At 37.1% G+C, this 126,241-nt stretch overlaps 17 protein-coding genes, 2 long non-coding RNA genes and 1 other non-coding gene across 32 annotated transcripts; 14 read left to right on the top strand and 6 right to left on the bottom strand.

The window, feature by feature from the left end:
• Positions 1–703: 703 nt before the first annotated feature.
• On the top strand, positions 704–2,709 carry LOC137721036 (uncharacterized). The gene has a single exon (XM_068460159.2). The coding sequence runs from the start codon at positions 1,394–1,396 to the stop codon at positions 2,354–2,356; it is 963 nt and encodes a 320-aa protein (XP_068316260.2). The 5' UTR covers positions 704–1,393; the 3' UTR covers positions 2,357–2,709.
• Positions 2,710–7,690: 4,981 nt separating this feature from the next.
• Positions 7,691–8,672, top strand: LOC137721375 (auxin-responsive protein SAUR32). The gene has a single exon (XM_068460470.2). It carries the CDS (start codon positions 8,018–8,020, stop codon positions 8,423–8,425), a length of 408 nt encoding a protein of 135 aa, XP_068316571.2. The 5' UTR covers positions 7,691–8,017; the 3' UTR covers positions 8,426–8,672.
• A 2,201-nt stretch (positions 8,673–10,873) lies between these two features.
• On the bottom strand, positions 10,874–15,471 carry LOC137720197 (CDPK-related kinase 4). Of its 2 annotated transcripts, none has more exons than XR_015960481.1 (11): positions 14,763–15,433; positions 14,201–14,331; positions 14,019–14,060; positions 13,807–13,915; positions 13,599–13,677; positions 12,978–13,274; positions 12,747–12,856; positions 12,408–12,512; positions 12,153–12,225; positions 11,519–11,686; positions 10,874–11,381 (listed from the first exon to the last, which is right to left on the bottom strand). XR_015960481.1 is itself a non-coding variant. In XM_068459234.2 (11 exons), the coding sequence occupies exons 1-11, from the start codon at positions 15,294–15,296 to the stop codon at positions 11,244–11,246; spliced, it is 1,776 nt and encodes a 591-aa protein (XP_068315335.2). In that variant the 5' UTR covers positions 15,297–15,471; the 3' UTR covers positions 10,874–11,243. The 2 variants fall into 2 exon arrangements, 1 of the variants encoding a protein (XP_068315335.2); XM_068459234.2 differs by having other exon boundaries at positions 12,153–12,215; positions 14,763–15,471.
• Positions 15,472–19,086: 3,615 nt separating this feature from the next.
• On the top strand, positions 19,087–25,721 carry LOC137720669 (uncharacterized). 6 transcript variants are annotated; one of them, XM_068459761.2, is made up of 16 exons: positions 19,087–19,594; positions 20,408–20,458; positions 20,542–20,772; positions 21,056–21,154; positions 21,254–21,309; positions 21,446–21,557; positions 21,867–22,037; positions 22,284–22,541; positions 22,700–22,912; positions 22,998–23,195; positions 23,281–23,406; positions 23,534–23,839; positions 23,971–24,069; positions 24,145–24,605; positions 24,718–24,753; positions 25,300–25,721. In XM_068459761.2, coding segments are annotated over exons 1-16 (2,532 nt in total). In that variant the 5' UTR covers positions 19,087–19,480; the 3' UTR covers positions 25,301–25,721. The 6 variants fall into 6 exon arrangements, with proteins under 6 accessions (XP_068315862.2, XP_088546771.1, XP_068315861.2 ...); XM_068459760.2 differs by having other exon boundaries at positions 19,193–19,594; positions 20,536–20,772; XM_088690649.1 differs by having other exon boundaries at positions 19,359–19,594; positions 21,449–21,557.
• Positions 25,722–26,433: 712 nt separating this feature from the next.
• LOC137721113 (uncharacterized) lies at positions 26,434–28,290 on the top strand. The gene is made up of 2 exons (XM_068460226.2): positions 26,434–26,626; positions 27,940–28,290. The coding sequence occupies exons 1-2, from the start codon at positions 26,504–26,506 to the stop codon at positions 28,033–28,035; spliced, it is 219 nt and encodes a 72-aa protein (XP_068316327.1). The 5' UTR covers positions 26,434–26,503; the 3' UTR covers positions 28,036–28,290.
• A 1,010-nt stretch (positions 28,291–29,300) lies between these two features.
• Positions 29,301–32,027, bottom strand: LOC137719389 (protein IQ-DOMAIN 17). 2 transcript variants are annotated; one of them, XM_088690674.1, is made up of 6 exons: positions 31,846–32,027; positions 31,588–31,720; positions 31,007–31,321; positions 30,650–30,865; positions 30,373–30,531; positions 29,301–30,273 (listed from the first exon to the last, which is right to left on the bottom strand). In XM_088690674.1, the coding sequence occupies exons 2-6, from the start codon at positions 31,711–31,713 to the stop codon at positions 29,464–29,466; spliced, it is 1,626 nt and encodes a 541-aa protein (XP_088546800.1). In that variant the 5' UTR covers positions 31,714–31,720; positions 31,846–32,027; the 3' UTR covers positions 29,301–29,463. The 2 variants fall into 2 exon arrangements, with proteins under 2 accessions (XP_088546800.1, XP_068314532.1); XM_068458431.2 differs by having other exon boundaries at positions 31,588–31,846.
• Positions 32,028–34,637: 2,610 nt separating this feature from the next.
• Positions 34,638–35,998, top strand: LOC137719586 (small heat shock protein, chloroplastic-like). The gene is made up of 2 exons (XM_068458625.2): positions 34,638–34,999; positions 35,429–35,998. Exons 1-2 carry the CDS (start codon positions 34,759–34,761, stop codon positions 35,854–35,856), a joined length of 669 nt encoding a protein of 222 aa, XP_068314726.1. The 5' UTR covers positions 34,638–34,758; the 3' UTR covers positions 35,857–35,998.
• A 720-nt stretch (positions 35,999–36,718) lies between these two features.
• Positions 36,719–37,675, bottom strand: LOC137721035 (uncharacterized). Its single transcript, XM_068460158.2, has one exon. It carries the CDS (start codon positions 37,295–37,297, stop codon positions 36,875–36,877), a length of 423 nt encoding a protein of 140 aa, XP_068316259.1. The 5' UTR covers positions 37,298–37,675; the 3' UTR covers positions 36,719–36,874.
• Positions 37,676–40,747: 3,072 nt separating this feature from the next.
• LOC137720040 (polyadenylate-binding protein-interacting protein 12) lies at positions 40,748–44,659 on the bottom strand. 2 transcript variants are annotated; one of them, XM_068459040.2, is made up of 11 exons: positions 44,218–44,659; positions 43,496–44,090; positions 43,080–43,190; positions 42,939–42,983; positions 42,766–42,838; positions 42,533–42,645; positions 42,354–42,413; positions 42,220–42,267; positions 42,064–42,132; positions 41,169–41,230; positions 40,748–41,038 (listed from the first exon to the last, which is right to left on the bottom strand). In XM_068459040.2, exons 2-11 carry the CDS (start codon positions 44,024–44,026, stop codon positions 40,981–40,983), a joined length of 1,170 nt encoding a protein of 389 aa, XP_068315141.2. In that variant the 5' UTR covers positions 44,027–44,090; positions 44,218–44,659; the 3' UTR covers positions 40,748–40,980. The 2 variants fall into 2 exon arrangements, with proteins under 2 accessions (XP_068315141.2, XP_068315140.2); XM_068459039.2 differs by having other exon boundaries at positions 44,368–44,586.
• Positions 44,660–52,510: 7,851 nt separating this feature from the next.
• Positions 52,511–57,413, top strand: LOC137720545 (serine/arginine-rich splicing factor SR34A). 2 transcript variants are annotated; one of them, XM_068459630.2, is made up of 14 exons: positions 52,519–52,708; positions 53,843–54,110; positions 54,262–54,384; positions 54,701–54,766; positions 54,900–54,974; positions 55,078–55,204; positions 55,331–55,377; positions 55,458–55,515; positions 55,668–55,717; positions 55,823–55,879; positions 56,113–56,192; positions 56,315–56,398; positions 56,492–56,540; positions 57,018–57,413. In XM_068459630.2, the coding sequence occupies exons 3-14, from the start codon at positions 54,298–54,300 to the stop codon at positions 57,036–57,038; spliced, it is 801 nt and encodes a 266-aa protein (XP_068315731.2). In that variant the 5' UTR covers positions 52,519–52,708; positions 53,843–54,110; positions 54,262–54,297; the 3' UTR covers positions 57,039–57,413. The 2 variants fall into 2 exon arrangements, with proteins under 2 accessions (XP_068315730.2, XP_068315731.2); XM_068459629.2 differs by lacking the exon at positions 53,843–54,110 and having other exon boundaries at positions 52,511–52,708.
• Positions 57,414–57,806: 393 nt separating this feature from the next.
• LOC137720953 (large ribosomal subunit protein P1) lies at positions 57,807–59,354 on the top strand. The gene is made up of 3 exons (XM_068460079.2): positions 57,807–57,965; positions 58,603–58,818; positions 59,088–59,354. The coding sequence occupies exons 1-3, from the start codon at positions 57,897–57,899 to the stop codon at positions 59,139–59,141; spliced, it is 339 nt and encodes a 112-aa protein (XP_068316180.1). The 5' UTR covers positions 57,807–57,896; the 3' UTR covers positions 59,142–59,354.
• A 1,078-nt stretch (positions 59,355–60,432) lies between these two features.
• LOC148698918 (putative F-box protein At5g52610) lies at positions 60,433–62,021 on the top strand. The gene is made up of 3 exons (XM_088686945.1): positions 60,433–60,463; positions 60,696–61,352; positions 61,456–62,021. Exons 1-3 carry the CDS (start codon positions 60,433–60,435, stop codon positions 62,019–62,021), a joined length of 1,254 nt encoding a protein of 417 aa, XP_088543071.1.
• Positions 62,022–63,393: 1,372 nt separating this feature from the next.
• Positions 63,394–63,987, top strand: LOC148698917 (uncharacterized). Its single transcript, XR_015966895.1, has 2 exons — positions 63,394–63,662; positions 63,756–63,987. It is a non-coding gene; the product is annotated as an uncharacterized LOC148698917 (long non-coding RNA).
• A 1,348-nt stretch (positions 63,988–65,335) lies between these two features.
• Positions 65,336–67,808, top strand: LOC137721534 (uncharacterized). The gene is made up of 3 exons (XR_015960455.1): positions 65,336–66,343; positions 67,340–67,440; positions 67,529–67,808. It is a non-coding gene; the product is annotated as an uncharacterized LOC137721534 (transcript).
• Positions 67,809–69,896: 2,088 nt separating this feature from the next.
• LOC137721034 (F-box/kelch-repeat protein At3g23880-like) lies at positions 69,897–70,877 on the top strand. The gene has a single exon (XM_068460156.2). The coding sequence runs from the start codon at positions 69,897–69,899 to the stop codon at positions 70,875–70,877; it is 981 nt and encodes a 326-aa protein (XP_068316257.2).
• An 8,486-nt stretch (positions 70,878–79,363) lies between these two features.
• Positions 79,364–83,445, top strand: LOC137720114 (two-component response regulator-like APRR5). The gene is made up of 8 exons (XM_068459125.2): positions 79,364–79,900; positions 80,616–80,777; positions 80,883–81,013; positions 81,108–81,248; positions 81,432–81,585; positions 81,682–82,024; positions 82,128–82,878; positions 82,999–83,445. The coding sequence occupies exons 1-8, from the start codon at positions 79,690–79,692 to the stop codon at positions 83,119–83,121; spliced, it is 2,016 nt and encodes a 671-aa protein (XP_068315226.1). The 5' UTR covers positions 79,364–79,689; the 3' UTR covers positions 83,122–83,445.
• Positions 83,446–87,015: 3,570 nt separating this feature from the next.
• On the top strand, positions 87,016–88,035 carry LOC137720338 (NDR1/HIN1-like protein 26). Its single transcript, XM_068459394.2, has one exon. The coding sequence runs from the start codon at positions 87,141–87,143 to the stop codon at positions 87,774–87,776; it is 636 nt and encodes a 211-aa protein (XP_068315495.1). The 5' UTR covers positions 87,016–87,140; the 3' UTR covers positions 87,777–88,035.
• A 584-nt stretch (positions 88,036–88,619) lies between these two features.
• Positions 88,620–92,081, bottom strand: LOC137720337 (uncharacterized). Its single transcript, XM_068459393.2, has 2 exons — positions 91,117–92,081; positions 88,620–89,280 (listed from the first exon to the last, which is right to left on the bottom strand). Exons 1-2 carry the CDS (start codon positions 91,903–91,905, stop codon positions 89,248–89,250), a joined length of 822 nt encoding a protein of 273 aa, XP_068315494.1. The 5' UTR covers positions 91,906–92,081; the 3' UTR covers positions 88,620–89,247.
• A 2,729-nt stretch (positions 92,082–94,810) lies between these two features.
• On the top strand, positions 94,811–102,758 carry LOC137721291 (uncharacterized). Of its 4 annotated transcripts, none has more exons than XR_015960446.1 (6): positions 94,811–96,007; positions 96,340–96,420; positions 96,552–96,612; positions 97,046–97,090; positions 99,465–101,943; positions 102,504–102,758. It is a non-coding gene; the product is annotated as an uncharacterized LOC137721291 (long non-coding RNA). The 4 variants fall into 4 exon arrangements; XR_015960447.1 differs by lacking the exon at positions 102,504–102,758 and having other exon boundaries at positions 99,465–99,510; positions 101,810–102,334; XR_015960445.1 differs by lacking the exon at positions 102,504–102,758 and having other exon boundaries at positions 99,465–99,510; positions 100,054–102,334.
• An 8,523-nt stretch (positions 102,759–111,281) lies between these two features.
• On the bottom strand, positions 111,282–113,999 carry LOC137720572 (protein TRANSPARENT TESTA GLABRA 1). The gene is made up of 2 exons (XM_068459655.2): positions 112,747–113,999; positions 111,282–111,612 (listed from the first exon to the last, which is right to left on the bottom strand). The coding sequence occupies exon 1, from the start codon at positions 113,811–113,813 to the stop codon at positions 112,785–112,787; it is 1,029 nt and encodes a 342-aa protein (XP_068315756.1). The 5' UTR covers positions 113,814–113,999; the 3' UTR covers positions 111,282–111,612; positions 112,747–112,784.
• Positions 114,000–126,241: the final 12,242 nt, after the last annotated feature.

The raw sequence follows: 126,241 nt of genomic DNA, 5'->3' as shown, positions 1-126,241 counted from the left end.
TAGTAATATCACCATATATACTCCTTAAATATCATTACAGCAAATTTAACCCTTAAATTGTGATCAGAAAATTAAAAAAAAAAAAAAAAGTGTTCAATTGTGATTATACAAAATACTTGTAAATATTGGAACAGAATTCACAATTTACTAAAAAAATATATACAATAATAAGGACGTGACCATTTAACGGAGGAGTTTCCAATTATTGATGTATGGTTGCGATTATTTTACATCTAGACTTCTAGTCCTACAAATGTACAAAATTAGCTGATAGCTGTACTTATTTAATTGCAAGCATCATTTATCTTTTTGTGCATATAAATCTTATTTGGCATGAAATTACCCAATGGTGGAGTGGTATATGCTTAAGACAATCCATCTAAGTTGTCATGCAGATCATACTCAACTGTGTTAATCCAATTACAATCGGCAAAAAACAGATAAAAATCCTAGAATATCTGGTTTTGAGCTGTATCTTCTTAATTAACAATTTTTAAATTCTTAAAAATAGAATTTAATCTCAAAACATTTTTAAAATAAATAATAAAAACAATGTCTATAATAAACTCCAAAAAAATAAAAAATAAAGATGTACAGCTCATATCTAAGTCTTATTATGCAAACACAAAATAATAAAGGTGCAAATTAAATTCCAAAACTCCTAAATTCTAACCGTAAAAGGCCGAAATGGAAGGAGACATCCCATTGCACCACATTTCTCCTCCTCCCTTGATTCTCCCTCCTCTCTCTAACTAAAGTTTCTAGACCCCAAATCATCGATCGCTCTTCCTTCGTTGCAGGCTGTCAAGCCTGTTTCCCGCCGGTAGGGAAATCGGGGAGAGAAATAAGTCTCAACCCTTCTCTCCCCAAATACTCCTCCGACGTAACCCGCACCCACCCCCCAATGCCCTCTTCCTCCTCAGTTTTTACATATTACACCTTTACTTCCTCCAATATTGTTCCCAAGTACTATATCCTATATCTGTTCACTATTTCCATTCCATGCATAATCTCCAGTCCCATCACCTTCCGCCGCGTCTCTCACCGCCACGGCCAGCAGCTTTATTGCCGCCCTTACTTTTGTACAACGATATTGATCACATCTCCTCTTGTTTTACCGTAGTCGTGGTTAGGTAGCAATATATCGATATCGATACAAAAAAAAAAGTACATATATTCATAACCATCAGTATATTCGATATCGATATATACAAAAAGGAGAACAAACAAAAGGAGGGTTTGTCATAGCTATATAGCAAATCCATATATCCATCCTTCATCGAGATCATCAGAGCGATCGAGAGAGATAGAATATTATTCATTGATTAACTAATTAATTAATTTGTAAACAAATTAATTAATTAGTTAATCAATCCAATTGATATTTCGCTCGATGTTCTTCATTCCTTCAACGCCATTCCTCGACTCCGCCTTCGACGTTGCCACTTTACTATTCATCTCCGCCCTCATCGTCCTTTCCCTCCTCTCCATCTCCTTCATCTTCAACCTCTGCTTAAAGTCCCGCACCGCCCTCCACCTTCGGCACTTCAACTCCCTCTGGACCGTCCGATTCCTCCTCGTCATATTCATCATCTTCTGGTCCCTCAACGAGCTCCTCCGAATCCCCACCTTCCACCGCACCTACCTTTACCCTTTCCTCTCCGTCCTCGCCTCCTTCGAGGAGCCCCAGTTTTGCAAAATCCACGTGGCGCTCTCGTTAGGGTTATTCGAGCCTGCCTTCCTCGTCACCCTGCTCTTCCTTGTCGACGCCTCCATTGAAAAGAAGACCCCCAATGTCTCCTGGGCCATCGCATTCGTCCTCGCCACGTGTCTCCCCATGCTTCTGGTGCAAGTCCTCTTCCTGTTCTTCCACCCGTTCCACAAGCTCCACCTGCCGCTGCCGGAGATTTTTGTACGGAACTATGTCGTCCAGAAGGTCGAGTACGGCAGCAGCATGGTTTCATGCACATACCCTTTGTTGAACACCATCATGTTCGCCGCGTTCGGTGGCGCGTACTCGATGTGGTTCTTGTTTTCGTGCTGGAGGGTTTTGTCGTTGGTGATCAACAAGGGGCTGAGGTTGAGGATTTACACCCTTGCTGCCACGGTATTGGTGCCACTACCGCTGCAGATTATTCTCATGGGGATGACCGTGTTGTGGAAGCCGGACCACCCGGCGTTCACTGCCCTCTCATTCGCTGCGTTTTTGTCGACGCTAATTTGTGCAGCCGTGGGGCAGGGCATTTTGGTCATTAAGCCCATCGCGGACTCGTTAGCTGCCGGAGCAGATCGCTGCCGCTTGGTTCGGAAGCGGAAGCCGGCGGAGGGGGTGCAGATAATTGTGTCGGCTGATTAGGAAAACCATTAATTACTGGACGTGAATACAACACAATACATTCGATGATGACGATGAGGAAGATTACTTGATGTTCTAGTTAGAATTATGAGGGCCCTTTCGGTCACTTCACCATTCAAGAAATCTTGTTTTCTTTTTTGGGTAAGTACACAGATATGGAAGAATTCAGAAGAGGAAAATGAGAACCTGGATATTATTTGTACGCATGAATATTTGATGTTTTCCTTTCTTCTCCTTCTAGATTTGGTATAGAATTTTCTTTTTTACTTTTTCTTTAATTTTGGCTAAATTAATTACAAATTGTGATGATGAAATGAGAAAAAAATCATGTCTTGTCACACATTACTTCTCAAGTCTTCAAGTGTTTATTGTTCCTATACCAATGTTCTACTATACACATTTTGTTTATTACATATGTAAAATATATATTCAAGCAACTGCATGTTCATGTTATGGGGATGATTGGATGGAAGGATTTAAATAGTTAATTTGATGTTGTTAGCGCTAGTGAATCACACGGTGGTGGAATGAGAGTCTGAAATACCTCTATGAGCATTCCCAGTCTCCAAAAAGGATAGACTGCCATGACGAAGCATTTCATCCCTCACCTAGCCACCATCATGTATTCAAGAGCGATAGAAATCAAACATATGATGTAATACGGGGCTGAGAAATTTTTTTTCTAATGAACCCGAGATGTTTTACTTGTAACGAAATTTTTTTTTGCTGTGTAATTATAATAGTATTGTACTTAATTGCTTTCCATGTATCATGAATTCCAGTTCAAGCCCATAGAAATGCTCTTCATTAGACTGGTGGCCTGGTTATGCGTTTGGATTGGACTTCCCCATGTCTGTCTTTTACTACCAAACCCAAATCTTAACCACCGTCGTGAGTCTCGTGACCAGCAAATTGCACAATTTCATTTGATCCATGTTCATATTTTTAATCTAAATTATACTTTTTGTTTTATGTTATTTTTCCGGGACAATTTTGGTTTTGTATAGTGTTGGAACCAAATCTGAAAATCATGGTCAGACATTTAGTGTACAATTTTTTTTGTTGGAGTTTAATGTTCAACTTGAAGTGCAGATTTAGACCACACAGCAAAAGCAAAAAACTGAGTACGATTACCTTCCCTTCAAATTCTTCTTCTCTTTCTTCCATTCCTATTTGAACGGTCATGATTAAGTCAGATCAACATTTTGTGTTGACATTTTTAAAAAAGAAAGTGAGAGAGAAGGAGACTCCAGAAAAAAATGTTGAGTGACAATTAGAATGTGTTGTACAACAATAATACAAGGTCTTTTGTTATAAATCAATTAATCAACACTTTGATACCACATAAATTTTTTTATTTTTTCAATTAATCAGCTGGCGAAGTCATGACAGTTCACTATTTTATTTTGGATGTCAAACTATTATATCAGTTAATCAACATTTTGTTGCCACATGAGAAAATTCGAACCTACATCTTCTTAGCTAACAAACATTTAATTAGGTCACATCGGCGTAACTTCAAAGGACCACCCACTTAAAGAACAAAAAGTCGAAAACCAAATTGGTTGGCTGTTATAATCAAAGGTAGATGGCACTAAATTTTGAAACGTACTCGTTGGTGGAAAATGAAATGAATTAAAATTGATCGTAGCCACGAAGAAGTTTCATTTACCTCTCATTCCTAAAATTCCAATAAGACAATTAACACTAAGATGCGATTATTTTCTCCACAAACCACATATATTTAGGAATTGTAAATTGACTAACCAACCATTTGTTCAACAGTATTTTTCTTGTTGATGTTGTAAGATGTCGTAAGTTCGAGAATCCATCTCCTCTTTTGGTCAAAATAAGAAAATGTAAACTCAGTCATAAAATAGAATTAATGAACAAGGGGTATTATTTGCTTGAGAGATTTTTCAATATACCCAGAATACATACCATAACACAGTGGCAAAGCCAGAAATCGAAGCTAGGAGGGACCACTAAGCCATAAGAAAGAAATTCAAAGAAAAAAATAATATAACTAATGGGAGAAAAAGGTTCATTTTTTTGTAGTAAAATGAATAATTTTAATAAAAAAGAGAGTAATAAAGTCACAAATTTTTTTTTTTGAGATAATTATATCGTAAGTACTGAACTTCTTTATAAGTTCCTATAATGAAGTTGAACAAAAATTCATAATCATGGCTCAAAACTACAAATTTGAAAATTATCTTTGAAGATGAATTCTTCCTCTATTCCATATATATGTGGTTTCACTATAAAACAATACTCTATCATGCAAAATAGTGAACTAACTAAAGGAAGGCTAGTTGATATATGCCTTTGGTTTGATAACTATACTATTGGAAAACATATTTATTTTATCAATTAGAAAAACACAATAAAGTTAGCTGGGAGCAAACACACATAAGTCGAAGAATGCAGAATATCCAACTAAAAGCACATAAACAAAAAGTACAAAATGAAAAATTCCAGGTAGGCCATGACCTCTCCTAGTCCTCAAGTGGCTTTGCCACTACGATAAGACATATGTTATTATACAAGTGGAAGGAAAGTTTTTTTTTCCCCATCAAGTGTCCCTCCACTTGTATATAACATATGGCGTATGTGACCGTGCTCTCCCTCCACTTGTATATAACATATGGCGTATGTGACCGTGCTCTGGACTCACTAAAAAAGTTCTCGATTTGTTGAATATTAAACTTGCCATATTATTGGAGGGATTAGGATAAATGCTTGTGTGGAAAGTTGGAGAGCCAAAGAAAAATCAAAAGAAAAAGGAGGGAAAAAAAATGGAAATTAGATGCTCGACATAATCAATAATCACCTCCCCTTTTGGTTGAGTCTTTTGACTTAAAAAAACAGCTAAACCGTTCCCATTTTTGTGGGTCATGATCAAACGGCTATATCTGGAAAGATCTTCCTAGAATTTAGAATCCCATGTATCTCCAGATCTCTTGATCAAATGGTCTAGGAATGCCCATCACAAAACTTGTGCATCAATCAACCGCAGGATTTGGTTGATTAATCCTAAATTCAAGTGATTAAACTAAACTTTGCACTTAAGAGGACCAAGATATGAGGAGCACATGCATCTCTGTGGGCAATGTAACACGGTAGAAAATGGGCATGCATGATACCTGTTACGTCACAAGGATTTTGCAGTAATATCTGCCACAGAATCCGGCCCTAAATTTGAGCCGAGCAAGGCATGGCTCCCAAGTGGGGTTTAGTAGAAGCACGTAAAAAGTCAAGGAAATTTTGGGTAGCATGCTTGAAACCCTTGAATTTGGCAACCAGATCACGTCAACTATCCGACCTTGTACTACTTAACGCATACCAAAACAAAGTGGCCCTAGGGCTGCAGATTATGAGCAATTTGCGTGCGGCATCTCGTAAAGAGCAAGGAGAAGAACTTCTATATCGCAAACAATTTACTACAATAATATTTTAAGATAGTCTCGATTAAATTCAAATAAAGTTGTAGGTAGCAAAATTGAAAAATTGGAAGAGAATACAGGGGACAGTTGATGTGATCTGGTTGCCATATTCAAAGATTTCCCGCATGCTATCCAAAATGCCACGACTTTTTAAGCGCTCCTAGTATACCAGCAATTGCACTTAATCATTGTTTTATAGTAAAAATAATAGGTAATTAACAATATTTTATTAAGATAAACAAAATGTTAGTTGATAATTATTTCCAAAGAACTGCAGCACAAGTAATAGCTAAGGAAAATTAATGAAAAATGTTTGAAAACTTTGAGTTTTAACAAAAATAACAAAATTGAGTTGTAAATGAATAGTATCATGATTGACTTTAGAGTAAAAATGTGATTTTTCGTTAAAGTAAACAGTACTATGAATTTTTCGTTAAAGTTCCTAACAGGTAAAGAAACAAATATTTAAACCGAAAAATTAAATAAAATTAAGATGATGACGTGATGCTCCCTCATCTATAGTATTGGTCCAATCCAGTTGGACTTGGACATGTTCGAAGCATGTTACTGGACGGCTTCATATGGTGTGTGAAGCGCGTGACACCTCATTGTCGGGTCGCATTTTCCAATCATATGGACCCCATAAAACTGCTGACGAGGACGAGAAGCGTCGGCCACTTGTTGTCCATGTGGGTTTGATAGCTAAAGCTGCTTTGCAAGATTTCAATTCTTCCCTCTATTTTTACTTTTTATGAGAGGCGAATTCCCTTGCTTTATTTGTTGACGTGGAATCTCAAATGTGTGAATTGACACCCAAAAAATAAAATAAAATAAAATGTGTGATAAGACTATCCCGTTTATGGAAGAGGATCCTTTCCTGGGTTTAGAATGAGGATCCTCCTGATCACGAAATCCAGACCGTTTAAATTTAATTCAACTGTTACAATTATTATAATTTTTAGAGGACTTCTCATTTGAAACCGTTGAATTAATTTTGAACGGTCCGGATTTCATAATCAGGAGAATCCTCATCTTAAGCTCAGGAGAGGATCCTCTTCCCCCGTTTATAGCTGGATTTCTATGGTACCAATTGTTGCTTTATTGAATTTGTTTTATTAATAAACTTGTGATTTGACTTTGATTGTATTTTTAAATGTAAATTCAAACTCAAGTATAAAAATTATTCATCATTTCCATAATTAATTAATATCATAAATATTCCTTCTAAACGTTATAAAATTATCCCTTATCAATACTATTTTGCTAACGTATTAATTAATTAATTAATTCTACCTTATTTGTTTTGGTTGGATTAATAATTACATACCTTATTAGTTTTGGAATGAAAGAAACCAATTTGCAATTTTTTTTTTTTGAAAATAAGTTTAAAAGGGAGGGGGGGTTGCCAGAAAACTAGGACTCGTTCGAAAATGTTTTTAAAATGGCTGAAAGCATTTTTATTGAAAATGCTTCTGAAACCATTTTTTAGTAAAATAATAAAATGACAAGTGAATCCTAGAAAAACACTTTATTGTTTTATGCAAAAAACACATAACTGATGTTTGTTGCAATAAACAATTTATTTATTTTTTGAACCTAAAAATATTTTCTTTAAATTTTTTAATTATTTTAAAAGTAATTCTTAACAAGACCCTAATTTGCAATTGTTAATTACATATTCCAAATATTTGGAACGCAAATTAGTTAATTGCATATCAGAGACTTTTTACCGACACAGAATTCTGGTAATTACCATTAAAAATGAAATAAATAGTAATTATCAGGCGCGTTTTGTAAAACCTTCCTGCAAGTTGTAAGCCTCCAGACTTTTACAGCGTTTACGACTTTGATTTTATATCTTTTCCCACCCTCTAACCCTCTCCTTTCTGTATAAGGTAAGCAAACCCTATCTGCTCCTACGACAGCTACTATATAAACACCAAACCCCTCCCTCTCCAAAAACCTCTCTCAGCTTCTCCTTTTTCTCCATCGATATTTATGTTGGTTGTTGAATCCGATCATATATCATGAGCAATATTCCGAGATCGTTAACCGACTCCGCCCTAACCCAGTTCAACCTCACCATCTCCGCTTCCGATCCGTGGCCGTTTTCTTTCGTCTTCTTATAACCCTAACTCAACAACTTCAAGTTTCTCCACTGTTTTCTTGCTCTCTAGGGTTTTCTGATTTTCGGGTTTTTCGAGTTTTCGAAAAGATGGGATTTATCGCCGCCGACAGGCCCAGCAAGCACAACCACCTGAACTTCCACCTCCACTTCCCCCACCTTCTCCACCACCACCACGACAAGAACAGCAAGGAGCTCAAAGATATTCCGAAAGGCTGTATGGCGGTGATGGTGGGCCAGGGGGAGGACCAGCAGAGGTTTGTTATTCCGGTGGTCTACATCAACCACCCGCTCTTCATGCAGCTGCTGAAGGAGGCGGAGAAGGAGTACGGATTCGATCACAAGGGTCCGATCACTATTCCTTGCCACGTGGAGGAGTTTCGCACCGTTCAAGGCATGATCGATAGGGAGACTTCGTTCCACGGCCATCATCATCACCACCACCATCACCATCACAACCACTACCATCACCACTATGCCTGGTGTTTTAGGGTTTGATTTATTAATTGTGAAGATTATTAAGTAGATATAGATTTCTTAATTTCAGTTTATTAATTGTGAGCGAGGCATTGGATTCTTTTCTAATTCGTTGGGACCTCAAATATTATTAATTTGTTTGGATTTCTTGTATGATGTCTTATGGATTAGTGGATGATTTTTCATGACAAAAAATCGATGGATCATCATCGTCATTCTATGTATGATTTTTGGGAATATTCGTTTGGAGACGTAATCTTTTTCTTTATTCTTGTTGTTAATGTGAAATGAATATATAAAAGTGGGAAGGAAGTTGCTGGTTGCTGGTTGTTGGAGATAAGAAATTACACAAACGTATAATACTCGGTTCAAAACATCAAGGGTGTGTGCCTTTGGAGAGATTTTAAATGTGCCGGCAACGCTAGCGGCATGATGTTATTGTTATTATACACATAGAGGAATTTTTTTTTTCCTTCTTCAAGTGTTCATTCACTTGTATAATGACATCTCGTTTAAAGAAATTTTTCAGTATACTCGAAATACGGTCCGATGACACTTGGTTTACCGACCATAGTTCCGCCACCCTAAAAAATCTCTCGTTAAAGACTTACTCACACCCATTAGGTTTAGTTGAAGATTTCGATTTTTATATGTTGGATTATATTTGAAATTTTGCTCCACAACTTTGGATCTCATCGTAACAACTGATTTAGCCATATTTTTCTCCACTTATATCAGAGCTCTTAATCTTAACCTTCATACTTAGGAGTTATACTTCGAAATTGTAAATTAACTTCGAAGAGTTACTTAGGATGGTGAGTCATACTCAACGAATATATTACGTCAACTTGAATATTAATTGTTTCATTTTTATAATTATATGACCTGCTCATTTAGCATTTATAAATAAAAGTGTGAAGCCAGCACAAATTAATATTTTGAAATTTTGATCCAATCATTTGATTTCGTCTACCTTCTGCATTCCACCGCTGTCCCATCCCCATGTGGAAGATTGGTCGTTTATTTCTCATGTGAAATGTCAAGCGTTTTTGAAACAGTCGAGTTTGGGCATGTAGACATGCTCCTCTTTCAAAGGTCACCTGAGCAATATTTCTCAATTTGATACTAGCATTTGCCTACACATTAACACATATTTTTAGAAATTGAGAAGGAGAGAGGAAGAGAGAACGTGGGGAGAGTGAGAGGTTTTTTTTTTTTTTTTTTTTTTTTTTTTAATACTGGAGGTAGTTTAACATCACGTGTAGGCTGTAGGTAAGGCTTCAATAAAAAACAGTAAAATTTGGACCTATGAAATTACATTATTGCCTATCATTTTTTTTGTGTAATAGAAGACTAAGTTGTCTTTTCATCCTTTTAAAGTTGACAAAGAGGATTTCATTAGTTAGTAGAGATTATTTGATAAGGTCAATTGTTACCCAAGTAAACGAGTAGCGTGATTGTTGGCAAGTTGGGAAGACTTTTGCATTTGGCTGCATAATATAATCAAACCTGATGTATATCAATTGTCGTCCAATTATATACACTGATGATTGAACTGAGATCATCTTTGGATTTCTGTGTCCAGAGCCGACGGACTCTAAGATCCGGACTATTCATTTTGAATCTTGCAGTCCTCATTTGCTCATTCTACTAGCCCACCGCATATAAACTAATGGTCTAAATCTCTCTCTCTCTTTAACGGTGCGAATCTCTAAGTCTTTGAACTCTAAACATAGATATTAGGAAAACATCTCGACTCCTGATTATTAAATATGTGACAGTGTGGCTATTGCATCTCGGCTAAGGAGTGCCGCATGCCGCCGATCGTAGGCAAGAACCACGCCAATTTGCCAAGGAGAGGTTTATTGTATGTTTGTTTGACTTTGATCAAAGGGCCAGCCACTGACCAAGTGCAACCCATCCCACCAACACGTAACTTTGATCGTAAGCAAACGTAGAAATCTAACCAATATTTTATGGAATTCAATTAAAGGTAACCATATTGACACCATTGGATTGAAGGAAAATTAAAGGGAATTTAATTATCATCGCGTTTTAAATTAAAAACTTAATTAGTAACTTTTCAACAGTTATTTTTGTAGATTTTCAAATATGACTCAATTTTTTTTTTTTTTTTTTTTTTAATAAATTAAAACTCTGTATGTGTTAGTTTATCTTATGTTGTCAGTCTCAAACCCGAATAACGAAAAAGGGCAAGTGTCAAGTAGTCAACAGGCAGCATTCAATTTTTCAAGTCGAATCCAAATCTAAAACGATATTAAGCTAAAGCTAGGTCGTTACTCGGAGGTGATTTGATGTGGCGTCAAGGCACAATGATAAGTAAGCAACGATCACTGTATCTCCATCGGACGCCCGGATGCAACGTAAACGGGCCATAGATAAAACAATTATAAGTTTCTAAAGTTTCGCAACATGAAGCTCAGAGAAGTGAAATTATAATGCAAAGCGTTCTTCTAAACTTACACTTGTAAACATTAATATTGGAATGTCATTACAAAACTCTGTAACCTTACCTTCAAAGGATTTGAACACAAAAATAACCCATACAAATGTAAATGCAAAAGCTTTCTTCGATGGCATTGCCTCTACCATCGCAGCAGTCGCAACTGGTAGGAAGATGTCGATGCGTTTTCAAGGGTCTTGAACAAATTCTTCTGCATAAAATCTCTCAAATTATTGACATGGACCTATATCTCTTCACTCACAACCTGACACTCCATTGTCACCTTCACTCGCCAAAGGGGCGGGCAAGGTTCTAAAAGAATTCGAAACACTGTTGGTAAATTTTTGAAGAGAACATTATATATCCCGGTTACATTTATGGACGTCTAGTATTGGAACTACGCACTGTCACACCATGCAAAAATTTGGTGTATCCAAGAAGCGTAAGTTTTCTGTCTGAAGGTCGGATCCAGTCATTGAGTAATTGATAAGATGTGGGACCAAGATTCATTTCCTGCATAACGTTTTATTTTTCTTCAGTTTGCTGGTAATCATTTGACAAACTGACGCAGATACTTGGTTCCATATGATATTTTGAAAGTGACAAGTACACAAGCAATTGTACGGAAGACTGATGTTCGATGTGCATACCTGTGCCAACTCCTCAACAGAGATGACCCGGTTTCCTTCATTTTCGAAATGCTCAAATGCCGTACTTGCAATGTTCTCCCATCCTTCATGAGCTTCTAGCTGATATGAACTTATTGCAGCGACGCAGAACTCTTGAAAGTCCATCTTCTTGTGTGAGAGGGGTTCCATCTTGAATTAAAAACTAGAATATGAGTATATGCCTCATGCAAAAGCCAAAATTAAAGAAATAAAATGAAAAATTGTATTGGAAAAATGGTTTTGTTTATCAATTCTATTGATTCTATGAAGGCTGTGTTTGTCAATAGAAAAGACAAGCCAGCAATGAAAAAGTCAGAGAAGAGAACAAACTCAAGACCAAAAGTTCTAGAATCCTCCAATATTAAGAAAAAAAAAGGTGTGTTCTCTTTGTTTCATTGAATATAACCATACAGAAAAAGACCGCTATTCCGCCTGACCTATCTCAGAATATCCAACAGTGTGCATTTTATATCATTTAAAATAAAAGTTTTAAACAAAAAGCAAATACGCAAGTTTCAACTTTGCATAGGAATCTACTATACATGAAATTAGCAAACAAATTTGGGACCATTCCACCGTTGAAATCAAAGAACGTGAAGGCATCAAGATCGCTTACCAAATTTATAATGTCATAAACCCTTGACATCTTCATGGCATCAGTTGAATTTTTCATGAGGGCCTGCAATATTCTTCACGATAAGTTGAAAAAGTCATGAAAAAACAATGAAGATAAAATCATTTGAAACATCTAACTATAGTAGAGATATTGAATTGCCCTATTATACCACGTACATAGATAATACGGGTCCAAAATGGGATCCTAAAATGTAACAAAAGAAGTATTGTTAAAGCAATAAGAACTCTGACTAACCGTTCTGAAATTATCAAGGGACACGTATCCATTTTTTGGATCCAAGAGCCTAAATTGAGCCCTAAGATAGATGAGCTCATCTTCTGTTAAAGCCTTGGAGAGAGCCTGTGAACAACGAAATATGTTACAAACTTGCAAAGGATGCCTTCTAAAATCACAAATGTGGGTTTGTGTTTGTGTGTATGAAAGATTTCATTGCCCCAAAATTATGCCATTCATGCCTGACGACACCCCAGCTTGTTAGCTTCGATTTTAAGTTGTTTCTTCTTTTTTCTTTCCAATTCTTTCTTCACATTTTGGGGGATTTGGAGGGCACGTTTTCTTGTGAAGGAGTGTTACCTTTAGTGCTGCACGCTTGAAGGGTGAGGACCAAACATACGATTTAACCAACTTGTAGATTAAAATATCTAAAGGCACATCATGTTTTTCATCTCGTAACCATGGGTGAGCTGTGAACACAAGAAATAGTTATCAGGATACCTCAACAGGAAATAACTGTACACGCCACTAGCAGGGTTATTTGGTGCAAAATATGATTAAGGATGTATGAAATATTTAAAACCAACTTACTTAAAGCTTGGGCAGCAGTCATTCTTTTCCTGTGGTCCTTATTCAGAAGCCTTTTAAGAAAATCTTTGGCTTCTGAGGAGACTGAAGGCCAAGGAGAATCATCAAAATTAGGATCAGCTCTTAGCACTGAACGAAAGATTCCTGATTCAGTTCGTGCCCAGAAAGGTCTACTTCCACATAGCAATATATATGTTATGACACCAACACTCCACATATCTGCTTCGAGACTGTAAGATCTATATAACACCTCAGGTGCAACATAGTATGCACTTCCAACAATATCATTGAGACGTTGATCTGCACATGTAAAACTAAATGTTCTGTGAAAACAATGCAATGTTCAGATAACTAAAGTCTTATAATTAGATTGATTTCTAAGGAGGGAAGTTTCATTTCTCACACGAATATGCCAACATATCAGGTAAAAAATAAAAAATAAAAAAAAACCCTCTTTGAAAAAGGTTAAAGAAAATACTTCCAATGAAACAAATAGTTATTGACGAAGCTTGGCAACACAATAAACAATAATAATCATATAGGTAAGAACTTCATGACAAGAAACAATTAGCAGTTGCACATCATATATTGAAGCAAACGTATAGTGTGGAAAGCAACCATTACCAGGCCTAATAAGGTCAGAAAGACCAAAATCAATAACCTTCATTGGAGCATCCTCATCTCTTGTTGTGAAAAGAAAATTCTGCCAAGCATTCATAATGAACAGAGTTATTAGTTACTGGTTGGAATGAGAACGTGAAGAATTGAAAAATACATGTGAACATCCACAATTATCTAACTGTGAGTTCAAACTTTCTTCTGAATGTAGTACCTCTGGCTTTAGATCACGGTGTACGACACCTTGGAGATGACAGAAAGAAACAACACTTAAAATTTGCACAACAATAGTTTTAGCATCCTTTTCTGTGTATCTTCCACCCCTGCCACAAAGTAGTGATTAAGAATAAATCCTTTAACTCATACAATCCGAAAGTGCAAATTACAAGTACAATACAAGAAAGAAAATAAAGCATTTCATTCTACCTCGACAAAATCTTATCCAGTAGTTCTCCACCTTCACACAACCTGTAAGGTCAGCAAGATCAGAAAACTTCAAAACATGCTTATCGGCCAAAATACTGATGTATTCATACAAAGTTGAACAATGGCTTCAAGTTTCTATGAATAACATGATTAGGTTATTGAAAGAAAAAAAAGGTTCATACTCCATGACAATGTAGACGTTATGGTCATCCTCAAACGCATCGTAAAATCTGACCAGATTCTTATGTCCAGCTAATGCTTTCAGTATTTTCACCTCTCTGCGAACATCTTCAATAGCTATTGCCGTTGTCATCTGCGAAAAGATCCCTCATTTAATTACCAATATAACTTCAATTAAAATTTATAAGCAGTAACTCAGTAAACCCAAATACCGTGCTGATGCAGCAGTAAGGGTAATGACTAATGAGTTCAAAGACAGAGATCAACAGGCGAAAAAGTTCTTCGGATTCGACTTGTTGCAGGGAAGTATAATTCACATAACCATTGCTTAATCCAGTGATCAGATTCCCCAACTAATTAAATTTTACCAATTTCATGCAAAAGTAAAAAAGCTGATTACTAGAAATACTAATTGCTTCAACACAAATGGATGCAATTTGCCCTTTAAATTCATCCAAACTTACTTAAAATAAACAAAGAAACAAGCTTTATATACCAAACAAGAAAGTGACAATTCAACTAAATTATTAAAACAAATAATTCATCAATAACAAGCATCGTCACCTTCGCTTTGGCTATGATCTTGACGGCGACCGGCTGTCCTTTGAGCTCTCCTTTCTTGCCCTTGGCCCAGCAAGTATGACCAAAATGCCCTCGACCCACCTCCTTCCCCAGCTCAAACTTTGCCCCAATGTTCTTCCCATACCCAAAGCTCTTGTCCAGTGCTCTCTCTCCTCCCTCGCCTTCCACGCCCCCTGGATGCTCCTCCGGTATCGGCCCATCCTTTGGCTTCACCTCACGCCCCTGCCGCCGTCGAAGCACCTCCATGATCGGTTTCGCCGGAGACGGAGGAGGTAAGGGCCACCTGAACTTCCTCCCCGGTGTCCTCGCCGGCGACGGCGCAATTCCGGCGGGAAGCGGGCTCGGGCACGGACTGGCCGAGAAGGAGTTGGCCGGAGTGTGCTTGCCGGAGTGAGCATCGCCGGGTCTGGAGCTGGGCGGCACCGGCGCCACTGGCGAGTGTTTTGACTGCTGGGCGGCTGCGGGCTTGTTGTCGGCCTCGGAAACGGCGACGTTCTTGCTGCAGCAAAGTCCCATCGTTGAATTGTTAGGGTTTTGGAGGAGCGAGGAGTCAAAGTAAGTGCATCGGACGGTGGAGAAAATCCGACGACTTGTTAAACAGGCGGGAGAGAAGGAGGAGGAGGGAGGAGAGAAATGTGAAATAAAGAGAGAAAAGAAATGCAAATAAGTGAAATCTTGGTGGTATTTATTTGGTGTAAGTTTGAATGTTGGGGAGTTACATGTTAATCTGACAGCTGATCGTGAGGCTTTAATGTTGCGTGATTAATGCCTGACCGTTGATTTTAATCATGTGTTATTTCAAGTTGGTCTCATCTACCATAAGTAATGCGTCCAAAACACAAAGTAAAAACATTAGATGTCATTATACATTTCGAGGAGTACTAAAATAAAATTTTCCTATGTGATCTTCCGTCTTGTGTTATGAACACATTAAAAAAATCTTTACTCAGTTAATTGGGCATACCTCATCTTTAATAGACGGGTAGGAAATCACCTTGAAATCAATTTTAACCGAGTAGAAGGATTTGAAGTTTACACGCAAATGAGTTGCTCACTTGTGTATCTTTCTTAATACCTAATTGCATGTGTACTTAGTTATCATGAATAAAATAAGTCATAAATTTGAGAGGAAAAATAATGGGAATACGATGTTCCCTCTAATCAATTTACTTCATGATATAGAAAGCTTTACTTCTTCAGAGAAAAATCCAACACTCTTTTCTGGAGCTTCTACGGATCAAGCTGATACTACGAGGGATTGTCTTGATCCCTTTAGCCTGTTGGGAGGTTAATTATGACAAATCTAAGCTCTTTTGCTCTCCAGATAATATTCAAAACTAATATAATTACGACAATGCTGATATGCGAGTTTAAATCTCAAATTTTCATTTCAGCCAACATCTCGAATCTAAAATTAATCTTATAATGGAACCGCACACAAGATAACATGCTCTAACGTCACACTCGTGTCATATACACATGCATATAATAAGAGAAAGCCTGGCTTATTATTTAATAGACTATGATATTATTTTTTTATTGTCATTGATTGACAATTGGGTTAACCGAATTAATCAAACTGTTCTAAATACAAAAAAAAAAACGCGTTTTCCTAGAATATTTCTTAATTATTATACCAATTTTGTTCTCGGCAAAAATATTATAATATTGGGATCGGAAGAGGATGACAGACTTTGTTCTTCATCTTCGAGATCGTTACTTTTGTAATTTGTACACTCTTTTCTTTGAATACAACGTTGTTTTTGTTTACACGTGGATGTTGGTTTTGTTTAGACGTGGATGTGTTGCAAAGTTCAATCATTTGTAATCATGGTTCTTCTAGATAACAATTATAACTTCACAAGATATATGACGAGAAATTTACATATAATTATGTTGGATATATTAAATGATGCATAACAAATGGCCGAATGAATTTAAAAGGAAATGGACAGTCAAAAGACAATGGGACGCAATGGAAATTTGCATATTTGGCGTTCAAACGAGCTCATGATATATTTTCGGAAAGAGAACAACGTTGCGGTTCAAATTCTTGGCTTTGTTGTGATATACGATATATTTTGGCTATTTAAAGTTGTTTTAGCCTTCAAAACGCAGTTTTGATATTCGTAATAAAAATCGGACCTTTGACAACTTTTCTAACTTAATAAGTTGGGTTTGTGATAATTTGTAATATACACATGCTTGTGAAAAGTAGGATAAGTAAAAAAAGTCTTTGAATTTTTTTGACTAATACTACTATAAGTATTAGAAAGCCATTCGATTAATGTCAATTAGTGTTGTTTTTATTACCAAAGTCTTTGAGTTGTTCTAAGTAGTTATAATCCTTTATTTAACTCGTTGGATGATTCTGTAATCGTCAATTCATGTTAATCAAATTATTCTTTTGGATTTCTGTTTATTTAACTCATTGGATGATTCTATAATCGTCAATTCATGTTAATCAAATTATTCTTTTGGATTTCTATATAAACGGGTGGATTCTAGAAACCTTTGTTCTTTAGGATTTACGTTTGTAATCCTTTAAGCTTTGTGGTGCGTCACAAAATGACGATTTTTAAGTCTAACAAGTTGTCTTGTGTCACCATGTCATCACGAAACAATCATTTATATCATTTATTGAATGAGTAATGCACTTTTTGAATACATGCTAAACTTGTTTTGAACAGTTCGAGTCCTAGGGACTCCAACAATATCATCAAATAAACGAATTATAGTTCATTTAAGTGAATTTTCAAAATAATGGTACTTAAGATTCATATTATAACTGTAATTGACAAGACTGTTGCCACAACATTCTTCTCTTGATAAACATGAACCAACTCGCAATCCACTGCTTTAACATTCTAATTATACGTGGCATGTAAGTTTTTCTCCTGCATATGCTATGTGCATATGTACTATATGGTGGCTGCCGCACTAGAAGTTCAATGTAGTCACCATTCACATGGGGGGAAATGGATTTGAGAGGCAGCGACCAATCAAAAGAGTAGGTGACCAAATCAAAGTCACGAAGGTTTGCAGTTTGAAGTTGGAAGATTTTTGAATCTTCCTTTACCAAAGTTGGGAAATGTTCTCTGTTTTGACTTCTCTTCATCTGGATGTTTCTTAGAATTAGAGAGGGACAAGGAATGGAAACAAGATGAATTAGTCTTAACCGCTTACGGCGTTGACAAAGTTTTAGCGCCTCTAGTTTTATTTAACGGCAAATAGAAAGTCGTACCGGATGGCTTGTTTTCCTATCGTCTTCGATGCCAACGGGCAACCGGATTATTTAGTGAAGGGCAGAAGTAGGAGATGTTGAATTGAAACGATCTGCATTCATTGTTAAGGAAGGACTGCCGCAGTTTAGCTCAATTGGTGGAACTAAGACAGATCATTGAAACGATCAATGTTGTAGGACAGGAGCAGCAGGAGGAGGAGGGGGAGGAGGAGGAGACACCAACTCATTGGGCTTTGGATTTATATTGTTATAAAAGTCGGCCCAAAATCTCCCCCCCCAATAATATTGGGCCGCCATTTGGGCTTTGCGTAAAAATAATATATAACATCACCCAATGACTGTTCAAAAATAAAAAAATAAAAAAATAAAAAATACACCCATCACCCAATGATGAAGTTTTGATGAAATGAGATCCACTTCGAATTTATGTGTCCAAAGCTTGTAAATTGAAGAGATTCAGGTCATTCAAGAGATAGAGAAAGGAATATGGGCTGTTAAGTTTTTGGGTTCTTGTGAAGTTGGTCAGTAGAATGGGCTGATGAGGTTGTGTGATTGAAATTGAGTGATTCAGATCTCTTGGTCCGCTGGCTCCGAACACAGAGATTTGTAATGAATCTCAATCTAGTTTTGATGACTTAACAGTCTAACATACAAATGTTATTAACTATTGGTACGGTTATAAAAGTGCTTTCTAACTATTGGTATAAAAGATTTGTAATTCGAAATCATAAAAATGCGTATGAGCATTAAGTATTTCAAGAAAAATAGTACTAAACAAGGCATAAGATTGTTTGCATTTCTAATTTGTTTTCTTTAAATTGCCTGTATTTAAAAAAATAAAAAAATTGTAATGGATCGTGGAAGTTTGTTTTATGGCATCAAGCTTGACGTGTGCACTCGTTTCAAATTTTCTTATATTTTTTAGTTCATCACATTTAACAAGTTTTTAATAGTGATCTGATATCAACTCGAATGTTAACGAGTTGACATGTTATCTTTATTTCGCGTCGAGTTATAAGTGATAAAACCCTATATAAATATCTCAATTAAAAAACAAATCTAAAGAAGTAAAGGTGTATCGCCACGCGCCACTCGAAAGCGTCGGCAATCATGCAATGGTAGTGAAGTTTGCCCTATAAATGGCGGGAGCCTGACCTGCTTGTAAATTTCTCTCTCCGTCGTCAACTCTTCTCAAATTACATATCAACCCCTCCAAAACCCTCCAATCGCAAAACACTCCAAATCGTCCAGGTGCTTCCCCTTCTCTATCGCTCTGGTGGAGTAACTCCATTGCCGGTCTCTCTCGTCTCGAAAATCCCTGCAATTCCAAGGTTTACATTTCCCCCTTTTCTTTGAGCCTCTCGAACCCTAGGTTTTTTTCTTCCCCTTTTTTTTTTTTTTTTTTCCTGAGCTGAGTGAGTAAGCGAGTTTGAGTAGTACCGTAGCTTCTGATTCAATGGAGGCTGCGGCCGCTGCGCGCGGTAGTTCGATGCCGATGCCACCTCCGCCATCCCGCAAAGAGTGGCGCGCCGTCTCGGACCATCATTCGGCTCGAAACATCGGGGATGAGGTAGTAATTTGCTCAAAAGCACTTGCATTGGGTTCTATTGGGTGTGTAATTAATGCTAAAAGAGAAAAGAAATGAAATTTAGAACAGTGGGTTTTTAAATTGGGTTTGGATTGTGAAAAACCCTTCAGTTAAAACTAAAAATATGATTAGGGTTTGCAAATTGCATGTTATGTTTCTCGTTTTATTTGTTTGGGATTAAGTATGCGAAACCATTTTTAATTGGGTGAGGATTCGTTGATTTATTTGTGGTTTTTGTTCACTTTATTTTTCTTATTTAATTTATAGTGTGGTTTAAGTTTTTGGGTTTGGTGTTCGTGGGTTGGTGGGAAATGTGGTTGCTGCTCTCACACTTTGACATTAGAAGATTGTTATAAATAAACTTGAAGGGGAATTGTTTGGTGAATATGGATATATTTTGAATGAAGTAACCATGTCTCTCGTTTGGTAAAAATAACCGATGGGTAAAATGAAGGAAATTTCACGACTCGTATTTTGGTTGAATGATCGGGAATTGGATATATAAAGTTCAGTGTACTGCCAGTAATAATGCTCCTTACAAAATTCTTAGGACTAGTAGTGTGAGTTTATTGCCTTTATTTGCTCGAAATGAAGAACTTCATGGAAAAAAAGGATAACTTAAGTTTTAGCATTGGCTAAGGTTCTTCAGTGAGCATCGCTGTTAGCTGATTAAGATGTGGTACTTTAAAATTTTGCTCCTTGGTTTGTTTAAAGTATTTAGTGCTACTTGTTTATCATTTGTATTTGCTGCTTTTCCTTTATCTTGTTCTTGAACGGGCCTATCCCAATATGCAGAAGTTGGAACGATCAAAGCTAGGCCAATCAGATGAGAGAACAATATATGAGGTAAGGATGTTGATATTAGTATTAGCTTGTATTCTAAAGGATTCAACGAAAGTGAATATGATTTGTTGTTTATCAAGGTGCAGCAAGGGAGAGAGCCAGTTGATGTGGACTTCTGTTCGATCACAGTAGATGGGACTTTAGATCATGGCCTTCTGCAACAGCGGATTGAAGACATTTCTAGACAAAGAGAGGAACTACAGCATATGGAGATTGATCTTAAAGCTCAAATCATTGCAAGATCCGAGATAATGGAAATACAGCATAACTTTGATGCTCAAATAAAGGAACATGCCAATGCTGCTTCCAAGCTTCAGGTTTTGATTGATAATAGGATATGTAATTTGTAATGTGTATGCTGATGATAGGGTTTTTTTTATATTGCAATTACATGAATCTCATGAGACGTAACAAATATCGAAGTTAGCATGCTAGTTCTGATTTGCAATCTCACATGCACATTCCACATTTGGTGTGCATATGTGGAATCTTAAGCTCAAAAGTTATCAGCCAATCTGAGGGCATATTTGTTTGTTAGATGATTTCCTTGAGATATATGCGTGAAATTAGATACCAACTGTGGGTTTATATACTGTGCAGGAGCAACTCCATGAAGGGGAGCAGACAATACATGATTTGGAAAGGAAAATGGACGAGAAAGATAGAGAGCTGCATGCTATCAAACTAGATAATGAAGCGGTAAATTGAATGCTTGTGTATTTTATATGTTTTAATTGAGCTGTTTGAGTGAATAATTTGCAAATTCTTAATCTTTTGATTTTCATAATCTTTTGGTAGGCCTGGGCTAAAGAAGACCTTCTTAGAGAACAGAACAAAGAATTAGCAAATATCAGGTATTGGTCTATTCGTTGAAGATCTGCTCACTGCACTTCTAAGCTCTTTTCCAAGAATGCTCTTACTTTTTGTTTAGATGTAAATCGAGCTCTTGTCTTTTACCATTGCATGCTAATGGGTTACTGTTTATTGCAGAAGGGAACGTGACCATTCGGAAGCTGAAAGAACCCAGCACATACAACAACTACATGACCTCCAAGAGCATATTCAAGAAAAAGAGAGGCAGCTTAATGATCTGCGGGAACAGGTCTGTTGATTTATCTGATGCATTTGTATAGCCATACTGAAGTAGAAGTTAGCAACTCAAGTTTTAACACATCTTAATGGTACATATATTTAGAATATGCATAGTTTCATACGAGGTGCTTTTCTACTATTTTTCATTCTCTGAATGAACGAAGTCTACTGTGCTGTTGCTTTAAATGGTCAGACTCTGAAATATAAGTGACATTCAAATTGGAACAAATTTGGTTAATATTCTGCAAGTTTCATGCTAATTTAGTTCTAGAGATGCAATGTGAGTGCAGCCTGTGCCTGATAGTGTTTATATTTTCAGCATAGGCTTGCTCAAGAAGCCATCCATTTTAAGGATGAACAGTTGAGGGAGGCCCAAGCTTGGATCACCCGTGTTCAGGAAATGGATGCCTTGCAGTCAACTACAATCCAAGCTGAATTGCGAGAACGTACAGAACAATATAATCAACTCTGGCTTGGTTGCCAAAGACAGGTTGGTTTACTTGTTCTTTCTCTATCACATTTCCAGGGTATTTTCTTTTCTTGAAAAGTTGAAACTTGCGGGAACGTTCAGACATGGGCATCCGCAAATTGTCTGTTTGTCTATATGCTGAATTTTTCCAAAACTTATGTCAAATCATATGTGATGTTGGTGCTGTACTTAAGTAAATACGGTTTTTGTTTTCTTCAAAGTTTGCTCACGTCTTTGATATTTTCCTTTTTGGCTCACTGATTCCAGTTTGCTGAGATGGAGAGACATCATATGCATACAGTACAACAGCTACAACTTGAGCTGGCTGATGCAAGAGAAAGGAGTGGAGCTTACACTGATGAGTCACGCATGACACAATCAAATTCAAGGGATGCATCTCAGTTTGGTCAGAACAACGGAAACCAGCTAGATATGAATACATCAAATGGAAATACAGGGCCCCTCCAAAATGGGAATTCAGACGATGTTTCATCATTTGTTTCAACTGGAAACGCATCAACTCAGGTAGCTGCATGCTTTTGTTGTTCTCCTGTTAGTAGCTTTGGAACTTTTATTGCTTTTTGGCTAAGATGCTCTTTTTGAAAAAAAAATTCCCGAGTAGGAATTTGAATTAGCTATTTTTTATATTATTTCCATAACATTAAGTTTTGGATCGTTATTAGATCGACCATGTTGCTGGAGTTCCAATTTCACCATCATCTCTACTTGGGATGCCTTCCTATCTTCCCCCTGGACAAGTGACTGCTCTACATCCATTTCTTATGCATCAACAAGGGGTGCCCCATTCTGTCCCACCACATGTTCCTCAATCTCATGTTGGTCATTTTCACTCGATACCTGCAATATCATCTCTCCAACAGTGGCAAAACCAACAGGTGCTGAGATGAATATATCTTTTCTGTCCTGATTATTTTAATGTACAACGATAACAGACTTATATTCTTTATTTTCTCTTTTAAGGCTCCATCTGAGGGTATATCTACACAGAATGAGCTTCCATCATCACAAAATGATCCAAACTTAATAAGACCAGATGCAAATTATAACTATGAAATATCTGGTAATGGGCAATTTCTTCAACAAGACTATTTGGATGCTCAAATTAACCAAGGGGCACAGCCTGATTCTGTCTTGTCATCATCTAATGGGGAACCACAGGTATTGCCTTGTATATGATGATTACGTAGTGTTATTTTATGTTGTGTGCAATTTCACTGGATTCACTGAAATTATTTTGGTCCAGGTTATTGAGTCAATTGATAGAGGTTATTTGGTCTCATCCCAACCTGATCAGAGCTTGCAACAAATTTCCTCCCAGTTCCGCAATGCTTTAAGATTGGAATCTCTTGAACAGAACAGTGAAACCAAGGTAGATAAGCTTCTTTTGTTTTTGGTATGTCCCTATACAGGCTGGAGCTTTGTGGTCAGCCAGCCTGTCTGGTTATAGTGCAGATGGTATCTAGGGAAGAAGTTCAGACTAACTTGCTTTCGAACAGGTACTGGAGCAAAATGTTCAGACCTCGACTGATCATGGGTTGGATGGACAAGTTTTAACTGCAGAACAACCAAGTTCTACTACCAATTCGTTAAAATCTGATAATTCAATTCCTTCAGTCGATATCAAGGAAACTGCAATTGATAATGCCACTAGTGCAGTTCTGCCCGAAGCATTTGTCTCAACTGGGCATGCAAATGCGGCAGGGGGAGAGACTTCGGAAATTGCACTTCTTGATGAAAGGTCATTGTTGGCTTGCATGGTTCGCACAATTCCGGCAGGTGGTAGAATTCGTATCAGTTCAACGGTGAGCCTACCTATTTTCTACTAGGTCTTTGTAGTTAGCATGGCATTTTTATTTTCTCCGCAACTTATCTAAAACCCTTTCTTGTCGGCAACTGATTAGTTCATAATATATGTTCTTTGGTCTGAGTACAGCTACCGAATAGGCTAGGAAAGATGCTTGCACCCTTACACTGGCATGATTACAAGAAAAAGTTCGGAAAGCTTGATGACTTTGTGGCTGGTCACCATGAAGTGAGTATGATTTAAAATGTCTGTTTTTGCATAGATGGATATTATCTCATAAGGACCTTAATTTTTGTTTTTCAGTTATTTGTGATTGAGGGCGACTACATTCAGCTTCGTGAAGGAGCGCAAGAGATGATAGCAGCTACAGCTGCTGTTGCAAAAGTTGCTGCTGCTGCAGCTGCATCATCTCCCTACTCTTCATCTTTGCCTTCTGTGGCTATTACTCCAGTGGCACAGACTCACCGCTCAAGGAAGATATCAACTTTAAATGCAAATGATAATCACTTGCAGTCTGTTAAGCAGAATCAGCAATTAAATGGGTTAAGCTTTGGCATTCCTGGAGGTTTCTCAAATGTAAAGATTTTGAGCAAATCTAATGATTCTTGGGAACCGAATGGCCCTGACACTAGGCCAAGCCAGTCATCTGTACTTATGAATGGTGGAAATGGAGCACTTATGGATAGATCAAGCATGAGCAGTACCCAAAGCTCAGGCTTGCCTAATGGCCGGCTGAGCTCAAATGCTGTTGGGAAACATGGCAGGTGTACCTCTTTAACCCATTGAACACGCTGCAGTTTTTTTATTGCGATGAATTAAGTAGTTATGGCTATTGCTTTATTACCATGTAACTTATTAGATGTGTTACTTTGACAGGATGACCAATGCTGCTGCATTTACTTCCAGAAGATAGTAAGTACAGTTACTCGAATAGTTAAAGTATTACTGTTTCGTGATATAATCTTTTGGAATATGTATGTTTCATTTGTTCGATCTTGTCTACCGGTGGTTCAGTTTTCTGAGCTGTCAATTATTGGGTGGATCAGTATTAGTATGCTCCTGGTTTCTTTAACATAAAGGGTTTTCAGTTCAGATATAAGAGAGTGTAGTATGAGTCATTATGTACATATTATTGATCACTATTATCTGAGGCTACCGGCGTGTGTGGGGGCCACATCTTATAATCTTATGCTATTTTCGATATAAACTACTATTCTTAAGCATTGCTTTTGTTATATATATTTTTGCTTAACCGTTTCCATTGAAGGCTCGGCAATCCATTTCATAAAGGTGGCTTTGCTCATAAATAGGTTTAATGGGTAGTTAAGTTCAAAGTTCAAACCCCCGTACCGAAAATGTCCTAACTGATTAAACGTGATTATGATAGTGCTTGCGAGGATGATGCAAATTTGAATTTCCCTATAGCAATGCAGCTTAAACATGTTTGGTGTTTGGCAGGAGAGAGCAGGAAATCGCGCCACCTGATGTCTGGAATTTGTGGACCAGAGCGTGGACGGAAGATTATTTTGGGACGGCAACAGGATACGCGGGAGAATACATATTCATCATAGATTGAATCAGACCATCAATCTTTGCAGCTCACTTCATGGAATTTTCTGACTGGAAATGTTTGCCCTTTTTTCGGTTTCTTGTTTTTTCGGTTCTTCAAAAGCTTTAGGTTGTGACTGTTTGATGATATACTGAAAAGAGTCAAAAGACTGCAAACTCAAAATGTCTCTGCAGTGCAGTGATGATGATATTCATGCACAAAATTGCTTCTGTGCGCATCTGGATGAAAAGTCTGCCCGTTTTGTTGTTGGATGAAATGATGGATCCTTTAAAACATTTTTATTAAACATTAATTTATTTCTCTTTCCTTATTTTTACTTTATTGGGCTGAGATAAACCTAACTGGGTTTCTATGTGTTGGAAGCCCAGCCCACTTTGTTTCGTTTGTGCTTCTTGCTATACCGCAGTTTGTCCGTCTCTTGCACTCCAGTTTGAATTTTTTGTCCGGTAGATTAGAGTAAATCATAATTTCTTTTTAGCATAAAAATAGTAATGTCATGTTTATTGGAACAAGTTAGTTGCAAATATCGAATGGGCCAGAATTTTTGATGTTATGGTATTTAGTATTTACCCTTGGGGTTGGGGGACAAATTGATTTCGAATTTACTATTTACGAGATTTGAATTTAAGATCTCTTACTTACGTAGTGAGGATAAATACAATTAGATTGTAGTACTAAGTAGCCAAATGGGGCAACATTACCTTAAAACAATAAGGGCATGTTCGTAAAATGATTTTTGAGGAATTGTTTTGTAAACAAAAATTAGAATTTTTCATTTTTATGATTTGATAATGGTCGGTAATTTAATTTTATGCAAAACGAAAAACTGTTTTGAAAAACGTTAATGAACAAACCCTAATGTTTTATACACTCAAGTTCAAATTCTCTGTTTTGTGTCCAAATATGCCCAAACAAAATTTCGAAGAAAACATTCAAAATTTGGAAAATCATGGTACTTCAAAACGGTTCGTTTTACGCTACAAGGTGGGTAGGTTGGAACGGCGTCGCTTTAGTCGAGGGCTAAATATTGTCGATCGGAAATCAATTTTGAAAAGCGAAAGGAAGAAGGAAAGGGGAAGGAGAAGAAGAAAGATGGGTTACGTTCTGAGAGTGAGAATGGCGTCGTTTTTCGGCGGAGCTGCGGTGGCGTCGTTTCTGGGTCTCTACATCCTCCACAACGATTACAAGGTCGCCCACCACTCTATTTCTCAACAGGTCCGTTTTCCTTTCTGCAATTCTTAGGGTTCTATCTTTTCTTCTTCTTCTGTTTTCTTTGGGTTTTGTTCAATTTGTTGATTTGGGAACCTTCCCATCTTCGCGTGATGACGGAAGGTTGAGTCTTGAGTTGATTGGGGAAATGGGGTTGGACACGATTTGTTGTTTTCTGTGATATTAAGGGAAAATCCTCCTCCTTTTGAGCTGAAAAAATGAATATTAAAAGTTAAAAACGAACTTGCAGAAGTGATTTATGAGCATTTTAGTTAGTTATTATTTGAATTAATGCATAATTGTTCTGGTCAATGTCATGAATTGCTGCTGAGTAAGTCAATTTCGGTTGTTTAGGAGGAGTGAGGGGTTTGAAATTCTTGAGGGCGTTGGTGACATTTATATGGCGGTTTCGGTGTTCGTTTTTAGTAGTTTAAATTTTGTTCTTCGACGGTGGAAAATTGGAAGCATAATGTTGGTAAGATGACGATGAAGATCAATTATGTTACACGGATGATAATCACTATTGGTCGTGGATGAATCAAAACCAGCAATGCTTTATTCCTTTTCCTAATTCTTTTCGGGTAATTCGAATGTTTTCCTTCTTTGCATCGTGTTTAGGATCCTTGTTTTCTACCGGTTAGTTGTGAGCTTTGATGGGTTCTCTTTAGAGAAATCAGTTTTGTATTCATTTATATTGATTTTAGCGGGCACCCTACTCGTTCTTTTCAACCGATTAGGGTTATGTGTATATTCTTATAGGCTATGCGAACGCATCTCCAAATTGAATCGTGTATGAATCCTCCTGGTGTGAAATAAGGTTTTCTTTTACTATTAAGAACAAGAAAAGAAACCTTGATTTGAACAGTTTGTTATGTTGACATGGGAAAAGAAATTTTGCTCATAACACGATGCTGCTGGAATTGTCGGTAAAGCAATCTGTGCTTTAAAACTGTTTACTCATGCGTGCACCCACATACTCACACTTGTAAACTATAAGTTTCTATTCACTTTGCCGACTCATATTTTGAGAAACCTACCTCCTAAGAAGCATTTCTGACGTAGTGCTAATTATGTCGGTAGTAGAAGAAATTCTGGTGGAACCCAGGAAAATCTGGCTTTTGCCCGAGATATGCTATTTTGTTTTTTCATTTACATGATTCTGCGTTGTATGATCTTCTGTTTACAAGATGGATCGCCACTATTACTGGCCTTTTAGTTTCGTGCAGTTTTACAACCATTTTTGTGTGTAATAATTTCTAGGCATTTAAATAGCAAGAAAAGGATAGATGAGATGTGAATTTTTTCCCTTGTTTCTCCAGGTGAAAGGCCTTCATGAATCATTGGATAGAAGAATTTCAGCTCTTGAAAGTTTAAAGCCAACGGAAGCTCCACAACCTGCAGAAGCATCCGAGTAGATGCCTTGAGAATGCTACCAGCAACTCTCTTGTGACTCCAAACATCTTTTTTGTTTTTTCGAATTATGCGGGTGGTTTCTATGTCGTTTCTCCACCCTTACAAAGAATAATAATGACATAACTGACTTCTACTGTTACTACAGGAATCGAGTATTTTGTATTTTTATCAGATGAAAACTGTCAGTAGCTCTGAGAGATACTATGCATCGACGAGAGGTTATTTTACTTTCGGATATAAATTTGTTTCATCGAGTATGTTGTGTTTGCCGTGTTTCATGGTCAAAAATTTCCCTGCGAATGGAGTTGATTGCAGAAAATATGATGTTACAGACAACTCTACCGAAGTTTCTCTCAGGTTCTGTCCATACATATTTATGGATCTATGTACCTACTTTGACTGATTTATGTGAGATTCGTCTGCTCTGACTTGTTAGGTAGAATGATTCAAATTCGTATCATTTGCAAGATTTTAAAGAGAGTTGAAATTACTTGAGAGTGATGTGCGTATGAACACTATCGGCTCCTTTTGTGTAAAGAGTCATTTCTCCGCAACTGCAAGTGGCAATCTAACCACATACACAAAATCTCTGATATAACTGCAAAATGTAAAGTTTCAAGTTACGATTTGTCTGCAAGGAGGAGCCAAACGTTTTTGGATGTGCATTGCCGTTGCTTGATTTGTTTGTTTCGGATGAAGGGATCATCTTTGTGATTCAGTTCTTGAAAAAGTTCGCACACATAATGCAGATGATGTGATCACCATCTGCGGGTTGTCGGAGAAATATCTCGAGTTGTATGGTATAAGACACTGCTGATGCTTTTTTTAATTTAAAAGGAAGACAACTGGTGGCAAGCCTTGGTTATCCATCCCTTCCAAGGGCTAGGAAGACTCATAGAGGCATTTCAGCTTCCTCCTAGCCACAAGTCTGGCTTCCACACCAGCAGCGGGTTTCAAACTCGAGACCTCCAGTTTTTAGTTTTAAGAAAGCCTCGTAATCTGTCATTTACCACTGGGCCATCAGCTCGTGGTTACTGCTGATGCATTGTTCAGTTCATGCTATTTTTAGCAGAAAGACGATAAAAAATGAAGTCATCAACTTTGTTCAGTATCCGGTTGCATCGATTTAGAGAGCATGATTTGCTCTCTCTCTGCAGAGACTATGCTAGCATCAGTTGCTTATGTGCCCAATAAGAGAGATAGTGAGCCGTTGCTGCTTTGTTGGGAGCAAAATGCACCAATGGCTTATAGTCCCACAATTCTCGGATATTAAACGAGATTTATATATTGAATAAAAGCATCTAGCGAAAGCTTAAAAGCTAAGTTAATTGCTCCTCTAATCACATATTGTGCATTTGAAGTTGAGTTAGCAGATTAACCACCAGTACCTAATCATGTGTCAAATTTGCCAGTTACACACTTCTGCTTGATTACCTCAACCAGTACCTTCTGAGCTCACTGCTGGAAGTTGGAGAGGTTTCACCATCTGTGTAACAAGAAGACACGCTAGGCCTCTGCGGCATTCGAACTGCAAGGCCTCCCTTGATGCCGTTGTTATATCTAGGGCTCCCCAAGTCATAATCTGAACCACTATTAACATTAGCATTAGCACTGCTATCACCACATGGATGAGGAGCTGGAAACAACAAGCGTTTCCTCGCGGATCCTGGCTTTTCCATCTCGCTTGCTGAATGCCTTTGCCTTGGTGCGCTTTGAGACCGAATCCGAGCCTTGGCTGATGCTGTAGCAGCCATGTAGTTTGGCACCCCCATCAATCCATGGTTGTAATTAGTTGAGCCTAAGTTCAAGTTGTGAGTGTGAGGAGGTGGCATTGGGTGGTTAATCCTCTGATCTCCCCGAAGGCAACGAGGACTAGCCGAGTGCACTTGTAGATTTCTTGCCATGGAAGTAAATGGCGTGACGGGTGATTGAGGAGAGGCAACTGGATATGACTGAGGAACTCTTTGCTGTCGATAATTATACTGCAGATGATGGCTCTGATAATTATATTGATCTGATCTTTTGATTCTGGAATTGGAATTCGGGGTACTCGAATAAGAGTAAGGTCGAGAAGTGTCGATTTCAACGGTTTTGATGGGATCTCTCTGATCACATGAAGCTCTGCCTGCATTGATCTCACGTTGCCTTCTTCTTGTCCAACCATCAAGCAAATTAAATTTCTCCTCTAGCTCCTCATGCTCACCAGCATCTTCGTCGCCGCTACCACCACTGCTCAATTTCTTAATTTTTATGAGACCATACACACATTTTAGTACAAATTATGAGCTGATTACATTGTAAAAATTAGTAAGGCAGAAAACTGTGGTGGCATCAAAGACCTGGCTAGAGAAGGCATAAGCAAGGCTGGTACTCCTTTCACGCTTCAAGGCAGCTTGCTTGGTTTTCTGTAACATGGCTTGAATCTGCTCCAATGTTTTCGGTTTCAAATTGTCCCAATGGATCAGATCGTCCAAGGCGCAACTCTCTTCGTCTTTCGACTGCATTACATACGGTACAATTGGTTCATTCACAGCAAATCTGTAGTATCACGAGTTGTATACAATCTAATTTTTCGACTGCATTGACGCCTGACATAAAAATTAGTTAATATCTTACTATGGATCTCCATAAGCCATCGGGATCACTGAAAATGGAATCTGCACTGCCTTCATGCGAAAGCCTCTTCGTTCGTTGGTCAAGAACCCGATCTTGCACTCGAACCAGAGCCTGCATGCATTGCAGAGTCATCTTTGCCCTCTTTCTAACATTGTGGCCTCTCACCAGTGCTTGAAGCTTCACCAGCCCCTTCAGCGCCCGAAGAGCTCTTCGAGCCTTCAAAACCAAATCAAATTAGTTAATACTCATATGCACCAGCTAGCTACCAAGTTATTTGTGACAATGCGGCATTTTAAACTACTCTAAATTACGGGAGGGAAAAACTTAATTAATTATTGACTAATTATGATTACGTACCAGACATCCTCTGAAGGCAGTCTGAATAACAATTGCAGCATAGTCTCTAACGAAAATGGAAGGCCTGCAGTTAGACTTAGTAAGACGAACAGCTTTGACCGCCATTTGCACTGTGGCAACTGCTGCCTGAGCAGCTGCTGTCGGGGCCACCGCCATTCTGGGACCATCACGGGCCTCATCATGAGCTGCCATAGTTGCGTTTTGAGTGGCTGCTCCGCCATCAGCAGCAGATCTTGGACTGTCAATATGTTGTACTTGTATAAACGTTTCTTGGATCGTAGGCTTCCCAAAAATCCATCTCCGTTTTCCTTTCTTCTGCAAAAACAAAACCCAAAACTCAAAAACCACTCAAGTCACAGATCTCAAAGTAGAAAGAAAATGGGAACTCCAACTAGCAACTTTTCTGGTTTCTGCATACGTAAAAATTAAACAAAAACACATTTTTCGCTGTAGTGATTTTCACACTCCCGTTTTTTTCTTCTGCGCTACTTCTCTTTCCGCCCCTCATTGTCCTTCCATTTATGCAGAGAGAGAAAACGAGAGTGCGAAAACCATCCCTCTGGATTGCATATAAACCCTACCTTTTCTTCTTCCACTTGTTCCTGCAGTTCTTCTCTCCTCCTAGTGTTGCTTCTGTCAGTCTTGGTAGGAGACCTGAAAACCCTTTTGACCGCGGTCAACCAGGAGCTCCCTCCAGTCTTCCCCATGAAAATGCTGACCAGTAAAAACTCAGAAACAGCAATAATAGTAAAACCAAGTGATGAAATAATGAAGCATGGGAATTTCTTTATAGGAGCTTCCTATTTGAGAAGTTGGTATGTTTAAAATAAATGCTTTACCTTCAGAAGCACAGATGTAATTAATGAGAGGGGAAGAGAGAACAAACTATGTGCTCTGCGAGTGGGGTTATTATGCTTCTGATAGTTCATGCATTTAGGAGAGGAGCAGCAGGTGCAGTGCAGGCCTTGTCTGTCTGTATGTATGTATGTATGTATGTATGTATGTGTATATACATGTAAGTGTAACGTTAACATTATGTTGCAGTATATAATGACAAAGGGAACGGTGTTTTCTTGTGGCATGGAGGAATTTAATGGGGCACTGTGTCAGAGAGAGAGTTTGGAGGCAACATGAAAGAGTATGTACTCTCGATACTGCAGAAAGCTGAAGTAAAGATGGGCAGGAGGGCTTTAACCTTTTGCTTTTTTTATTTTTATGTTTTTCATCAACAACTCAATGGGTCATGAAAGAATTGTATCATAAACTAGGAGCGGATTTTGTATGAAACATAGACGTTAGAGTTATGGTGTCCCAAACCTTCAAAAGTGTAAGTGAATCTTCCTTAATCAAAAGGAAAACTTGTGTAGAAGAATTCGGACTACGTCATTTATAAGATAATTTTTTAGAGTTTTAACGAAAAGCTTACGGTACTGTTCATTTTAACGAAAAATCACATTTTTACACTAAAAAGTCAAATCTGATACTATTCATTTTACCCTTTATGTTGTCCTTATCGTTAAAGTTTAAAGTTTTCAAATCTTTTTTATTAGTTTTCCTATAATTTTTACAAAAATATGAGACATCATGTGATTTGATCCCCACTTGACTTCATATTGATCTCAAACCAATATGAAAATTGCCTTAATCAAACAGCATAACCAAAATTTCTCGAACAGATCATGTGATGCTATGAGATCGTGTGTGTTAGGATAGATGCTGCAAGCCTACAGAAGTGCAAGATTATTAGAAGTTAGGACTATAAAATGTGATTAACCATACAATCATTAAAGTAAGAAAAAAATAGTGGTATTTCAGTAGGGATGAGGATCCTCTTCAGATTCTCTTTGTGAGGATTTCGGGAATTCGTAAATAATGTGTCAAGTAATGTTCATGTTTAATTTTAAATAAAAATATGTAAAATAATTTCTGACAGCATAATATACGATGAACGTAATATGAAAATCTTAAGAATCTTCACAAAAAAAATCCAAAAAAAAATCTTCATTCTTTCAGTAGAACAGTCAAAGTTTCTCGGATTCTCTGGTCTCTCTGTCTTCTTTCTTTCTGTGTGTTTAAGGGTAGGTGAATATTTAAAGTCAGTTGCTGGAGAACAGTCCTTCCACAAACATCACGAACGAGAAACAACAAACAATGGCCAGTGGCATCCTATTTGCGGGAATCAAATTAAAAATTTTAAAGAAAAAATTTCTAGCCAAAAAAATAAAAACTCTGCATCACTTGAAAGTGGGACCCGAATTATCCACAGGACCTCCAGGTGGTCTAATGACTCAGAGCAGCTCCTATTGCTATTTGCTAGCCCGTGAATGATTATGTCATGTTGAAAGGGGATCATAATGCCTATTTAACTTTGGCAAATAGCTACTCTAAACAAATCAAGCATGCCTCTAATGTCTAATTAACTTTGTCAAATAATTGGGAAAAGGATCCTCATCCTAAGGATTATAGGGATCTCATGATCTTATTCGTTCATTGTATATTGTACGATCATTTTTTGTTAGATACTATTCATATTTAATTTTAAATTTTACAATGATTTGTGATTGCACGATGTATGATGAATGAGTGAGATCACGGGATCCCTAAGAAAAAGATTTGACGATGATCATTTTCCAAATAATTGGAACCAACAAACCACTCGATGAATTTTACATGGCACATCCGGTTATTCCTAGCGCTAAAGAACCATATGATGTTGGTAAAAAAGAAACTGAAATGTTTGTTATAAGCCTTTCTGACCTTTGAAAATGATGAAGTGACATGGTTAAGTCACCAGTTGGTCATCTATTTAAACATCAATAAAATAATTAGAACCTACACATTGTCCAATGCTTTAATGTTCTCGCATAAGTCTATGTAAAAAGTGTATAATCAATTTAAAATATAGACATCTTATCGCTAGAGCGGCGTGAACTTTCTTCTCCTTCCTGCTTAGAGAGTTGCCACTTATACTTTTCTTTAATCGGGGATGTTCTATTATCTTGCCAACACATAGGTTAAGAGACAAGGAGCAAAAAGACGGATTTGTAGAGAAGGTGGTAAAACCTTGTACTGAAAAAGAACACACTACAAAACAAGGGTTCATTTGAAAATATCTGAGAAATGCTAAGAAAGTTATCTCAAAAATATAATTTTCTATCCGTCACTTAACATCAATATCGTGCTACCAGTATAAAATATTATACAAAAAGCATAAAGTTACGGATAGATCGTAAATAATCTCACTTTTTAAACGGGAGTTTTAACAAAAAGCTCGCGATACTATTCACTTTAACAAAAAATCACATTTTTACATTAAAAAGTCAAATCTGATACTATTCACTTTAACCTTTCTTTTGTTACTTATAGTTAAAACTCAAAGTTTTCAAACATTTTTCATTAATTTTCCTTTAAAAAAAAAAAGATCCTCTTAGCATTTCTATGTCTTAAAACCACAAGTGTCTAATCACAAAATCACATTCTATGAAAATGGATCTTTCCAGACAGACGAGAAAAATGTTATATTTATAAGCGTTAGGTCCAGAAATCTCTCTCTCTCTCTCTCAACATTCAAGACCCTTCTCCAAGCTTTCTTCCCACAATCCCATTACCTATATATATTATGCACAATGATAACTCCCTACCTCAACAAGAAATCTCAAAGTTGTAATTTCCCAATAAAGATAAGCTTACTAAGTGTGTGATTTCGTACATTTTTTCCGTGTGCACAACTTTCTGTGTTGTTAATAGTAACTATGGCTTCAGCATTGGCTTTGTCTTCTTCGTCACCTTTGTTGTCAAACAAAGCAAGGTCTTCAATCAAAGCAAACGCCATTCTGCCGTCATCCGCCACCTTTCCAACGCGTCAGAATAGGCTGCCAGTGGTGAGAGCTCAGGCTGGTGGAGACAAGTTGGACGTGCAAGTCAATCAGGGCAACCAAGGGACTGATGTGGAGAGGAGCCCAATGAGTTCGGCTGTGGACATTTCTCCTTTTGGTAAGTCTAACACTCTCAAATTTGACTTTTTTGAACAGAGGGTAACAAAGGAAAGTCCTAAGATGAACCTTAATCCGGCTGTAAAACAAACGACCTTACCAAATATTAATATACTGTAATGTGTCAATATCATTGTAATTAACAAAATCTATTATGAATGTTCAGTAAAATTGGCATTATCGACGCATGAATTTCTAAATTCTTATTTGTTTTTAAATGTCGCATTTCTACGCTTATAACCACACAAATTCTATGTATATAACATTTTGTCTTTTGACCCCGAGTTTGTTCTTTATTAAATTTCTTCAGCTTTTATCTCATTTGTTCACATGATTGTGATTTCTAGTTCCAGAAGTTGATACTTAAAAACCAAAGCGATCAAATATTGCTTAGCTATAATCAACCAAAATGGTACAAATTAATTTGCAGGTCTATTGGATCCCCTCTCCCCAGTGAGAACAATGCGGCAAATGCTGGACACAGTGGACCGGCTTTTCGGAGACACGGTGGCATTCCCCGGCAGAACCAAAGCAGCAGGGGAAGTTCGTGCGCCATGGGACATCAAAGACGACGAACACGAAATCAAAATGCGCTTTGACATGCCGGGGCTCTCGAAGGAGGACGTGAAGGTGTCGGTTGAGGACGATGTGCTAGTTATAAAGGGGGAGCAAAAGAAGGAAGAAGGCGGGGACGATTCGTGGTCGAGCAGGAGCTTTAGCTCCTACAATACCCGGCTTCAGCTGCCGGATAATTCGAAGAAGGACAAGATCAAGGCGGAGCTCAAGAATGGTGTTCTCTACATAGCTATTCCTAAGACCAAAGTTGAACGCAAGGTTATTGATGTTGCAATACAGTGAAAAAAAACCTCATCTGTTTTGAATGTGAGCATGTACGTACTAGATCTTGTGGCTTTTGATTTTGTGTGTTGTTTTGGTCTCTTTCCTTGTGCTTTGTTGCATTGTACAAAGTTGTTTCTAACATATGTAGTATTAAAATCGAAAATCAGCCACTGATACAGGTGACATAATTAATGGATCGAGAGTAGCTTTAGTAGGCGTAAGCTCGGAACTAACAAAATTCAGGCTTGATTCCCAAGTTGGGCCGCTTACTGACCCAAATCGGAGCTCGAGGTCCAAATCTGCAAAAGTCTGAATTTTTTATTTAACCTTTGCTGATCAAGTTGTTACAGTAAAATCTAGTCTATGCTTTTTTGAACCCTAAACCCTATATGTGGAGAGGTGTCTTAAATACGAGCACATATTGTCGTAGAAATAGATGTACGCTTAAAAAACTAAGTTTTTCTTCGTTTGCGTAATAACGTATGGGTACTGCCCTATACTTAGATAGGTTGAAAAATCTCTTCTAGATAGATCGGCAAGGACATGAAGCGCGTGTAGCCGTTGGGCTTCACACGTGGACAACCTTGCTGGGCTTCACACGTGGACAACCTTGCTCTGATACCAGGATGAAATTGAGGTTCCATCATAAAACCAATTGGCAATATGAAAAATAGCCCAATATCATATAAGCATGTAACAAATATTGTTCCTCACCAATGTGGGATAACTCTCAACAGATATTACCTAAATTTCAAACTTGAATTGTTTACGAAAACGTGTAGAAAGTACGCACACACTTTTACTAATTAATTGTTAACCGTAGATTATGTGTCTTGTCGGGTGCTTACTAAATCCTACCTGACAAGTTCACAAAAGATCATGCTGCATGACTAGAAAATATTATTGGCCATTCATTCGTTATGTGTTTTACAAGGCAGGCTAGACTGATGAAAAGCTAAAACGATGTTGACTCAAAAGTGTGTATGATCAGCCATAGATTACGAAGCTTATACGCCGAAACGTAACCCTAATTACTTTACTCGATTTCTTCGGGAATGGATTTGAGCTTCGGTTTCCAAATTTTTGAAGAATCAACACAAGAAGAAGAAGCTTTCTTTTCAGGTCCTGATGCTGAAAGTGCCTCCTGCACTGATATTTGCCTAGTCAGTAGCTCTTCAAGCTGTTGCTTTGTTACGACGATCTTAATCCTTCTTGTAGCAGCACTGTCATTTTCTGCAGAACCCGGAAGGGGAATCATATAGTAAACCTTCCCGAGCTTCAGTTTGCAATCAGGAGAAAGCTGCTCCGAAGCTTGCTTTGATAAACTAATACCGACGCCTGAAAAGTTCGATAAAATGTCCTTAACTAGGGTTGGTGCCCTGAATTCTAAAACCTTCCCATCTGTCTTCAAAACCCTCAGCACTTTGTCCTCCTTGGAGAGAACGAAACAGTTGCCCATTTTTCTTCACAGCTAGCTAGTGAGAGAGATGTTAAATATATATATAGCTAGGTCTCGAGAGAGAGAGTATTAACAAGCAGAGGTGTGAAGGAGCAAGGGTGACATGTATAGTGTGTGAGAGGAGGAGGAAATTAAGGCGACATAAATTAAGGAAGGGCAGAAGGAACGAGGGGGTTTGTTTTGTGGGGAGTGGAAAGAAGGAGGCAAAGAAAACTGTCCTTCTGTTGAGAAGGGCAATTTGGAGTGGGAATTGAGAAGCCAATAGTAGAGGGAACGAGAGATGTATAAATATTTGGTCTTGGTCTTTTGGAGTAAGCAAAGGAAAAAGAAAAATTAGTTGTCAACACGCATGCAGAGAGAGAGAGAGAGAGATAGAGAGATAAGTCCCTTAGTGGAGGGTGGTGCATTGGCATATTGCTCATAGCCTCATAACCATGGCGGCTTTGAGCTTTATTGATTTCTAGTAGTAGAAGTTTAGGTCATGTCTGTTTACAAAGAAAAAGATTGTATATTGAGTAATAATATTCTTATCACAATTTTATATCACATTTCTTTACCATCTTAGATGGTAGATGAGTTGAACAAGTTACATCATTTAATTTCAATTTTTTTATTAATTAAAACACTTAAATAATCTTCGGTGGTAGAAGAAGACATTTCGTATATCACAATCATCATTTAATTAACAATCTTTTTATTAATTATTGATTAATATTTTGAAATTAAATGCTAATTAATTTAGATAATATAACTATCCACATCAAATACTGCTTAAAATAATATATAATTATGATATAAAAATATGGTAAGAATATCATTATTATTATTATTGTATATTCCGTGCTCATTCATTCATGTCTTTATCAAGATATAGAATTATTAAAGAGAAATTTGTTTATTTCGTTCTCAATCTTTCATATTCCTATTCATTCTTGTGACAAGTACACCCGATTCTGACGTTTCTGTCAAAAGTCACATAGGCAATCCATGCCTATTGATTTGTTTTATTTGTTTACTTTTTTTATAATGTACAAGTGGCATAGCATTGTAGGATGGACACTACTTTAGACTCTGGGTGATTTTTATATTGAGGTAAGGACCGACGGAAATCTTCTGTGGAAATTTTATAAAGCTTACTTTGGAGGCAGGCAGGAAGATACATCATCCTTATGGTTTGGGTGATGCCAAAGAACAAAAGAAAATACAAATCTATATATCAAGGTGGTGATTCTTTTTTCTTTCTTAAAGCATAATTTGTAGGAGTAATGGTTGTGTAAGAGAAACCAACCTTTCTATGTAGGGCTAAGGACCAATACATCTAAAATAATTCATGCTCTTCCTCATCCGCCTTATTTATTAATAAACTAAAATAAAAGAGCTAGATATATAATGGGGGGATCGAACCAAAACCCGCAAAGAACAAATAATCAACAAAACGATAATATGTGATCATTGTTGTGTTTAACTAGTATTAGTCATCAATGGAATCGCATTTTAATTGGTTATGTTTGTTCAAATTCACAAAGGTAGATTTGGGTTGTCCACTGAGTGCATGTCTTTGTCAGATTAGGAAGAAAGAAATGAAACCAGAAGACAGAGATCTCCTGCTTGCACAAAGTGCACCTCTAATTAATTAGTTTATTGAATAGTTAACTTACTAGGTTATTTAAATAAGTACACCCCATGAACCTAACCTAACCCTAGACTTTGGCCTTCTCATGCTTCATTTTAAATTCGTCAGCGATATGTATGTGAATGAGAATATATTCTTTTGTATGTAGAGTTTATGGTGTGATGACGAACTAAATATAAAAGGATATATCTTTGATTCTATGTAAGAATTTACTTTGATAAGTTTGATTAAAAGATGAGACAAATGCGTACAGAAGTAGATCTCATCAAACACGTAAAATCTGTGAAACTAGCTTTGAGCTAGGCTGCCACATCTAGAACTTAGAATTGCAAAGAGACAAATGGTCATCCAGTTCGATTTGCATGGGGTGCTGTACGGTCAAAAGTGGGTTGGGGCGGAACACATATGTTAGGTTTTTGTACAGAAAGAAAGATGGGTGGAGGAGCCCATCCAAGAGTGTATGAAAACCTTAAAAGGCATTGTGCCGACTCACCCTCAAGCAGAGTGGTTCCAAACAAGTTCAATGAATCTAAGCCAATCGACACAGATGTGGGTTAACTGGCTAGGGCAAAGTGCTTGTTGTCTTGTATGAAGTTTGAATCTTCCAACTCTATAGATTTGAGTAATTTAGAGGCCGTTTGATAACATTTTGTTTTTAGTTTTCAGCTTTTTTGGCTGAAAACTTGTCTGGTAAATACTTTTAGCTTTTAATTTTAAAAATTCAACAAAGTAGCTTTTCGATTTTGATTTCATGTAGTAATCAAATTATCAAAACAATGAGAAAAATGAAAACGAAAAGTTCTTAAACTACTCATGGAATATAGTCCAACAACATCCAAACCCAAATACAAACTGGAGAGCTTACCACTTCCTACTACTTCACTCAGAGTCACAGGTACTTGCAACTTGGGTCTCTGATCTAACTAGTGCAGTGCATACTTGTTATACATGCAATGCCAGCAGACCCCTTCACCGGTAAACGCCGACAACTGCCTCCGACTTCGCGAAGAGTTCATTGACTATTGTTCGGCACAGAACAAGTTTCTTGTTGAGATTATAAAGTTGGGATGCATTAGACATTCCCTGTTACAGACTGTTCTATTAGCTACTTGATTCATTTATACATTTTTTCTTTGTCAATATAATTTTCTTTTTCGAGAACTTGTAACGAAATTCGTAGATATTTTCAGTTTTTGTTTTCAAATATGAGTTTTCTGCGGTAGAGTTGCTCCTTGAGGGCATTACTCAATCAAATTTGGAGTCCTATGATCAAACCTGGGTGAAAATTTCATCCGACTATATTGAATAATGAAATGTTTGACCAAACCTTCCGTTGTAGAAGAGGACAAGTAGGAAGCATAGACACGAAAAGATATACAACCAAGTACAAGACAAATTATCTCGAAGAGAGGAGAGGAAAAGTGACAGAAGTTCATTGACTACTTTAATGTATGGAAGATAAAGCGAGTTAGGCAACTTAGACCTACAAAACCATTAGGGCGATATAAAAAACCAATAACGCACTATTTTTTTGTTGAACTTTTTTTGACAAGTTAGTGCGTTATTAGATTCAGATACCATCACAGTGGCCTCCGTAAGTCTCTAAGAAAACCTAGCTCCATAGTCATCATGTGGGAGGAAATTTGGGATCACAAATCTCAAATGTCGCCCCAACTCTGAGCAGCTAGAAAGCCAGATGTGGGTGAGATTAGAACGAGAAAAGAGCACCACGAAAAGTTAAGGCCGGCAAGCTCTAAAGAGCTTCCGACCGTGAGAAGCATCAAAGCATTCAAGATTTTCAGGATTATCCCTCTAGATTTCATAACGAAGGTCAGTAAAATTAAACCATTAAACTCCTCAGAATTCCATCCAACTCTACAAGTTTAAAATAAAACCCACAGATAACCCCATGTAGGTCACAACGATACCTAACAGTAACCAAGACAAAAGCGTAGAGAAACACAATACGCCGAAATGTTTGTCTCTGTGTATGCATACGGTTGATATATCTATCAGCAGCAGATTAGTCATGGAAACATGAAGAGGTGGTTCACTGCAGCGGAGAACGAGGGGAACGGGGTCGAACTGGTGTCTTTGAGGGGCTTACCCTGCATGCATAATACATAAAGAATGAATAGGATGTCCAAAGTAAATTGATCCTAAAAGAAAATTTGAGGCGTGGGAGGTGGGGATGCGGGGAGAGGTAATGAGGTAAGCTGAACATTCTGACAAACGGACCTTATCGGGAGCGATCCCATAACCACACCACTACAGTTAAGAGCCGCAATTGCGCTTTCAGCCTGCAAGAGTGAAAACATAGAGAGTAAGAATCATTCTCAGATTTTCACTACCTAAGTTACAGAGCACAACAGAAAGGATGAGAAGACTAATAGACAACTTTTAATCTAATCGTTCTCACAAAGAAAATAGAACAACTTAAAATAACAGAAAGACCATTTTCCTTGTTCAAAATAATTTATGATCTTCAAAATATTATGTCGAAGAAACTTTCACCAATTAAATCAAAATATTTGGTGACTGGGTGATTTTGGACATGCGTATGTGCAACAACAGACCACATCAATGATTGCATCAATTCGGTGTTAGCCATGCCCATACAACTCCATTTCAAGCATGTTTGGAGAGTAGATCAGATATCTCCTATCCAATTATCTGCTCCTTCCCCTTGATCACTATGGTCCTCCGAACATGTCCATTTTACTTGGTCTGTTTGTTTAAGAAACACTTAGAGTTGCTAAGGTAGGGGCGTGTGTGGTTGTTTTATTGCCATAGTTTCTGTTTACTATAATACCAGTGGTACAAGGGGTAAAGCTTACTGTGATGTTCTATTCGAATCAGATAACTAAAGCCAAATCTTAAAACAGTAGTGAAAGTGTGAAACAATAGATTTCAAAGCTACTTATACAGAACAGTAAATCAGACAGGTCTGTCTAATGCTGATCGAAGACTAACAAGTATTTAAGAGACAAGGTCGGACTATAAATCAACTATAGGTTTTGACCTCTAATTGCCCCAGAGAAAAGATGAATACATGCATACACGCTCACAAAGCACAGTACACAATGAGGCTTACGTGTGCTAAAAATCCAACTTACATACACGAGGTACTTACCGCAGTAAATTCAACAAAAGCAATACGAGTGGAGTGATGATAGTCTCCAAGCAGCCTCAGGCGCTGAACCTATACGGCCCGAAGAAAGTCCATACAATAAGGTTGCAGTTTTAGAACAAGCAGTAATCAAAATTTGTCATAGACTGAACTACCAACCTCTCCACAAAGTGTTTCAAAAAAGAGTTTGACATCAGCTTGAGTAATCTGCACCAAGTAAACAAACAATTCAGGAAAAGGCGCACCAGTTATTGTCCAAAAACACCCAAACGTGATCAGAAAGTTGGAATTACCTTCTTGTCAATATTTGTACAGTAAATAGTCCTTGAGCACATCTCACGCTCATCATCAGACTACAAAATAATAACAAAAGAAACCCAAGTAAGAACAGGTAAAATCAGCGCAATTCAATGAATCACTTTTTTTCACTCTTGGGAAAAATGTTGATGACAAGTAGTAAAATGGTCCTCACCCTTGGCAAAAATGTTGGGTTAACAGGTGCAATTGCAGTTTTTGAAGGCAGCACCTTTACTGGGTAGTAGCCAAGCATTGTTCCTGACAGACTTAGAGCATTCCTTGCACCTTCTGCAAGGATGGAAAAATCGTTGAATCAGCACATTGAAACAAAGATTCATTAATTCATCATAACTAGACCCAGAATTATCAATGAACTTAAAGCATCTAACATGTTAGTTTTTATAATACCTTCATCTGTGAACTCAACAAAGGCAAATCGAAGAACTGAATTTGGATCACCGCAGACACGACAGTCCACAACCTTTAGGAAGAAGCCATGGAGAAATTCAGATTATAATCCACCATTCTAGCATTATCTATATTGAACCCATACAAACTAGAAAAGTAAAAACTTTGGTTACCTGTCCACAGCCAAGAAAGAGAGCAGCCAGGTTCTCTTCAGTAACCTGATACGACATAAACAGAATGTCAGTTATACAAAGATTAGCATTTGCAACACAAATTTTTTGAAATGTGATAGCAAACTACAATGCAACTATTACCTGTTGGTCAATGTCAGATACATATACAGTCCTCCTAATCATTTCCTCCCTCTGAGCCAAATTCAATTTGTAATAGTTCCTACCCCGACCTTGACTATAACCATTCTTCTTCTGTGGACGAAAAGAAGGTAAACAAACAATAAGAAAAGCAAAATTAAACAAATATTGGTACTTGATCAATGAAATTTCTAGATAACTAAAAGTCGAAATAAAAAAACCAAAATTTTCATATGAATCCTCATAATGCAATGACCTATCAGTGTATCATTCATTTTTCAGAAACCAAACACAAGGAAAAACAACCAAACAAAACGAAAACACCACTACTTTGTCGATCAATTAATTACCTGCATTTTCTCAGCAGCCAAACATAAAAAATTTAAACTTTGGTAAGGAAATGCAAAAATCTCACATACCTTCCTACCCATTAGTCCATTGGCATTGCCAGAGTTAGTGTGCATTATAAATCCGTTAGTAAATCCAAACCCACCAGCAAAATCAAAGCCGCCATTGTTGTTGACAAGGGAAGGAGGCACAAACTCCTTAGCCATGGGATTCAACTTAGACAGCAAGTCCTCCAAATCTCTCATTTCACGCTTGTATTTCTCATCCCCTTCCCCATTCGACCTCTGATCAATCACATAGCCATCAGACATATCCTCCGCCGTCTGATGGTTATCAACCCCATTGGAATCAACCCCATTTGGGGTCTGACCCGATTGAGCCTTGTGATTGTTAGTGGCGACTGAGAAAGTTGTCACTTTCTCCTGCTCCAGAAACTTCCCCTCAGGATTCTGATCGTCTCCGTTGGACTGTACATTGGGCTCGGCACTCAGGACCACAGAGGAATCGACTCTGGGTTTTCGGTTTTCGAGATCGTTCTGTGCATTCGAGTCTGACGACACTGCTGTGTTGTCGAAATTTGGTGCATTCTCAGCAACAGCCATGATCAAAGAACAACCCCTTTTATTCGATTCAAAGACTGAATCTTTATTCTTCTTCAAAATTTATCTGCAAAATTGTTACCCAACACTGCTGATCATAGAAATAAATAAAAAAAGGAATCATTTTTCAAACCAACAAAGAACAAAAAATTTCCAGACAGACCCAGATGATGAATTTCACCGGAAAAACTTACCTGGATTTTTCTAGACCAACTCCATTGAAATGAAATCAAACCTACCTCAAGATCGCTTAAGTACACGAGATTAAAAACGCAAAAGCAACAAAAAGGGCAAAAACAGTCTGCAAATTTGATAAGAAAATGGTAAAACAAACAAAGCACTACCTTTTTTTTCTTTCTTCTTCTTCTCTTATTTATATTAAAAGATTATAAATTTCAGTGACGATGAGAGTCTCGACGAGAGAGAGAGGTAAAGGGTGTTCGTTTTTGGTGCTTGGGATCGTCCGTTTTATGCAGAGGAGAGAGGGCACTGCCTTTTTGGACCTTCTCTTCTCTCTCAACGTACCAAATTGTCGATGACTATGATATACATTTTTTGGTGATGAATAAAAATTTAAGAAAAAAATTACCCACCAACCCAATTACCTTTTATTTTTTAATTGCTACAATAACCCATGTGTTTTCCTTTCTGTACTTCCCCCATATAAATATTTATACACAATTGCACAAACATAAATATTATATTAAATATATAATTTTATAGATGATCACATGCATCAAGCATGCGTGACCTACGTACACATATTGAATAAATTTTTCAGTGTGTCAGAACACTGTTCAATACATCAAATGTTATAATATAATTTGTTGGAAATTAAAAAAAAATTAAACAAATATATTATATCACCTGATATACTGACTCGTGTTTTTAACACACTAAATTTTTTTTTTCGCCCATTGAGATAAGATCAGTGAGAGCATATTATGGAAGGAAATTAAGTAGGGTTTATTTACTTACCATATACAAATTGTTTTGGATATGCATCCATCCCCCACAACGTTTTTTGCATTTTTCTGGTCGGAAGAATAATCTTTTTGAAAGAGGTTGTTACGTTATAATTCAGAGGAAGTTTGTTGACTTGAATTTTTTAATTGCAACAAAACAAAAGGCTTTGGAAAATGAAATAAAAAATAGAAACGTTGAATTTGGAGCAGTGATAATACTTTATAATTAAAACTTTTTTAATTATTGACAGAAATTTAGAACAAAAGAGATGCAGAGATACTTACGAAAATTTTGAAAGAAACTTTAAGAAAAGATATATAATACTTGGAGCTAAAGGAAACTTGACGTAAAATCGAACGTAGCGATGTTCTAAGATTTATACAATTGACTTTCAACCTCACTTAATAGAATAAGGCTCGGTTGTTATTGCAGAATTTTTTTAATCATTATGTTTTAGCATCTCACAAAAGTATAATTGTTTAATTGATGAAAAAAATTGAGAAATCGAATACAGAAAGACGTCGACGTTTTTTATATGCTTGAAAGTTGACGTTGACAATGGAGGCATATGAACAAGTTTTGGTGTTTTCAATTTGCTTTGCTTTTTGTTTTCGTAGTTTTTTCGGTGATTAAAACAAACTTTGAATTTTTATGTGTTTTGTTTGAATAGAAAATAGGTGAAAGTTTGACCATGTCGCCTATAAATTCAAGTATTAGTTTTTTGTTGTTTTATATTTATTATTATTAAGGGAAGCGTTCAAAGTTAATGGAATAATATAAGATAGCAGTATTTTAACCCGATGAGTGAAAATTTAACATTCTATTTATTAGGACATTAAACCACGCATATGTTGGTGAAATTTAATTATAATTGACAAAGAAATCAATTCACCTATGAAAGATATTGACGATATAGTTAATCTCTTAACAAATGATTGAATTTACGATCTCGAATGTGTAAGTAAATACCTTGAACCAAATAACTATAAATTCTTATCTAATTAGTTTATTTATCACAATATTTTTACACATACGTGTGTATAATATAATAAATAAACAATAACTACTATTGCTTTGCTTAATACAATTTATAATCGTCTTTATCTAACAATTTATGGTTCATTTCTTCATAATTTGGTCTAATTTCCTTAGAAGTAGGGAAATTTTTACCCAAACATAGGGGATAGTACCTGGAAAAGCACTAGGTCGGGTCAATAGGTTGGAAAGGGTTGTGACTCTATCCATCAAACAATCCGGCCTACTCAAATGTCGATATTTCAAATTTGAAATCGGCCGATTAGAACACCGGATCCACTCCATCACTCAAGAAGTTGATTGAACCAAATTGGATTATCATGTGAAAACAACTCGGCACCACAAACTCGTTCCTCCGTCATTATTTTCACTATAATTGTTCATAAACAACCAAACAAAAGCATAAATTCAATTTGAAATCAAGCAACAAATAGATCAACCCCATTGAATAGGTAAAGTATCTAGAAACATATCATTAGCACAAGAAATAAGATAATTAGGTAAATGGCAACCAAATCGAGAAAGGAAAATTATCCATAAAAAATCCCAAAATCATAAATACCTGAAGAGTGAAGAAATAATAACATGGGGAGTCTTGATAAACAAGGAAAATTCGAGGAAGGGCATTGGGGAGGCGAGGAGGAGAGCAAACATCAACCCTAGATAGAGGAGGAAAGGTGTCTGAGTATAGCGGCGGATATGAGGCGAGAGAAAATAGAGGCTAGTTTTTAGGGTTAGAAGATTAAAGATTATATTGTATGAAGATGACCGCTATTAAAATGTGTACCTAATAAAAACGTGACGCGTGTCGTATGATTCCAAAAATGAACATAACACGAAAGTCGGTTAGGTTCACGCGGTTAGCAACAGTGAAACTCTTTGTCTGAACTGTTAAAAAAATATTACTGTAACGATGACATCAATCTTATTTTACCGTATTAAGTTAAACAAGTTAGTATCGGATTAGACAAGCAACCCCTATCGCAAGCGACACTTGATGTGAAGATTTGATGACAAGCATCATCAACCAAGGAGTTAGCTATAGGAAGTTTATTAGCCATTTGCCAAAACATAAAAATGTTTACAAAAGTGCACCAAACATACTTCATTTCTTTCGATTAAAAAGAGAGAATCTATATGGACCAAAAAAAAGAGAGGGAAATTTTATAGAAATAGAGGCGTGATATCCACACACCCTATTTTACTTCTCATATATCTTTTTAATTTTCGGTCATTGAATCGGATGAATTGAAAAAGATCAACGGACATAAATTATCAAGGAGTGTGTGAGAAGTAAAATGAGGTATATGAATAGCACACCCCTATAAATAATTCATAGAAGCCTTTCACTCATAATTTGCTTGTTTTAACATACAATCATGTTTCATTTGTTCATTACTTGTTGGTGAAACAATGGTCTTTGTAACCAACAAGTAATTATTCTAATTACATATTATGGTATAATTTACAAAAAGTACATGCATATAATTTGATGATGTTTCCACTTCCCAGACAGAATAACAAGTCGGCCCCAACCACTAAAATAGGAGAATTTTTTTTAGCATCTAGGAACACGGTCAAGTATACCAAGTGTTATAATATAATTAGTTGCAAATTTTTATTTTATTTTATTTTTTAAATTTCCAACCAATTGTATTATTACGCTTAGTACCAGATGCATATGCACACTGAGACCTAGGTGGTCTTACGACCATGCAGAGAAAAAATACATGTAAAGGTCTTCCAAGGACCCTCCGAATATTTTGTTCGCGTTCTTTGTACTTACCAAATGTTTGATGTAATACCTGCTAGACATATCTCAATAGGTTGCATGAACAATACTCGACAAATCCTCACGATATCACTCGTCAAGTGTTTGACGAAATGTCTTAGTGAATAAACTGAAGAAAAAGAAATTGCATGTTTCCGCTCTGTTTCTATCTACAAAACTTAAACATTTTAACATTGAAACCACCCAAGATTCAAATCCTGAATCTGCATTTGGTATACTAAATCATGTTCCAACAAGTAAAAAATCTCTCTTAAAAGAGAGAGAAAATAAAACATGTATCATCACACTGTTCCAAATTTATTTTCCTAAACAATTACAAAAATTCAAAACCAAAAAAAAATATATATATATATTGTTAATTTTGTTGAAATTCAATGATATAATTTCATGGATATGTGAAATAAACGCTCAATGGAACAGGGCGGTTTCTGTGACCAGTGGTCCTTTCCCTTTTGGCAGCATTCAATAACAACAACATGAACTCTCAGTCCATCCCGCATCCCGAACCTTCATCAAACTTTGTCTTTCTATTTTTCGTCTTTTTTTGGCAAAAGATGAAGGAGTTACAAGACTAATCCATCACTTTTTCCCCATCGCCCTTGAGTTATGAGGTCATTTTTATTTGCATTTTACACTTTTTTTCATTTCGCGTGCTGATTTTTACATATTATTTTTAATTCATCCTCATCTCTCTTTACATTTAATAATTAAATTAAATAAAAATAACAAAAATAACGAACATAACTAAACAGCGTATATGAGAAAATGTTTGCTTACCATTTCCCTGTTCTTTTCGGAAATAGTCATATTGCCCAATGTCATCAAGTTTGTTCACATTCATCCAACTTGTGGTCCAAAATTTGTATTTTCTCAAGATATGAGCCTTGTTTCATGATAATTTGGTTGTTTCAAGTAACTCATCACAAACATATATTGTTTTTGCTATTTATTTAAGTCGAATCTGTAGATAATAAGATATGCTTAACAATTTAAAAACATTAGTTTCGAAAGAGGAAGAATTTACGCTTATTATTTTTTACTTTTTGGGTACCCTTCTCTTAATTCTTGCCCTTGATTTCATTTAGGACGAACATGTTTACTTAACCGGAATGAAAGAATAAAGGAATGTGAGAACTTAGGAACATGGAAAGTAAGGAAATTGAATTGGATGAACTAGCATCCCTATATGATTGATTCATGATTTTATTTTCAGGTTTTTTATCACGTATCTTAATGAGAAACTAACGTTTTTTTTTTTTTTCAATTCTTTACGTGTTAGTAAATACAAAAAACTCAAAAATTAAAATGATTCCAATTCCTATATTTTGTTCGTAAGCAAGCATGCCCTTAATTTCTTCAATGTAATAGTAATTTTTTTTTTTTGTTGGAATTCGATGTAATGGTTAAAAACAAAATAGTGTGCACGGAAAAATGGTGTGCAATAGTAATTTATTTATTTTTTTCACTTGGACAGAAACATGTTTTAAATGATGGACAGAGGGATTTAAAACACGTTATAAATCGAATGATCCGTTGTTTGCGAATTTGCAATCACCACTTCTCAAAATCAACCGTATTTGTTTTGGAGGTGGACCAGACGATTCCGACGGGGCTCTGCCAAGATTTCAATTGTCCAAAATTTGGAATTCATAACATCTTCATATCTCGTAGTTCAAAGTCGATGAATCGACAAATTTGGACCGTTTAAGAAAAAGAGATCCCGATCCTTAATTTATGTGAAACGGACCAATGAGATGAACTAATTGAAGTTGTATGATTTAAAATGAATGATCTGGATTTATCAATCCATCGGCTTCGGCCTACGAGATCTGGAGATAATTTCGACCCCAAAATTTTTCAATGGCTGGTTATTCCCACGTAATCCAAATTGTTCATGTTTATTTCTTTAAGGCAAGGAATCTGATTGTGACATCCAATCAATTCCCATGCTAGGTTATCCACTCATGAAACAAAATTAACCAAAACTAATCGAACTAAATCTTTTGACCAAAAAAAAAGGCGGCCAGACTGAATTTAGCAAAATCAGTGAGCAAATGCACCAAAACTAATCGAACTAAATCTTTTGACCAAAAAAAAAAAAAAAAAAAAAAAAAAAGGCGGCCAGACTGAATTTAGCAAAATCAGTGAGCAAATGCTGGAATTGGCAGTGTTTTGGCAACAATTTTGATCTTTTTTATTTATCAAATTCACGATATCCATTAAAAAAAAAATAAAAAAGACAGAAGTAAAGAGGACAACAGCCACCAAACTATCAAATATTATTTTCTTATCAATGTAGAGCTTTAAATGGTAGTATTTATTAAAAAAGTTGTTGAAACAAAATTCTTATTAGTTGAAAAGTTAGTGAAATATGCAACCGATTATTAAACAAATAAAAATAAATTTGACGTTAATATCAAATTTGACTTGTAATTACAAAAGCTTTAAATTCAGTCAGCAAATAACATTTCGGTTGGAATAAATTTTTATGTCAAATATACATAGTGACATCTTCACCTATGATTTAACATTTTCTTTAAAGATGCTCTAAAGTTCATTTTCGGGATTAGGCAGTATATTCCAATTTCCCAATGCGTGCAGTCTTAGGCTAACAGACAATAACTGAAAAGTGGCTGATCAAGTTGCTTCTCGAACAATAGTCCTTCAAATGAGAATATGATCCTATCAGGATTCTCTTTGTGATGATTTCGGAAATTAGTTCATCGTGTCTATTCATCTGTCATTTTACGGCCATAAATCATTTTGAATTTGTTTTTATTTAAAATTAAACGCAAACAGTACCTAATGAAAATTAATCGGATGCTGTACGATAAACGGATATGATGAAGTGATTCCTTCGAAGAGGATCCTCATCTCTTCAAATGGATCAAAGATTCCGATAGTTTCACTTCACGCATGGCTTCTATGTTGCACCATAAAAGCAAGCCAACAAAATGTTAGAAAAAGGGGCTGTAAATTGTTGTTACCTAAAAATATGTAAACAAGGGGTAACTTTTCCTCGCACTCGGTCCCGAGTCTCAGTTATTTCAAATCAGCTTGCGCTACAAGTAAAAGAAAGGGATAAAAAATTTGACACTATGACCGCCAATTCAAACAGTCCATGTCAAAATGTTCATGGAAAGGGATTGTTTGGTTTGAACATCCAATGTCAAAGATCTCCGCGTATAGTATACACCAATTGCATACTAGGAAATTCTGATATGTAGTGAAAATTTTACTATGCTCCGATATCCGACATGTTATCAGATTAATGAAATATTGGATGTGCAGTCCAAGATTCGAAAGACCAAAAATTCCGGTGTCTACTATACATCTGTGCATTATTCACAAAAAATTATAAGTAGTTAAATTCATTCTATAGTCCTATGTATGATATGTTTCGAATGAATGAATAGTTAGATGCAATGGCAGATCCGGAATTCTAACATTGGTTGATCCCATTATAAAATAAAAAAAAAAAAATTAATTGATAAACTACCAACTCCCTGACGTTGCTTAATAAGAAAACTTGCTTTTAATTATTTTGTTTTAAAGGACTTGACTCAAAACAACGTTATTTTGGTCAAGTCTCAAAAAAACATAATACTGCACCCGTGGTCCGCCTCTGCACTCTTCTCCTCCATCACATGCCCAAACTTAAATGGTCTCCAGAGGTCCTTCCAACCATTTATTCAGACTTCCGAGTGGTCCTAGGACGATCCAAGTCCCTTAATGCGTCTGTTATTGGTTAACCTTGCAATCAAATATTCCAGTTGATACTATACACTCAATGCTTACTAAAATGGTCCATGCATGTGGTTGGTAGGACCTATTCAACGTTGCTCATATCGGATGATATCATTGATATGTATGCAGGTCAATAGTATTCCTGATGGGACCAAGCAATTTGAATATCCTCCCTCTCCCACTCACCAACTAGCACGCATGGATTGATAGCTAATTTGTAATTGCGGCCAAACACAAGGTACGTGGAATGTGGATGGTCTTGGAAAAATTAGGCAACTTGACCAAAGTGTTTAGCCAAAACAAGAAGAAAGCAATTGAACTAATACTACTATTCATAGAATTAATGACCGGGAAAACGAAATTTGCAAGTCAAAAACTATGACAAAATTGCCAAATTCACCAGAAGAACAAGAAAAAGGATGAGGAAGCAAAATAGTATGTTGTGTTATTTTTAATTCTTAATTTTTGTCGACGGGATAAGCAGTATGCGAGTTTCACAGTATAATTTGTCATTTAATACTTTGGAAATTTGAGGAGGAGTTTGGAGCTCAAATGATTAAAAGTAAATATCTTAAGTTTTAAGTTCGAATCCCCAACAAGGAGTTACTTTCTAATTCATTATCTTTCATATTCTTGACTTCTCCGATTCATGAATTTCATCATTTTGGGTCGGTAAACACACTATAATCCGATGTCCTTATACCATAGAAGTGCTTCTAACAAAATTTTATTTAGTTAAATTTCAACCGTTCTTTAGCATACTTTTTAAATAAAGATTTCAAACGGGATCATAGTCTTGGGTCACACAATTTATCTCATTTTAAGACCCAAGGGCCTTCCCCAAGTTTGATTCTTAAATTAGAGCTAACATTCGAATTTTAATATGAGGCCCAAGGCCCAAATACACTCCATCCGTAGATTTAATTTGGAAGATCAAATCACGCACCGACCAACCAAATCAGAAAATTGACTTCGCTCTCTCTCTCTCTCTCTCTCTCGCAGTTGCCAATTCCCTGTGCCCTAAGCCCAATTTTCTCCCTCTCATTTCTCGACGCAGCGAAAGCGGAACCCTAGCGCTCAAATCTCAAGCTCTTAGGCTACTCTTGGCACGCGCTCCAGCACTCAAGCTCTCCAATCAATTTCGGGTTTGATACTCGTCCTGCTTCCCCCGTCGCTTTCCATTTGTGGGCATTAATGCATTTAGGGTTTTTGATTTGGGGGTTTTGTGGGATTGGTTATACTGTATGTCTAGGTTTTCTTAGGCGCTAGCATTGTTCAATGAGCATTCGATTCATGTCTTGTTTGTAAAAGCTGTGCGCAATTGTGTTCAGGTTTTCTTCGACTAACAGGTTTTGAATCTTTGATTATTTTGTTTGAGTTTTGAATCGATATTATTTTATGGATACGATTCTCTAATAATTTTCTGGATATGTTTTACAAAAAAAGTGTTTATGATTTCCGTGATGAATGTTGCTGTACTGTTTCGATGCGAATTCATTTTTTTTTACATGTAATTATAAATTTGTCAGCAGATACACATTTTTGGAATGAATGAATAGCTTTCGCTTATCAAGTCGACTAGGTAAAGGGGTTTAGTGCTGGCTTGGTCTTTAGCCCGAGGACACTTGGATGTGAGGTGAACGGAGATGTTGTTAATATTGCCCCCTCATTTATGGGGCTCAATCAGTAATTATGGAAGTAGAGATTAGATGATTACCTTATAGGTTCAGCTATTATGTGTGATAGATTTAGTGAAGTTCTATCGAGCAGGGTTCTTTACATGTCTAGGTGAAGTATTATTGTTTGTTTGATGAATTTCATCTTATTCATAATTTCCCGTTCTGTTTCCCGGGTTGTATTTTTTATTGGAGCACAAATCAGGAAGATGGACTTTCCGATTATTGCTCCAAGTAGTACAACTTATACTACATGTAATTCAATGAGAAGTTGGGTCAAGAAACAGAATCCATGAAGCTGGAAAGTGCATCTTTGACGAGGTTTTTTTACGATAAAATTAAAACCCATAATGTGGCCTTATGATTTATCAATTATGTGAGCCTAGAGACTCATGTCTCCATCCCCTACCCTCGATATGATATATATATGTATGCAAAGCTGCAAGAATTAGTAAAGGTATGTTAACCAAGGGATATGAATTTGTTTTCCAGGGTTTTCATTTTTTGTTTTTCAATTATGTTAAAGAGGGCTGAGTAAGGTAAATTCATAGATATATGTCAATCTTGCCTGATCTCATGACACAGATGCTTTCTTTATGATAGATGGCAAGCGCTTGGACAAATATGAGCTTTGCAATCATACATAGGGATATAGAGAGGGAGTGGGAGAAATCATTTTGGACTTATGGGTATTATTTTTTATTATGGGAGATTCTTGCTCACTCTCAGAAGATCTATACATCTGCTAAAATTGTGGAGAGGATGAGGAGATCAAATTTTATTTCACTATAAATAATGCTTTGGAGCACCTTTGGAGCAAATGAGCAATGGAGCTTGTGGAGCACGGCTCACCTCGAGGATTGCTCTCTTGGTTTGCTTCATGTTTGGTTTTGTTTTTCATTTCATATTGTCAACAGAGTGTACGCGGGATGATAATAATAATGGATACCAAAGTTTTAGTGTTATTCTATTTTGAAAATTGTTGGACAAAACATTTATTGGAATTGTTATTTTTAATGCAGTAAAAAGTTTGTAGCCGGAGTCTTCTGTTGTCAAATATGAGTGGCCGATTTTCTCGCACGATCTACGTTGGCAACCTTCCCTCAGATATAAAAGAATGGGAGGTTGAAGATCTATTCTACAAGGTTTGCATGAAGTTTCGCTTATAATTTTGCTTGTTCTTTGTATATAAGCTTCCTGCATTTCTCTTGAACTTTATCTCATTCTCGCCGTCTCATCATGGCGTTTTGAATTATTTTCCACTTTCTGATGCATATGAAAATACATTAATTTACTTAACAGCACATGGTATGATATGCAGTGTCAATTTTTGTTGAAAATTAGAAAACCAATTCAGTGCTTGCACTTTACTTTCATCATGATTCTTGTTCTGGTCATGTGATTTGTTGATGTAAAAGGTATTTTCATGATAATCATTCTAAAATGGATTTTCTTTTGCAGTATGGCCGCATAGTGGATATTGAACTGAAGATTCCACCTCGTCCTCCATGTTATTCTTTTGTTGAGGTACCTATAATGGTTGTAGGTGCTGGATGCATGCATTACCCTGTTGATTCTCTTATGGTCCTATGGATTACTCTGTTTTTGCATTAGCCTGTTATCTGATGACTGGTCAACACTCTGTGTATTTGGTTTTCAGTTTGAGAGTTCTCGGGATGCAGAAGATGCAATCAGGGGGCGTGATGGGTATAACTTTGATGGGTGCCGTTTAAGGGTACTAAAAGATCCCTAATACTTGCTAAAACAATATATGTTTTTCTTTTCTTTCATATCTTTGATTGCTTGATTTATAAATGTCTCCTTTAATCTCAATACAGGTTGAACTTGCCCATGGTGGTAGGGGCCCATCTTCAAGTGATCGTCGTGGTGGATATGACCGAGGCAGCAGTGGCGGAGGCAGTGGTGGGGGACGATTTGGTGTTTCACGTCATTCTGAATATCGAGGTGTATTTTCTAGGATAGTACATTACTTTAATGAGTTAGAAATTTTTTGCAATGCTCTACATAAGGTTCAGTTATATTTTTTTTAACTGTTGTTTACTGCTTGACACACAATTGCATTATGTCCAGTTATTGTTCGTAATCTCCCTTCTTCAGCCTCGTGGCAAGACTTGAAGGTGTGGAAACTTTTACTCGCAGTTTTATATTCAAATAACGTTTGTGCAATACTGGTGACGTTACTGGTTGTTGATTTCAGGATCATATGCGTAAAGCTGGTGATGTGTGTTTTGCTGAGGTTTCTCGTGACAGTGAAGGTATAGATTCTAAGGATCAGAGAATAAAATGTCTACGCTCCAAAGAGCATATCATTTTATCAAAGGCCTTGGTACCAAGAAGCTGATCTTCATCGTGAATGTGCTCTCAAATTTGTATCATCTCTCACCTAATGAAATTTTTTTGTATGCAGGGACTTATGGCTTGGTCGATTATACAAATTCTGATGACATGAAATATGCTGTAAGTTGTTGAAACAAACATGAAATACTGGATGTTTTCCTGCCATTATGCTCCGCCTAATTCACTAGCTCACATGTATTTTTTTTTATTTTTTTATTTTTTCAGATCCGGAAGCTTGATGATACTGAATTCAAAAATCCTTGGGCAAGGACTCATATTCGGGTAACCTTTATGTTTATGGAAGTTTTCTCTTGCCGTCTCTGGGCAAATATATTTCCGTAACCATTGTGAATCATTGATTTATGTTAAATATGTTTGTTTGTAATCCTGGAACAAAGTATTTGAGAGGTCTAGAGTAGTTTATGTACTTATGCATTACAGTAATGATGGTGACAGCTGGGCTTAAGAGGCACTCTGAGAACATTGTGATGTTTGTTTGTGCATTAACTGTACAGGTTAAATATTACGATAGGAGTCCCTCAAGGAGTCGTAGTAGAAGTCGTAGCAGAAGCCGAAGTGTGAGAAGGAATCGGAGGTACTGGACCCACCCCCAATTCTTTTATTTATTAACTTTTGTCATTATCTTTCTCTGCTTTCTCTTTTTTTTTTTTTGCTTTCATGTGTGCTCCATCTTGAGAGATCTTCTGTATCATGCAGCAAGTCGTTGGACCGATCTGTATCAAAATCAGTATCAAGATCAGTATCAAGATCTAGGTCTCCATCGCCGGTTAAATCTTCCAGGTATTTGGCTTTGTTAATACATTTTCCACTAGGCGGTTCTAATCCTCTAATTCACCTTTCTATGATATTTAATGCATGTATATATTATTGCAGGCCACGATCAATATCAAGGTCAAGGTCAAGGTCAGAATCACCCCTAGCGGTAAGTGGAATATGTTCTGATAAAACGAGTTCATGTGGCACATACCATAGAAATGTGATATTTAAAAACTTGAAAGTGTAATTTGAGTAAAGAATAAAGATGTTCCAGGATATTTTTGGTTTAGGGTAGGATTTAAAGAATGATCTAGGGCAACATGGGTCTCTAACGTCTGCTTCCATGGGTCTGACTTATGATGGATGTATGCCGCCTGCTAACATATAATCCTTAGTTATCCTAACTAGCAAAGTGCACATAAGAACAGAGAAAAGGATGAATAAAAGCTTCGTTGTGGAGAAAAAAGCAGAAGAAAAAAAAAGAAATTATGCTTTTAGGTGCCTCGAGTTGTAGATTGTTTGTGGTAGAGGGGTAGCCGAACTATCTTTTCTCTTATCCTTTTGAATTCAAAGTTTACCGCATTCTTGAAATAAAGACCACGTTTATTTGATATCTTTGACTTTAAACTTGATCTATTTTCAGGCTCGGTCCGGTAGTGCCTGATTCTCTGGCAAGTCATCCTCGCGGCGTCCTTGGGTGTTAGATCCGCGAAGATTTATCATATCCGAGTGAACTTGTTGAAAAATTTCGTTTTTAAGAACCTTGGTTATCTTTGTTATGGCGTGTATGTGTGTTTTTGATAATGCTTAGTTATTATACATTTAAGGATTGCGTCATGTTAATTGATATGTTATCTAGAATACTTGGGTTGTGCTTTTGTGCTTGGCCTGTTTCCGGACATATTCCTTGGGCGTTATATCGTCGATTTTTTTGTTGCTTGCTTCGGTGTTTTGATTGTATGTGGTTAAAACAAGACATGAATCTATTGGTTTTGGATGTTGTTGTTCGACGCTACATGTAATATTATCATTTAAGCTCTGCCTATTGTGTTGGCTATTAGTTTCTTTATAGGTGAAAGAAATTTTGTTTGTATTGATGGCGGCGACAACCGATGACGCCGTCAGTATCATTTTTTGCGATGTGTTTCCGGTAACAAGCCGTCATAAATTAGCAAGATGGTTACTTTCATCTACGTTTTAATCATCGAAGGGGAATTTGTACTTGCCAACACTTATGCTCACAAGCGTTATTGTTAAAAGTGATTTCTATTAAATAAAGTGCTTCTTGGCATATACGTATTTAGAAAGTGCTTCTAAGAGACAAATGGGCCTATTTCAGAATTTTCCGTGGCCCAAAAATCAGTCACACCACCTTTCCGACTGGGCTTTCTCTTGGGGCAACTCCCACACTGTACCAACTCTGCGATATAAAACCCCAATTTCCAAAACCCTAATCTTCTCCTCCATTCTCTCCGTTGCTTCTGTGTTGCGCCACCCATCCAAGTCTTTCGTGAGCGATACAATGTCGACCGCCGAGCTTGCTTGCTCCTACGCCGCCATGATCCTTCAGGATGATGGCATTGCCGTCACTGTGAGTACTGCTCCTCATTTCGTTCTGTGCTTTTAATCTCTATGATTTACTTCGTCATACCCACTTGGTTTATGCTAGTCAGTAGCTAATCACCTGATAAGCCACTTATTAATATGTGCATTCTGTTTACAATCTCTAGCATAATCCAGATTACCATTGTAATTTAATTGCTAATTGTAAAATTTGATGTATGGTGGGTTATTGTGTTAGAAAATTGTATGTTTGGGATCATTTCGTTCGTTTATATGAATATAGAAACCTTGTAATTTATCTGTTTATGCAGTTTATATATAACTTAGGACGTTGGTTTCGGGTTTCTTTTTTAGAGTGGTGAAAAGGGTAATGCTATGGAGACTAAATTTGCAAATCAAATGATGTGTCACCAATAGGATTGAGCACGTTAATCAACCCTTAAGTAATAAATCAATCATCAACTTTTATCAACTTTAGTTTCCAAAATTTAGTCTCTTTAGTCTCCCTAGCATTACCCGCGGTGAAAGTAAGCCAGAATACACAATGTGAAAAACAATAGGATATGCCCTTTGGTTTGTTTTTGTAGCTAGATTATTGGTTTCTTTATTTCCGTGTAGTAGTTGAACCTTTCGTTTTGAAATTTGTTCATAATGAACTGTAATAGGCTGAGAAGATCGCCGCCTTGGTGAAATCTGCTAATGTGGCGGTGGAGTCATACTGGCCTGGCCTCTTTGCCAAGCTTGCAGAAAAGAAAAACCTCGAGGACCTTTTCTTGAATGCTTGCGCTAGCGGTGGTTCAGCTCCCGCAGCTGTGACTGCTTCTGCTGGTGGTGCAGGTGGTGCTGCCAGCGCCGCTGCTCCTGTAGTCGAGGAGAAGAAGGTGAGAATATCATCTCTGCTTATAATTCATTCTCTATGTTTATTGTTATAGACCCATGAGAGTTTGATGATTATTGCCTTTCGAATTCGAGTTTGATGATACTGTGATGCTTTGGCATTTGCTTTCCGCAGTAGACTTACAGGCTGGTAGCGTTGTAGTTTGTATGTTGTGTTCTATGATTCTTCCAGACTTCAACTTTCGTTGACGGTAAAGGATGACACTTGTTCCGTTGATGTTGTTATCTAAATTTTCCGGTTCTGTATTTGCAGGAAGAAGCAAAGGAAGAGAGCGACGATGACATGGGATTCAGCTTGTTCGATTAGAGGTTTTCATATCCGTTGCGTTCTTTTTTTCTCTTTAGGCAATTCATGAACAATTCTATTCCAAATTTTGGTTCGAAACTGAGAAAAATTTCGAAATGTTGTGCGTTGATGTTTCTCTTACTTATCAAAAACTTTTAGCTTAGCCATTATCTGGAAGATTTGATCGTGTTTACAACATAACTTTAGCAGAAGTGCTGAGCTTAGCCATTATTACTTGCTCTTGATCTATTTCTCCTTTCATGATCATGTATATTTGTGTGTGGTGTATATACTCAGCCCGATCGATATAAACCCAAGCTATAACTTTCTTATTTGGTTTTTCATATTTACTCCTTGATTTAGCTTCACATGCGTGACACGTGACTTATTTTGACAGAAGTTATGACATAATAATAGATGTATTGAGAGAAGAATTGGGAGGGGGAGAACATTGGGGAGGAGATAGGGGTTACTCCAAAATATATACGTCAAATTTATTTCCGAAAGCGTTTTTGGTTTATTTATTTTTAATTCTATAATAATTTATGAATTTGTAAGGAAAAAAAGGAATTCTTAACACATCATAAACCAAGTCTACATAAATCTTTAAACATTCATATAAAATTCTTCACACTTTATTTGGATGACGAAATTTAACATTACTAATGAATTTTAAAATGAAGAAAATTGAAATGATTGAATTTTAGTTTCTAAAATTTGTCAATTTTTTTATGTGGTTAACCTAAAAGAACAATTGAATTTGAATACAGAATTTGTTATTTTAAACTTGAGAATTTAAGGTTCCAAATTCTAAGTTTTTTTCTCCATGCTGAAATTCTAAATTTTTATATTTATGAATCCAAATTTCAAATTTATTTGCATCATTCGAACATAGTATAAAAGTCCATATAAAAATTGTAAGAAATTTCGTCTATCAAATTTACTAATTTTAAAAGCTTTTTAAAATCTATTGACCAAAAAAAGAAATTTAAAATCTTCCTACATCCTAAGTTCCACCCCTTAATCTCCACCGTTTGATTCAACCCCTAATCACAACACACACCCTGTCTCTCTCAGAGTTGCATCACTCAGACACTCACATTGGCAGGCTCGCAGCGGCGCATGCATATCCCGATCGAGCTCCCTCCTCGTCCCCGACTCTCCATCGTTTCTCTCAACCCCAACTCGAGGTCTTTGTCTCCTGATAATAATTTACTGTTAAATTGAATTTCAGTGCTTGTTTTTTGTTTCGTTTTGATTGTCAAATTTGAGCAATTGCTGAATAATTCAGGGAACAACACTAAACAATATGATGAAGCTGCTTAGGCTTGAGGTTGATCATGGTAACTTGATTTTACATGCAATATGTGGGATCAACCTCCCGGTCACTGCCAGAATTTTGATTAATCAACTAGGAACCCAGATCCTCTCCGGATCCTCAGAAACTGAGCAGATCAAATGATCTGTTGAAATTTAATTCAATGACTATAATTATTATAATTTTTAAACGAGCTTTCTGTTTGTAACCGTTGGATCAACTTTCAACGGTCTAAATCATTTGATCATTTGCCTCAGATTTTAGGGATCCGCAGAGGATCTGGGGTGCTCAACTACTAGGGTCAGGGTGTAATGGTTTTCAAATAACTCCAGTGTCTTTGTATATTGACACTTTTATTCTTTTGGTTGGGCACAGCTTGTTGGAAGAAATTCTCACCATATTACTGAGGCAACCTTCAAAGCATTTACAAGGAGTCTCAGACAAGCAACAGAATCTGCCAGTTTCAATTCCTCAGCCGCTCTCTCAGTCACATGCACAGAGATCGACGTCGTTTAGAGTAATTATGGCGGATGACGATGGAAAATTGCCGATTTTCTCCTCCACCAACGACGATATAATCGTCGAGATACTTTCATGGCTACCAGTCATATGTCTCCTCCGATTCCGTTGTGTATGCAAGTCATGGCGCGCCTCAATTTCCACTTCCGATTTCATCGCCAAGCACCGAGGACGTACCAACTACAACGATAACAATAAGAATATCGTGATCATCTTTAAACGTCCCCCTCTACTTTCCCATCATATTCGGGATCCGCCATCTCGATTTCTCCAAATCGTTGACTACCAATCACTGAAGAAGAAGAACGATGCCTCCGGCGACTCCGCCTCCGCGTCTGCAGCAGCAATACGAAGCCGACGTAGAGACCTTGAAGATGAATTTCCAGATGATACTAGTCTCAACGATTCATCCCTTGTGGGTTCTTGCAATGGCCTCATCTGCCTACTACTTGACCCTCCACCTAGTGAATGCTATCCAAAATCCTATGAAAATATCAGACCTCTTGTGGAACCCTAGTACCAGAAAAGCCCGTAAGTTACCGGACATTGATTTGTTTCGTTTCGGTCCACTTTATTATGGACTTGGCTATGATTCCACCGCTCAAGACTACAAGGTCTTTTTGGGCGGTTTTAATTATCCCGATGATCCAGGACTGGTTGCAATCTTTGCACTCAAAACGGGTTCATGGAAGATTGTGGGAGCAGACCACATCGATGCTTCCTTGGTAGAAAGCCGTCGGCGAGGGTGCTTCTTAAATGGAGCTCTACATTGGAATCAGAATGACAGAAGGAACAAGGGAATAAAAATCTGGTCCTTTGATTTCGCACAGGAGAAATTTCGTTCGTTTTCCTTTGTTAGGCATAAAGGATATAATACAGATGCGGGACTGGGGACTATTGGAAATCTTCTCTTCTTTTACACTTCCTGCCATAGCCTTACAAATCATCATGACTTGGAGGACGCCGGCCTTACCATATGGGTGATGATGGAATATGGGGTGGATCAATCTTGGACTATTTTCGCAAAAATCCGCTCTGAGATTTTCCCTTCAGATGTGAAGTGAGTGATGCCTATATCCCATATGGAAGATGATGGTGAAGTTTTGATGCAATCGAGTCAAGGTCACTTGGTGTTATATACCAAGGAAGATGAAGAGGAAGAAGACACATGCAAGATTGTACTCAACATTCCTGGTATTGAAGAAATTCCGGCTTTGTACGTGCAAGCCGTTATATACGTGGAAACTTTGGTTTCACCAGTGACTGGCAACGCCTAACTCGTACATTTGATTTGAAACATACCAATTGGAATTGCGAGCCTTTCCTTCCTTTGCTCCTTTTATTAATGTAACAATTTAATAACGTAATTGTCGAACAAATTAAGATACTGGCTATTATCCAGTGTTATTTAGATTTATACTACTTACTCTCGGTCTCTTCCTACTATCATGGTGATGTACGTTTGTGTGCAGTGTGTATAATTAGCCCGATCTATATAAATCCAAGCTGCATTTCTCTATAAACGAGACCAAACATACATACATATAGTTGTGGAAGAGAATGAGGTTGGTTAGCGTAGGGTAAAACAAAGATGACAACATCAATGAATTTGTACTGAAAGTTGCAGCATGATAATGTAAAAATGAACTTTCTACGCCGAAAGAAGGCTAAGCGACAATAGAATGAAGCAATCAAGAATTGAGCATATCAACGTTTTACGTTCATCAAATTGTTTATATATAGTTCTGGAAGAGAATGAAATGAGTTTGAAAATTTGTACATTATAATTTATATGCATTCCTACAACTTCTGCAACACATTCTGACGACACACCACACAGAGATTCAAGTACTCCCTACAACTTCATTCGACAAACAAACTCAAAAGATTTACATAAGACTAATTGGCAGCCGTGATCCAATGCAATGGCTAATGGCTCAAATTAACAAAAATTCGGAAAAGGTACTAACTAAAATTCCTGAAAGTGCACCACAAAATTTCTTCTGTCAACTCGTAGTCTTGGTGAAAGGTTTCATCAATGTCACCATCACCGGGAGGATGCCCTTGCTCAATGTCTCATGGTACTCTCTGAAGGATTTGTTTGCCAGTGTGCAATTTATAAACGGAAGAAATGCTATACGTACGTTTTGGGGCAGAGGTCTAATTGGCAAGGTGCAGAAGAACTAGGATACAAATTCCATTGAACTGGCTGTTGATTATTTAATAATATGGTTAATTTTGTAGTTTTCTATACATTTAATGGTATTTAGAAACCTATAATTAGTGTGAGGTTTAGAGTTTGTTTCGGTATTACTTTTTTAGTCTCAATACATTATTCAATTTTTTTTTTTCAAGATTATCCTAAGAAGGGCTCATTTTATAAATTTCGCACATGACCCGCAAAATCTCATAAATGGTCGTGCATTAGGGCTTGGACGAGCGAAATAGATGGAGATGTCTGCATCATGATGATGGCATATTTTGTAGCAATAAAAGGCTACAAAATAGATGGAGATGTCTGCAGTCGAGGAGAAGGAGGAGAGAATATCATCTCTGTTTATATTTTATTCACTATGTTTATTGTTAATTATAGACACATGAGAGTTTTGATGATTGAGGACTTTCGAATTATGGTTTTGATGATACTGTGATGCTTTGGCATTTGCTTTCCTCTGTAGACTTATAGGCTGGTAGCGTTGTAATTTGTATGTCATATTCTATGAGTCTCCAAACTTCGACTTGCCTTGACAGTAAGGGATGATACTTGTTATCTAAATTTTCCGTTTCTGTATTTGTAGGAAGGACTAAGGGAAGAGAGCGATGATGACATGGGATTCAGCTTGTTCGACCAGAGGTTTTCATATCCGTTGTGTTCTTTTTTCTCTTTAGGCAATTGATGAACAATTCTATTCCAAATTTTGTTTGAATCTGAGAAAAAATTCAAAATGTTGTACGTTGATATTGCTCTCACTTACCTATCAAAAGATTTTAGCTTGGCAAATTAGCTGGAAGATGTAATTGTGTTGTTCACATGTTGGTTTTCTGATTTCATTACCTTTGCGGTTTTATTTGCTTGATGGCGATTTTTCTTACGACATTATATGATACACGTATCTTTGTTTAGAAAATTAAGTATACTTGCAAGGTACTAGTTGAAGGATTACAAAAATATCAGGCAGGCGGAGGATTCCAACATAACGTTTGGCTAGCTACATCAACTTGCACTAATTCAGAATGTTGACAAACATTTGAGTCCAGAAATTTCGTCAAGTTAAAAAATCACAAACACTGCGTCCTTGTTAAAACTTGTCAGTCTATCGAAAAATCGAATGTACGATGTTCCTCCTGTAGAAGTACGTTCCAAAGCTGCCATTAATAATGCACGTATAAGACCATATTATATTCATAGACTCGACCTTGTACGATCTCCCTTTTGCATTCTTTGACGGTGATACTCGATAGCAAGTAGAACAAAATCATGCAAATACGAAAATTAAGGATGGGGAAGCCATCTTGGATTTTGGCCCTGCATTCTTAGTTGTGTGAGATATACATGGTTGATATCAACTAATTATGCATATTGCAGTTATATTCCCTTAATTGATGGGGTCTTCATAACCTTTATGAATTAAGTATATGATTTAGATGTATCAGCCCTTTAAGGGAAGAGATCCCTATTTAAAAAAAAAAAAAAAGGGATACTCCTCTTGATCGTTAGATTTGACTTTAAAGAAATTCTATGGTTGAGATTAAATCATAGGCCACAGAATCTCAACCACAGGATTTCATTAAAGTCAAATATAACGGTCACGAGGATGTTCCTATTTTTTTTTTTTTTTTAAATAGGGATTCCTTCCGTTAAAAGCTTCCTTAGATGCATAATGTTACGTTGGGAACATGAAGACTGCATTTGAGAGTGTGCATTAAGTGTATTTGATGCATCAACATTTTTTTTACTTAAAATAACTTCAAAGGTTTGGTCTTTCTGTATTCTCACGTAGGGTTGAGTTAAGATAATTTCTTGGGTACGGATGACCAAAGCGCTTAATTGTCCGATTGTATACACAAAGCACGTCATCCGTTCACTGGTGTGGTCTTGCCCACTCTTCAGTTTGAACTGATGATCTCTCACATTTAAAGATATGAATTTTTTTAACTATTTCGTCAATATATTTACTTTTTTCATTTCTCTTACCACGTAATTTGGAGTTTAAAATGACATTAGACGATAGTATATGCAATTAATTACCATGTCTACAACAAATCCAACGAAGTGAGACCAAATCAAGTGACGATCGTACTTGAAGTCGAAACCTTTGGCATATGAAATAGTACTTACAAAGCCCCACGTGTTTCATGTTTGATAGTAAAAGTAAAAGCAACTTCACCTGCCGCCACGGTCGTTTCAAGTTTCAAGCTTTCAGAATTCGAACCCAGAAAACCTTATTTCTCTCCATATCCGGCTGCAACTCCCGACAGTCAAAGCCCGTCGAGCTCCAACCCACCTGGCCTTTCAGATCCGTCCCCCTCAGCAATGCTCTGTTCTGTGCCAGCGACCAAGTCCGGGTCGAACTGGCTGAACCGGCTCCGGTCCAACAAAGGCTTCCCCACCTGCGAGAGTTCCGACCTCGATAACTTCCTTACCCGAAACCTAAGCTCTTCCTCGGAATTCCCGAATCCCAATGTTGTCTCACCATGCACAAATTCGACTCGCCCGGATTCGGACCGAGTCGATAATCGCTACGGAACATCGTACCCCAGCCGAGACGACCAGAGTGGGGCAATCATCGGGATGATGAGCAATGTTCTGTCGGAGCTATTTTTTATGGGCGGCGCCGACGAAAGCTCTAAAATTTCTGGGAAAAAGATTCCTAGAAAGCAAGCAAACCCCAGAGTCTGTGTCGCTTCCTCGAGCAACTCTAATGGCGACGCCACTGCAAATGCAGCGGAAGAGAAGAGCTCCGGCTGCGAGCGGAATGTCGAAAATGCCTTCGACAAGTCGGCGTCCGATAACAGCAGCTTGGTGGGGAAGAAGAAGAAGAAGAAGAAGGAAGGGGGAGGGAATGTGGGTGGTGGGGAATGTGAGGGGGAGGAGGAGGAGGAGGAGGAAGATAAGGGGGAGATGAAAGGGTATTCGAGAAGCGAAGTGACGGTGATCGATACGAGCTGCGGGGTTTGGAAGACGGATAAGTTGGTGTTTAGGAGGAAGAATGTGTGGAAAGTTAGGGAGAAGAAGGTCAAGGGGAGGAGCTTTGGGAGACATAAGAGGAAAGTGGTTGATGAGGAACATGTTGGTGATGACATTGACAAAAAGAAAGCTAAGGTTTCGGTTTTGGATGTTGAAGCTGGTGGGGATGAATGTATAGCTCTCAACTCCACTCATGAAGTAAGATACTAAGATTCTGTCTTGATTAATTTGTTAATTTTGTGATAGTTCCTACTTCCTATCTATAGCTTGTGATTGCATGTGTTTTTCTGTTTCGATTTAATGATTTAGTATCGTCATTGCTTTCTCTTCATCTGCAAATGCTTATACTGTGATTACATGTGTCTTGGTTCATAATTCACAGAGTTGTATATATCTTCTAGTTAATCTTTCGCTCATGGTTGTTTCATATTTGTGGTTTAGGCATTTTTCTAGTAATTTGGTAAACTGAAATCGATAAGTTTAACGTGCCCGATTACCTCTCCGGCTTTTGTATTCTTTTGGTTACATTTAGAGCACTCCTTCCTTTTACCATTTGTGTTGTTAGGCGTTCTAATCAGTTAATCTCATTGCGCTTTGTTATTATATTAATGACAATTATCAGTATGGAAGGTGAAAGGATAGCACTCTAACTGATGCATCTGTAACGGTGATTAATTTGTATATCTGCTTTAAGGCCATGTAAAGTACAATGCTGCAAGTTCTTCGGAGAGCATCCATGGTCTCTGAATCTTTCTGTTTTCGCACCCCTTAAATGCTTTGGATGTAGCCGGCTCCACCTAAAGGTTTTTGATTCAACTGTTATGATGAATAATTAAATTTTATGTTCCAATTCTGAATTTAGTATGCAGTTGTTGCTTAACATAAATAAGCATGAATCACGGCAGGACAGAAACTAATCTGTGTTTTTTTTCTGATATGTTGCATTTGATGCCATAATCGTAGATTCGTAGAATAATTGATTAAATTTTATGTTCCAATTCTGAATTTAGTATGCAGTTGTTGCTTAACATAAATAAGCATGAATCACGGCAGGACAGAAACTCATCTGTGTTTTTTCTGATATGTTGCATCTTGCATGCAATTTGATGCCATAATCGTAGATTCGTAGAGTTTCTGTGCATGTTATTATGAAACTAAGAAATGTAAGTTTGTTGCCCTTGCTTCATTGTTCAGGGACAGAAGCCGCAAAATGACACACTAGATAATCTTAATGATGGAGGGGAAGAATTCGACAAATACCTGCCGGATAATAAAACCAAAGATATAAGAAAAGGGCAAGTGCACTTGAAACTACTATCTGACTTTAACATTTTGTGTTGCTGCATGTAGGTATTTATTCTTCTCTTGTTGAATGTCATGCAGGTTTCCTTTCAACCGAACACCGAGAAATTTGGAGAAGCATGGCTCCTCTGTTATATGTGTTAAAGGCCTTCCTACAGATGGTAAAAAAAGGAGGAAAGCTTCATAGGAAGTGTCTCAAGGACAGCCAAAAAGAATACAAAGCTTGATTGACCAGAAACCGGAAAAAGAGTTTTGCACCAGAAAGAGCTAACTATCGGCAATGCAACAACGTAATATGATGGTACCAGCGGTCTTTCTTTAAGTGCAAAGATTCAGTTGAACATGTCATCTCCCTCTACGAAAGAGTGGAGGAGGTTCGGTCACGCACAGGGCTTCGAGATGGCGGTGCCGATGATCACGGTGCCTGAAACAAATGTCATAATAGAAGCTATTTTCCCCAAAAGGAGTTTGTAGTTTTGAAAGTTTTGCAAACCTACTGATACGAAATGGGAAATGATTACGCACACCTCTTTTCTCCTTCTACGCGGCTCAGGGCTCTGTATTTTTTTGCTCACAATTCTTCTTTAATTTATTCAATCAATTTAGATAATCATCGGCCTATGGGCCTATGTTATTGGTTTCTGGCTGTATTGAAAGCCTATTGGGCTCAAAAGTCGCAAACGACTGTAAACAAAAGCTCCATCCATCTAAACGCCGAGAAGAAACCATTTTTTTTTATCAGGAAAATGGCCGCTGTGTGCTCACCCTTTTCCCGCTTCTTCTTCATCCTCCTCGGATTCTCTCTTTTCATTTTAACTAGCTCCTCCTCCTCCTCCTCCGGCCACCGCTCATTTCTCACCGCCTTCACTTCCAACCTTCCGTGCCCATCAATGCTGTCGCCGAAGTAGGTAAGCAACTCTACAAGATTCTAATCGGTATAACTTGTGCCAGGGATGCTCTTCTCGTTCCTTGAAGAAATTGTGGTCGGCGAGGAAGAAAGCCAAGTGCTTTTTAACAAGAATCCAGCTTTGGCTCGATACCCTTGGGTTCACTGCATTCTCGGATTCATTCATTCCGTTCTGTTGGAATCGACGGCCTCGTGCTTTCTCAGTTGATTATAAAATCCCCAAGTTTGTTAACTGCTGAGGAAATTGGTCCGTTTCTGCAATTTGTGCTCGACGATTTGGAAGGGAAGATTGAGCCGTCGCGGCTTAAGCGGCTTTTCGGGACAGCGGAAGCAAGATTCTTGGTGGGTTTTGGATCAGAAAGTCAGATCGCTTCTTCACCGCGGCGTTCCCGTTGACAAGATATTCGATGTTCTCAACAAGGTTAATCTGCACGAGGCATTGTCTCAAGTCAGTTGAAGAAATCGAGAGAACAATCGCATTCTTCGACCGCTTTGGCGGCATTGATTTGATAGTTAGGCGTCCCAATGTCGTTCTCTTTTGGAAGGGATTCTCTCCCTTCTAATCTTTCTTCCATTTCCTTTTCTTTTATTTGAATGGTCACGGATAAGCTACATCAATATCTTATATTAATTTTTTTTATAAAAATAATAAAACAAAAATCAATATATGAGAGAAAATGAGAGAAGGGAATAAGAATAGGAGAGGAGATAATCCATTCTCTTTAAAACGTTTCGCAGCTCTAAGAATTCCCTATATCTAGACCCTCCCTTGCACAAAGAAAGATCTGAAAACAATTGCCCCTTGACTACTCAGAAAACTCAAGCCCTTGTAGCTAGCCCAATAACAAATGTGTATTCAATTGAGATTTTTATGGATTTATAAATTTAAGGATTCTGATAGAATTTATTTAATTAATTTTTAGAGATTTTATGTAAAATTTTGAGTGAAATCTTTTGAATTTTAAAGAAAGATGTGAGATTTTAGAATTCTTAAAATAAATTACGAAATATTTCAAATTTTCTCGAATTCTCCAACTTTTTATAATCCTTTAAAATTAATTTTTAATTAAATACACATGGAATATTATAAACTATCATTTAAAATTTTGATTGAATACACCTAGACTTTCAGAGAATCACTTAAAATCCTGATTGAATACCTCTGAATTTGTAAAAAAAATTAAAATATCTCAAAATCTCAATTGAATACCCCACTATAAGATTACAATTCTAATAGGATAATATATAATCCAAGAGATATAGATCTCAATTGAATACCCCACTATAAGATTACAATTCTAATAGGATAATATATAATTCAAGAGATATAGCATGATAGGATTTACACGATTACATTCCTAATCTAATAGTACTATATATATATATATATATATATATATATATATATATAGATATAGCATGATAGGATTTACACGATTACATTCCTAATCTAATAGTACTGTATATATATATATATATTAGTGTAACCCGAACGATCGATCAATAAGATTTGAAGTATTCAGCCATTCGTTTTCTACTACTATGGCGGATGATGGTGGAGAATTGTCGATCTTCTCCTCCAACTATGAAGATATAATCGTAGAGATACTTTCATGGCTACCGGTTATATCTCTCCTCCGATTCCGTTGTGTATGCAAGTCATGGCGTGCCTTAATCTCCACTTCCGATTTCATCACCAAGCACCTAGGACGTACCAACTACAACGATAACAATAAGAATATCTTGATCATCTTTGAACGTCCCTTTCGACTTTCCCGTCACTTTTGTGATCCCCCATCTCGATTTCCCCAAATCGTAGACTACCTATCACTGAAGAAGAAGAACGTTGTCTCCAGCGTCTCCGCCTCCGAGTCTGCAGCAGCAATACGTAGAGACCTTGAAGATGAATTTCCAGATGATACTAGTCTCAAGGATTCAACCCTTGTGGGTTCTTGCAATGGCCTCATCTGCCTACTACTTGAACCTCCACGTGGTGACTGGTCTCACTCGTACAGAAAACGGTATGAAAACAAAAGACTTCTCTTGTGGAACCCTAGTACCAGAACAGCCCGTAAGCTACCAGACATCGATTGTTTTCGTTCGAGCCCAAGTTTTTATGGATTCGGCTATGATTCCACCACTCAAGACTACAAGGTCCTTTTGGGCGGTTTTGATTATCCCGCTGAAAGAAAATTGGTTGCAATCTTTGCACTCAAAACGGGTTCATGGAAGATTGTTAGTGAAAGCTACCTCCAGGTTTCCGACATAAACATGCGAGGGTGCTTCTTAAATGGAGCTCTACATTGGACTGATATGAACTCTACGAATACTGGAACAACAATCAGGTCCTTTGATTTCGCACAGGAGAAATTTCGTTTCTTTTCCCATATTAAGCATAAAGGATGTTCCATGTGGACGGGAGTGGGAACTACTGGAGATCGTCTCTTCTTTCACACTTCCTGCATTGATCAGTTAAATCATCCAGCTGACTTGGAGTACGTCTTCACTGTTGTGCTAGGATAGCACCAAATCTATTTTGGAACCAACTCAAGCTAACCCACAGGAAATATATCAAATAAAATGCAAGAACAAAATATAAAAGACACCAAGATTTTAACGAGGTTCCTCCACAGTCAGTGTAACTGGAGTACGTCCTCGGAGCAGTAGGAGCTTACCCAATAATCCACTATCAACCAAATGGGAGTTTACAAAGTGTTGACAATCTCTCAACCCAAAAGCCCAATACACCCAATAGCTCTCACACACCAAAGAAACAAATAGAGAAAGAAATATAATGAATAATTTCTTCTCTATACATATAGCTCTCGGCTATTACAACAACACCTACTTTGGTGGATGATTACTAACCAATTGAAGCAGCAACTTGTTCTTCTTTTTGGGCTGACTGCAAGACTCCCTTGCTCTCTGCAAAACTCTCTGCAAAACTCTATCTTTTCTCTTTGCAAAAGGAGCTTTTTTTCTCTCACTTGTTTCCTACCAAAACCGAAATGAATGAACTCCCTTGCTTTGAACCAATATTTCCTTTTCTTTTAGCCAACACTCACGGGTGTTTAAGAGACAACAAAACATCTTTTCCCATTTTCCTCCCCAAAATAAGGAAAGGTGTTTCCACCTTTGGATTGTTAATTTTAAAGAATGGCCACTTGGCCACTTATTCAACAATCTCCACCTTGGCCAAGTTCCGAAAAACGTCATGATAAGCCAAACAACACAATTAACACACAACATCACTCCCAATCACTAGCAAGAGAACAACTCATGCCGAGCCAATTCTCCAAAACTCCTACTGCTCAACGCCTTCTTTATATAGGCAAAATGTGAGCCAAGTTCAAGCAATGAACAAACTTGGCTACACCAACAACCTTAGTCAACATATCAGCGGGGTTGTCTTTAGTTGGAATCTTCTGGAGAATGATTTCTCCTTCACCAACAACTTCACGAACAAAGTGATAACGCACATCTATGTGCTTGGTCCTCGCATGATGAACCTGATACTTAGCCAAATAAATGGCACTCTGACTATCACAATGCACCTCCACCTGCTTCTGATCAACCCCCAAATCTCTAATCAGCCCATGTATCCAAATGGCCTCCTTTATAGCTTCAGCAACTGCCATATATTCAGCCTCTGTAGTAGACAAAGCAACAGACGACTGCAAAATGGACCTCCAACAAACTGGCCCTTTAGCCATAGTAAACACATAGCCTGTAGTAGACTTTCTTCCATCCAGATCACCTGCATAATCTGAATCAACATAACCAACAGCAAAATGACCAATACCAGAGTCATCCCTCTCAAAGCATAAACCAACATCTCGAGTACCATGGAGATACCTCAATATCCACTTAGCTGCATTCCAATGCTCTTTACCAGGATTATGCATATATCGACTCACCATGCCAACTGCATGAGCAATATCCGGTCTAGAGCATACCATTGCATACATCAAACTACCAACCAAATTTGCATATGGTATATTTTTCATTTGTAGCTTCTCTTGATCAGTTTTAGGACATTGTAGAGAACTCAATTTAAAATGAGGAGCCAAAGGGGTACTAACCGGTTTAGTTGAATCATGAACTCCAAACTTCCGAATCAACTTCTCAAGGTATTGTCTTTGATTCAAACAAACCAAACCCTTCTCTCTGTCTCTAGTGATCTCCATGCCAAGGATCTTCTTTGCTTCACCAAGATCCTTCATCTCGAACTCATTCTTCATTTGATTCTTCAATTTCTCAATCTCTTCAACATTCTTTGAGGCAATCAACATATCATCAACATATATCAACAAATAAATAAAAGACCCATCTTGCAACTTCTTGAAGTACACACAATGATCATATTGACTTCTAGAATAATTTTGGCCTCTCATAAATTTATCAAACCTCAAATACCATTGTCTTGGAGATTGCTTCAAGCCATAAAGTGATTTCTTCAACTTGCAAAACAAATTTTCTTTCCCTTTCACCATATATCCATCCGGTTGACACATATAGATCTCTTCATTCAAATCACCATGTAGGAAAGCCGTTTTCACATCGAGTTGCACAAGCTCAAGATCATATTGTGCAACAAGAGCTAACATAATACGAATTGAGGAGTGCTTCACAACTGGAGAAAATATTTCGTTGTAGTCAATGCCCTCCTTTTGTGCATACCCTTTAGCAACTAATCTTGCTTTAAATCTTACATTGCTTTTCTCATCAGCATCTTCCTTCTTGGCATACACCCATTTGCAACCAATAGCTTTCTTACCCTTAGGCAATTTAGCTAACTCCCAAGTTTTGTTCTTCAAGAGAGAATTCATCTCATCACCCATGGCATTGCACCACTTCTCCTTTTCCTCACTCTCAATGGCTTCCTCAAAATTGGATGGAATCTCATCAGTGATAATAGGAAGAGCAAAAGCAACATAGTCACTATACCGAGCTGGCTTGGTAATTTGTCTTTTTCCTCTGTTCTTGGCAATAGACTCTTGAGGTGAAACTTGCTCTTCAACTTGAATAGAATCTTCAAGTTCAACTTCTTCAACATCCTCATGGTCTCCCACTTCTTCACTTGTAGTGGCTTCGACATCAGCGGAAATAGGATTTGAAGTACTAGAGGCAACTTTCTCAAGCTCCACCTGTTGGATATTTTTCACATTCTTTTCAGAGTCTCTGAACATATTTTCTTCATCAAATGTCACATCTCTGCTGATTACGAGTTTCTTCATCTCCGGGCACCATAACCTGTAACCTTTGACACCACTACTAAAACCAAGAAAGATAGCCTTTTTGGCTCTAGGATCAAGTTTATTTTCAGTTACATGAAAATAAGCAGGTGAACCAAAAATACGAATATAATTATAATCATTAGAAGGTTTTCCAGTCCATACCTCCATTGGCGTCTGACCCTGAATAGCAGCTGAGGGTAATCGGTTGATGATGTGACATGCATAAGTAACTGCCTCTGCCCAAAACGACTTGCTCAAACCCGACTGAGACAACATGCATCTAACCTTCTCAAGCAAGGTTCGATTCAATCTTTCTGCAACTCCATTTTGTTGTGGAGTTCCCTTGACACTGAAATGTCTTACAATCCCTTCTTCTTTGCAAACTTTAAAGAAAGGGTCGGATGTGTATTCACCACCATTATCCGATCTCAAAATCTTAATCTTTCTCCCAGTCTGGTTCTCAACCATTTTCTTCCAACCCAAGAAAATACTCAACACCTCACTCTTGTGCTTCATAGTGTAGACCCAAGACCTTCTTGAATAATCATCAACAAAGGTCACGAACCAATGTCTACCACTCAAAGAGGGAGTCTTTGTAGGACCCCAAACATCCGAATGCACATAATCAAGAATGCCCTTCGTCTGATGTACAGCAGTACCAAACTTCACTCTAGTTTGCTTTCCCAAGACACAATGCTCACAGAAATCAAGCTTACAAGTCGTGGCACCTTTTAGAAGACCTTGTTTCACAAGCCCTTGTAGAGCTTTCTCACCGGCATGGCCTAATCTCATATGCCACAATCTAGTAGTATCAGAATCGGATGTGCCCATATTTTCTGAGACTACATATGCTTCACCTGTCACAGTGTTTCCTTGCAATAAATACAAATGGCCACTTCGAGGAGCTTTCATCACAACAAGTGCACCATAAGTCACCTTCAATGTCTGCCCATCTGAATGAAACCTGAAGCCCTTGGCTTCCAAAGTTCCCAAAGAAATAAGATTTTTCTTCAAATTCGGTACATACCGAACACCTGTCAACTCTTTAACCATGCCATCATGCAACTTCAAACGAACTGTACCAATCCCTTTTGTTGTGCAAGGATTGTCATCTCCCATGAACACAACAACACCATCAAACTCGTTCAAGCTTGAAAACCAATCCTTGTGAGGAGTCATATGATGAGTACAACCCGTATCCAACACCCACTTAGTAGCACAATCAAATGATGAGGAAGTGGTTAAAGCAAAATCAGAAAAATCTGTTTCAACCTCAGCAACATTAGCTTCAGAACTTTCTTTGCCTTTGGTCTTCAATCTAGGACAATCTTTCTTCCAATGGCCCTTATTACGACAAAAGGCACATTCATCCCTTTCCAAAGGTTTTCTACCTTTAGAGTTTCCTCTAGGTCGAGACTGTGATTTTTTCCTGCTAGAAGAGGATCTCCTCTCCGATGATCTACCTCTAACAAATAAAGCTTCAGAGGTACTATCATGATTTTTATCTCTATGCCTCATTTCATAATTCATCAAGGCATTTGACACATCTTCAAATTTCACAGTTTCTTTACCATGCATAATAGTGGTAACAAAATGCTCATAAGAGTCCGGCAAGGAATTCAACAATATTAAGGCCTTATCTTCATCCTTAATATCCTCATCTAAATTTAACAAGTCGGCAATCAACTTATTAAAAGCATCAAGGTGTCTAATCATTTTTGTACCTTCTTTGTATTGGAAGCGGTAGAGCTTTTTCTTCAAGTGTAGCCGGTTCTCTGCACTCTTCGTCATATACTTGTCTTCCAATTTTTGCCACAACACACTTGCCAAAGTCTCCCGCATCACAAAATACTTCTGAGTTTTTGCAAGGCACAACCGAATTGAAGAGCAAGCCCACAAATTTAATTTCTCCCATTCCAGTTTCGACATAGCTTCAGGCTTCTCTCCCAAGGCGGCAAGAAGATCTTGTTGAGCCAACACATCTTTAACCTCACATTGCCACATCCCGAAGTTGTTTGTGCCATCAAACTTTTCCACTTCGAACTTTGCATTTTGCACCGTAGTTCTTGCAAACCCGGAGCTGCTTCCAAAAGGATTCTCATCTTGCCCGTCTGACATCTTTGGCAACTAGACAGTACCCAAGAGCAACCAGTGCTCTGATACCAATTGTTGTGCTAGGATAGCACCAAATCTATTTTGGAACCAACTCAAGCTAACCCACAGGAAATATATCAAATAAAATGCAAGAACAAAATATAAAAGACACCAAGATTTTAACGAGGTTCCTCCACAGTCAGTGTAACTGGAGTACGTCCTCGGAGCAGTAGGAGCTTACCCAATAATCCACTATCAACCAAATGGGAGTTTACAAAGTGTTGACAATCTCTCAACCCAAAAGCCCAATACACCCAATAGCTCTCACACACCAAAGAAACAAATAGAGAAAGAAATATAATGAATAATTTCTTCTCTATACATATAGCTCTCGGCTATTACAACAACACCTACTTTGGTGGATGATTACTAACCAATTGAAGCAGCAACTTGTTCTTCTTTTTGGGCTGACTGCAAGACTCCCTTGCTCTCTGCAAAACTCTCTGCAAAACTCTATCTTTTCTCTTTGCAAAAGGAGCTTTTTTTCTCTCACTTGTTTCCTACCAAAACCGAAATGAATGAACTCCCTTGCTTTGAACCAATATTTCCTTTTCTTTTAGCCAACACTCACGGGTGTTTAAGAGACAACAAAACATCTTTTCCCATTTTCCTCCCCAAAATAAGGAAAGGTGTTTCCACCTTTGGATTGTTAATTTTAAAGAATGGCCACTTGGCCACTTATTCAACATTCACCATATGGGTGATGATGGAATATGGGGTCGATCAATCTTGGACTATTTTGGCGAAAATTCGTCCGGAGATTTTCCCTCCAAAAGTGAAGTGGTTGAAGCTTATATCCATTATGGAAGACGATGATGAAGTTTTGATGGAATCGAGTAAAGGTGACTTGATATTATATATACCGGAACAAGACATTTGCAGGATTGTACTCGACACTCCTGCCCGGAACGCACAAGTGGTAAAGTACGTGGAAACTTTGGTTTTACCGGTCATTGGCGGCGGATAGCTCATGCTTTGATTTGAAGCATACCAGCTGGTATTATGAGCCTTTCCTTTGCCTTGCTCTTTCTATTAATGTAAAAATATAACGTAATTGTCGTACATATTAAGATACTGGCTATTATCCATTGTTATTTACTCCTTTCATGATCATGTACATTTGTGTGCGGTGTGTATACCTAGCCCGATCGATGCAAATCCAAGCTGCATTTATGCATACATATAGTTGTGGAAGAGAATGAGATCTGTTAGTGTAGGGAAAAACAAATATTGAAACATGCATGTTTACCTTCATCAGATTGTTTACATATAGTTCTGGAAGAGAATGAATGAGTTTGAAAATTTATACATTATCTGCATTCCTATGGAAGTTTCTGTAGTAGAAGTAAATAGATCCAACAAGACACGAAACCTTCAAAATTAATCCCGACCGACTGGTGCCGTTACTCTAGAAGTATACAAGCATTTCCATCTTCACAACGTACAATAAGCATTTTGGTATGAAGCTTAGAAGGGGTTCTCAAAGGCTTGCTTGTGGAAGCTTGATATCTCTGAAGCACATGATGACAATAATAAGTGGAGCCACATGGAACAACAACTTGCCTGTTAATCTGAATGTACATTCTTTTCTCGTTTTCCAATCTTTACGAGAGTGAGAAAGGAACAAGATAATTAGTCTTCGTGACATACAAGTTCTTCTCCACGTATATGTTTAATACAAATGAAAGAGTTTTTGTTGTGACAGTGCTAATAGCTAGAGTAGACCAATGAGGACGTTGAATACGGAAGCATAATGGAATATTCAGAAGCACCTTCCCCTTATAAGTTAGTTTGTAGGAGTAATATCTCCCCATGCTATCCAACTTGTATTGCTAGCACGTAACCACGGACTTGATGGAATTATGTCTATGATAACATGATAAGGAAGCCATAAAAGGGAGGCGACCATAAGCCAATAAGGTTTTCCGTTTTGTAAAAGTTAGAAAAGAGCGTATCATACATAGTCTTACTCTTGCTTTGCAAAAAGACTGTTTTCACGCCTATAACCTATGACTTTTCAATTACAAAAGAGCAACATTTCGTTGCACCAAAACTCGCCCCCATGTAAGAGGGTCATATATAAATAATGGGTTTGCTAGAAAATCATGAGGTATAGTGAAGGCATAAGTGATTGGTTAGACACAATCCACTCCAATAATTTAAGATTGCGACATAATTAGAGCATGTGCCATTATTTTATGATTCTAATTAGTCCATCATTTGTACCAAATACCACACTCAAATCCAACCGGAGTTCGATAATCTTTTGTGCAAATAACGACAATCGTTCCACCAAAATAAAAAACTAGGTTTACATAAAAAGTGAAAACGACAATCACACAAATGTTTTTTGAGAATGTGAGGACTCAATCAGTGGATGCCATCTAGCATGGCCCTATAAGAAGAGTCAACTTTCTTTCATCCTTATCCATTAAACAAACAATATTAGACGCTATAATGAAGGATTAAGAGCCACTAATGCGGGTCATTAGCTGCATGTCTACCTACCTCCGTGTGCCATCTTGTTATCTATAAAGTTTTGAATGTAGTAACTGGAGAATTACCCTGGTAATTAGGGTTTTTTTTTCCTTTCTAATTCGTAATATTCCGAGACTATTTTTTTTCTTTTTTTTTTTAGTGTAAAATAACGTCTATATAAATAAAAAAAATTTAAGTGTAACGACTAAACCTCTATGTGATATTGCTTACCTAGTGATGATGTTATATTAAGTGAACTTGTTTTATCTACTGAGGACACAATTGTACGATATCGACAAAAAGTTATCATAGTGTGTTTGTTTAAGAACTTTTTGACACTCTTCTTTTTCAGTTTTAGTTTCAGAGATAAATTCTATCTATAGAATCTTAACCATGACTATAAATTTATAAAATCTTAACCATGGCGTTAAATCTATAGTACTTTATAATTTATATATCATTTTATTTTGTAATTTATGATTTATGATATAATTATATAATTTTTTTTAACTTATATATTATATAATATATTTAATTAAACTAAAAAAAAAATCCCCTAGGCCTCATCTAATCCTCTAGACGGTATGTTTAGGCTAGCGACTTTTTGACATTGGCCGAAGACTGTTAAACGAGTAAAGCCAGCCCAATTAGAAGCTAACAACCACACGCTAGCCTTCCCCAATAAGAAGGCGAGGACAGCCATTGAGAGTACACAGAAAAACGCAATTAAAACGTAAGATGCCCCTATTAGTCCAAGACCACTCCCAAGGCCACAAATCAGACTCCCTCCACTAGCACTCCACGTGGCTCGATCCTACACATGCGATCCATCGCCGCGAGAAAATTTTAATTGTGATAGGAATACAAATGGTATACTACGTGTTTTTATCTAAGTGGTAGGAAATTTTATTAAGTTATTAATTTTTTAATACACATATTCCACAATTTGTATAATAACACATGATGTACTACCTTTCGTGTGCCAATCACATTAAAAAATCTCATCATCGCCGCCCCCAGGCACTCAAAAATATCTACCACGCCGGGCCCGCCCTGCCAGCTGTCCTCACCCAAAAAATCTCCCGGGAAAAAAGAGATTTCTTTTAATTTGGACCACCAGATGCCGAAGCCAATGACGCCGCGCCTTCTGATCAATCTATGGCCACTTGTCTTCGATTGGGTTGATGACGTGGCAGATCGGCCCCACCGCAACAGGGCCGTAGATATTTTCCTACCCACTGGTAGGCTGAGATATTTTTCACCGTTAGATTGATTGGGAATCGGCATCTTCGCCGTCCGATTGATTTGGGACTAGAAGTTTCAGATATTTTTACGGACAAAAAGGTCTGAACATTGAGCAAGAAAGGATGAGAAGCATTGAGAGAATTTCCCAAACTCTCAAGCATCGCTGAGACATTGCGACGCTCTGTTTCCTCCGGTGGGTGCAAATAGAAATTTAGAGAGAAATGGGCGAGGTGGGTATCAATAGCGAGGACGTGGAGGCGAGGCTGCGAGCAGAGGCGGAGAAGAAGGACGGCGGCGAGTGCGACTCTTCCGTCGGGACGATGCGGTGGGAGAAGCTGCTGCCGACGATGAACATGCGGGTGTTGCTTGTGGAAGCGGATGACTCCACCAGGCATATTATAGCTGTGCTTCTCAGGAAATGTAGCTACAGAGGTTAGTGGGGTTTGCTTTAATTTGCTTAAAGTTTTTGTTTTGATGGAATTTATAGCGGATTCTGCTGAATGATGATCTGGGATTTTGTTTAATTTGATTAAAGTTTCGGTTTTGATGGATTTTGTGGTGGATCTTGATGAATGATGAACTGGGTTTTTGTTTATTTGGCGATTTTTGGGTGGATTTTTAGGTGTTTGAATTTTTATGATCCCGTCAGTTGGATTCTTTGCTGCTTTTCTCTTTTTAATATATTAACTTGTTGGATAAGAAAAAAAAGGAAAGATTTTGGATGAGGAATTGAAGATTATTGTTGAACTTGAATTAGCATGAAGTGGAAGCTTTTATATTGGGCTTATCTTAATGGAAAGAAACATAGGCCAGTTATAGAAATGGATGTAAAGTCTGTAAGGTCAACTATATATTGTGTGTTCTTTAAATCTTATAAGTTTGCATTCATACCAAATTGTTAAGCAATTAAAAGGCTGTAAATTTTATAATTTAACGATATCGATGAAGGCGTTTAGCACTAGTTACATAAACAGAATGATTTCTTTTTTTACTGTCACTTGTTCTGAGTTCAGTGAACAAGGGAATTAATGGTTAAAGTCACTCGCTTTGGCCTTCATTCGTTATTGACGAAAAGGATTATATATTCTGCTTAAGCATGAATGTTTTGAACTGTTCTTATGAAGGCTCCTGTTTTTTGTTTGAGCAGTTGCTGCTGTAGCTGATGGCTTAAAGGCTTGGGAGATACTGAAAGCAAGGCCTCATAACATAGACCTGATACTGACAGAGGTCGATCTGCCATCGATATCTGGATTTGCTTTGCTTACGCTAATCATGGAGCACGAGATCTGCAAAAATATTCCTGTTATAAGTACGATACGAAGAACAAATAAACGTGGATTTTGATTAATAACTGATTTGATTTTTTCAAAATGGTGGTGCTTAACAAATTTGCTCTTCTTTTGTGATCTTGCAGTGATGTCCTCTCAGGATTCAATTAGTACGGTTTACAAATGCATGACGAGAGGTGTTTCTGACTATCTAGTCAAGCCTATTAGGAAGAATGAGCTGACAAATCTATGGCAGCATGTTTGGAGAAGACAATCTGTATGCCTGCTCAACTTTCTGTTCTGTTCTTTGGTTTAGCTTGTAATTTTTGTCGTATGGTTTCTGAACAAACCTAAATTTTATTGTCTGTCAGTTAGCCCGAAATGGCCCCCTTAATGAGAGTGTTGGACAACAAAAGATCAAAGCCACTTGCAAAAACGATGGTGCAAGCAATCATTCAAGTGGCTATATGGCACGTGTTAACGAGGACATGGGAAAAGGGACTGATTCTCAGGTTCGTGTTTTATAATTTCTAAATGGCACAGAAAAAGCATTCTTAGCATGCATTTGAATTCTAACAGTGTAGATTTTTTATGACTATCCTATCATAATGCTTCAAATGCTTGATGATAGGAACTTCCTTTCAATTTAGGTTGAATTTTTCAGTAGACTGACTGTACGATTTATTCTCTTGCAGAGCTCTTGTACAAAGCCAGACTTCGAAACTGAGAATGCCCCTGTGGATAAGCAAATACAGGGAAAAACTTCTCTTGGTGACTTGAGAATGAAGAAAGATGAAGCACACGCCAATTTTGGCAAGAAATTTCTTACGCATGGAAATGCAGCTAGAGGTTTAACATCTATACCTTTCCATTTTAATAGCTTCTTGTCTGTTCAGCTATGTAGGAAGGCCTGCTAACATTTTATGATTGTATCAATCCAATTAGGAACAACTGAGGCTGCCGATGAAATCACTGACACAGCAGTTTCACCAGGCGAGGGTGCCAAGGCAGAAAGTCAGAGGAGGGATGATAATATGACTAGTGAAGCTTGTGACAATAACGATCTACTTGTCAACTCTTCTAGAGATATCACTGACTTTATTGGAGCATTCAGTAAATATCCAAGTAGCAACCAGAGAAATTCTTCTTCAAGTAATGCACCTAGCATGTTTGATTCTGCTCCACAATTGGATCTGTCCTTGAAAAGACCCGACTCCAGTGGCTTTAAGAATCGAGTTACTGAGAAAAGGCACGCCCTTGGCCACTCTGATGCTTCCGCCTTTTCAAGGTGAGTTTCCATTTTGTACACTTGGAATTTGGTGACTTGTGCACATCAGTTTTGCTCTTCCACCAGACTTATTTTCTATATCAATTAACGATCTGTCTTGCAGATACATCAACAAGCCAGTGCAGCCCCAGAAAACTTCACTGTGTGATCAGCAAAAGGCATATGAAACTACGTGCGAGAAGAAGCAAACATCTAATACCAATGCTGATTGTGGTACTCCTGCTACGACTTTTAGTACTCCCAGGAGTATTATTACTCTAGCTACCGGTCAATCTAACCAATCCGAAGTTGGAATGTCATGCCCTGAGCAGAGACTATTTCCTCTTCCAGTTCCCGTGAAAGGCATAAGGGTTAACAATCTAAGCAATGGGTATGGTACGGTACTGCCTCCAATGTTTTGTGCACAATCAAGTCCATCACCAATTGCTAGTTCAGCTGCCCAGCAGGAACCCTCATTCCTAATGAATACATTTTACCCCGCAAATCTTCAAACAGATAAATCTGAGAAAGTATACGGCACACTTTATCAAAATGCCAAAGTTACAATGGACCAAGCAATGCAGAATCAGGATCAGAGATTCAATGAGGATCAAGGGCATATGTCCTCAGCAACCGATCAAAGTGCAAGTAACAGTTTCTGTAATGGCAATACAGGTCATCTCAGTAGCAAGGGGTATGGAAGTGCTTGTGGAAGCAACAATGTTGATCAGGTGGCTATGTTTAGGGCTGCTCCAGAGCACAAGAACGAAGACAGTTTCTTTAATCAAAATGGAAATTCTCATCGATCCAACCAAAGAGAAGCAGCTCTAAACAAGTTCCGCTTGAAGCGCAAAGATAGATGCTATGACAAGAAGGTACATCACTATCTTTGTCAACCTTTCTCTCATTGTTCTCATTTTTACTACTATTTCTGCCTCTCCTACCCTAGTCCCCAAAGAAACTCGCATTTTAACATGAGATGTTTCATTTTTCAGGTTCGCTACGAGAGCAGAAAGAAACTCGCAGAGCAGCGCCCCAGAATAAAAGGGCAGTTTGTTCGTCAAGCGAGTACTGATCCTTCACCTGCAGACACTGATGGCAATACATATGAGGGTTAACTACTTATAGAGTTTCTTGTACTTCAAGTTAAGATGGCGGATGGGTAGAGTATATAGCTTTGTTATACCGTTTTTCAGTTTTTGATGCCAAGAAACACAGGTGAGGAGAATAGTACAGGCCTGAAGAAGCTTCTGACATCAGTTCTACTTTCATCTTTCAAGTATATATGTATTAACTTATTTTACCAATGTATCCTCTGTAAAATGGGGTTGTATATTTTTCTTCCTAGGGATGTTTTAGTCATTGTATTTTTGTTTGTTATCACATAGGTTTGTTCATTCAAGATTTCAAATCTCAGTGGGTATACAAACTTCATTTGATCATTGCTTGTGTTATTATCACTAACCATATATTTTGAATGAACCCCATTAGGTATTAGGTATAAGTTGTATATTATCGACGTTTAACTACGCCTTTGTTAAGATCAAGTGCCCCACCATGAGGTTGTGAAGAATCCACGTCGGAAAGTTTAAAAGCTTTGCAAGCTGTTATAAGGAGTTGAGCTACTTACCTATTATTGATTAGTTTTTGAGTCAGACTTCTACTTCTTTCACAAGATCAGAATAGGTTCACACATGTATCAGCTTTCAAGCTGTTATACGAGTTGAGCTACTTACCTGTTACTGATTAGTTTTTTGGTCGAACTTTAACTTCTTTCACAACATCGAACATGTTCACCCATGTGTCAAGCTTGAAATGTTGCCACACGTGAATTACGTCATGCAGGCTACTTTCTATACCTGCTCATTCCGTAAACAAATAAGCATGAGTTGTTTTTGTACATTTAAATTCTGATTGTGGTGAGCAAAAACTGAGTGCTCCAGTCCACTCTGCAGCTTGAATTCATAAACATCATTTTCTACCAACCTATGGATATAGATACGTCGTCGTCTTGGATACAGCCTACGATTACTTGCATGCTGTCCAAAAACAAAAGGCCTTGTCAAAGTCGTCAGTGTCCACAACTTGATGATTGCCTTCTCTCTTTCCCCACTAATTGTGGTAGGTAATTTCCCAACTTGTAAACAAGTCTTAGTTTATAGGCAACTCAACTCAAAGGCACGTTCCATCTTTTTCAAGTACGAAAATATGGCTTCGTCAATAATTCATACCATCACTAATGCATGCCGTGCTTAAGTTGTGCAGTGCATTAGTTGAAATAATGCATGGGATATATTTGCAGATGTTGGGATAGAAAGATACGGATGCAAATGAACAACATGTGGTCTTCGCCACCACCAATTTGCAGGTATATCATATGGTTATCTTCTCAATGCAATCATTCTAGGCCCAACTAAACCAGCGAAAAACTCAGTATGTCATTACGACAGTATCTCAAATCAATCCATATTGTCGTGTATTTAATTTTTTTATGTATACGGTGACATCTCAGGTATAAGTAAACTTTAGGAAAAGAAGGGTCTTTCATTTTCTCTTACAACAACCATCCCCACCACCACCCCCACCCTCTCCATGGCTGTGTTTGTATCGACATGGTAACTTCTTCATTAGTGACTTGTCCTGCATGTCCAACCATGTGACACACCTACCGAAGTTTCTCTTCGTCCTCCAGTTCATCAATGACTCAACACACTCTATTAGCCTGGATTGGCTGAATATGATGGTGGTGGAACCAGAGGGCTACTATCATACGCCCCCAAAAGAACATGTTTATCTCTAAACAATCAGTGAATTATAAAAACCCTAAATCTTTTTTTTTTTCCTTTTTCCCTATTATAATCAAAGTCATAAAGGAGCTTTCTTTTTCGGACCCAGATGGAAGAAAGAAGCAAAATTTAAGAGGAAAAAAGACTAGTCAGATGAGTGGATGAGAAATCACTCAAGTGAAAAGTTCCAATAAACCAAAAAACAAAGTACCTCCCAGCTTTCAAACAATTGAACAGCAACTGTATAATATTCTCTTCAAGATTCTTAACAAGAGGGTCCCTCCTAATAATGAACCAAATCATAATACAAAACAAAGTAAGCCTTAGTTTAGGTTGAGTTTCACTTTGATATCGTAGACATATGTATAGTCAAGTTGACTAGAATAGCGTGCTCTCCATGACGCTCAAGTTTGAATCATCTCCTAATAATTTAGATGTGATTAGAATATCTCTCGAATAAAAAAAAAATGCTGGGGCTCATCAACTAACAGTCTTGTGGCATTTTCTTAACTAAAAAACACCTAAAAAGACATAATAAACCCAAGAAAATGAATGATTGGTGATGTCTCCCAGTGGCTTCCAAAAAGCCTGTTTACAGATTCTCCATGTCTTCTCTCCTTATGAACTCTCTCTGGTAAATATATTTGAAAACTCCCCCTCTCTGATTGTGTTTAGACTTTAGACCCTAGTTAAGCAAGATTTTCGCTGTCAATTAATCATATCTTAATCCCTAATCTCAAAGTTTTAATGATTAATCTTCCATTTACTAGAACAAGGGAGGACAAAGCTGAGGAGAGAGAGGAGAAGAGGGGGGGGGCGCTGCCACTAGGCTATATTGCACCATTTTCTTCTCACTCGCATTCAATCAATAAGACCGGCTATATCTCATTGCTCTTTTAAAAGCCTTCACTTTCCTCTCAATTATTCCAAAAGTGCTTCCCAATCTCTCATTCTGGCTAAGATTGATCGACAGAGATATCCCCAGTATCATCTGTCTGCTTTTGAATTTTGATCATCACCATCATGGTACCCTATATATATTTTTACATTATATTTCTTGGTAAAGCATAAAAAGGTATAAGAAGCGTCCATAATTTCAACTTTTGAAACTTTGTTGCATGGCACACAACATGTACATTCATGAATCATCATGCATATCTTGAGACCTACTCAATGATGTATATTCCCGCATATATATATATATATATATATATATATTTCTTTTTCTCAACAAGAAGGCGACATCCGTGTAAGTCAATTGACCTAACATTCATTTACACATCAATGTTACGTGCATGGATATTGACAATAATATGAACAACCTAGAATATTCATGAATTAATCAAGACAGATGATGGATGGTCTATTGGTTTGATTACTCTATTTTCCAAATTAACAAGAACTTTTCCACCCTAACCCTAAGTCGTAAGTTGTTTAGGACTCTTAAGCCGCAAAGGGGTTTACTTGAACCAGCACAACTTCCTATGTTTTCATGTCGTTTTCAAGCAGCACTACTATTTCCTTCATGCAAACTTTTGCATTTGCAAGTTAGTAAATGGACAAATATATATAGAAATGCAATTTGCTTTTAGGAAAAGGCTAAGCTCTTCACCTCACGGTCCATCCCATTCGTGAATCATCCCAAAAGTACCCTATCTGATGTGCTGCGTCGATCCACAGCAAGGCACATCAACCACGAAGCATGATCAACCATTCAACATCGATCAACAGGTGTACAATGATCCAACTGTTGATATATGTGCATGATTTTACATAAACATGTAATATTTTCTCTTTGTTTTTGGATAATTAAGTATGTTATGTTGCTGACTATCAATTGATCTAATGTCACACACACACACACACACACACATATATATATAGGTATATATATTCGAATACATGCTACTACCTGACAATAGTACAGATTCACGGTCGTATAGTATAAGATTTTTTCAATCACCTTTTTAAAGTAGAAGCGTAGAAGTTTACAAGCAAATATATAACTTACAGCCCCTTCCCACCACAATATGAGGAAGCTGCCAGTCAAAAGTCCAAGAGAGAGCAAAATTATTGCTACTTTTTGCACCCTTTATTAACCGCGTCACATCCCTCCCCTCTTGCTTAACCCTGGAAACCTCCTCTCTCTCTCTCTCTCTCTCTCTCTCTCTCTCTCTAAATATTTGTAGCTCCAAATGTCTCAAGCCCTAAATTATTGATACTTTTTGCTCCCTTTATTAACCCCGTCACCTCCCTCCCCTCTTACTTAACCCTGGAAACCTCCTCTCTCTCTCTCTCTCTTTCTCTCTCTCTTCCTCTAACTCTCTCTCTCTAAATATTTGTAGCTCCAAATGTCTCCAGCCCTCACAAAATCTCCTAAACACTGTGGCAACAAACACGGACTTAACATTTGCAAGCTCTACAAGAATCTTTTATTACTATTCTCTACATTTGCCACCACAATTCTCTCCATAATACTAGTCGTTTGGCTTATCCTCCGCCCCACGAAACCCGAGTTCTCCCTCAAGGAAGCCGATATCTACCAGCTCAACCTCTCCAGCAGCTACCTCCTCAACTCCTCCGTCCAACTCACCCTACTTTCAAAAAACCCTAATCAGAAAGTCGGGATTTACTACGACGAGCTTCAAGTCTATGCTGCATACAAGGGCCAGCAAATCACTGTCTACACTTCTCTTCCTCCGTTTTACCAAGGACATGAAGACAGTAACATCTTGACAGCTTCTTTGGTGGGAATCGGTCTGCCAGTGGGTCCCTCTTTCGGTTATGAAATGGGACGTGATCAAACGGCTGGTAGACTGGTTTTGAATCTCAAAGTGTTCGGACGGCTTCGATGGAAGGTCGGAGCTTGGGTTTCCGGGAAGTATAGGGTCAACGTAGATTGTCTTGCTGTCATGGCTTTTGGTCCTTCTGTTCCAACTGGTCCTCTCACTACAAGGCAAGGGACTCAGTGTTCTACCAACGTCTGAATTGCGAGAGAAACTTACCTATATCATGCTTGGGATAACGCCGTAGTGGCATCGAGAAGTTCTTCCTTGGACTACAAAGACTACTTCGTACTACTATATGTTTGTTGTTTGGTTCTTGAATATTTGCTTGGTCATGTTTGTTGATCTTTTGTTCTGCACTTAAGTGCTTGTAAATTTGTAACAATCATATGATTGACATATGGGACTGGAAGTAATGATCATATATGAGTGAGAATGATAAGCTTGCTCAATTGTACCATTGATCTTATCTTCTTTTTATTTTCTTTACAATACAAGCAATACTGAGTGAGAATGAACTCAAAAACAGAACCTCGACTGTAACGATGAATATGCTCGAAAAGTGATGCGGGTAGAAAACATAGAAAATGAAGATCATGTTCTCATAGACTCTTTTTCAATAGTGGGTTTTGGTGGTAGTTTTGTGGGGAGGAGAAAAGGAAAGAGATTGAGGGGTATAAGGACATAAAAGAGTAGTGATATTGATAGCTAACATGCCAACAAGAAAGAAAAGGAGAAACAAAAAGGAGGGAAAATTCATTGTTTTCTACGTTAAGGAATTCCCAAATTTACACTTCAACCCTTAACCTTTAATAATCATGTGGACTTGTAATGCATGGAAGCAACGTCGCAGCAGAATCGTTGGGCATAATTCTACCAACCCAACAATGGAAATGAATTTGTCAATTGAACATACATCAGAATGTCCTAATTCCAGTGAAAAAAAAATAAACGAAAAATATCTGATAGAGATGTCTGATTAAAATAACTCTCACGCTTGTATCGAAAAATTAAGAAGTCGTACTTCGTATACTTTCTGCAGAGTTCTACACAAATTAAACTGTACCATTTAAGATATCAAAATGCTTTTAAACTGCAGTTAGTCGACTAATTGACCACTTTGAAACTACAACCTATTATGGAAGAAAATATGACCAAATATGGTTTGCCTTTACAGCCTTTGTGGTAAAGATGCTTTTCACCTTTTACCACCTTCAGTTTCATTAACTTTATGTCAAACTTTTTAGTTCCGTCAATTGGCGAAAGTGTGTTGCAAACCGCACACCTTTTGTTATCTTTGAATAATTTTTTACCGTTGGATTAAATGATTTAAAGAAAAACAAAAAACAGAAATTAACATGAATTGTGTAGAAGGTAAAGGGAGTGAATAACACAACCCCCGAGACTCCAATTCAATGGCAGCTGAAAGCGGTAATCTATCAAAAATTCTCCCGTGCAGGACAAATCTTGCGAGATCGTAGCCTGTCAACATTCAGATCCGGCAACTACCACGCAAGATTTCTCCCGTGCGCAGTTGCGAAAAGCCATTAGATTATAGCAATTAGAGTGTTTAGCACTTAAGCACGACCGTCTCTTGGCGTATCTTGCAACACACAAACGCTTCAACTTTCAGTGCGTCCTCAAAAGAAATATCAAAAGGAAAAGTACCTTTTTAACGATACGAAAGATAGCTTGCGTCTCCAACCTGATAAAAAAAAAACTTGCATTTCAACATCAATCGAGTAAATTCTGTACAACAACACCAACCAAGCTTTAACCAACCAAGCGAAGACATAAACAGGAACTACTGAACTACTTCTCACTGTTTACTATTAACCTTCACTGCACCTCTGTCTCTGGCTATAGCAATTTCACCACTTTACAGGCACATATTAGCATTTGTAAACAATGGCCAAGTTAACGCAGCAACACTATTTGAACCAAATCTATGCATACTCTATACATACCCGGGTGGAGAAACCTACTTGTGTTCCGGTAGTTTAAGGGAGGTCAACAAGTATTAGTGTTAGTTATAGTGCTGCATTGAGGCTACTTTATTGTGCTTAGAGTTCAGGTTAAGAAAGGTAGTATACTATATATGATTATTTGGGTCGGGCGAGAAGCCCTCTTCCTTAGAGCAGCTCCAGTGTAGGAAAGGCCCCCAGGGCAACTACCTATTGAAACCCCTCCAATGAACAGTAACTACCTTTAATGAACAATAATTATCTTTTGCATCTCTACCCCTAAACTGAATAGCCATGGCAATATACAATAAAATATTAGTATTTTTTATTTTATAAAATAATAAAAAATAATTTTATTTCAAATTTCGGATATGATTTTTAATCGGTCTCGTTGTACCACATTTCATTAAATAAGAAATTATAACCCAAAGTATTTGAGAAAATATAAAATTGTGGTGTAAGGTGGAAGATAATGATAAGATATTTATAGAAAAATTAAATCTTTTTTTTTTATTTTAATTTTTTAATTTTTTTTCGGATTTTTATTAATTCTTTACATTTTTTATTAATTTTTTACATTAAAAAAAAAGTTATTGCTTTTTTACATTTTTTTTTTTTACTTTTTTATTAATTTTATAATATGGCTAAGGTTATCTTGACATCAGCCTTGCATCAGCTTGCCCTAAGGCACTCGGGTCTGCGATTCGAGCCCACCCTCTCACTCGGGCCCCCCCTAAGCCCAATTGCCCGGGTTGGAGCAAGGAGCTAGAGCAATTGGATAGAAAAAGTAACCGGTCCACCGAGCTACTACAAATGCTGGACTTGCTCTTACAGGCGCTCGCAAGTCGCAAGTAACAACTGCCAAGGTCAAGCATTCATTGTACATCGTCAAATGATCAAAATCATCGGTACAGTATATTGCGGCAATGTTAACTGCTTCCCAAACAACCATTATTGGTCACTCCCTGCTCTCCCATACAGAGCACTTTCCAACCCGAGGCTACTACGGTGAGGGCTCTCTCAGCCCTGATTGACCTCAAAGGGCTTATAGCTGGGGGTGTACGTTTGATAAATCTATCTATTAGTTTGGGTAGAGGCCCTACTCTGCATATGCCCGAACAGACTCCGCCTCTTTTCTTCCTTAAGTTGGTTACTAGCTCGGTTCATTTCGTTCATATGTGACTTGTGTGAGTGAATGATCAACTACCAAGTGAATACAGGAGTTTGACAAAACTGAAAACTGCAAAGAAATCATGCAAATATATAACTAAAGGAAAAGTTATCACAATCAGAGTCTCAAACATTGACGAATTTCGTAACATTCACCCGAAAACTGCATCAATCAGTTCGCAATGAACCGAACAAAGACATCAATTATGCAGTATATACTATATAGCAGCTGAAAGCCACAAAACAACGTCTTACAGTACAGTATTGTGTAAATTTCACAGTATTTTACAGTATTAACAAGAACTACGTTGTTAATTTGTAAAGAGACAATTTCCTTATATCAAAAAAACAAAAAAGTTCATCACTTGATCAGTAACTAATCAACAATTTAGGGAATCAAGACTAACCCATTTCCAAAAATGCTTCTTGACGTACACAGCCTCGTGAGCAATGCTCATCGCACCGCCATCCGAATACTCGTGCTCCTCCTCGGTGCAAAACTCACCTTCCGGCAAGCCCTCCACCCAAGCATCCACCGAGTGCAGCACATAACACGCCGGCAACCCCGGGTACGACATCGAATGCCGCTCCTCCACCCTCTTCTCATAAGAACCTGGAACAATCTTCACAATTCCGCTGCTTTCCGAATTCAATATTGAACCGAGCTCTTCCATAACCGCCCGGTTCGCCGCAGATTCGTGGTCCTCTCCCGGCTTCATTTTCTCTGACAATGGCCGGCCTCGGCTCCTGACGCTGCCATCCGATAATTCTTGGTGGGATTCCACCAAAACCCGGGATTTATTGTCGATGATCCGTACCGTCACAACCTGAACCGTTCGAACCGGAGGGGATGAATTGGCTAAAGAGCTTTCGCCTTCGGAGAGCTCGAGCCAGAGGTTGTGGACGTTCTTGGTCCCGGGCTTGACCCCCCAAGAGGCCAGAGAATCGGAGAGCAATCGAGGCTTGAGCCACTCGGAGAGGGACTGTGGGGTGGGGAAGCGCTGCTGCTGCTGGCGGAGGGACATGGTGGGGATTTTGAATAGGCGCCGAGGGTAGGAAGGAAAATGGAGAAATGGGGTTTTGGAGAACAGGGTAGCTCGGGCGGAGAAGGAGAAGAGGAAGCAGATGGAGAACCCCGTCAGGAGGAGATCGGGTAGCGTTTGGAGGTTGTTGCTGACTACTTCTTGCGGCGACATGTCAACAACTGCGAAGATGATGATAACAAATCGCGATTGGAGGTATTTGTTGTGGGCGAAGGGGCGATGAAATTTTGGTGATCAGCTCCATTCTTCTCTTCGAACTGAGTCAACACCGAAGATGGAGAAGAGTCAAGACGAAATGAGGGAAAGGGTTGTGTTGGTGTTTGATGGGGAAAAAATAAGAGGTGGGAATTTGAGCATATCAACTAAGATGAAACAACAGGCCTTCAAGGAAACAAACAACAATAATAATCAAGTCTTATTTCACTAAGTAGAATTGATTTAATGAATTCTAGAATGTTACTGTCCTTGACTCTGTGTCAAATCTTCCGTTAGCTTCAAATATTTTATATATTTTCTTATAATCTCATTCTAAGTTTTTATCTGTCCCTTTTTTCCTTCAAGAAACCATTTAAAAAAGGGTTGTTTAGATATAGGCCCATGCAACTCATATATCTCGGATAAAAACCCACCTATGAATCAACATCCAATAAAAACCCAAAATTTAAATAACTTGCCACATAAGAAAACAAGTAACCTATTAATATAAGTTATTTACAATTTATGCCACAACTTTCTATAACTGTTCTCATACAACCATTATTAGCTAACCATTATGGCTAACAATTTTAACAATTTCTTTTACCAATCTAATAATGGATTAATATAATGCATTACAATATCTCTTAACTATATAACTTTAGATAAATTATTTTGCGAACACATAAACATACATATGATAGTAAAACATAAAATAGAAGATACATTTTTTGAAAAGTTAAATTGTAGGTAAATTATATTCATACGAAAACAAAATTGTAGATACACTATTGTTGTTAAAAAAAGTAAATCTTTTATGTAGTATTGTAGATACATTATTGTCACAGTAGGTAAATTAGTTTCATATAAAATAAAAAAGTAGGTAAATTATATTCATACAAAAATAACATTGTGGATACATTATTCTTAAATAAGAACAGGTAAATTTTTGTCCTAAAATTTGAACAATAGGTACATTATTTTATTGATAAATATTTTAAAAGATAGACTATTTCACTAAAAAATGTATATATTTAAATTGAAAAATGTTGTTAAGATTAAGAAAACTTGCCAAATTAATTCCTATATCAAATTACAAGCAAATTTTATGGAGTGAGAGCAACATGAATCAACCGAATTAATTACAAAACGTGGAAATCTTGAATTCTCATATAACATGCAATGCATTTAGAAGTACCCTTTTTATTATTTTTTATTTTTGTAAAATCATTAATCCTCCTTAAAATCTACATATGTTTAATTGTGCACATTAAACATGCAAAAAGGGGTATTTTAGGCATTCGAAAAATTTAAAATGTGTAAAGTCAAACATAATTAATGAATTTGCTTATGTGAAGTCTAGTCATTGGGTTTTATTCGAGTAAAAAATTTATGTCGGGTTTTATATGAAAGAAATTGAGTTTGAGGGGTTAAAGTCATATTTTCAGTTTAAAAAATTTAACAAAGGAAAAAGATTTAGACGGCTCAAAGTTTGTTGAGAGCATTGGTCATTGGGCATGTTTATTCATTTACGAAAGGATGGAGTAATGAATAAGAATGATACCAGTTGTTCAGCCATGAAATAAACAATTCTCTGGGAATTTTATATCTAATTGATTTAGTATTAATTGATTTTTATTGCTTGTGTGCGTCAATAAAGACTTGATGTGTCATGAAAAAGAAGAATAATACGTTATCATTTTAAGAAGAGGTTCTTGTATGAGATCACCGTTGGTGTTGAGCTATGAGTATTGTGAGAGGGGTAGGACACATGGAATCGGGTGAACATAAAAATAAAAAAAACCAGAGTTAGGTGAGCCATGGGTGTTTTTAAGTGAGTGTCGTAGGGAACCAGTGGTTCGGTTTCCCTACACTAGAATTTGTCCATTTTAAGGTATAAACTTAAGGGCTAAAATGAAAGGCCACATATTAAGTAAGAATCTCTATTACTGGAATAATCGACAAACAAAGCATGCAAACAATTGCATGGCGCTCTCACCGCTTGGCCTTCCTCCATGCTATCCGTGCACACAATGCACATTATCACATGGCAGTCCTCCTCTTCTGCTTCTGCTTCTGCTTGGCGTCTTGTTTCCTAGAGAGAGTCTTGGTATTACGGCTGCAGCACCAGCAGTTGGTTCTTGACGGATTTAACTATGCGGTGAACAAGTAACGGTGCCAACCGAAGGAGAAGGCCGCCATGAAGGAGTGGCTGCTTGTGGTGGGAATGAATCGTTCTAGCGGACTGTGTTCAGTACATATGTAGCTTGTTAAACTGATGGCGTAGTTTAATGAGTGAGCAGTAGTGCAACCTGATCATGTTTAGTAGAATGAGAAGATCGAGTAACATTCTATCATGCATGAGGACCACTGAGATGTGCTAGGGCAACAATGCTAGCTCTTCCGTGACCCGTTTGATTATCATACCGTTTTACTCTCACTTGTAAAGGTTGCTACCATTTAATAATTATTTTGTTTTTATTTATTTATTTATTTTAAATTTATTTTAAAACTCAAAACTAAAAACTCATTTGACGATTGTCTTCAGGTTTTAAAAAAAATAACTAAAACTAAAATAAAAACAATTAATTTTACTTTTTAAGTTAAATTACTTTAGTCTAAAGAAGGCTTTTCAATTGCACTGTACAAATGAATAGCTTTTGGATCCCAATTTCACTCTATTTACGGACATGCCATTACTCTAAGAATTTTGTCTGGGTTTTTTTTTTTTTTTTTTTTTTTCTTCAGGTTTAGTTGTATGGGCTTTTGCAGGTTTGGGCTGTCACCAGGTTGGTGGGTTTTGTTTGTGGTTGGGTTTTTCGGATGGATAGCTGACACGGGCAGGCCTAGCCTGCAATGATGCCAGAGAGAAGAGAGAGAGGAGGAGTCGTCCGATGGCAGAGAGAAGAGAGAGGGGTCGTGCGATGCCAGAGAGAAGAGAGAGCAGAACTCTTGGAAGGAAAAATTGAAGGAGAGAGGGAGGGGTAGGATGAGCAAAGCAATAGGTAGGGCTGCTCGGAGTTTGGGTTTTGTTTTTTCTCGGTGAGGTAAGCTTAGAGAAGCGGTGAGGCATGAAGGGACACCTAAACCGAGGGTTGGTTTCAGAGATTTGGTCCCAGCTGGAAGCTATCTCTGCAAGCATTGATGAGGATTTCTCCCAGCTGGCAGCTTCATTTCCTTTCAAAGCTAAGTGTCCCTTTTGAACCGAATTTTCCCTTATTTCACTGTTTCTGGTTTGAACCTGCTTAGAAACTTGTTTATTTTTTTTCCTGCTTTGTTTTCTGTCTGGTTCTGGTTCGGTTATTCAAATTTTAGTTGGGAGTGCAAGATATGTTTTTAAATTATTAAATTGGGACAGAAAAACAGATATTTTGTGCTGCTTTCTTCACTGTCTGATAATACCACTTCCTCTTCATGTCTCTTTTTCTTCATGTTGTGTTGGTCTTTCAGTGTTATAGCTTCTCTGCAGAAATCAAACTGTATGCAATTTGGCCCTTTTTGTTCATTACCCTATTATTTGTTGTTGTGCTGACCCTATGAATCAAATAGTTAGTTTTTTTATCCCTCTAAAATACATCATGCATTTGGTTTTTGTTCATTCACATATGATGCACTGTGAATCATTTCCTGACAAATATGTTGAGATATGTTATTTTTGGTGGCAAATTATGGTTGCTGTTGTTAGAAATAGATTTAATTTTTCTGTTTGGTTTGATTATAGCTTATGTCTTTTAACAAGCATGCTTTTAAAGTTGTTGTCAAGTGTTTCTCATCGTAAACATGATCAGCAACTTTGGCTTTCTATGCGTTTTATATGATAAAAACAACAAATATATTGATCTTCAAAACCAGGGTTTAGGGTTGACTATCATTCAATTTATAGAATTTCACCCCTTTTATTTGTTTTTTTTATTTTATATTTCAATCCTCTTTCAGAATACTAATCCAAATTTATTAACCAGGTGATATTTCACACAATCCCGAAGTTCGTATTTCTCGAATTGGTGTTGTGTGCAGATTACTGGTGGTCAGCTTGCTAAAGCATTGTATTTAGGTGAAGGTATTTGACCTCCTGATCAGTATTCAAATTTAACTTTTTGTCATATATTTTCAGCAGATATTGTAGTTAATCAATTCGTCCCCTGACGTGTTTGAACTTAAGTGAAATTTTTAAATTCAAGTTTGAAAATCTTCTTTTTGGTGAAGCTATTTGTACAAGTAATGAGACTAGGAATGGCAACAGGCAGGGTAGGCCGGGTATTCGCATCCTGCCTCAGCCTCTAAACAGGGCACTGACAACTTTTCATTGTTTAACTTTTTCCTCCCTTAGATAGTTGCATATGTTAGATTTGTTAATCTGCTTCTTACACATGTTGTTTCCTAATGGTGAAGGTGGGTTGCCGGATGCATGCGCAGATTACTCGAATAGACGAAGCTAAGAATGACTTGGTATTGAGTGAGAAGGAAGCTTGGGTCAGTTGGATTTCGACATTTAATTTATTCATGTTTTTTGTTGCTTGCTATGTTCTCTCATTGTTTGTGCTGAGATTCTGTGATCTTAATTTTCATAAGAACTGACATTGGTTTGCTATATAATGTTTCAGGAACTGTCAAGAAAATATTTCCATATGGAGCCCAAGTGAGGATATGAGAAACTAACATGAGGTATAATGACTTTCAAACTTACGTGTGTAATTACCTCCATAAGTGTGGTTACAAGTTGAGCATTTTCTTTGTTTTTTTTTTTTTTGTTGTTGAAGCTTTCCACGCCTTCTTTGTATTCTTTTTCCTGTTTGTTGACAAATAAGATCATGTTTCTTTTTCTTCTAATTTTTGAGTGTGTGTGTATATATATATATTTCTCTCCACCTGCCAGAGTCATTCTGGCAGTTTCCTCCTGTCTGATAACTCTGTTTTTATTTTTTTCCTGTTTGTGGTTTTTAGTCTTTGTCATTTAATTGGTGTAGCTTTGCTAGCATCTCTGTTCCGGCAGTGTGTGATTAGTGCTAATGGAATTTCAGCATTGTTTCTGAGCTATTATTTTCGTCGTTGTTTTGTGAGTTAGTGCTAATGGATTTGCTGTGTTTGCGGTTTTCAGAAACTTGGATCGTTGGATGGAGCACTTGGCCCTTTGGCTTTTGAGGTATATTTATTTACGGTGGTTTCATGACTGTTGTTACATTTTTTTTTTTTGCGCACGTTGGGACTGGATTTGGCTATGTAATTGTGGCATCCTTTGACTATGTATGACCACGATAATAGTGGAATGTATAATTGCTATGTCTTAAGTTGGTGTAATGTTAATGGTTTGCAGATGCTTAGGAGACCATCTATTGCCATCAATAAAATTGCCATCGATGAAATTGGGTCGAGAAATAATGTTAATGGTTTGTAGAATTATTATTAACAAGCTCTTGTTGCTCCCATTGTTTGTTAATTATTATTAACAAGTTTTAAGGCACAGACCCATTGGTTATTGATGGTTATTGGCTCAAGGCCATTATTGTTTCACCGCTGGTGAGATTGTGTTGTTTCTTGAAGATTTTTTTGGTAAGGTTCATGCTGTGTGCTTTTTTTTTTTTTTTTTTTTTTTTTTTGGTGTTTCTTGCAATCATAAAGTGGGTTGAGCTTGGTTCATGAAAAAAAAAAAAACAACAAATTTATTGACTTTTGGACGTGTTTCGCTTAAAAACAGCAAGTTGTGATGTGTTTGTCGTTGTAAACATGATCGGGAACTTTAGTTTTTGATGTGTTTCGCATGATAAAAACGGAAAATATATTGAACTTGAAAATAAGGGTTTAGGTTTCACTGTCTTTCCATGTATAGAATTTTACCCTTATTTTTGGTTTCTTTATGATTTCAATTATCTTTCAGCAACCTAATCCCTAAACTTATTAAATTCATTGACCATGTGATTTTGGATTCAATCCCGAAGTTCCTATTTCTCGGATTGGTGTTGTGTGCTCCTTTCTGGTGGTCAGATTGGTAAATCATTGCATTTTACCAGAGGTATTTGACCTGCCTATGCGCCTTTCGTCTCTAAAATGTTTGAATATAGTCATCTTGGGAGTCGTGGTGTGATCGTTCTTCTATTTCTTAGATTCGACCTGTTTTTAATTTCTCATTTAATTGGTGTAGCTTTGCTCATTTAACTAGAATTTAATCAAATTTGGTCCTCAAATTTCTCTGAATTGCTAAAGGATTTATTTTCTTTGGAAATTTCAAAAACTCAGGTCGTGGGAGGAAGAAGCTAGTTCATAATTATTTGGTGTTTGGAGTCCAGTGGATTGGTATCCATATCTTATAAATATGTTGGCCAAGACATATGTTAGCTTTCATTTTGTTTTTTCATTTTCATTTCTTATATCTTGCTTTTGCTTTTGATGCATAATTTGAAAGCTTCTGGATCATAATATGAATTTTGGTGTGTGAGTGTGTGCAGTGTTTGTGCATTTCAAATTCTCAAGCGTGATGATATTGCCTAAACATGTAGATTTTACACTGCTTTTGTGCCATGCAGTACCGACATTCTATGTGGCCTCTTAGCTAATGATACAATCACATTATATGAACTTGAATGAGTTTTCATGTCACAGTTTCAATTTCTTTGCTTTGTTTGGAAATTTGTGCGTTTATCTTCGGAGCACTTAATCGATTTAGCTTGCAGTTTAACTATTGAGGATTCTTAATGTATTTTGGTTTTACCTGGATTCCATTTCTGTGATTGCCACCCTTAGTTGATGGTATTATCTTTACAATGGATTTAAATTGGGGATTTGGAGAATCTAATAACAAAACTAAATTATATGTTCCATGCTTTTCGTTTTCATTTAAAAAGTTGGAGCTTTGGATCGGGATTTTTCTTTATTGAACTATAATTTTGTGCTTAGGAGACTATCTGAAACTGCTTAAATTTGTTTGCATAGGAACTTTGTTTTTTCTTTTCGCTGTAATCTGTTTTGTTAAAGGTGATGATAAAGATTTATCAATATTGTTTATTCGGAGTTAGGTGGAAATTGGAAGCGAGTAAATTGTGATTGTTTATCCAGCATTTGATAAAATTGGGGAAATAATGTTAATGGTTTGTAGATGCTTAGGAGACTGTCTGGGGCTGCTTAAATTTTATATATTCAATTGCATAGAGTCGACATGACATACACAACCATGGTCAGATTGCCACCCTTAGTTTGTGGTATTATCTTTACAACACATTCAAATTGAGGATTTAGAAAATCTAATAATAAAACAGAAATACATGTTCCATGCCTTTTGTTTTCATTTTGGGTTAAAAGGTTGGAGCTTTGGATTGGGATTTACCTTTATTAAGCTATAATTTTGTGCTCTGGACACCAACTTGGGAGTCTTAACATGATTGTTCTTCTATTTCATAGATTCCAAATGTGTATAGTATCTCATTTAATTGGTGTACCTTTGCTCATTTAACTCAAATTTAATAATATTTGGTCCTCCAATTTCTCTGAATTGCGAACGGATTTACTTTCTTTGGAAATTTCAGGAACTCTGGTTGTGGGAGGAAGAAGCCGATCCCTTGCTATTTTTAGGTATGCGATTATGCACCCTGATTGCATGTTCAAAGTCTAATTAGTTATATAAATTTTTTATTTATATTTGCAAAGCTTTCGTACTTGGATTTTAAATATGTGATTGGTTTGTGAAAAAACAATACATTGGGTGCATGTGTTTTTTTATCATTTAATTCTGAAAAAGCCAATATATGCAACAGCACCTGATGAAGCAGTTTTGTTTTCATATTCCAATTTTAGTTGGTTTCTGTAAAGATTCTAATGGTTTTCTGTTTTTAAATTTGTTCCTATTAGATTAATGTTTTCAATTTAAATTTTACTCCTTTCCAACTTACGGTGCTTCACTGAAAAAATGATAGAGATTTTAACGTGTGATCTTATTTTAGCTTGCTAAAAATACAATGATTCATCGTATATACATGCTGTGTGCCCCACGGTAATGCACTGTTTTCAGTTGGTGTGTCCTCTGACTCAAATTTAGAGATGGTTTATTGACTGTTTAGTTTGTTGAACGACATCCTTTCCTACTTTGTAAAGCTTATTTTCTTTATTTTTGCTCAGATTGGCTTACTCCGCTCTCTCTCTGTCTCTGATTCTCTATGTGATTCTGTATTCCGTAATGCCATTTTTGCTTCTGAAAAAACCCTATTGCAGGTTCCATTTCCATTTCAAATTTTCTGTTATGCTTTGTGCTGCTGTGTTTTTTCTGTTGTTAATGAGCCGCGATTGAAATATGCATCGATTCGATTGAAATATGCATAATATTTTAATTAGTTTTTAACACTCCTCATAGGCCATTATGATTAACAGTTTAATACGGTAGCAGAAACATTCTGTTATGCTTTGTGCTGCTATATTTTCTGTTCTTAATGAGGCTCGATTGAAATGTGCATCATATTTTTGAAACTCTTTATCTCATTGTTTTTTGAGTAATTTTCTGGAAGTGAGGTTAAATACCAATTGGTGCTCTCTGTCTGAGATTTAATTCTTTTTTAACACTCCTCATAGGCCATTATGATTGATAGACGATAGCAGAAATGCAAATTTGTGCACCTATAGTTTATGTCTATTAAGTAAACCCTCTAAAAGTATGTAAGCTTGGTAATTATTTTGACACAAACATGAATAGCCTGTGGAGTTTAAGATTGACATCATCTAGGGCACAGATGAAACCGTGGCAAACTAGCCATTTAGTCATTCAAACAATTGAATGAAAGAATAAAATTATGGCAAAAGTGGTTGTTTGGGAATGATTGGACATAATTTTGTTCTTTCATTTTGTTGTTTGAATTACCAAATGCCAAGTTTAGCCAGATTTCATCCGTGCCCAGGATTCTTATCCGCCAATCATCCATGTTAATGAATCTCGATTCATATGGCTGTTGATTTGAAATTGCTTTTCGCTGTGAGCAGGGTGCAAATGGTTAATTAGTTAATTGTTTTCACTCAAGTTTTGCTAATTGTTCAAATGAGTTTTAATTACCTAAATCATGTTATGTTTTTAAATGGGGAGGTTAGTGGGATCTATTTTGATAAGTCCCTTTATGCCTCGATGTGAAGCCCACAAACCAATTTGTCTCTATGTGAGTGATGAATGAAATCATTAGTTTTAGGGTCATTGCTCTTTTTTACACCTTCTCAATGCACTTATGTTATTAATCATGGATATTTTTTGTTGGCAATGATCTGAGTAAGTACCATTTTGCTTGATTGTTCCAAAGTATTATGTAGAGATTGCTTTAATATCTTGGCTTATTCGCTGTATGTCAAGTGTCTGAGATAGGATTTAGGAGATCTGGTTTAGGTTTTGCAAAGAGAAAGATAGGGGGTGTCCAAGAGAAATGTGGGAGGATTTAGGCAAGGGATTTTAGGGATTTGTTTAGGGTTTCTTTTTTGCGATTTGCAGATAGAGAGATGGGACAAGGGTGAGAGAGAGAGATGGGAAGATTTTCTGCAAGGGTAAAGCGAACGGGTAAGGGAGGTATAGGTATGGGTAGAGATTTAGCACATAAAAGAAGATGCGTGAATCATTACAATTAACCTAATAGTGATTTGGTTCAACGTAAAGACTACTGCTAGGGTACTCAAGTCATTTTCTTAATTTATGCGCATATATATTATACATAACCAGCACATGTTTTCAAAGGATGTTAGTGTTCATGCACCTCTGATATTTTATTCTGTTCATTTTGATTTTGTTTTTCAGTTGTGGTTATAGGATTGTTTTGTCTCTTTTTTTTTTTCTTTTTTCTTTTTTTTCCCTCTGTACAACTTTTCTAAAATTCAACTGTTCTCAATTTGGTTATTTGAACCGAAGCCAGTTAGGCTATGCCTTTGGAAGGTCTCACTGCTTTTAAAGTTGAATGGTGCTAACTGAATATAATGCGTTCATTCTTCAGTGTGTGAGTGTGAGTGCATGCAGTGTATCACTTGGGCCGTTGGCTTTTTGAGGTATATTCATTTATAGATATTTTGTAACTGTATTGTTGAATTTTTAATGTATGCTTGGACTTTAAAGGGGCACCGTATTTATGGGTTGTACGATTCTAGGGAGATAAGGAGAGGGGATTGAGAGGTCATGCTAAGGAGAGTATGTTCCTTGCCACACAGGAATATACTTCATATAATAGCAATGTCATGATGTGTGGCATGCTTTAACTAAGGGATAATTTTGTGTAGTAAGAAAGCCATATAGAGAGTCACATTTGTGTTTTTGTTTTTTTATTTTTTTTTGGATTTGGTAACTGAAATTTTATGTGTGAACTACATGTTTCTTCAGGAAACATAACTTTTTTGGAAACCATCTATTTCTAATCAAAGACATTCAATTTCTTCCCACTCATTGTACAATGTGTTTATATGCCAGCTCACTTGAATGTATATAAAAAATAAAAAAAAACTGATTATCTTATTGATCTCATTCACTCATTATCCCTCTGTTTGTTCATAATTGTGTTGAATTTATTCAACTTAAATGTGTTTTATTCATCCGATTACACCTAAAACAACAGGTTCCCGCAGCAACGCGCAGACATATTTTCTTGTTGTAATCTATTACCTACATCATCGATATAATTTCTAACTTGACTACTTTTTACTATGTACGGATTTATCACAAAGTGTGATACACTCAAAGCTTCCGCACATAAACTGTATTATTATTTTATTATATCCTCAATGTGACTTTGTTCTCGAACGCGAACAAATTTTCAACTTTCAAGAAAGAAAAAAATTGAAATGATTATTAATGGACCATATATTATTCACACGTACACGCTTCCTTATGTATTCATGTTCATTTTGAATGTAGAAAGATTAAAAGGAAACTAATTACGTACACGCTTGGACCAGGATTTGATTTTTTAATTTAAAAATGTGGTTTTTCGTTAAAATGAACAGTACTATAAGCTTTTCATTAAAGTTCCCAATATTAAATTTGGAAACTGTTATTAGCACTCCAAAAATCTCATTCTACACTCCTCACAAGTGTTATTTTCTTTCTAATTATAAAAAGTTTGGAGTGCGAAATGAAATTTTTGAAGTGCCAATAACAATTTCCTTAAATTTATAGATAAAAATTTATAAACTAAATGACATAGAAATTGACGGTTAAAGTATTGCTTAAGCGTTGATAATGCTAATTTTTCATTAGTGACACATCATTTAGTTTGTAAACTTTAAATTTAGTATTCCTAGCATTACCGATCAAATAAAAAAGTAATTAGTAATAGCATTTTCTTTTTTGTTAAATGATAGATTTTGTTAGATTAGATGTATTATTAGTCACCGACGAAGTTCGAACTCACGCCGTCATGTAAAAGCTTAACTCATTTTCTCACTAATGAATATATTATTTTCAAATACATATCGACTGCACGCTAACAAAGCCAGCTACCTCATGAGCTGGTAATCGTCACCAAACAAGTAAATCATCCTCTCCGCCCTCCATGGATCCAGACATCCAAATTCTCTCTCATTTTCCCGTTGACCTTTTGATTCTGGAGTAGTCCAATTCTTTGGCAATAGACTGGATCGACACAGTGGGCAGGTAAACTGACCCTCGTCAACCCAAGCATCTAGGCACTCTTTGTGAAATACATGTGAGCAATTGGAAAGTTCTCTCACCCCTTGCCCTCCTTCCACTCTATCCATGCACACAATACACGTATCGGTGTGCGAGTCGTGATCCGAATCCCGCTGGTTGCCTCCTCTATATTTCACCACCGGGAGTTGGTTCTTCACGGATTCAGCTATGCAGTGGACCGGTAACGGCACCAACCAAGGCGAAGGGGCTACTTCCGGGAATAAATTATTGTGATCTTGTAGCGCATCATGGTCAGAATAATTTATTCTCGGAAGCCCGTGATACTGATCATCACATAACATAAACATGAACGAGTAGTAGTGTGTCTTGATGATTCTGAGGAGATTGAGAAGGGAGAGTAACATTTTGATGAGCATGTTTCTTGATTGCTCCATTTCTTTGTCAGATGAAAGAAATTCTGGAAGTATATATAGCAAAAACAGAGTAGTTACAGAGCCTTTAAGTGGTGAAAGCCTGAAAGGATTGGAACCTTCAACACTGAATGAAGATGGTGAAGGATCAGCTAATTTCTTTAACAGAAGAAGCCAGCAGTAAAGACAGTAGGGTAAGAGAAGCTTCGGCGGCCCGCAATTTCGGTGAGTGATAAATGTACGCCTGTGTGTTTGTGTCTTGGCCTCCCTTATATACATGATTCATGAAGTTACCTGAGTTGAGATGGTGACAGCTTAATTAGCAGCCGGTAGACATATATATATTTAGCCGGCAGATATTGGAAGTTGATGTTATTTAACTGTTTTTGGGTGTATCTAATGTTTAATCGTAAATTTATACTACCATGTATTAAATACTGTAAATTATTAAAATTTATAAACTAACTAGACAGTCTAATAAGAAAATATTTATTCAATTTACGGCGAATTTATTTATGGACCTAGGTGGTCAAGCCATCTCCAACCGAATGAGGGTCAAAGGGCCTCCTTTAGCCATATCGCCCTACAAAAAATTATATTTAACGAACAGTGTCAGATCATATTTTATACAATCTCCAACCGAGGGGACCAAAGGGTCATAGGCCAAACATAGCCCTTTGACAAAAAATCATCTCCAACCGAAAGGGCCAAATGGTCATAGGCCAAACATAATTTATTATTTTAATTGAATTAATATGGTGTTTGGACCCAAATTTACACCATTGGTCCGTGCAATTAAGGTCATTGAGTGAGTATAGCTCCCAACCGTCGGATGGAGAAGTGAAGATAATTTTGTTATTATTAAAGGATAAAATTATGATTTTTATCATAATAATTATCTTTTAATATGAATTATCTTGACATATTCTTAAACAGGATAGGATGCAGATTATATCCCCAAGCAAGCGATACAGTTCAAATTAATTTGGGATGTCTGGCGTGAGGTGATGGTGACAGATTGACAAGTAGCCAGAAATGAATTTAAAATGAATTTAAAATTCATTAAATGGGGATTAGAATGCATGGATGGGTGATGAAATTATGATAAGATAAGAAAGCCTAGGTAGGCTAGACTTTTAGTCATGATGGGATAAGTTAGGATGGGCTATTATTATCTTTGAAAAGTTAGCCATCTGAAGATAGGTTTTAGCGCTTATGTCGTGGATCAGTCATTCTACGAGTTTGAGTTTCAGTCGGTTTTTACACTATCAAGCCGTGCCAAGCAAAAAATATGGGTGCTATAAATACAGAGTCTCAAGCAACATTCAAGCCCCCTCCAATTCAACACACAAACTACCCTGCGCAAACTATCGCTTTACGCAAAACCTCTCAACAACCTTGAGATTTTGATTTTCTTTTTCCGCAAACACATCTTCAGTTTGGATACATAACATTGTGAAGGCAACTGGTGACATCTTCAGTTTGGATAAACAGCACTGTTACCGTAGAATCAGCCGACCTCGGAGCACCTTCAGTTTGGATAAACAGCAATGCGTCGATGCCGATTGGTTATCTATCCAAGTCCTGGTCAAGAAGGATTTTCGAATCTTTATTGGCATAGGTCATCTTATTAGCATTCTCAGCGAAGTGAGGTGTTACAGATTACTGGGCTTGGCACATTGAACGCTGAGTTGTTTTATGATTGGATATTCACAAGTACATTTTAGAGTTCGGCATTCTGACAGCCGAACCACATTTACCATCAAGACATACATTTCTTTTAAGTACTTGTGTCCATATAGTTTGCTACCAGTTCGGCGTACTTATACTCTTACGAATATAATCATTGTGGCCGAACCCGACGTCGACGATTCGTGAACTTCGCAAGACTAACAGCCTTGTCTTCAAGCTCTAAAGCCCGAAGGCCAAGACGTGTTCCTTCCTCGGCCGCAGTTGCAAAATCAAGAAGTCAGCAGCGCACTCAACGCAACATCAACACATTTTACTCCTCGACCAACGAGTTGGCACGCCCTGCATCAGCCGAATGACGTAGTTAGCTCATTAGTTACTCGGCATGCGCGCCACGTAGGTTTGATAGTTTTTAGGGTCAACATATGATTACTTAAATTAAACTATCATATTAAAATAAGGTTTTCGTACATATTTTGAATGTCACTTATTGCCAAATGAATAAACCTCCGAATTTCTTATCTTTATATAATCTCAATAATTTTTGGATAGGACTTTGAGTGACACGTGTCGCTAACGTGAATAACTCTCAAGATTTCTTATCTTTATGTAATCTCAATAATTTTTTGAATAGGATTTTGACGTGTCGCTAAAGTGAGTAGCTCTCCAGATTTCTTATCTTTATGTAATATGAATAATTTTTCGGATAGGATTTCGAGTGTCACTTGTCGAGATGTATTTGGTTGTGCAAATTTTAGATATGATTCTTATCTACATGGCATTTCTTATCTTCAGCTTTCCAATGTTAATAAATTGGCTGGATATTGGGGTAGAATTCACACACCTTCATCTTTACCATCTCCAATATCTCTTTCAATTCAAGTTTGCAATGAATTCCAACTTTGGATCCTCTTTGCATTCCAACTAGGGGTCCTCATCCAATTTCGAATTGGAAGATAAATGGGCGCAGATAAGACGAAACGAGAAGATGAGGAGTTCGATGAAGAAGTTGAAGTATGGTGCAACACAACATACATGGCAACAATGGTTGGGGTCATGGCGTGTAAGGAAACTGAAGAACAACTTTAATAGGGTGGCTCTGTTGCTGGTCGCTCTTACAAACCACGAAATAGAGAGATGGCACATGAGACTTTGATGAACAACTACTTTAACTTCAACTCGGTGTACACAGAAGATGATTTTAGACGTTGCTTCCGGATGAGGTATCATGTCTTCAAGTGTTTACTTCATGATGTCCAACATGTTAATCCATACTTTCGACAGAAGATGGACAGAGCAGGCCGTCCTGATTTATCACCTCATCAAAAGGTTATTATTGCACTCCGAATGCCCCAGCTAATGCGATTGATGATACATATGGTATGTATAAGTCTACATGCCTTGATAATCTTGCTGAATTTTGTCACACAGTTATTCAAATTTACAAAGAGGAATACCTCTGTGAACCAAATCAAGCAAATATAACTTGGCTCATTCGCAAAGCTGAAGACCGTGGCTTTCCGGGCATGATATGGTCATTAGATTGCATGTATTGGCAGTGGAAGAACTGTCCCACTAGATGGTAAGGAGGATTTAGCGAAAGATCTAGAAAGCCGACTATTATGTTAGAGACGATTGCCTCATTTGATACATGGATCTAGCATGCTTTCTTTGGAGTCCCAGGATCCCAAAATGACATTACAGTACTTGGGCGTTCACCCATCTTTAATAACCTAACAGAGGGTAAATCACCTCAACTTGACTACTACATCAACGGACGTTAGTACAATATGGAGTATTATTTGACAGATGACATTTACCCAAGATGGGCGACACTTGTCTGAGCAATTGCAAATCCTGTGGATGATACCCAAATGTGGTTTACCTTACACTAAGAGGCATACCGAAAAGATGTTGATAGAGCTTTCGGTATTCTACAAGCACGGTAGAAGATCATTAAGGAACCGGCAAGAGGGTGGAGTCAAGATAAATTGAACTTCATCATGATGTCATGCATCATATTACACAACATGATTATGGAGGATGAGTGAGATGGCTATATTGATGGAGAGTCTGATGACGACCAAGATGATCCAAATATGTCAATAAGGGCTTATGCGAAAATATATGATGGACCTAATTTGCCTTTGGATCCAAGAACTGGTAATATCTCTTTACACGAGTACATGAGGTGCCATAGGATGATACGTTCACGTGCTACATACAAGTACCTACAACAGGATCTTGTTGCACATCTTTGGGCGAAAAGAACCATGGAATAGACGTTTAAGTTTTATGTTGTTAAATGTTTTGTTTAATGTTGTTTAAGTTTGAATAACTCCCCCAAGTAATACTAGGGTAGAGATTGTGTTGTTTAATGTTGTTTAATTTAAAGAGTACAACAACTTAAATTTAAAAACTACAACTTCAATTTAAAGAATATAATCATCATCTTCATTAGCCATTGTAGGAGTATAGTCGGATGTAAACAACTCATGTCGAGCCATAATTTCCCTCTTTTTCCTATCAAAATATGCCTTATTCATTGGAGTGTACTCCAAAGTGTTCCTTTGCATATTCCTATCATCCATCTCTTCTTGTATTTGTTTTAGTTGTTCTTCATGCCTACGCTTCATTTCTTCCAAGGCAAGGGCATTTTGTTCCGCCATTAGTCTCAATAAGGACACCATTTCCTCTCGAAAGGCTAAATCATCATTTGCCTTACCCTTTTCCTTCAATTTTTAGGCCTTGTTTCGTCCCGTAACCCTAGGTATGGAAGATTCACCCAGAGACGGATTTTCTACCCTTGTTTCTTAAATGATAGGAGATCCTTGTTCATCCCCAACTGCGTTTGAGGAAACATTTCTAAACATCGGCATAGGACCAAATCTTTCTTGAGGTGGATCTTGAAATAACACCCACATTGTACAAATTTTCCAACAACGGTGATGACTAAAGGGCTTTTTCATGTCCTCCATATACAATTCTTCCGCTTGACGTACCTAGAAAATATAATTACAAAAATTAAAGGAAATTAATTTATGAAATTAAATGTAATATAATTAAATATTTAAAATAACTTGTGAAAATACTTACTTCGTCGTAGTAATTGGCTTTGCTTTCCTGTCTGCTTTAGGCGTTTAACATTGCTTGATGCCATTTATTCAAACTTAGTTGAAGATGTTTTTTTCCATCTTGAAGAACAACTCTCGTGATTTCGGGGATTCGGTGGAGCGGTGCCTTCGTAGAACTCATAGTACTTTTTGGACGTACAAGTCCAAACACCTTCACTTGTTTGAGAACTCTCCTTGACACTATCTTCTGAGACCTATCTATAAGCCCTACAAAGAACTTCATCTTCTTTTCGGGTCCAAACTCTTCATTTCATTGCAGATGTGACCATTTGAAAATTATTGAAAAACTTGAAGGAAAGATTATTGGAAGAGGTAAGAGAATAAAATGTGAAGAATTGCAATAAAATGAGGTAAGATAGTATGGAATGGTGCAAATTATGTAAGAAATGGTGTAGGAACGTCATGTTGACGCCAGGTTACTGTTGCATTTGAATTGTTGGGTTGGGAGAGGGCTGGCTGGATAAGGCTAGCATGTTGGCCTGATTTCAGTTTTTGGCCCGATGAGGCCCACAAACCCTTTGGCCTAGCTCTCGGTTGGAGACCGTTTTTGTGTCATTTCAAGCTATTTTTAGCCCTATGACCATTTGGCTGGATCGGTTGGAGATGGCCTCACGAGACCACTGAATACCCAAAGAATTACCTATGAGGACTTTCAAGGACCACCCAACAGATAGGCATGTGCTGAAATTGAAGAGACCTCAATGTGCATGTGCAGCAGCAGATGAGAAAACAAAGGCTATATTTTATAATAAAAAAAGAACAACACTTGGCAGCTCAAAAATGAGTCGGAGCTCCTACACAAAACCCTTAGTATTTTAATCACAAAGTTTTGTGCTTATGATCATAACAGTTCATATTATGAATCACACTGTAAAGATCATCTATGCAAAAAAATAAATTAAAACTAAGGTCGTTTAATCAATCTATTGTAGTAAATACATAGACGGTTCGTAATGCTTTTATCAATACCGTTCATTTGTTTTCAAACAGTTTGATGACTAAACGACCTTAATTTTAATTGATTTTTTGTAGATGTGATGTTTATAGGGTAATTTATAATTTGAACGTTCTGATTATAAACACGAAGTTCTATAAATTGACAACGAACAATTTTGATAAATTTTGAATATGAGTTTTTACTTATATTTGAGTAGCCAAATATTGTTCATAAAAAAAACCTGACCAAATGGCATCATGGTGAGCGAGTTCATTAACATATTAAAAACAAACTCTCTTTCCTTCTTGTCGAGACCCAATAACGCCCATTTTCTTTACAAACCTCCAATCCCCAAATTCCAACCATTCAATTACCCCAACCCCAATTTATCCACCAGGACACCATCAACTGGTCAACTTCTCTCCTTTCCAACCACCACATGGTCCATCTCTCTCCGCCACCACATAAGCCCCGCTTTTCAAATTTAAGTAAGTTTTGATCCAAGTTCCTATGTATAGAATGTTAATCAATGAAATTAATGTATACTGGATGAAAATTTTGGATTCGCAATATGATTTATGAAAAAACTGTATAGAGTTTTCCCTCTCGATTCATATGGTGGTTTTGCTCATGCCCATAAGTAATGAATAGAACAAATCCACAGAAAATTTAGTCTATTGATAATGAATATCATAAACGTATTCAAATTATGAAACTTCATCATAGACAAATTTAGTTTTTGCAGTTTGTAATATTGTTTTGTCTAAATTATTTTGGAAACTTTTATATTGGTACCACCCGACATTATAATTCTGGATCCGTCACTACATTATAGTTAAAAAAACCCTAAAAAGAACAAGAAGCACTAATAACTTATCTCTTACGTTTCGTAGCCTGTATAGAGCATTGAAACTAGAAATTTTTCATTGACGGAAACACTGGTGATACATCGCGTGTTTTTATATAAATGGTGGGAAATTTTATTTTTTAAGTTACTAACTTTTTAACATGAATATCACATCATTTGTATAGTGATACGTGATGTACCATCCCGTGTACCGGTCACACTAAAAAATCTCTCGAAACTAGAATGTAAGAAGCAAACCTGCTCTCTGCAAGTTCGGAAACCGTCCATTGTGAATGCCCTAAACAGTAAGAAGCAAAACCTTTTTTGGTATCCATTGAGATGCATACATATGTTAGCTACATATAGACCAGTAGAGTTTGGTTGGGACTTCTTCTGAAATAACTAAAACCGCTTTCTAGTAAAAAAAAACCAAGAGAGATCCGCCAAACTCCTCCAACCCTTAGCTTAGACGATATCGAATTTATTTACAAAATAAAAAATAATAATAATAATAATTTTCACTTGTTTTGTGGGATGAATGAGAAACGAATCATATCATCATATGCAACCAGGAAAAACCGCATGTCAGCTCAGCAGCACCTGATTTATTGTTTCCCCAATCTCACACATTGCAAAAGACTACAGAAACACAACAACGCAATCGCGTTTGATCTGGGAATCGATATCGAAACAATCCAAACTCACTTATATATAGCACCAATCAAAATTCTCCGACAACTTCCTTTTTTTTATTTATTTTCTCAATAGAGTAGAGTACTGTCAAACACGAGGGCATAACATATGCAATACAGGAGAGGCCAACACTAACAGGTACAATTAGCGTTGGATTAGACGAAGCGTGTGAGGGGAAGACACGCTACTCACATTGCGGGTCTAGACCAAGATAGCAAGACTAGTTGATAATCAGCAATAAACATATCTCTAAAGAGTTCAAAGCTAACCATATTCCTTTATAAATAAGCCTCATAGGTAATCGAAGAACTATTTCCAGCTAACTTCCCCTAGTGATCATCAGTGCTTCCATCAAGACAGGACGCCTGCATCGAAAGCAGTTAACATGCAATTTATCCCGTTAATAAGGAGAAAATGACTGAACCAAAGTGAATGAAAAAAAAAAATCACAATGCATTGTGATCGGACACACCCCTTTTACCTTCGACACACCTCTTAATTTCAGGCCGTCGAATTCAATGAATTGAATAGGATAAAAGGACATAAATTAACAACGGGTGTGTGAGAGGTAAAAAGAGGTGTGTGGATAGCATCACCCCATTAATAATGTGCAGATGCATAGTAGCAGTTAACAATAATGCCTAACTCATTAATAGTGAAGAAACAACTAGACAAGAAGGCACCAGGATTAGATAAACAAACAAATAGTATACATATGTATATTGAACAATTTTTCCGAAAAATGAAACCTGTAGCATAATTACAAATACATGCGGACAGTTGCCATGCGAATGAAAACTTCACAGTCTAGGTTTCAATTGTACACAGAGTGTGCCATAATTGTACACAGAGAAGAAGCTCATGAACAGATTGGTAAGGTTGGAAATTCAAAGGAACCATTCGCAAACAGAACATAAGGTGAACAATGACACCAGATCATCATGCTGTAATTGGAGGGTGAAAAGAAGAAAGAGGAAAGCAAACCACAAATTCAAAGGGAAGACGACTTTGATGTTCCAAAACCAGGTGTAAAAGCATAAGCCAAAATGCAATGTCCATAAACGCAATAGAATGAGTTTGGTATCTTCAAACAAGGAAACATGTAAAGAAAAAGAACCAAGAAGAGAACCAAATTAAACTTAGAGCTATACTATGCTAAACCTATCTTCCTAGAAGAAAACGTAAACAAATTGGCAGGAAGATGGAGTGCTCCCACAAACGTAAATGTTTTTCAATAATTATGCAACAGATGCACACGAACATCTATCCCAGATTAACATATCCGCGACATTAACCAGCAATTCAGACATGCAAAACTTACAAATGAAAACAGATCAGTCTTAAACTATGCAAAACTTACAATCGAAAACAGATCAGTCTTAAACTAACTTAAAGCAAGCAGTGATGAATTCAATAGATTTAAACAAACTAATCAATTTAGAGCAGTCGTAAAATCAATTAACGTAAGCAAAGCAGAAAACAATTGAATGAACACTTACAATCCATATCACAAAACAAGCTTCCCAGCTTCCCGCCCTCAAACCTTCAAAAGCTGCATCTTGTTAGAAAATGCAATGGAAATCCAATCAGGCTGTGCAGCAGACCACTGCAGCTGATTAATCTCCGCACCTGCGGAGTACATCGACATGGGGTCGATTCCATTCGGCCCAGCGACCGTGGGCAGGTCCCAAATAAGCGCCTGAGTGTCATCCCCAGCAGAGCAAATGTGCCTACAACTCTGGGGGGCCCAAGCAATAGCATTCACACTACCTCTGTGCCTCTCCAGCTCCGCCACTGGCATCGTCGGCGATCGGATGTCCAAGATCACAACTTTATTGCTATCCATCAAAATTGTGGCCATGTACCTCAAATCCTGCTTGTTCCAAGCCAATCGAAGCAAAGGGGTATCTGGCTGAGGACTCTCATAGATGATAGTGGAGTGCTCCTTGTCCCTCAAATCGAAAATTCTCACCGACCCATCAGCCGAAACCGAAGCAAAAACCCTAGCTTCCCCCCACGCGATGTCGTACACCTCTTTATCGTGAGCAATCAGCTGCGTCTCGACGACCCCCTTTTCGATGTCCCAAATTGTGCAGGTGGTGTCGATGCTGGAAGTCCCAATTCGCCGGGGCTCAATGTCGTTCCAATCGAATGACGTCAGCGGAGCGCAAAACTCGCTGGTCTTGCTGTTATTTAACACCTGGATAGGCTCGACGGTGGAGTCACCGACCTCCCAAAGGCGGAGGTAGTCGCCAGAGGAAGCTAAGACGTCGTTGGTTTTGTGGAGGGCGTTGGGGTTCGGGTGGAACATGAGCTTGGTGGGCGGATAAGGGTGGTCGAAGGAGAGGGTCGGGTTCGGCTTTATTGAAAGGGTATCCGGGTCGAAGGAAAGGATGTCGACCCGGTTCGAGTACTCCTCGATAAAGCTGCCGACGGCGATTCGGTGGTGCTGGTGGCGGGTTCGGGTTTGGGGCGAGGCAAACGCCAAGGCGTACAGCGGGTACGGCGACTCGTACGTCACCGAGTTCTCCGCCTTGAGATGCGATTCTTGCGTAGAGTTCTCCATTTTCTTCTTCCTCAAATTTTCTGGGGAAAGTGACGGAAAATTTGTCGAGGGAGAGAAGAGGTAGTCAGGGGAAGGCTTCGGCTCCGATTTCTGAAGCGTGGGAGTCTTCGGGTTAGGATTTTGGAAGGAAATGCGCGAAGAGATTTCTGAAGCAGGCGATGCAAAGTGAAGAAACGACGTGTAGTTTGCGCGCGTGTAACGGAAAAGTTGGTTGGTAAACAAGTCAAACAGTCAAAGTCGCTAGTGTGTGTGCTCGCACACGTATTTTGACTGGACTTCTCCATGGGCTTTGATGGTATTTAGGCCCACATGTACATGTGATCCAGTATATGAAAAGGTTTGGATTACTTTTGGGCCTGAAAGTAGTTGGACTTTGAAAATCCCATGGATCCAAGATTACCTGCTTTCAGTGGAAGTCCAATGGATCCAAGAGTTCATGTTTTCATGTAACTTAGGAGGGCAAGTTTTCTGTCACGTACAATACTATTTGTACATCTTTCGTACACATGGGAACTAGAGCGGTTAGATTGAAATGGACGTACGAGATGAAGAGTTTAATTTAAGTTACAATCGGGTCAACAAAACGTTTGCATCCATGCACCTCCCTTTCTCCTCGACTCTAGCAGATAAGGCTTTGTTGTTGTTGTTGTTGTAGAGAAAAAGAAAGCCAAGGGTTGCAGACCTGGGAGAGGATTGGTTGCGTGACTGCTGATAATTTTGCAGGGAAGGAGAGTTTGGTGGAGGAGTGGATTTCGGTGTCGTGGAAGTTTTTGGCAGGGGAAGAGAGGGGGTTTTTTCTCTGCGGTAGTGATGTTTGGGCAGTGGTGTTGCAAAGGCCATACTCGTTAAATGGAGGGTTGGTTTGGTAAAAATACTTTTAAAAGGTTAGTCACGTGATTATTCACATGACAATTTAACAAGGGCGTTGATAGATTTTTCACAGAATAACTAACATGATTTATAGAGGACAAACTACGGCCCACTTCTATTGATTTTTATTGTCAAAGACTAAAGTGAGGAGTCATGTCAATCTCAGATACTATTTTGGCTAAAAAAAACCCAACTAATTATTATGTGAGACGGAAGAACCATGGATCTTGATGCACAAAAAAGTTAGATAAACTTAGATTCGATCAAAAAATCACACAAACACACTAAAACATGAGTTATATTGTAGTTTATCCGAAATTGGCCTACGTTCACGTTGATGTAGTTTCCATTGAGAGAGTAAAGTAACTAGGGTCTAAGATACAATGGAAGGCCCCTCCTAAAATGAGGGTGATCAAAGCTTTACGGGACAATTTTTTTCCTATCGTTTGACAAAGTTATCATGGTGTTATCAGTTCACCAAAATAATGTGCACAGTTGTTAAATGTAGTATCTTGAGTATTTTTTTTTTTTCTTTCGGGTTTCTCTCTTTCTCAAATAATATTAATAAATGAAATATAATAATAATAATAAAACAAAATATTAACAAAAGAAGAGTTTAACAATTAGAAAGTATTGTATTTAAGTAAAACTAGATCGACATCCATGGCGATGGACATTTCGTCGTATTCAATAATGCACAAAAATGACAATTGATGTTTACGCATTACCTCACACACACATGTTTCTTGCAACAACACATCATTTTTAGCATCAGTATTAAATTGATAACTTAATTTAAAGGGAAAAAAAAACTATGTATATACACAAACAATTATGCAGATGATGTTACTCGATCTCCATCATAAGTTGGGTAAATGAACACTTGGGTCAACGCTTGTTAGAGTGGTTCTTTTTTTTTTTTTTTTTTTTTTTTGCTTACAAACATTTTTGAAATATCGAACACATATGACGATGTTAGTAATTATAAATTGCACTATATTTCGGAATCATATATTATTTTCCTTATTCTTTCATCCCACAAACGCACTCAAATTTTCTTTTTTTGGGTTAATTTGCGGTTCAACTCGGGTTGATGTGTAGAGTAATTCGTATAGAACAAATTGATCGTTACATGGTATTTTTATTTAATAATATAATATCATATGTTGAAACTTAATTGCACATCATTATCCAATTAAAACAGGATAATACGATTAAAGTAAATTAATTCTATGTCACTATTTTTTATCAACATGATAATATATTAGTAACTTATCTTATATGTTCGACCGTGTGAGATCCGTGGCCAAGCTCCTTTCCTCATATATGGTGGATGCCAATGTGGTGCAACTTGGGCGGTCGATAGGACATGGAGTCATTGACTGGATCACCAGATCAAGTCAATATGCTTGTCAGTTTATATTGGTGCCACCGACAGACTGGCTGGTGGTGCACTGGTGGCCTAACTTTTCTTCTTACCTAACGTCATCACCTCGTCATGGGATGACGCACAACGAAGCTACAAATATGATGTCAAAACCTTGTATCAAAACCCTAGCATTGAGTTCCACAGATTGACCATTATTTCCAGTTTCTCGAGGGCATGGGGGACTTAATTAATCGTGCCATGTCTAATTAACAATTGCTAGTTACTATTCTATATGTAATAATTCACGGTCTCAACTCTCGAAAACGAACAGAAACTACAAATATTTAATGTAATTGGATCTAGAAAAAGGTTTAGATCTATGCTGCTTGTGGTCCAACCTCCATGGATGGAGCCATTGCTCTCTTGGAAGACAAACTTTATTTGCGAAAGTTGTAGGATGCGGACGTTGTATCAGTAAAGCTGACTCTTCCTGTTTATAGCTAAGTTCATATTCCCACAAACCTACGAAAGATCTATATCTCCGATTACACAAAAGCACGACACCTGAAAGTTTCTTAGTAAAAATTATATTCTTAATGTTTAAGGTATAACAAATTTGGACAAGACCTACATAACTATGAATACGATGGATGTATATCTCTAATAACACAAGAGCATGACACGTAAGTATCTGTTGCGATCTAATAATTGCTTATATAAAGTACAACGGATTTGGACAAAACGTGCAGAACTTTTGAGCATTGATGAGTGTATATAAAACAGAAGCATCTGTGCGGTTCCATGATTCAATTACCGACGTGCCATATGTACTGTAGATAGCTGAGGTTTTGAACTGATTTTTTGAGGAGAAGGTTTTGAACTGATTAATTTCAAGTTTGAAATTGACGTGTGAACTAATTTTACAACAATACCACACATTTGTTTATAGAAACTCAGAGTATTCTTTCAGAATTGTATTTTCGTTACACAATAATGTTATTACAAGAAAGAGTATATATAGTCATTGGCTTTGTATAGTAATATCCTCAACTAATCTAAACTAAAAATTCACTGTTATAACAAACCAGTGACAGCTTTTGATGATGTGGCATTTGCCTCAATACACCCTCTCAAGCTAAAATTGGAATCTGTAATGATGCCAATTGGAAGCCTGGACTTCAAGTAACAAAACCTGCTTTTGAAAAAGGGACTTAGTGTAAGAATTTGCCAATTGATCTTAACTGTAGACAAACTAAACTTTGATGAGATTTGCAAGCACCAACTCTCGGATGTAGTGATAATCGATTTCTACATGTTTAGTTCTTGCATGAAATACAAGATTTGAGGCAAGTGAAATTGCTGAAATGTTATCACACCACAAAGTAGGAATAGTTTTGAGAGGAAAGCCAATATCATAAAATATTTTGTAGATTCAAGTGAGTTCTACAGCTGTGTGTGTCAAAGATCGATACTTTGCTTCTGTTGATGATCGGGCTACAGTAGCTTGTTTCTTGGCACTCCAGCTAATTCAATTAGGACATAGAAAAACACTGTATCCACTTGTGGATCTCTTGTCAAATGTACACTCTGCCCAATCTGCATCAGAGTATGCAGTGAGATTAATACTACCCTTTTTAAACCAGATGCCTTGAGGAATTGAGCCTTTTAAAAACTTGAGAACCCTTTTTGCAGCTTTCATATGTTGTTCCCTGGGAGCATGCATGAATTGACAGATTTGGTTTACTACAAAGGAGAGATCAGGCCTTGTCCAAGTCAAATATTGCAGGCTACCAACAATGGACCTGTATTCAGTAGGATTAGAGAGAAGAGGGCCACTGTAATCAAGCTTGGTGGAACTGAGAGGAGTACAACATGGCTTAGAACCTTCCATATTGGTTTTCTCAAGAAGGTCAAGTAGAGACTTTGTTTGATGAAGAAAGATACCCTCAAATGTTTTTTGAACTTCCAATCCCAAGAAATAATGCAGAGGCCCCAGATCCTTGACTAGAAAAATGGCACTTAGTTTTTGAATGAATAACTGACATAGAGAAGCATTAGGGCATGTAACAAGTATGTCATCTACATACACTATGACAATTACCAAGGCTAGTCCTTTGAAAACAAATAAGGATGCGTTTGAGGAAGATTGAACAAACCCAAACGTGAGAAGAGCTTGGAATAGCCTGTCAAACCAAGCTCTTAGTGCCTGTTCGAGGCCTTATAGAGATTTCCTCATCTTACAAACATGATGTTGCATTGAAGGATCAATAAAACCTATAGGTTGCTCCATATACACAACTTCTTTCAAATCACCATGAAGAAATGCATTAGTTGAGGGTATTACAGTATAAAGCTAAAGGCTATATATACTCTTTCTTCTAATAACATTGTTGAAAATACAATTGAAGATTCTGAGAGAATACTCTGATGATGTGGCATTTGCCTCAACATTGTTGGCTATTGTATGTCGACCAACCCTAATTATCTTTTTTTAGTTAGGAAGAAATTCTAATTATATCTTCTCTAATGTGATCGTCGATCGTAATAGAGAGTTTAATAATCGAATAAACCACTAAACAAACCGATTAGGCATGAGAGGATCATAAAGGTGGCCGAAAAATACAGTCGCTAACAACGGTGGACTAAGGAGAAAAGCCATTGATCTCTCTAGAATTTTAGGGTTAGGATAATTTGTTTATGATTATGATGGGAACGTGAGAGGCTAGGACATCTTAATCCTGTACTGATCGGACCCCACCGGATGAACAAGGGCACATTGACACTACTACAATATAGGCTATCACCGGCGGACCAAAAACCGACAAGAAACCCCGATTTCTGTCGGAAATTTGGCAAAAATCCGACATAAAACACTACAATGTCGGATTGGAATAGCGACGCCATTGCTACCGTCACTAAAGGGCTTCAGCGTCGCTTTGTTCGCTTAATCCGCCACTACGCAGCGTCGGTTTAAAGCGACGCTGATGTTAACGTCGGTTTAAAGCGACGCTAGTCAACAATTAACTAAATAAAATATGCAAACTAGTGACGGTTTAAAGCGACGTTAGAGAACAATTAAATAAATAAAATATGCAAACTAGTGACGATTTAAAGCGACACCACCTTTGATAATAATAATTTAAAAAAAAGTCGAAATCTGTTTCTGTATTCGTTCTCAAATAATTATAACTCAAAAAAATTATATAATCGAAATAATAAATTTCAATTTTAGGCCAAAACAAACAATAATAAAAATAATTCAAAAGAAAAATAGTGCCATAATATACAAATGTTTTACATCTAACATTCCATATAATTTACAAAAATTCATCCTCCATGCTTTCCTGTGCTTGCCTTTGTCGAAGACCACATATTTTGTATCTCCATAGTGCCATATATAATACTAGCAACTCCATGCTGCCATGCTTGCCATCAGATCAGTGCTCCAATACTTTACTACTTCAACATTAAGGCTCTAATCTCTATAGATTAAACTCAGGTTTTATACCTTTAAAAAATTATGGATCTGCGATTTCCAGTGTCCTTGCTCTTCTGATCCAACATGCATAAATACAAAAAAAACAATTAAAAACCAAGAAACAAAAATAAATTTTCAATTTAAGCATAAAACTATTTAGAATACAAAATAGAAACTAAAATTAATAATCATAATAATTTAAAAATGAACCACCTTCAAGCTCTTCCTCCTCGAATTGGAGTTCTTCAGAATGTTGATCTTCAAACTGGTGATCCAAAGCAAACGGGGAAGGAGTTGAGGAAAAAATGAAAAGGAGGAAGAAGGGGACGCACAGATGAAATGGGGAAGGAGAAGAAGAAAGTCTGAAATTGGGGGAGAAATGAAAGCACGGTTGAAATGGGAAAGAGAGGGGTTTAAATATGGGTACTTAGTTTGCGTCCGTTAAAACCGACGCAAACGTCTGACACTTTTTTTGAAATTCACATAGCGTCGCTTTAATGAAACTCGCGTCGCTTTAATGAAACTAGCGTCGCTTTAAACCGACACAAACTTCTGACACTTTTTGAAATTCACATAGCGTCGCTTTAATGAAACTTGCGTCGCTTTAATGAAACTAGCGTCGCTTTTAACCGACGCCAACTTCTGACACACTTTTTGAAATTCACATAGCGTCGCTTTAATGAAACTTGCGTCGCTTTAATGAAACTAGCGTCGCTTTTAACCGACGCCAACTTCTGACACACTTTTTGAAATTCACATAGCGTCGCTTTAATGACACTAGCGTCGGTTAAAACCGACACTAAGTCTCTCCATCCATTCAAACAAGCGGGAAATTTCCCGCCTACTATTTCAAATACTATAATTTTATATATATTAATTTTATAACCCTAAAAAATACTATAATTATTATATATATTAATGTAACAATTTTATACCCCTAAAAACTATAATAATTATATATATTAAATTAAATTTTAAAAATTGGTGACCGTTGGATCAGTTTCAATATACATACCATTCAATTTCTTTAAGTGTTATACATACAAAATAAATAAATTTAAATCTACTTAATAAATATATATATATATACACACACCATTGAACTTGATGGGATACAAATTCTATGGAACTTTTCGATGGTTATAAAACGAAAAACTAATTTAAATCAATATGTCGCTTAAAAGCGACACTGGGTTTCAAAATATTTAAAAAAACTAATTTAAAGCGACATTAGATTTCAAAATATTTTAAAAAATAATTTAGTGTCAGTTATAAGCGACACTCATATAAGGGTAGGTTTTTGGGTGTGCAAAGCACCATTTTTGCACAAGTCAAACCACCTGGTTTTTTCTTCTAAAAAAGAAAACATATATTCCGTATAATACCTCCTGGTCCCAAAATAAGATCTCTTCAATTAATTGGAAGAATACTTCTGAGAATTTGTATTACACAAGAGCAAAAAAATAATAAAAGTTGAGGGCCATATTTGTGCGCTATACAGCACACACACTCCACACTCTGTCCATCAATTGATAGTGAAATTAGTTTGACGGTTGAGATCGTTGAAATTAGTTTCGGAGAATTCATATCCCATCAAAACAATAGATTGACTAACACTTAGAGTTTATTTATACTTTCATTAAGTATAACATAAGATTTTGTGGTATCCACTTGTGTAAATATTTTAATTTGAAGATCGAATTCATTCATTCTATTCATAAAGGGTCAATGAGTGTAGCTGTAAAAAATCATCAAAATCGGAGTTAAAATAACCGTTAAATCGTGATTTTTCATTTATAACCGTCGAAAAGCGTTGTCCCGTTACTTGATCTCTGAATGTTTGTTTTTTGTGATTTTTTGCTGATGTGATCTCGAAGCATATGCAAACAAGTTTGACGGTTGGGATCGTTGAAATTAGTTTCGGAGAATTCGTATCCCATCAAAACAATAGATTGACTAACACTTAGAGTTTATTTATACTTTCATTAAGTATAACATAAGATTTTGTGGTATCCACTTGTGTAAATATTTTAAATTGAAGATCGAATTCATTCATTCTATTCATATAGGGTCAAGGAATGTAGCTGTAAAAAATCAGCAAAATCGGAGTTAAAATAACCGTTAAATCGTGATTTTCGTTTATAACCGTCGAAAAGCTTTGTCCCGTTACTTGATCTCTGAATGTTTGTTTTTTGTGATTTTTTGCTGATGTGATCTTGAAGCATATGCAAACAAGTTTGACGGTTGGGATCGTTGAAATTAGTTTCGGAGAATTCGTATCCCATCAAAACAATAGATTGACTAATACTTAGAGTTTATTTATACTTTCATTAAGTATAACATAAGATTTTGTGGTATCCACTTGTGTAAATATTTTAATTTGAAGATCGAATTCATTCATTGTATTCATATAGGGTCAAGGAGTGTAGCTGTAAAAAATCATCAAAATCGGAGTTAAAATAACCGTTAAATCGTGATTTTTCGTTTATAACCGTCGAAAAGCTTTGTCCCGTTACTTGATCTCTGAATGTTTGTTTTTTGTGATTTTTTGCTGACGTGATCTCGAAGCATATGCAAACAAGTTTGACAGTTGGGATCGTTGAAATTAGTTTCGGAGAATTCGTATCCCATCAAAACAATAGATTGACTAACACTTAGAGTTTATTTATACTTTCATTAAGTATAACATAAGATTTTGTGGTATCCACTTGTGTAAATATTTTAAATTGAAGATCGAATTCATTCATTCTATTCATATAGGGTCAAGGAATGTAGCTGTAAAAAATCATCAAAATCGGAGTTAAAATAACCGTTAAATCGTGATTTTTCGTTTATAATCGTCGAAAAGCTTTGTCCCGTTACTTGATCTCTGAATGTTTGTTTTTTGTGATTTTTTGCTGATGTGATCTCGAAGCATATGCAAACAAGTTTGACGGTTGGGATCGTTGAAATTAGTTTCGGAGAATTTGTATCCCATCAAAACAATAGATTGACTAACACTTAGAGTTTATTTATACTTTCATTAAGTATAACATAAGATTTTGTGGTATCCACTTGTGTAAATATTTTAATTTGAAGATCGAATCCATTCATTGTATTCATATAGGGTCAGGAGTGTAGCTGTAAAAAATCATCAAAATCGGAGTTAAAATAACCGTTAAATCGTGATTTTTCGTTTATAACTGTCGAAATTAGTTTCATAGAATTCGTATCCAATCAAGTTCAATGGTGTGTGTGTATATATATATATATTAAGTAGATATAAATTTATTTATTTTGTATGTATAACACTTAAGAAATTGAATCGTATGTATATTTAAGCCAATCCAATGATCACCAATTTTTTAAAATTTAATTTAATATATATATATATAATTATTATAGTTTTTAGGGATATAAAATTTAATTTAATATATATATATATATAATTTAATATATATATATATATATACACACTTTATGTCGCTTAAAAGCGACACTAGTATTTAAAAATTATTAAAATAATGTTTACGTCGGTTTAAAAGCGACACTAGTATTTAAAAATTATTAAAATATATGTTTACGTCGGTTTAAAAGCGACATAAACATTTAATAACGCTTATAAGCGACAGTAAATCCGACGTCATGTTCAGTTAGTGTCGCAACTGCCTAATCCGCTACTATATTAGATTAAAGCGACACCACCCTCCGACACTATAGCCCCCTTTTGTAGTAGTGTGAATGGGATAGGATTGGATGGCACCCAACCTAAGCAAGTCTTTCAATATTTGAATAATGCATCGCACCAGTTTTCCTACCGCCATATTAATAGGAAGTATACTGGTGATTGGTCAGCCGCAAGCTCACATGCATGCATTAATATACATCTATCTATGAGCTAGTGGCTGCCCTGCCGGCCAAGGTCCATCCTCCATCGATGTGAAAATTCATTCTTCATACATTTTTTTATGTGTGATAAATTTTCAAGTCTAACAAGTAGACAATATAACGAAGTGATGTAAAGCACATGTAACCATTGGGCTTAACACGTGTGACAACATATTCTAATATCATGAAGAAAGTTTAAATTTCACGACAAAACCAATTAACAATATGAAAAATAACCTAGCTTATATACAATATTTTCCCTCCTTCCGGAATTTTATTCTCAACAAAAGAAACAAATACTAACAGACAGTCAAACCGACCCTTTTCCTTTTTTAGGGCAAGCACGCATCATGAGGTGGGGAAGGAGATCTTCTTGTCCATAAAACTATCATCCTATTTCTACACCATTGATTCATTTTCCACAGCTTAGCTTTAGAGGTTCGATTGTATTTTACTATCATCTTGCATGTGTGAATGGAACGTAATCAATCGATTGATTGTTTTGGTCGGAAAGATAAAATTACACGTTTTAACCCGACGTAAGATAGACAAGCCAACTCTCGACGACTAATACCGAAAGGAATTATTAGTACTATTACATGGTTGAAGTTTTCTATACGTAAAAAATATTCAACTCATTATATATGTGCATAATCCCATTCGTATTAGCTATAATCGTCATCTTTTAGGGTTTTAGCCATGATGTATATTAGCCATTCTAAACCACACAAAAACTGCGTTTTTACACTCCACGGCTGACGTAGCCGCACTTGCAATTGCTAGACGTTGATGGGGGCAGTAAAGGTAATTTACGTGGCTGTGGACCAATGGCAGTGGGGCAGGTTTATATTTTTGGGAATCCATATTTAGTAAGTGAGCCATGCGTAAGTTATGCAACATTTGAAGGTTTTATGAGAAATAATAAAATCTAGATAGGAAGTAGGCCATGAGTAAGTATTTAAAATAAAAAAAAAATCGCCAATTGCATTGATTCGAATTTTAATTTACTTTTTGTTGACTTTATACATCGATAAATCTTGAAAGAGAGAAAATTTTCAATATGTCTGGAATATGCGATAATACATCATATGTTATTATGCAAGTAGAAAAAAAAAAGTTAAGTGGTTGTGAGCATTACACTGTAGCTGAATGAGTGTGACTTAACCTATATATGTTTGTCTAGGTCTAAATTAGAGAAAAAAAATGTGCTACACAAATTTTAAATATTAATAACAATTAATGTATTTGTAATGCTCACTAGGATAGGATCCTCTTCAAATCCCTGCTCTAGGGATCCCCAGGGATCCTTTAATCACCAACGTTCAATAAAAGAGGAACGGTCAGGATTCATTTGATTTGTTTTTTTTTTCTCTTTACAGAACTCCCTCTTTCTTTTTCATCATCTTCTTCACCCTCTCTCAATCCTCACCTTCTTCTCTTCACCGTTTCCAGTAAGACAAAACACTACCATGTGCTAAATGCTATTTTTTAGGTTTTATTCCTCCTCCAAACTCAACCCAACTCATGCTAAATGTGTGGGCTAAAAGCTAAAAGCCAAATAAAAGCCAAATTTTCCCCAGGATTTAGCCTAGAAAATGGTGTGGGCACCACCAGCGGAACTCCACCCACATGGGCATGTCTCTCAGGATTTATTGAATCTAACAGTTAAGATCGAATATAATCAAATCTAACGGTAAAAAAAAAAAAAAAAATCTAACGGCCCAAATTTAAATCCAACGGCTAAAATAATTAAAAAAATTATTTAACTCAAAATTCAACCAAATTTAGTGATTTTTCAATATTTATAGGAATTTAAATATTTTTAGGTTAAAATGTTCATAAAGTTAAATTATGATAGTGTACATAATTTTTTTTTAAATTACTTTAAAAGAAAAAATTAGTCTAAATTTATTCTTTAATAATCTCAGGCTAAAAAAATCTAGGCTACAAGGGTTGAAGCAAAAAAATTGTTTCTAGGCTAAAACTTAAATTTTATGGATTAAAAATTTTAGGTTTTAGCCAATGAGTTCGAGATGGTGTAAATCGAGGTTGCTTGCATGACATTTTTCTCTCTCCGTTCTATTTTGCTTCTCAATGTCACCTTCCCCTCGCCTCCTGCATCTCATATTTCAAAACAAGTATATTTGTTGGTCTCAAGCAGAAAATCAATCAAGCCAACTCATTAAACACCCCAAAACCCGATCTTTACCCCCGTCCTCCATCCCTAATCCCTACTTCTTTTCTTCACCCAACAAAAAACGCCCATAAACCCAGAATTTTTTTTTATATACGATTTTTTTTGTATTTTCCAAACACCCTTATAACCCATGAATTAAATTTTTCCAAACAGCCACGTAATTGATTGCAAGGAGAAAGAAAAAATTTGTCAGATTTCGTGTTTGATGTGAAACCATGGAGGAAAAGGAGAAAAATAGTTTGGATTGATCTTCGCTTGAGCCGTCTCACAAAGATCGGAACTCGAAGGCTCGAGGAGCAGCCCCTAAAAGGGAAACCGCGGATACGGCGTGCTCGTCACTGCAGTGTTGAAAGAGAAGGGAGAGAGGTGGATGTTTTGATGCGAAATTGGGTTCTAAGCTTTTTGATGGAAAAAATAGAGAGAGAGGGGGGAGAGGAAAGAGAGAGACTTTTTTCATGTTAAAACTATTAACAGAAAATGGATTATTAGCCGTAGGATATCATCTAACGGCCACGAAATGATTGGTCCGGAAGCTCCGCTATGAAGGTTCCGGCGAGGACCCGAGCCCATGCTCACCAGTACTACTTCGAAATGGTGACCTAAAACGGTCTCGAAAAAATTTAGGGAACCTTTTTGTTTGTTCGGAC

This window comes from Pyrus communis, chromosome 1 (genome assembly GCF_041283825.1).
Source record: "Pyrus communis isolate YQ-2024b chromosome 1, ASM4128382v1, whole genome shotgun sequence".
NCBI lineage: Eukaryota > Viridiplantae > Streptophyta > Magnoliopsida > Rosales > Rosaceae > Pyrus > Pyrus communis.
This window is presented reverse-complemented; position numbering and strand designations above follow the sequence as displayed.

Bases quoted from the DNA above. Each gene is read 5' to 3' on its own strand.
- LOC137720114 (XM_068459125.2), top strand. From the start codon at position 79,690: ATGGGCGAGGTGGGTATCAATAGCGAGGACGTGGAGGCGAGGCTGCGA. The intron at 81,014-81,107 runs GTATGCCTGCTC...ATTGTCTGTCAG, and splicing joins ATGTTTGGAGAAGACAATCT to TTAGCCCGAAATGGCCCCCT. The intron at 82,025-82,127 runs GTGAGTTTCCAT...TCTGTCTTGCAG, and splicing joins GATGCTTCCGCCTTTTCAAG to ATACATCAACAAGCCAGTGC.
- LOC137721375 (XM_068460470.2), top strand. From the start codon at position 8,018: ATGGGATTTATCGCCGCCGACAGGCCCAGCAAGCACAACCACCTGAAC.
- LOC137720545 (XM_068459629.2), top strand. From the start codon at position 54,298: ATGAGTGGCCGATTTTCTCGCACGATCTACGTTGGCAACCTTCCCTCA. The intron at 55,880-56,112 runs GTAACCTTTATG...TTAACTGTACAG, and splicing joins GGGCAAGGACTCATATTCGG to GTTAAATATTACGATAGGAG. The intron at 56,193-56,314 runs GTACTGGACCCA...TGTATCATGCAG, and splicing joins AGTGTGAGAAGGAATCGGAG to CAAGTCGTTGGACCGATCTG.
- LOC137720669 (XM_068459760.2), top strand. From the start codon at position 19,481: ATGGAGGCTGCGGCCGCTGCGCGCGGTAGTTCGATGCCGATGCCACCT. The intron at 20,459-20,535 runs GTAAGGATGTTG...TTGTTTATCAAG, and splicing joins ATGAGAGAACAATATATGAG to GTGCAGCAAGGGAGAGAGCC. The intron at 22,542-22,699 runs GTAGCTGCATGC...GATCGTTATTAG, and splicing joins CTGGAAACGCATCAACTCAG to ATCGACCATGTTGCTGGAGT.
- LOC137719586 (XM_068458625.2), top strand. From the start codon at position 34,759: ATGGCTTCAGCATTGGCTTTGTCTTCTTCGTCACCTTTGTTGTCAAAC. The intron at 35,000-35,428 runs GTAAGTCTAACA...ATTAATTTGCAG, and splicing joins TGTGGACATTTCTCCTTTTG to GTCTATTGGATCCCCTCTCC.
- LOC137719389 (XM_088690674.1), bottom strand. From the start codon at position 31,713: ATGGGGAAGACTGGAGGGAGCTCCTGGTTGACCGCGGTCAAAAGGGTT. The intron at 31,322-31,587 runs GTAGGGTTTATA...TTGTTTTTGCAG, and splicing joins AACAAGTGGAAGAAGAAAAG to AAGAAAGGAAAACGGAGATG. The intron at 30,866-31,006 runs GTACGTAATCAT...TTGGTTTTGAAG, and splicing joins CTGCCTTCAGAGGATGTCTG to GCTCGAAGAGCTCTTCGGGC.
- LOC137720572 (XM_068459655.2), bottom strand. From the start codon at position 113,813: ATGGAGAACTCTACGCAAGAATCGCATCTCAAGGCGGAGAACTCGGTG.
- LOC137721113 (XM_068460226.2), top strand. From the start codon at position 26,504: ATGGGTTACGTTCTGAGAGTGAGAATGGCGTCGTTTTTCGGCGGAGCT. The intron at 26,627-27,939 runs GTCCGTTTTCCT...TTGTTTCTCCAG, and splicing joins ACCACTCTATTTCTCAACAG to GTGAAAGGCCTTCATGAATC.
- LOC148698918 (XM_088686945.1), top strand. From the start codon at position 60,433: ATGAAGCTGCTTAGGCTTGAGGTTGATCATG. The intron at 60,464-60,695 runs GTAACTTGATTT...CATTTGCCTCAG, and splicing joins TAGGCTTGAGGTTGATCATG to ATTTTAGGGATCCGCAGAGG. The intron at 61,353-61,455 runs GTCTCAACGATT...TGAAAATATCAG, and splicing joins TGAATTTCCAGATGATACTA to ACCTCTTGTGGAACCCTAGT.
- LOC137721036 (XM_068460159.2), top strand. From the start codon at position 1,394: ATGTTCTTCATTCCTTCAACGCCATTCCTCGACTCCGCCTTCGACGTT.
- LOC137720337 (XM_068459393.2), bottom strand. From the start codon at position 91,905: ATGTCGCCGCAAGAAGTAGTCAGCAACAACCTCCAAACGCTACCCGAT. The intron at 89,281-91,116 runs GTTAGTCTTGAT...TTTTTTTATCAG, and splicing joins AGAAGCATTTTTGGAAATGG to GTTGGAGACGCAAGCTATCT.
- LOC137721034 (XM_068460156.2), top strand. From the start codon at position 69,897: ATGGCGGATGATGGTGGAGAATTGTCGATCTTCTCCTCCAACTATGAA.
- LOC137720197 (XM_068459234.2), bottom strand. From the start codon at position 15,296: ATGGGACTTTGCTGCAGCAAGAACGTCGCCGTTTCCGAGGCCGACAAC. The intron at 12,216-12,407 runs GTTAGTCAGAGT...AGAATATTGCAG, and splicing joins CCCTTGATAATTTCAGAACG to GCCCTCATGAAAAATTCAAC. The intron at 11,687-12,152 runs GTAAGCGATCTT...TTTTAATTCAAG, and splicing joins TTTATGACATTATAAATTTG to ATGGAACCCCTCTCACACAA.
- LOC137720338 (XM_068459394.2), top strand. From the start codon at position 87,141: ATGTCTCCAGCCCTCACAAAATCTCCTAAACACTGTGGCAACAAACAC.
- LOC137720953 (XM_068460079.2), top strand. From the start codon at position 57,897: ATGTCGACCGCCGAGCTTGCTTGCTCCTACGCCGCCATGATCCTTCAG. The intron at 57,966-58,602 runs GTGAGTACTGCT...GAACTGTAATAG, and splicing joins ATGATGGCATTGCCGTCACT to GCTGAGAAGATCGCCGCCTT. The intron at 58,819-59,087 runs GTGAGAATATCA...CTGTATTTGCAG, and splicing joins CTGTAGTCGAGGAGAAGAAG to GAAGAAGCAAAGGAAGAGAG.
- LOC137721035 (XM_068460158.2), bottom strand. From the start codon at position 37,297: ATGGGCAACTGTTTCGTTCTCTCCAAGGAGGACAAAGTGCTGAGGGTT.
- LOC137720040 (XM_068459040.2), bottom strand. From the start codon at position 44,026: ATGGCTGTTGCTGAGAATGCACCAAATTTCGACAACACAGCAGTGTCG. The intron at 42,646-42,765 runs GTATTATAAAAA...CCATCCTTGCAG, and splicing joins TGTTGAGTTCACAGATGAAG to AAGGTGCAAGGAATGCTCTA. The intron at 42,133-42,219 runs GTTGGTAGTTCA...CGGGCCGTATAG, and splicing joins TTGAAACACTTTGTGGAGAG to GTTCAGCGCCTGAGGCTGCT.